The sequence below is a fragment of the Colossoma macropomum genome, unplaced genomic scaffold, assembly GCF_904425465.1.
Source record: "Colossoma macropomum unplaced genomic scaffold, Colossoma_macropomum, whole genome shotgun sequence".
Lineage (NCBI taxonomy): Eukaryota > Metazoa > Chordata > Actinopteri > Characiformes > Serrasalmidae > Colossoma > Colossoma macropomum.
The window spans coordinates 2272752-2416930 of NW_023494784.1; the positions used below are offsets into that span (position 1 = coordinate 2272752).

The 144179-nt window shown below is 41.1% G+C and overlaps 1 protein-coding gene across 7 annotated transcripts; it reads left to right on the forward strand.

The window, feature by feature from the left end:
- The first annotated feature begins 72917 nt into the window (after window positions 1–72917).
- nlgn4xb (neuroligin 4 X-linked b) lies at window positions 72918–105614 on the forward strand. Of its 7 annotated transcripts, none has more exons than XM_036573003.1 (7): window positions 72918–73801; window positions 76847–76861; window positions 88518–88556; window positions 93476–93628; window positions 100606–100791; window positions 102797–103586; window positions 104756–105614. In XM_036573003.1, exons 1-7 carry the CDS (start codon window positions 73330–73332, stop codon window positions 105612–105614), a joined length of 2514 nt encoding a protein of 837 aa, XP_036428896.1. In that variant the 5' UTR covers window positions 72918–73329. The 7 variants fall into 7 exon arrangements, with proteins under 7 accessions (XP_036428896.1, XP_036428930.1, XP_036428912.1 ...); XM_036573037.1 differs by lacking the exons at window positions 76847–76861; window positions 88518–88556 and adding exons at window positions 80009–80027; window positions 88145–88170; XM_036573019.1 differs by lacking the exons at window positions 76847–76861; window positions 88518–88556 and adding exons at window positions 83539–83585; window positions 92535–92561 and having other exon boundaries at window positions 93502–93628.
- Window positions 105615–144179: the final 38565 nt, after the last annotated feature.

Consider the following 144179-nt stretch of genomic DNA (forward strand, 5'->3'; position numbering starts at 1 on the left):
CCACATTTTTTCACTATTTTCCACACCTAACATATTTTTCATTGTTCTAAATTGATATCATGATTTTTGTTCCATTTAGTTTGATACATTTATTATTATTATTATGTCATTGCCTGTGTAGAAATAGGTTTCGCCCCACTGGCTGACAAGAGACTCCAATTATGAACCTAAAACCCGTAACAGAAGTTGAATCAGGACTATTTAATTAAGATACTGATGAAAAATAACATACCAATGAATGTACTTCTACATGTTTAGCCACGTAATAATGGAGCAGTGCAGCTTCTAACAGTGACATTGATGACTTTGTTAGTAATTGCTGATTTTGTGTAAGTGATCCATCATGCTGCTTCTGAGTGGATTTTAATTTACCGTTTACGGTGCGCTCTGCCAATCACTGGGTGGTGCGCTCAGGAAAATGTCTGGAACCAATCTGTGCGGTGTATGACCCGCTGACGTGAGGTGACATTGAGCGATGAAAGCCGTCTCCGCTGTCACCGCAATGGCACGATAATGTGTCAGATTGACGAGTGTCCTCTCCCCCTGCCTGCGCGTGGAAAAATTGCGGAGAGTTGATTGTTCAGCTCTGAGGGCAAAGGCGTCCGGAACATATGCAAGCAATTTGTTTGGAATAAATGAAGAGAAATCATGCGCTTAACAGTCTTCGCAGCTGTCTGTGCAAACAGTTAAAGAAGGCTTTGTTGTCAGGTTGACAAAAGAGGAGGCCATTTAGTTTTGTCAGTTCCCTTGAGTGAATGTATTTTTATGGGAAGAAATGCTAATGCTAATAATAATAATGTAGTTAGGGAATGAGGAACAAGCGTCGTGTTAAACACGACAAGCTCCCTTATGGTCCTCGGAGTCAGACAAGCTAAGACTTTTTTACATCCACGTTGAATCTTTAGCATATTTTGCTAATTAGCTGAGACTTTAGCTCATGGATATTACACATTTAGCTAGAAAGCAACGTTTTAATATGGTAGGTTTGAAGACATCAGCCTTCTCTAAGGACGTTTCTATGTACATCAGCCTTCTCTAAGGACGTTTCTATGGACATCAGCCTTCTCTAAGGACGTTTCTATGGACATCAGCCTTCTCTAAGGACGTTTCTATGGACATCAGCCTTCTTTATGGACGTTTCTATGGATATGGATATGGATACAAACTTTATTTACGGTTGTTTCTACAGATATTTCAACCTTTTGTATGACTGTTTCTATAGATATCCACCTTTTTATGGCTGCTTCTAGGGATATCAAGTTTTTTTTTTATGGCTGTTTCTAAGGATATCAACCTTTTTTACCGCTGTTTTTATGGATATCAACCTTTTGTACAGCTATGTCTATGGACACCAACCTTTTTCCGACTGTTTCCAAGGATATCAAGCTTTTTTACAGCTGTTTCTATGGACACCAACCTTCATTACAGCTGTTTCTATGGATACCAACTTCCTTTATGGCTGTTTCTATGGACACCAACCTTTTTTATGGCTGTTTTTATGGGCAGTCACCTTCTTTACAGGTGTTTCTATGGACACCAACCTTGTTGATCAATGTTTCTATGGACACCAACCTTTTTATGGCTGTTCTTATGGAAATCAGCCATCTTTATGACTGTTCCTATAGACATTAGCCGTTTTTATTGCTGTTCCTATGGACATCAGCCATTTTTATGGCTGTTCCTATGGACATCAGCCATTTTTATGGCTGTTCCTATGGACATCAGCCATTTTTATCGCTGTTCCTATAGACATTAGCCTTTTTTATTGGTGTTCCTATGGACATCAGCCATTTTTATGGCTGTTCCTATGGACATCAGCCAATTTTATGGCTGTTCCTATAGACATTAGCCATTTTATGGCTGTTCCTATGGACTTCAGCCCACTATTTCAACCGTTTCTAGGGACAACAGCCTACTTTATGAACATAACCTTTCTTCATTGCTGTTTCAATGGATCTAGTTTTATTTGTCTGTTTCTATGGACACAAACTTTCTTTATGACTGTTGCTATGGACAACCAATCTACTGCGCCCTCATCTGATGATGTCTTTGATTGGAACCATCGAACTAAATGACAACAAACACTTTGGCCATGTAAGCAGAAGGATTCTGTACTGCCTTGGGTTCAAACCCGCTAACACCAAATGGAAGATAATTGCTTTCATCAGAAAAGGTAGCTTTTTGACTTAACTATTCCTTTAAATCTCAGCCTTAGTAAGTATGTACTGTAATCTACCCTCTACTGAAGTTAATGTACCTTTTAGGCCATTATTCTTTCTGTACATTTCCTTTTATGGCTCTGATTCACTTGTGTCTGCTTGCTTTGGGTTTGAACAATAAGGTGTAAGCCTTGTTACTGTTATTACAGTAAGCGAGAGAAGATCATATTTATTATCTATCCAGACTGCATACTGTAAATCAACCACAAAAGTGGTTGAAAAACCAGCTCAGATTTCTCATCACCGATAAATTCATTCAGTGGACTCTGAATAAAAAACATTTCCAAGAAACAAATTACAGACTCCGAGGCTCTCCAACCCTCACGAAAAAACTGATATGAAGTTTGCAACAGTAATTTAAAAGCAATTGTCCTTGAAAATAAAAAAGGAGCCTGCAGAGGTTTATATCCTGGAGGCGGTTTCTCTCTCCAGAGCAAAGAGAGGCATTTATAAAGATAAAATGGCTTCATTGTGACAGAAGGTTTTTCCAGCACTTTCAAATGAAGTTTCTTCCATTCCAGTGAGATATCCAAGACAAATAAAACTCTTCATATGGAGATAAACTGCGGCCTGACGTGCAATGTGTCATTTCCCATATGGTCTGTGAGAGAGAGAGAGAGAGAGAGAGAGAGAGAGAGAGAGAGAGAGAATGTTTGGCCTGGATAAGACAGAGCTGTTGCTGTTCTCCTCACGAATACTGGAACAAACAGAACTAAAGACCAGTGTTGGCACAGTTCAGTCCAAAAGGTAATCTATTACATTCGAAATAACTAGTTATATTAGAATATCACTTTACTGGCTGAGTAACAAGTCATATTAGCTCTATGATGTTTCCAAAACGCACTCAAAGAAGTGTGCTTACCATAGAGATTAAGGCAGTCACACTGAAAACAAAGTGCTGTTTGCCAGTTTGGGTCATATTCACAACCCAGAGCTGGATTACTATGTACAACATATGGCCAAAATATTTGCACACCACTCCTAGTTACTGAGTGTGGGTATTTGAGCCACACCTATTCATTATAGGTGTATAAAATCAAGCACGTAGCCATGCAGTCTCCATAGACAAACAGTGGCAGTAGACTGAGTCACACCAAAAAGGTTAGTGGCTCTAAATGAGGCACTGTCATATGATGCCACCTTTCTGACAAGTCAATTTCTGCAATATCTTCCCTGCCAGATCTGCCCTGCCAACTGTAAGTGCTATTATTGTGAAATGGAAGCATGTAGAAGCAACAACAGCTCAGCCACAAAGCGGCAGACCATGCAAACTCACAGAGAGGGCTATTGAGTGCTGAAGTGCGTAGCATGTAAAAATCACCTATCACTTACTACAGCAGTTCCAAGCTGCTTCTGGAAGCAACATCAACTCAACAACTGTCCACTGGGAGCTTCCTTTGCTGAGCAGCTGCATACAAGCCCTAAGATCACTGTGCGCAATGCCAAGCGTCGGCTGGAGTGGTGTAAAGCGCCACCACTGGACTCTGGATCAGTGTAAAACGTGTTCTCTGGAGTGATGAATGAGCTTCTCTATCTGTCAGTCTGATGATGAATCTGGGTTTGGTGGATGTCAGGAGAACGTTACGTACCGGAACGCAGAGCCAACAGTAAAGTTTGGTGGAGGAGGGATGATGGGCTGGGCTGTTTTTCAGGGTTTGGGCTCCCTCAGTTCCAGTGAAGGGTGATGTTGATGCTGCAGCACAAAGACATTTTACACAGTTATCTGCTTCCAGCTTTGTGTCAGCAGTTTGGGGAAGAGCCTTTCCTGTTCCAGCATGACTGAGCCCCTGAGCACAAAGTGAGCTCCATAAAGACATGGAGTGACAAGCTGGCCATGATTGGCCTGCTGACATCCCTGACCTCAACCCCACTGAACACCTTCCTGATGAACTGGAACGTCAATTTGAGTCAGGCCTTCATCTAGCATCAGTGTCTGACCTCACAGATGCTCTTTTGACTGAATGGGCACAAATTCCCACAGACACACTGTAACATCTTGTGGCCTTCCCAGAAGAGTGGAGGCTGTTACACAAACCAGTATTAACGTCCATGGCTTTGGAATGGGATATCCAACATATGGGTGTGATAATCTGGTGTCCACATACTTTTGGCCACATAGAGTAACAGAACATGTACTAGGTTATTTGACCCAACAGTCCGGGTCATAAGAGTTACCTTAATATATATGGTTGCTTTGACCCAGCTTTGAGCTATTTTAAACTGTTTCATTGGGTTACTGTCAGAGATATGTTTGTGTGTTTGTTTTGTTATTTTTTCAATAATATCAATGTTAAATTATCAATGTATTGCTCAATAATCACAAACCAATCAAATAAAACTTCATTAATATTTAAGCCTCAAAATGTTCTGCACTCAAAAAATGTCTTACCCGATATAATGTACCAAACATTAAATGAAGGATGGTCTTCACTCTTCACTCAAATCTAGTCCAGTCAAGTTCTTTTAGTTAACTAGATTAGTTAGTTAACTTTAGCTGTGTAACTCAGTTAACAGGCCAATGTTAGCCGTTAGCAGATAATGTTAATGTCTACTTAAAAAGGACCTAAAATCATCTATAAAAAATTGACAAATATCACATAATGGGCTACAGCTGCCAGTAACCCCTTTAGCAAGACAGTGGAAACAAACAAAGCATGCTAATGTTAGCTAAGCTAATCCTGTCAGTCTCACATCACAAACAGAGAAATACAGTTTATAATATTGATTATTCTTGGAATAAAACACCTTATTGGTTTCATTAAATAGTAAGTAGTAACACGTTTACATTTTATGAAAGTTTACTTACTGCTACCTGGCGAGAAGCTGTTTGACCAATGCTGGTATGCTAAGTGACCCTTATTAGTCCCACAACGGGGAAATTTCACCGCATACACACTAGTGAACACACACACTAGGGGGCAGTGAGCACACTTGCCCATGGTAGTGGGCAGCCCTATCCACAGCGCCCAGGGAGCAGTTGGGGGTTAGGTGCCTTACTCAGGGATACTTCAGCCACGTACTGTCGGCTCAGGGGATCAAACCAGCGACCTTCCGGTCACAGGGCTGGTTCCCTTGCCTCCAGTCCACGACTGCTCCCCTTATGGTCTGAAAATGAACCCTTTTGACTGGGTTGTTATTGTGATAGTTACTAACTCAGTGGCTAGGCTACACAAAGGCTACCTAAAATCTACCCAGCACTGGGAAAATAACCCATAAGTACCATATGGGTAACCTGGGTGACCCCAAAAGGGCACCAAAGGTTTGCTAAAACAAAGCTAAGGAGCTCAGCTTAGTTCATTTGGAATATTCTGCGAAGAATGAACAGGGCAGCAGACCTGAGGCAGCATTCCTAAATGTTTTTGTTTGATTTGTTTGACAACCAAAACCTCTCCCATTACAACCAAAACTTTTCCCAGTACAAACATAACTTCTTCCAGTACAAACATAACCTCTCCCAGTGCAACCAAAACCCCTTCCATTACAACCAAAACACCTCACAGTACAACCAAAACCCTTCCCATTACAACCAAAACCCCTCCCAGCACAACCAAAACTCCTCCCAGCACAACCAAAACTCCTCCCAGCACAACCAAAACTCCTCCCAATACAACCAAAACTCCTCCCAGTACAACCAAAACTCCTCCCAGTATAACCAAAACCCTTCCAAGTACAACCTAAACCCCTTCCCAGTTCAACCGAAACACCTCCCAGTACAACTAAAACCCCTCCCAGTACAACCAAGACCCCTCCCAGTACAAGCGAAACTCTTCCCAGTACAACTGAAACCCCTCCCAGTACAACCGAAAACTCCTCCCAATTCAACTGAAACTCCTAGACACATCCTAATTTCTGTCCTGTGGTCAGAAACTGACCAATGTTGAATGGAGTAGAGGGGGCTGATAAACCGTGCAGCAACAGTTGATCTACACCTACATAGTGGATGTGTAAAGTAGATGTTTCTGATAAAATGGCCAATGAACATTGGCTGTACCTAATAAACCGGGAACGTCTCAGCACTGTGACAGATTTTCCACTTTTTCACGGTCTCTGTGTTCTGGAACTCACATTTGGAATCACTCTAGTGTAAACTGTGCTGGAGCTGGATCTGACCTGAGCTTCACATCTTTTTCTGTGTTTTGCGACAGATTTGGTCCAAGAATACCACGTAAAACACCGCATAAACTCGCCCCAAACTCACCGCAGAAAAGCCTCAAATGCAGTAAAGGGAGCACCCCCCACTTTAGGAGGTCAGCGGGGCCTCGCGGGGGCCGGCGCTACAAACTAATTGTTTCTTTAGTGTCAACACGGCTAAAGAAAAAGACCTGAACCCTGAAGGTAAGTAAATCCGCAAAGAGCCGTGAAGGGATCATATGAGTTCTGGATCAGGCCGGGCCAGCTCAGGGAGATTTACAGCAGGACAGCAGGCCGACAGAGGTGTTGGAGTAAAACGGAATACAGAGGAGAACATCTGGAAGGCCCATCGGCAGCGGAGCGGCTGTTTCAGAGCGATAGTGTGGGTCCAGTCCGGCCTGGACAGGAGAGCGCAGGGCACATCCAGGGACACGACGGGTTTTTCTTTCTTGTTGGCCTGGCACTCTTTGTAGACCTTCACAGAAGTTCATTCTGTCTCTTCAGCTTAGCTTCAACTGCTTCATGACTAGATCGACCAGCCGATTCAAATCAACTTGGGAAATATTTCTGTTAAAGTTCATGTGAGCAACCTAGCATAACCAAGAAACCCATTAACAAAGCCTGGCCATCTAACTAATAATGAATGTGGGTCATTCTGCAGAAACGTCCATTTCTGTGTCCCTAGTGTTTACAGATACACTTAAAAACATGTTCAGGTTACAATTTTTTACATTTTCAAATAAAACAATAAGTTATTTTAACAATTACACCTTCTTCAGCCGTCAAATTAGCAATATTGGTTTTTAAATCAATCATATAGAATTCAGAGCACCACAGAAGAGCTCATCCTCACAGTCATGTGTAAAGGCTGAGGCCATATTTTAAAGAAAAAAACATTTTTCTGCAATTTTAACTGCAATAATCTGTACATGACTAAGAAATATATAAATTAAATGACATAAAGAAAACAAATGACAAATAAATATTATAAAATATATAATGAAAGTTGTTGTCCCCAGGAGTCGTGTCACTGGTGTCACTACTGCGTAACAAAAAATCTCTTACTTTGGGGGAGGGTGAAGTGTTAGAGCTACATGACCCTCCAAACGTTTTCAGAGACTCCAAACAGAGAATCATGAGAAATAAAGAAAAACCAGCAAGATGGAGAACAAGAGACCAAAGAAACCCACAAATAGGAGAATTTTCTCTGTTAAAAATTACAATAATCACTGTATTCTCTTAGTTTAAAGTCGTTTCAGTGTATTTTGGTCGTTTTATTCATAACAAGCATAAAAAATCGCTAATAGCATGCTAATGTCTCGGTAGCTAGCTAGCTAACTTCCCGTTCCACCTTAAATAGTCCAGCAGTTCTGACTCCTGAAGTGCCAGAATGTAACTGCTGCACCATTTAAGGTGGAACGGGAAAATTCAAACAAGAAGCTGGAGAATATCTGACTTCAGCTTCATATCACTGAAGAATTAGGGGTGGGTGATAATAAATAATTGCCCCCTCTACAGATACAGAAAGCAGAGATTATTCCGAAAAATGCTGAAGTGTCCCAACGCTTTAAACAGTGGGGTCATGCTCAAAGAGTCAGTATGTACATTTACACAGTTGAGTTAAGATTAAATAACACTTTTCCCTTATGATTCTCTGATTTTTCTTTTTTTATTATGCTTCATAGTTGCTCTGCGTCTGTAAAACAGCTCGTCACAAAACCATTTCAACATTTGAGAAATAATTTTTAATATAAAACTGTATTTTTAAGAGATTTAACTTAGGAATCTGTATAAAACAGATTCATGTTTACTTTTTATATCTTCAGCATTGTATTACATTAAAAAAAAATATATGTATTTTGTTTTAAAATTCATTTGTCAGAGATTTTGGTCACTGGTGTTATCAGGACTCTTATTTTACATTTTAACACAGTATTTTCAGCTCTATTAATCTGCTTCTTTGGGTCGAGGCTCATCAGAGAGGAAGCGTCTCAAGGCCTGACAAGGCGAGTCCCCACTCGCTCACTATATTTCAATCATTTATTAATAATTTTGCTTATCAGGCAGCTCATAACTTCTATGTGTCACTGGTGTTGTATACTTTAAAGGCTGGGTAATTAAAATTTTGTCAAAATTCTGCCATATTATCATTTTTATTACTGACTCTAAATAGTTCGCAAGGTCACCTGACAGCAATGAGCCAATTTACAGAATCCTCAGTTTTAACCAGAATGTCACTGGAGTCACCGTCACTGGTCTGACACCATATTCATACAACACCAGTGACTGTAAAGCTATGTTTGGAATTCAGCTCTCCTTTTCTGCTTATATGACAATAGGAGATGTTAATGGACACATTAAGATTCTTTAGTTTTGAAAGAAAAAGAAATGAAAGAAATAATTTTTTTAAAAATGTATCCACCTGAATTCCCACTCCAAACGGAGAATGACCCAGTAGTGGATCAACTCCTGGAACAGAGTGAACAGAATAACAAGCCGAGGAGAGCTTTAAGTGCGCTCATGTAGACCCTGTCATACAGGAAACATCTCGAAGCTCGCGGAGACAAAACATGACGCAATTTGATAAGTTCTCCTCAGGAGCTCTATTATGAGGCCTGCTTTTCATTTCGCAGATCAGCCAGTCCTGCAGTGCTCACTCATTAGCACAGCGCCTGCTCGACGTGCTGTCGATGGGACCGGCGCATTCCACTGGACTCGGAATGACTCATGCTGTATAGACTGACACACGAGCCCACAGCTCAGTCTGTAAATGCAGTGAAACACTGGGAGAGCTAGAATGTTTGAATGCAAAACAACTTTACATTTAAGCTTTTAAAGGATTTACTCCATTTTCCACCTACACTAGATGTAGCATATATATATATATATATGTATATATATATATATATATATATATATATATATATATATATATATATATATATAGCACCGATGTCAAGCTTGTAACAATAACAGAACCCTTTTCAAAAAGAACCATCTACAGCACTTTCTCCAACAATCTGAAGAACCATTTAACAATGCAAAGGATCCTTTAATCACGCAAAGGGTTCTTTGAGTGTTCATGGTTCTATATAGAACCATTTTCTTTACTAAAGAACCCTTGAAGAACCGTCTTTTTTAAGCATGCAGGTGTTCCACTCTAGTAGAGGTGCGGGTGTAGTGATGAGACAGACTGACAGAATGAAGCTGTTCTTATGAAGTTTTGTCCAACTTTACAACACTGGAGCTGCAAAAAAAACAGTTCTGGTTACTTTTTGAGGTTTTCGGATGTCCATGGCGATCAGGAGGCGAAGCCTGCCCACACCACTACGCTCGTAACAAATGACCACAAATTCTTCCTAATGGAAAACGAGTCCCAGCAATCCAGTTATACGGATTTACGGCTTCGCTTACAAACAACTTTAACTGAAGAATTCATGAAACTTTACTTCAAAAAATGTCTTTGCATGGAATTTGGAATGGACTGGAAAAAAACTCCAGTTATTTTTTGTGATCAATTATTTTCTTTTCTGTTAATCAAGCAGCTCTTTATCACAATAATGCAGAATTTAAAAAAAAATCAAAAACAACCCCCTTTTCCTTCCCCATCGCACGGGTCCATCCACAGCCTTTTTTCTGTACATACATTTCTAACAATTTATTAAATGAGATTTAATGAAACAAAGCCAGAATATTTGAATGTGCAGAGATGCAAAACAACTTTACTTTAACCTTTTAAAGGACTTGCACAATTTTCCACTTACACCAGACGTAGCAGAGCAGCTGAGACATGTTTGGTGTGCAAATTTTAGTTTAGAACTGGAGCTACGAGGCTAACATCCCTAACAAGCACTAGAAGTCAATAGTCACCCAAATCTTTTCAGTAAATACTCAAAACCTCTTTTAATCCGCTCAAAATGCATCCAGGTGTTCATTAAGGTGGTTGTAGATGTGGTTTAGGGTGCAGTATGACTTACTGTGAGCTTTAAAACCTGTGTAGCTAAAAGCTGAGAGTGTTGTGATGAAGTCTAAAATATAAAGAGGTTCTTCAGGGGTTCTTTAGTAAAGAAAATGGTTCTATATAGAACCATGAACACTGAAAGAACCATTTGCATGATTAAATGTTCTTTGCATCATGAAAGAGTTCTTCACACTGATGAAGAATGTGCTGTAGATGGTTCTATATAGAACCTTTTTGAAAAGGGTTCTGTATAGCACCAAACAGGGCTCTTCTTTTTTTATGATGCCAAGCTTGTAACAGTAGTATAATCCTTTTGGGTCATATATAGAACCATCTACAGCACATAAAGGGATGCAAAGAACCCTTTATTCATGCAAAGGGTTCTTTGAGTGTTCATGGTTCTATATAGAACCATTTTCTTTCTTCACAGGCCAAGGAATCTGAGGTTGAAATAAAAATAAATCACATATTTTTTTTCTTTTGGGAAACATTGAAAACGGGTCCCACAGAACCCAACACCACAAAGGGTTAAGGAGATTTAACGGTTATCTGTAGTTAATGTAGCCTAAATACATCAAGTGTTCCCATGTAATATTTGAAGGTTTACCACAAGTTGCTATATTTTGCTGTTGACGTTTTGGGGTATTAAAATATAAACGCTCTCCGGCTCTCGGATTTGTTGAGATTTTTTAATGTGGCCCTTTTAGTGGTCGAGTTTGGCATCCGTGCTTTAGATGGTCATTTCTGAGAAATCTGTAGAAGTTCATACGTAAACTAACTCAGCTGATCGAGCTTCAGGACCCGGAACATAACCCAGGTGTGTTGGATTAGAGCTGGGCTAAAGCTCTGTATGGCGCTAGGTCTTTATTAGGCTAAATTGAAGGAGGCCTGTGTTTGTTTTGAATATATTAGTTTCTTGGAAGACACTAAATCTTCTTTTTTTCCTCCCCTTCCCCCAAAAACATTGAATGAGTCAAGACACATTTGGTGTTTTCTTCTTTAGTTTTGCACTGGAGCTATGAGGCTAATGTAGCTAACAAGTAACTGGGCTCGTTTGAAAATGCAGTCAGAAAATGATAAAAGCTTCAGCCTCTGTTGACTTTTAAGCAAACGCTGGGCTGGAGATTTAAAATGGACCTGGCAACCCTGCCCACTTTAAGAGAACACCAAAATGTTTGGCAAGATCTGTGGACTGTCTTTAAAAATGTAAACAGATATGATTATCAGAGTTCATAAATCAGAGATGTTTGAAGTTATTTTAGTTGCGCATTGCAAAGTGTGATTCAGGCTTGTATAAAGCACACACACACTGAATACACCACACAATCCACACACACACAAACACACACACGCACACTTTTAAGGTAGCAGGAGATTTTAGGTAGTAGTGTATTTAAGGTGGCACTGGATTTAAGGTAGCAGATTTAAGGTGGTAGTGGATTTAAGGTGGCAGTGGACTTAGGCAACTATAGCAACCACCAACTTGGCAACACCATAGCAACCACATAGCAACCACCTGTGATACCATAGCAACCACCTCGCATCCACTTAGCAACATAACAGCAACCACCTAGCAACCTCATAGGAACACAATAGCAACCCCCTGGGATACCATAACAACACCGTAGCAACCACCCAGCAGCCATTTTGCAACACCATAGCAACTACCTGGGAAACCATAGCAACACCTTAGCAACCACACAGCAACACCATAGCAACCACTTAGCAACATCAGAGCAACCACCTAGCAATTACATAGCAACACCATAGCAACCACCTGGGGTACCATAAGAACACCATAGCTACCACCTAGCACCCACATAGCAACACCATAGCAACACCATAGCAACCACTTAACGACACTATAGCAACCACTTGGGATACCATAACAACACTATAGGAACCACTTAGCAACACCATAGCAACTGTCTAGCAACCACATAGTAACATCTTAGCAACCAACTGGGATACCATAGCAACACCACAGCAACCACCTGGCAAACACTTAGTAACCACCTAGCCACCACCTAACAACCACATAGCAACTCCATAGCAGCCACCTCTGATACCGTAGTAACCACCTAGCAACACCAGAGAAACCACCATAGAAACTAACAACAACCAAGCAGGAAGTGGGAACCATTTAAGCTGCGCAACCATGGCACCGATGCACATTTCTAGTTAAAGTTTGTAATTAGATCTTATCATCTTCTGGGGTTATTTTATTATGTAGCTAAATAAAACATAAAAATAATAAAAAATAAAAACATAACAAAAAGGCAGTTTCTCCAGAATAAGAATAGCTAAGCTAACTTAGTGACATGTTACTGTCAGAAGCGTTGCGAGTGCTGCGGTGCCGGGTGTTGAGATCATGCCTGATATTCTACATTTGTTAGAAATGGCTGTGGAAAGTTCTGTTAGAGGAAAAATGCTGATTAAAGAACTAACAAGTCGAGAGACACCAATTATCAAGCATTCCATATATTTGTCAGTGCTGTCAAACCCCCCACTGTCGCCTGACAGTGCTTCTATGATAAATGTGTTTTGTTTAAATGCATTTTTTGTGCTTCTACAAGTACAGGAATGCGCCTGTGATCATTATCTAAGCGACTCAGACGCAGCAGACAGAGATTCAGCCACAGAGCATCGGAGTTTTCCTTTAACGCCACAGTTGAACCTGATGAAGTTCACTGTAAATGGTAAAACCATATCACTCTTAACAAGCCCACAGACAGAGGACAACAGAGCACATGGCACCTGGGAGACTGTGTAAAACTGTACCATCTGGTGGTAAGAGGCGCTTTCTAGGGTCACCATTAACCACACACACGCTGGACGGTGGGTTTCATGAGACCACCTTGGAATGGAAGGACACACAGCTTTATTCCTGGAGTCATGTGACCTGGGGTCACGGTTAGCATGGATAGTGAGGAACAAAAATGGTGCTGTTTTTTAAGAATACATAAATAATTGGCTGTTACCACTGGAGCTGTGAGGCTAATGTAACTGACGAGTAATTCAAGCTTTCAAAATCTCACATATTAATGAAAATGTCTTTACCCATATGGGAAAAATACATTCCCAAATGTATTTGTCACATATATTTTTGCAATGTATAAAAATGGTCAATATTTGACAATATATTTTTAATGCATTTATTAGTTTTAGTTATTATCTGTGTTCAGTTGTGTGTAATAAAGTTTACAGATGCAGCTAAACATACTCACTTCTGTGATCTGCACTGTACTTTACGTTAACCATGTACGTCTGCAGTCAGACTCTCACACACAACGTATTTTACATAAACGAGATATTGGATCATAACTACATTTTCACAGAGTATCAATAGTCACTTTCTGGTACCTGAAGCTGCACCATTTAAGGTGGAACGGGAAAATTCAAACAAGAAGCTGGCAAATAAGAAGCCAACTTCAGCTTCGTGTAAGAAGGTGCTAACGTTAAGCTATTATGAATATCTACACGGATTAAGGAATGATAATAACTGACCGCTACAAAGCATTGACCATCATTGACACGCCTGGCTGGACCCAACGCGGCATCCAGGTATGTATATCTATGTGCTAAACATATAGAAGCAAACTTCAGGCATCAGACCTGTCTTGGTTGACTGACTATTTGAAGGAAATTGTACAAATTAGATTTTTTTCTGAAGTATTCTATTGATATAAGCATAAACATTGTGGATGAGTAAAACCACAGTTTGTTGGAGGTGTTGGCTAATTGTCTACGCTAACATGAATGCCTTAGCATGCAGCTGAAACAGTGGAAAGAATTCGTTGTGAATGACGGTTCTCTCCATTATCCATCACCTTATAAGTCCCAGAAGAACATTCAAGCAGCGGATTAACATAAGTACAAATGGAAATGTGCACAAAATGGGTTACATTTAAAACTCGGTATGGCGGCTTGTTTTCTGACCGTGCCCAGACCTTCACACCTACTAAAACTCCAGAACGCTTTAAACCTCACTGAACGAGCCCTAAAAAAAGTCCACCACGGTCTCCGAGCGTCTGCAGTCATTGCCCTCCAATGAGCAGGGCAGATTAGAATCGAAATTAAACTCCAAATTGCTTTGAGGGTCAGATTGGCTGGTCAATGGAGATTCAGTCAGCTAGTTATTAGCAAAATCTCCGGTACCCAATTAGTTCAGGACACGAAGGAATAGCCGGAGTAATTCAGGTGACCTCAGAGTGGAGCAAGGACACGAGCTGGTTCAAATGCCAAGCCTCCTGTTAATTCGACGGAGGCCGGCTGACTGTGCAGCTTCACGTGCCAGGAGGGTTTCTCTCCCGCTAGTTTAATGCTAGCAATGCTACGACCTGGCCTGTGTGCTGTTACTCAGACGAAGTAAATGAGGTGTTATAATCAGACTTTCCTGGAACTTTTAGCTTGCTAATATTTGTGAGCCAGTCTGGACATTTACAGTTCACAAAATGGCCACAACAAAGGTAGAACCAGAAGGTTGGTGCCAATTTGGTTCAGTTAGCCAGGTGGCTAACTTGCCAGTCATAAACAGTTAAAACACTAGCCATCTAGCATGGCTTCCACACTAAGGCCCAGTCCCATTTCTTCTTTTTACCCCTACCCCTTGTTTTCGAGTGTCACCCTAACCCCTTGGAACTGAGTTACAGGGTAGTGGTTGAAATCTTCCCTCTGAAATGGGACCCTCAAATAAAAAGAGCATCACTTCATTAACAGCTACCAGCGCTGCTCTGTAGGCGACCCTGCCAGTCTGCAGTGACAGCAGAGGAGGGTAAAGTTCAGCTCCTCACTGCTGGGCTTTAGTTACATTTAGGGCATCATATGATCTTCAAAGAGGGGGGCAATTATAAGATAATATAATGGTTACTGTATTTTTTTAACAGAGAAAATTCTCACATCTGTGGGTTTCTTTGGTGGCTCCAGTTAACAACTCCATAGCAACCACCTGGAATACTACAGCAAGTATCTAGCAAGATCCTAGCAACTATGTAAAACACCATAGTAACCACCTGGCAACTCCCTAGCAACCGTTTTCAAATTGCTTCACAGTCACTCTGCATTTTCTTCAGGAAATACACTACTCTAGTTCTTTTTTCTTTTTCTTCTTATTGTCCCCGGATTTTGGTTCACTAACTCGTCCCGCAGTTTTTGAGATGTCGACACCGTTCTAAGTTTCAGTCTGATCAGAATTGTGTGCTTGTTTACAGCTTTTTGATCTGACTTATCAAGCTAATGCTAAACAGTAAAAGCACAAAAGTAAAGGCAGTTAAACCATTTAATCAAAATCCTGACTGAGACTAAAAATGAAAAATAACTGTCCACACATTGTTAATTTTAAAGCTCCCTTATTATTAATCAGGAAAAACAGTCATGTGGAAAAAAACAAGTTTGTAAAGGAGCAGGTAGTGACATCACAAAGTTACTGTCTATCTATCTGTCTGTCTATCTATCTATCTGTCTGTCTATCTATCTATGTGTCTGTCTGTCTATCTGTCTGTCTGTCTATCTATCTATCTATCTATCTATTTATCTATCTATCTATCTATCTGACTGTCTGTCTGTCAATCTGTCTGTCTTTCTGTCTGTCCGTCTGTCTATCTATCTGTCTGTCTGTCTGTCTATCTATCTGTCTGTCTGTCTGTCTATCTATCTGTCTGTCTGTCTATCTATCTGTCTGTCTATCTGTCTGTCTGTCCGTCCGTCTGTCTGTCTATCTGTCTGTCTATCTGTCTGTCTATCTGTCTGTCTATCTATGTATCTGTCTGTCTGTCTGTCTGTCTATCTATCTATCTATCTGTCTGTCTTTCTGTCTATCTATCTATCTATCTATCTATCTATCTATCTATCTATCTATCTATCTGTCTATCTATCTATCTGTCTGTCTGTTTGTCTGTCTGTCTATCTATGTATCCATCTATCTGTCTGTCTATCTGTCTGTCTATATGTCTGTCTATCTATGTATCTGTCTGTCTGTCTGTCTGTCTATCTATTTATCTGTCTGTCTGTCTGTATGTCTATCTATCTATCTGTCTATCTGTCTGTCTATCTATCTATCTATCTGTCTATCTGTCTGTCTGTCTGTCTATCTATGTATCCATCTATCTGTCTGTCTATCTGTCTGTCTATCTAAAATTGTGCAGATATTGATCTTTATTGTCCTAGTCAGGATCTGGTTTGACCTTCTGAGGTCAGTGCAGATTGAACTGCTTTCAAGATGTTTCATCAGAAAGTGTTTTTCAGAATTCACTCAGAAAAATCTCGCCTTAGACACCCCTGCGGCACAGCTCTACACTCGTAAAAAAGATGGTTCTTCAAGGGTTCTGTAGTAAAGACAGTGGTTCTGTGTAGAACCATGAACACTCAAAGTACCCTTTACATGATTAAAGGGTTCTTTGCATATAAAACGGTTTTTCAGATTGATGGAGAATGTGCTGTAGATAGTTCTATATAGAACCTTTCTGAAAAGGGTTCTATATAGCACCAAAAAGGGTTCTGATATTCTTTTGATGTCCAGCCTGAACTCTTAAAAAAGATGGTTCTGCAAGGGTTCTTTAGCAAAGAAAATAGTTCTATATAGAACCATGAACACTCAACGAACATTTTACATGATTAAAGGGTTCTTTGCATCGTAAAAGCATTCTTCAGAGAATGTGCTGTAGATGGTTCTATATAGAACCTTTTGAACAGGGTTCTGTATAGCAAAAAAGGATTCTTTTAATATTACAAGCTTGAAATCGTACCTATAGCAGAACCCTTTTTGGTGATATATAGAACCCTTTTGAAAATGGCTCTGTATAGAACCGCCCACAGCACATTCTCCATCAATCTGAAGAGCTGTTTAATCATACAAAGGGTTCTTTGAGTGTTCTAAATAGAACCATTTTCTTTACTAAGGAACCATTAAAGGATCATCTTTTTTAAGAGTGTATTGTTACAATGTCAAGCCTGTAACAACAGAAGAACCCTTTTTGGTGCAATATAGAACCCATCTTAAAACATTTATGTATAGAACCATTTACAGCACATTCTCCATCAATCTGAGGAACCATTTCACCATGCAGAGAATAATTTAATCATGCAAAGGGTTCTTTGAGTGTTCATGGTTTTATAAAGAACCATTTTCTTTACTAAAGAACCCTTGAAGAACCATCTTTTCAAGTGTGTAAGAGTAGCGTAGGCATGTTTATTCCAGGCACAGTGTCCCCTTAAATTAGCGATCTGGGCTCCATCTGCAGACAGTGTTGTGTTTGGCCTTCATTCAGCTTTGATCATCATGGGCGTCAACGAACTGTCATTCATCTTCAGGAAAGGACACAATGAACGTGTACTTTGACGTAGATGTTCTAGAAAACATTTCATCATCGTCTCCTGTGCTTTCTGTGCAGCACCTGACGCAGCAGGTCAGCAAACGTTTAGAAATGAGCCGTCTCCCTGTCGAGGGCGGCGGTGGATAAATGATGTTGTTTTGCTTCCAAAGAAACTCAAAGTGAGTTGTCTTTGGATCTTCCAGCAGGACAGTAATCCAAAGCTCTTCTCCAGATCCTCCTAAAACGGTTCTCCTGAGAACACCACTCTGAGGGGTCAATCAAACTAACGCAGTGATGGAACGGCTCTTAAGATGGCATCAGGGAAATGGACGAGGGTAAAGGCATTACTGAAATGAAGAGTAGATGTTCTGCTTGAAGGAGTTCTCAGAGATTACACTGACTGTGTTCACATACAAAGATTTTCTCCAATCCAATTGAATTCACTCCGATTACAGATTCAGACTGAGGTGTTTATTCTCAACAATCTGATGGAAAATCTCCGTTTCCATGCTCACTATAAGTAATCCAATCCAAAATGACGCGCATGCATAGAGAACCACTTGGTATAGACGTTACCATGACAACCAGAGTCCAGTCAGAGTGAGATGAGCAGCAGTGAGCAGTGCTTGTGTTTGTGAAAAGGGTTCTATATAGCGCCAAAAAGGGTTCTGCTATTCTTATGATGTCCAGCCTGAACTCTTAAAAAGTTGGTTCTTCAAGGGTTCTTTAGTAAAGAAAATAGTTCTATATAGAACCATGAACACTCAAAAAACCTTTTACATGATTAAAGGGTTCTTTGCATCGTAAAAGCATTCTTCAGAGAATGTGCTGTAGATGGTTCTATATAGAACCTTTTTTAATATTTTTGGGTTTTTGAATGGTTGTGTATAGCAAAAAAGGGTTCTTTTAATATTACAAGCTTGAAATCGTACCTATAGCAGAACCCTTTTTGGTGCTATATAGAGCCCTTTTCAAAATGGTTCTGTATAGAACCATCTACAGCACATTCTCCATCATCTTCTTTATGGTTCTAAATAGAACCATTTTCTTTTCTTTGACTCCGATTTTAGATTAAGACTGAGGTGTTTATTCTCAACAATCTGATGGAAAATCTCCGTTTACATGCTCACTACAAGTAATCCAAGATCCAAAACGACGCACATGCATAGAGAACCACTTGGTATAGATGTTACCATGACAACCAGAGTCCAGTCAGAGTGAGACGAGCAGCAGTGAGCAGCGCTTGTGTTTTTAATTACTTTAAAATGATGTCAGACTCAGGAAAACGTCCTTCACATGTCCTTATTAAAGAAGGCCGAGAGGAAGACGTCGTGTTCTGAGACACATAAGCTGGACGTCCGTCCCACCGCCGTCTTTTAAAGATCAGAGCATAAACTTCGTCTCCTCTGCAGACCAGTTTCTGCTCCGCCATGTTGAACGGTATAAACTTTCACTATGACACGACGAACATGATCAGAACGGACTTAGACTTTCCGATAGGGAATGTAATCAGATACAGGCGTTTACACGGATATTATTCTTCTATTTAACAGATTATTTACATATTCCCAATGGCTTCAATCAGACTAGTCTATTCTGATTGAGGTGTTTACATGGATGTATTCTATTCTGATTGAGCTATAAGTCGGATTATTAACAGATTATTAGGCTGCATGTAAACGTGGCTACTGTTACCATGATTGCCAACTCTGGTCATACTGTTAGCACTGTAGTATTGGAATTGAGACTGTGAGTGGGCACATGGGCAGTTAGGCTGCGTTATGACCAGTTACAGCCAGTCCCAAAAACAAGCATGCACATTCATCTTATGCAGTTATTATTTGTGTTACACAAATATTAGACCATATATTTGTACAGCACTTCTCTGAGTCTGATTTGCAGCCAACTGAATTTCATATTGGGCCAAATTTCAGCTTCAGCAGCCACTGTGTGATGTGCAGTGTGGGGGGTGCAGTGATGCCTGATTAACTACCCAAACAAGCTCCATTTCAGCAAATGGACGATTGGATGAATGTCTGAAATTTTGGACAGTTGCCTCACAGTTTAGCAGATCTTACCAACTGGTTTTTCAGAGTCACACGCAAACCACACACACACACGATCACAACCACAGCCCCAACACAGCTGAACACAGCACTGCTGTGACTGATCCACTCGCACCAGCGCAACACACACTAACACACCACCACCCCGTCAGTGTCACTGCAGTACTGAGAATGATCCACCACCCAAATAGTACCTGCTCTGTGGGGGTCCTGTGGGGGTCCTGACCACTGAAGAACAGGGTAAAAAAGTATGCAGAGAAACAGATGGACTACAGTCTGTAACTGGAGAGCTACAGAGTGAAACTACGGTCAGTGGAGCTGATAAAGTGGACAGAGTGTAGATACAAGGAGGTGTACACAAGGCGCAAAATACAGGGGGTTCTGGGAGGGTCTGTGACCCCCTAATTAACCTCTTGGACCCCCTTAATGTCTCAAAATCTAAATACAGGGGGCTCCCTGAAAGTAAACTTAATATGAGGTTATGCTGGGAAAAATCCAGATTCGGCGCATTTTTAATCTGCTTCCCCACAATCAGTTTCTGTCTTTGGTGTTCTTAATAAACTGGAGCTGCAGCACTGCTCTGCCTCAGGGTGGCGCTGTAGCAGACTGGTTCACCCAGTTGGTCCTTCATAGCCTAGAAACTGTAACTCTGCCCGGATTCCTCTGAAACACTTTACAATGAGCTGCAGCAGATCTGTAAATCTGAAAACTCGCCCAGTTTCCCAAGAGTTTGGAGTGAAGAGTGACTGTTCCTCATTTCTCACACTGAAGACAGAAGAGGAGGCGAGGAAGATCTCAGTTACTGTGAGGAAGAGCGCAGAACCGCACTAGAACAGAGACTCTACAGAAGAGGAGATGAGGAAGATCTCAGTTAATGTGAGGAAGAGCGCAGAACCGCACTAGAACAGAGACTCTACAGAAGAGGAGACGAGAAAGATCTGAGTTACTGTGAGGAAGAGCGCAGAACCGCACTAGAACAGAGACTCTACAGAAGAACAGCTGATAAAACAGACATTTTGTTGCTATTGAAGCATCAGCACCGCTATGGTGAGTGAGTTAGCAGCCAGCCAGCGCTGGAGTAGCCAGCCATCATGGCACCACCGAATACCAGGGGAGTACTTCACACACTGGGTGTGCCTATTAAGTGGTCAGTCAGTGAATGTTGCAAATATAATCAGCATATTTCTGCTCGTATTAAATAAGGTTGCATGTAATTTTGGACCGTATTTGATAATGAATGGTTGAATGTTGGACTGCAGTGCAGCGTCAGCAACTGATAACAGCAAAACAGAGGCAAACGACTCGAAACAGTGACTTTAACTGCTCCCAGATTTCACACAAGTTAATTAAAAAAACAATAAGAAAGAAAGCTCCGTGTCCTCCTCTGTCCTCCCTCTGCACACTTTTCGCTGCAGTTTTATCAGAGCTGTGGGGCGACAGCTGCAGCTGTGAACGAGCCACATTAGGCACAATTACCCACGCAGATCATGCCAGTGCATTTTTTCCAGCCATTATCAGCGGGGATGCTGTTAAGTTTTTAAAACGGGCTATAGGTGATGGGATGTTTTCTCACAGCCTCGGACAAAGGATCCCATTGTTTATGTGGGATTTTTCTTGGGAAGAAAAAGAAAAGGACCTCTCTGAGTTCTGGGCAAAGGTGAAGAGAGCTGAAAGTACTTTGGTGCCATTATGGTGACGAGTCATCACGAAAGCGTGCAAAAAAGTGTTCGCGGTATGTTGTTTCCAGTAACACCAACCTCCCCCCAACCAATCACTCACACAGACCCACATCCAGAGAACATACTTCGCTTCCCTAGACAGTCTACTTGTGTGACGTTTTTGTTTCCTGAAAGGATTTGTGGAAACTAGACCTCAGAAGTTGTGAGACATTCTGTCATTAACATCATGCAGGTATGAGGATCTCTGGGGTAACCAAAAATAGGTGACACTGTCAAAAGTTGACCTGAGATTCTTGCAGGTTTATCTTCTTACACGAACAAACACAATTCCAAAAAAGTTGGGACAGTATGTGAAATACAGATAAAAACAGAAACAGTGATATATATATAAATCTACTTTGAACTGCATTTGAACAAAAACAGTACAAAGACAAGATATATAATGTTTTATCTTATCAACTTCATAGCCTTTTTATAAATATACACTCATTCTGAAATTGATGTCTGCAACTCATAACAAAAACATTGGAACGATCTTTGATTTGTAACACTGTCAAAACATCCTAAATAGGTGATGCAATCATGCTTAGTCTTAGGCCTAGTCTTTTATGAGCAAGGACGGGTCGAGGCTTGCCACTTCGCCAAAAATGCATCAGCAAAAAATCCATCAGTTGAACAATAACATTGCTCAGTCAGGGACTGCAAGGATTGTAGGTATTTTATACTCTTTAGTGCATTGACAGTTTCACAGAATCCAGAGAAATCTTTATGCATAAAGGGCAAAGCTGAAAACCACCACTGAATACCTGTGACTTTTGACCCCTCAGACAGCACTGCATTAAAAACTGCCATGTTTCTCTGTCAAATATCTCCACATGGGCTTGGAAATACTTAGAAAAATCATTAAAAATAAACACTTTTCGTCACTGCATCTACAAATGCAAGTTAAAACTGGAGTATACACAGGAGAAGTCATATCTTAAAAATGTCCAGAAACGCCACCGACTTCTCTGGGCCGGAGCTCATCTGAAATGGACTGATGCACGTCTGACAAGTCAACCTTTTCACATTGTTTCTGTTTATATGTGATGGTCTCCAATGGACCAATCAGACAGTTACCAGCATAAAGTTGGTATGTGCAGGTATTATTGAGTAACTTGCACATGAAGGTACCATTAACACTGAACACATTTTGAGCAACATATTCTGCCTTCTAGACAGCATCTTCTTCAGGGACACCCATGCTTATTTCAACATGACAACGCCAAGCCACATTCAGCACATGTTCAAAGAGTGTGGCTGCATAATAAGAGAGTGCGGGGGGCCAGACTGGCCTTCCTGCAGTACAGATCTGCCTTTTATTGAAAACATGTGCAAAACTAAACAATGAAGGACCCATGTGGTTGCAAAGCTGAAGGCTTGTATAACAGGTTATTTTTTTACTATTTTTTTTTGCCAAATTATTCCTTTAAAAAGTAATTTACCATTGTGAAAAATTCTGAATTTGTTTGAATAAATCGGTAGAATAATTATTTTAAAATGCACCACATGGACAAAAGGCACTTTGAGAAACTTAGTAGAACTCTGAGCTGTGAATTTCTTTATTTATGTATTTATTTATCGTTTTTTCCATGTAGTGTACAATCCAGAATATTTGGTCCAAGATTTATTAACATTGTCAACAATTCACAGTTATATAACACAGTTAGTAAACAGTTTTTATACAATATGTCAATTCATTGGTCAAAACTGAAAGATATTTATTTAAATCATATTTTGATACATATATTTTGATCAAGTCTCATACAAAGCTTTGGGCACAAATGACATCAAATAACATGTTTTGTTGAAAATAAGTCAGCACATCCTCGACACATCCTTCTGAAAAAAGCACTTCAACACATTTTAATGCACAATTATTGTTTTTAAAACACAAAATATGGCCTGTGCGAAAGTTATGGCACATTTAATATAGTCTAATATATTAAACTCACTAAAAAAACAGACATTGTGCACTAAAAATGCCACATTCTGGACCGTGTAGAGGATGTGTTAACTTATTTTAACTTCAACAAAGCATGTCATTTGACCGGGGTGTTGAAATTTTGCACATGATTGTACCATATACATCACATGAAACCATGCCAGAGATCACTGACTTGTTTTGCAAAACATCATGCTGTGCACTTTTTGAAATGGAATTTGCTGTAATTGCTCTCCAGCAAAGAAAAAAACCCGTAGTTTCGTGAGCAGAAAGAGAGCAGAAGGGAATCGCTGCTACATCAAAGCATGTCACAAAGCCCAAAAGGATGTTTTGATATGGTGCTGTGGAGCTCAGACCATCCAGGGAACGACTGGAGTGCAGATTAGCGCAGCGTTGCTTTAGCAAGGCCAGCCGGCTGTCGGTGGCACACGCTTTGTTCCTCCAGGGGGTCTGATGTCGAGCGCCTCTGTTGTGGTGTTGGCTGGGTTTGACTGATGCAGCGTCACACTAAATAATAACAGATATGCGTTCACTCACCATGGCTCATAATTACCGCCCTAATTATACGAACTGTAAATTACGCCAGGCGTGCGTGACTATAGACATCTATGAGCAGTTTTCGTTGAGTTGTTGTGGTTAGAGGTGTCTAGCTTGTTGGAGCTTGTTAATAGTGAATACCTGTTGAATGCCTATGACGGTGCACTGTACATACATTCCATTCAGTTGCTATCCATCCAACAGTGGCTTGGGGCACTCGAGTGCAAGCTTGTAGAACTTTATAGTTCAATTATAATACCATCCGAAGCCAAGCTGAAGAATACAGCTCCAAATTGTCCGGTTCTGCCAACTTAGTCTACTAGATGAAGTACATTTGGCCTCCATCCAGTAGGCAGCCAAACATCTATTTTACTCCACCGTTTATTCAGCGTCTTGGGAGGTTGACTCAGTAAATATGAAGCCAAAACAAAAAAAAAAGGCTCCCCTCGTGGCCACCCTTTGGCGCATCTCATAAAAGGCGGATGTGGAGACATACCTACGCGATAATAAAGCTTTTGTGCAATAACTGGAACGGAGACCGTTTCATTATATCATTACACTGTCTTACCCCAACCGAATGATTCACTCGCATTATAATGAGCGGGACATTTTTTTCGGGTCCCATCACGGCCAAATCGAGCTAAAAGAGGCAATTGTGCACTTTTATTGAAGTGAAATCAACTGATTCATTGTGAGGCTCCAGGAGCCGGGCCTCTGCGGCCTACCTTTCGCCGTGGAAAAGTGCCAAAACGCCGTCCTGTAAGCCCAGCATAAAATTAAATGAGAAGAAATGGGGGCTGGAGGAGCCAAGCCGGAGGATATTGTTCCATTCAAGGCCCGGACCCTGTAGGAGGCAATTTAAACAACTCGGCGTGATAATCAGGAGGACTTATAAAGGAGCGAGCTGGAGCGAACACACAGTAGCTGAAGCTGGGGGCCTGATGGGTCTCCATGGGAAAGCAGAGCATTGAGAATGTAGCGTTAGCGATACACTAATGCCTTTAAACAGTGAACATAAGGCAGTTAAAATCATCATAAAAGACAGGTAAGGTGTACCTCCATGTTTAGTGAGCTACCATGCTCCCAACCGCCCACCAAAAAGGTGTTCACAAGTCACTCGAGTCGAGTCTCGAGTCTTTGGTAGAGAATTTTAGCTTAGTCTCATTATTAGCTGCAGGCATTGCAGTGAAAAGTACTGAAAACTTCAACACGGCTTCAAATAACGAGTCTTTCTTTACAGAAAACCTTCAGTCTGAAGGACAGAACTGAAGAGCTACACACAGTAAATGCGATCTTGAAAGGAAAGAGGCAAAACAACTTGAAACTGTGTGTTAGCGTGAAGTTTGTACAGCAACCCTGATGAAAAAAGACTTCTAGAACTATCAGGGATGGAAACCTGACGTTTTAGCTTTCTAAAGGGAATTAGCTTGATGGTTACCACTAGTTTCCTGTAGGACACCTTTAGATCCCATTAGGAAACCATCAAATACATTTGGAATCAGAGCACCTGTTAAACCAAGGGGTCGCAACCCAAATGTCAAGAAGAGCCATTTTGTCCTTTTAACAAAAATCGAACCACTTTGGGAGCCACAACACTTTATGTCCATTTTACCATCTTGGCTGTAAATGTGTCTCAGTATGTGCGAATGTGCTAGCATAGGCTAAAAATATAATCTAAACAAAAACTCAGACTTACTTTGCTCTGCTCTAATCTTTAGCTCAGCTATAGCTGCTTTTCTCGCATCTCCAGCAGGAAACTTTTCCACAAAAGTAGAACAGTTTTTTGTAAAATGTCTCTTAACGTTCAACTTTTTACGAGGCTGGAGTCGCTTCTCGTTCGCCAGCTTGTTGTTTGAATTTTCCCGTTCTGCCTTAAATGGTGCCTGAGGTGCCAGAATGTAACTGCTGCACCTTTGAAGGTGGAACGGGAGAATTCAAACGAGAAACTGACTTCAACATTAGACTTTTTAGTGTTTGTCAGTTTCTGGTTGCAGATTAAACATATCAGGAAACCAGCTGGAGTGATTATAAACACAAATAAGTCCATCCGTCTCCAAATTATCAACGTTCGTCTTAAATCTCTCTCTTTGCCGTTTCGTTAGCTACTAGCTAGGCGAGACTGTTGTCTGTGTTGCTATGGTGACCAGCAGTCTGCGCTGATCTTCAGGGTCAAAGGGTGAATTAGCAGTTCTACATTAACTCCAGAGTTTAAGACCATTTATTGTTAAACTGTGTTGAACGATCAGCAGAGCTTTATTTTACTGTAAAGGAAGATTATTTTATTTTTACCTACAAATCTAATTCAGCTGTGGAGCCACAACAGGGCAGTAAAAGAGCCACATGTTGCTGACCCCTGTGTTAAACCATTAGAGTCCTTTACGCTGTAATGTCAACCAATCAGGATAAATACAAAATACCATTAGTGACTATTGGTCCGCACCAGGAACCAGCAGACTCTTTTAATGGTTGCTATGATTTTTTTCATGATTTTTACCCTGAAGACCTTGAAGGCCCTGAGGGTTCCCCACTAGCCTTTACTGCAGGGTTTCTGATGGCGTTCATATAGTCTATGTGGCCTGTAGACGTCCTTACATTCCAGGCCTAAATGCTAACTTTAAGCCGCTCCACAGAGCGTGCTCCACATTCCACAGCAAAGGAGATTCAGGTGAAGAAACATGGTTTAATGTTCTGACATCTCTGGTCACTTTGGGCTTCTATGCAAGGTCAACACGAGACCAGGTTATTGCCCAGACCCCCACAGATAATTCAATAAATGATTATACTGCTGCTCTTTCTCTATGAAAGCCACTGAAATGAGATAGCCTTCATCCTGCCCTCGGGTCATCTTCAGGAACATCACAGGCTCTCCTCGGCGTCTGAGGTGGATAAATTGGTTCTGACTGTTCTGGTTTTTGCTTCTCCTGGAAATCAGCGCTACTAAAGGCTCCTACGTCGTGGCCCTTTGAGTGACCTGCACGGTCAGCTCTGTATGGTTTGTGTGTTGTGCTTCCTGGAGCATTATGAGCTTTTTTAGCTGTCTTAATCCATAACTCCCACTAACATGAGATCCATACTGGAATCTATGGAGCGTGGTTGGTTATATACACCAACTGCAAAGTCCTTATACAGAAAATAAAGCTGAGTCAGTATTGTTTTATTTTGGTAATTATTAGCACTAATGAAACCCTAATAGATGTATAGGTAAACAATGCTATTTAGCATATCTAGCATAAAAATTACCATTAACTTTACAGGAGAGGGAAAAAACCTACTTTACTTTTAATGTAAGTCAATGGAACCAGACGTTTTTCTAAGTCATTTTGGACCGTTTCTTTTGGTCCATTCATCATGAAATTTACACATAATGTAAAGAACAACAGGCATTTTCAAAATATGTCAAAAACTGAAAAACGACAAAAATAGAGATATAAGGTTTTGTTCCGACATCAGTGACATGCTAAGTAGCATTAGCACAATAGCATGTATTCAAGCTGGATGAGCTTTAGTTGCCTGTGCAATAGTAAAATAGTCCCAGGGCCAGTTATAAGAGCATTCTGCGCTTTATTAGGTCTTATCTTTTGAGGAAAATTGTGTCCCTGAATTAGCACTATAATTTTACATATTTAGTTTATGTTTCCTTATTAAAAAAAAAAACCCTCCAAAATCCAAAATATGGAAAACAATTTGGATTAAAACTGCTGCACTGTTCTTTTAAAGGTGAATCATACCAATTTTTCAGTGGTTGAGATGCAAACAAAGTCATTCAGGTTGGTTTTATGTGAAATAGTTCATAATAGAGACACTTACAGACTCTTCATTAACAGTGATTGGTGATGGGAACCAGGGGTCGCCATGGCTACAGAGCAAACACAGCCGTTTCCCTTCGCCTTTTTAAATGCAGTTTTAGGCCAAAATCTTCTCAGATCTGTGGTAAAACAGTGTCTCAGTCATCAGGCAGTGAATTCATAACCATTTACTGTAGTAACTTTCTGTGAGGGAGCTTTTAGAGGTGGACGTCTGGTTCCTATCACCACCACTGGAGCATTTCAGGCCAAACCACTCTGAACGACTCGGTTTACATCTTAACCATGCAGACATTTTGGAAAAGTGGTGGAGTTCCACTTTAACAGAACAATGATGCTTGTATGTATGTAAATATACAACATGAGCAGTGTTATTAGCCTTATTCTGAACTGGGTCATCTGGCTTTACTGCAAGTGATCACAAAAATCGATGGGCAACACTGCATTAGCAGCGTCATCAGACGCCTAAAAAGAGACATAATCTCTTCTGTCTTGCAGCGGCTGACGGGAATGATAAACATGCTGATTAAAATCTCATCTGACTTTGGCTTCACTAGCTTTATATCGTTTCCAGACCTTTTCGGTTTCATTACGGCTCATAATTACCAAAACACAACACTACTGGCCCACATGGATAATTGGCTTCTTACAGCTGAGGCCGGTGTATGTTTAATCAGAGAGAAATGGGCTTCATGCGCCTGATATCAGCAGCAGCGTAATCAGGTCATGACGGGTCTTGACTATATCAAGTTTGAGTCGGTCCATCATAACTCTAATAGTAGCTAATTTCCTCTTGAATTTCCTCTTAGGTTGATTTGGTTTGCTTTGGCTCGGGATTTCATTACATTAGATATGATTACAGATAGAAATGATATGAAACAACTGCTTCAGTCAGAACGTATTAATTATTACTCATTAATCTTGGTAAATAAAAGAACGCTCTACCGTAAATCAACACCATGTTGTTTCTAGCAGCTGTGCAACGCTGAATGAATCCATGATGAAATACTGGCCCCTTATGGCAAAATGCAGTATTGCAGGTAAAAAGCACATTTTTGTTCTATATCTGCCATCCTGTGTGTTCCACCACGTTCTCTATCTGCCATCCTGTGTGTTCCACCACGTTCTATATCTAACATCCTGTGTGTTCCACCACGTTCTATATCTAACATCCTGTGTGTTCCACCACGTTCTATATCTGCTATCCTGTGTGTTCCACCACGTTCTATATCTCACATCCTGTGTGTTCCACCACGTTCTATATCTGCCATCCTGTGTGTTCCACCACGTTCTATATCTGCCATCCTGTGTGTTCCACCACGTTCTATATCTAACATCCTGTGTGTTCCACCACGTTCTATATCTGCCATCCTGTGTGTTCCACCACGTTCTATATCTGCCATCCTGTGTGTTCCACCACGTTCTATATCTGACATCCTGTGTGTTCCACCACGTTCTGTATCTGCCATCCTGTGTGTTCCACCACGTTCTATATCTGACATCCTGTGTGTTCCACCACGTTCTCTATCTGCCATCCTGTGTGTTCCACCACGTTCTATATCTGCCATCCTGTGTGTTCCACCACGTTCTATATCTGCCATCCTGTGTGTTCCACCATGTTCTATATCTGCCATCCTGTGTGTTCCACCACGTTCTATATCTCACATCCTGTGTGTTCCACCACGTTCTATATCTGCCATCCTGTGTGTTCCACCACGTTCTATATCTGCCATCCTGTGTGTTCCACCACGTTCTATATCTAACATCCTGTGTGTTCCACCACGTTCTATATCTGCCATCCTGTGTGTTCCACCACGTTCTATATCTGCCATCCTGTGTGTTCCACCACGTTCTATATCTAACATCCTGTGTGTTCCACCACGTTCTATATCTAACATCCTGTGTGTTCCACCACGTTCTATATCTGCCATCCTGTGTGTTCCACCACGTTCTGTATCTAACATCCTGTGTGTTCCACCACGTTCTATATCTGCCATCCTGTGTGTTCCACCATGTTCTATATCTAACATCCTGTGTTCCACCATGTTCTATATCTGCCATCCTGTGTGTTCCACCACGTTCTATATCTAACATCCTGTGTTCCACCTTGTTCTATATCTAACATCCTGTGTGTTCCACCACGTTCTATATCTAACATCCTGTGTGTTCCACCACGTTCTATATCTAACATCCTGTGTGTTCCACCACGTTCTGTATCTAACATCCTGTGTGTTCCACCACGTTCTATATCTGCCATCCTGTGTGTTCCACCACGTTCTATATCTAACATCCTGTGTGTTCCACCACGTTCTATATCTGCCATCCTGTGTGTTCCACCACGTTCTCTATCTGCCATCCTGTGTGTTCCACCACGTTCTCTATCTGCCATCCTGTGTGTTCCACCACGTTCTATATCTAACATCCTGTGTGTTCCACCACGTTCTATATCTGCCATCCTGTGTGTTCCACCACGTTCTCTATCTGCCATCCTGTGTGTTCCACCACGTTCTATATCTAACATCCTGTGTGTTCCACCACGTTCTATATCTGCCATCCTGTGTGTTCCACCACGTTCTCTATCTGCCATCCTGTGTGTTCCACCACGTTCTATATCTAACATCCTGTGTGTTCCACCACGTTCTATATCTGCCATCCTGTGTGTTCCACTACGTTCTATATCTCACATCCTGTGTGTTCCACCACGTTCTATATCTAACATCCTGTGTGTTCCACCACGTTCTATATCTGCCATCCTGTGTGTTCCACCACGTTCTATATCTAACATCCTGTGTGTTCCACCACGTTCTATATCTGCCATCCTGTGTGTTCCACCACGTTCTATATCTGCCATCCTGTGTGTTCCACCACGTTCTATATCTAACATCCTGTGTGTTCCACCACGTTCTATATCTAACATCCTGTGTGTTCCACCACGTTCTCTATCTGCCATCCTGTGTGTTCCACCACGTTCTGTATCTAACATCCTGTGTGTTCCACCACGTTCTATATCTGCCATCCTGTGTGTTCCACCATGTTCTATATCTAACATCCTGTGTTCCACCATGTTCTATATCTGCCATCCTGTGTGTTCCACCACGTTCTATATCTAACATCCTGTGTTCCACCACGTTCTATATCTGCCATCCTGTGTGTTCCACCACGTTCTATATCTGCCATCCTGTGTGTTCCACCATGTTCTATATCTAACATCCTGTGTTCCACCATGTTCTATTTCTAAAATCCTGTATGTGTTCCACCACGTTCTATATCTAACATCTTGTGTGTTCCACCATGTTCTATATGTACCATCCTGTACATGTTCTGCCATGTTCTATATCTGCCATCCTGGATGTGTTCCACCATGTTCTATATCTACCAAGCCTTGGTTCCTCTCAGTGGTTCTTCCTCATGTTTTTAAGAATGTTCTCCTTTTCTATCTTGGTTCCTCTCACCAACATTTCTGAACAAGCTGCTTTGGAACAACTAGTAGCTCCAAACCTCTAAAACTGAACTGAACAGAGCTGAAGTTGAGTCTACAGTGCAGCTGCTGATTACAGACATGATGACGTGTGTTTGCAGGAACCATTAAATGTATCTGGATGAGACTCATTTCACTGAGTCTGCTGGGTCTGAATCCATTTCACCTCAGAATCCAGTCTGTGAATACCACGTACAATACTGACCTCTATTGGTCATTAATATCCGGTACAAGTTCTGCTTTCTGTTACTGAAGCATCAGTGTGTTCGATAATCTCATTACAGAGAAATTACATATAAATCACATGTTGCAGATAAGCTGAGTCATGCGTTTGCTGCCAGACCTGTTCTCAGTTTTAATAAGTTTACTGGAGAATTATTACCAACGTAAACATGGATAATTTCCATGATGTATTGGACGTTGACTTTGGGGAAAAATATAAAAATTTAAACTATTTTGTATTTAAGATGTTTGTCTAATTTGCTCTTTTCTCTCATTAGCATTTTATCAACTTCAGCACAGATTAGAACAATTTCAAAAAAGTTTAATTATACTATATGTATATACATATGGGGCGGCATGGTGGCACAGTGGGTAGCGCTGTTGCCTCACAACGAGAATGGCCGGGCGACCAGGGTCATTTCTGTGTGGAGTTTGCCTGTTCTCCCCGTGTCTGTGTGGGTTTCCTCCGGGTACTCCGGTTTCCTCCCACAGTCCAAAAACATGCAGTCAGGCTGATTGGACACACTAAATTGCCCCTAGGTGTGAATGTGTATGTCTGTCTGTCCTGCGATGGACTGGCGACCTGTCCAGGGTGTATCCTGCCCTCTGCCCAATGACAGCTGGGATAGGCTCCAGCTCCCCACCGCAACCCAGAAGGATAAGCGGTTTAGATGATGTATGTATATACATATGTCTTTATATATAATATAATTATATTAAACACAAAAAGTAATTTTTTGAGCATTTTTGAAAATGAAAAAGTATAAATTACAAATGTGTTCATGTGTATTCTTAAAAATAACCAAGACATTAATCATTGCCTTTACCAAGGAACCCTTGAAGAACCGTTCTTATGCATGTTTAAGCTGTTAAAAGGTTCTTCACACTCACAAATTTTTCAAGTTCAAAAACTTTTCAAGCGAAACTTTCAAAACATTTTTCAAAACATTTTTTAAACATGGTTCTTTTGTGATAGCATGAATGTTTTGGATCAAACAAAGATCAAACATTTTTCTCTGCTACATCTACCATCTGTGAAGGCTAGCATAAATGCTAATAATTTAGCATTAGCTTAAGCAGCTTACGCCACCTCATCCAACCGTTAATAAAATAATAATTCTAAAAATAGTGATCGGTACATCAGCATACTGTTCTGGTTTCCATTCAGGTGCAACTATTGGTGACGGAGCAGTGTTTGGTGGCTTTATCTTCACCTGAAAGAGCGAAATTCACTAAAAGATTCGCTAAATGTTTCCAGAGATTGAGGAGAATCATTAGGTTCTGTTGGTTCCGACCTTAATCAGGTACCAGTAACACATAAAACTGGAAACTTTGGTCCTGGACCAGTAATTTTCTGATAATTTTGTACAGTGAAAGACATTAAAACAATAGTAAAAAGCTTTGGACTTGATTAAGTGTATCTTCGGAGAGAAGCCTTTGTGATAGCAGTTAGAATCAGGGTCAGGGTAACAGAGTACAGAGCGTATTTAGGGTTCCGTATGAGGTTCAGTTGAATGTTCTGGACAAAAACAAGCCTTGTTCTAATCATACATGCCAAACTGGGGTTCAGAGTTGACTTGAAAATGAATGGATCATTTCCTGAAAGCCAGCATGTTAATGTTCTTCCAAATGCCAGATCATTTACAGTCATCACTTCTCCCCCTGCTGGCAGACCCCATCACGTCTAACACGTTTGTTCTTTCAGTCTTACGCTGCTGTTTGCCAAAGTTGCCTGTTTCCCGACTGTGATCATGCTGTCATACATCATGCATGGAACCCACAGGAGACCCACCAGTTTGGTTTGGAAGGAGCTGAGCTGCTGTTCTGAGGTGAGTTATGTGTGTCACCACATTTTACAACCTAAAAGCCACACAAATACAGGAAATCTTGAAGACGAGGATCTGCAGCGTCACAAAACCAGCGTTTTTACTAGTGTGATATTGATGCTGTCAGGTAAGGCTGCAGTTTTCAGCCATTTATTTTATGTTTCATTCAAACATTGTTTTTAGCTACAGCTGACCTGAAGGTGAATCTGTTAGCGTCAACATAATGTGTGCATTCCAGTGCCCCTCACTGCTAGAACTGTTCTAATGTTTGGGTTCCGTCTTTGAGCTGCAGTCTCTGAAAGTGATGGGTGCTGGAGGTGAATGATCTTCTGGGAGCTGCGGGTGAAAAAGATTAAGGATCTGGATCCTTGAGGTGGAGGATGTTCTGGATGTCGGACATGGATTTACTGAATGGAGAAGGTGAATAAAGTGACAAGTCTTCTAGATTCTGGAGGATGAAGGATCTTCTGGATGCTGGATATGGCAGATCTTCTGGGTACTGGGGGTGAAAAAGATGAAGGATCTGGATCCTTGAGGTGTAGGATCTTCTTCTGGATACTAGACATGGATTTACTGAATGCTGAAGGTGAATAAAATGAAAAGTCTTCTAGATTCTGGAGGAGGAAGGATCTTCTGGATGCTGGATGTGGTGGATCTTCTGGATGCTGGAGGTGAAGGATCTTCTGGGTGCTGAGACTGAAACCGGTGAAGGATTTGGATCCTTGAGGTGGAGGATCTTCTGGAAATTGGAGGTTAATCACCTCTATTCTGAAGATGAAGGATCTTCTGGATACTGGACATGGATTTACTGAATGCTGGAGGTGAATAAAGTGAAAGTCTTCTAGATTCTGGAGGATGAAGGATCTTCTGGATGCTGGATGTGAAGAATATTCTGAGTACTGGGGGTGAAAAAACTGAAGGATCTGGATCCTTGAGGTGGAGGATCGTCTGGATTTTGGAGGTCAAACACCTCTACTCTGAAGGTGAAGGATCTTCTAGATTCTGGAGAATGAAATATCATCTGGATGCTGGATGTGATGGATCTTCTGGATGCTGGATGTGGTGGATGTTCTGGGTGCTGGAGGTAACATACACTGCAAAAAATGATACTGTAAAAATAATGTACAATTATTCAATTTATTTCTAGATTTTTTTTACTTGTATCAAGTAATTTTATCAAATGAAATTGTCTTAGTCTTCTGATAAATTTACTTTGTTTCAAGATAAAATGCTTAAAACAAGCAAAATTATTTGCCAACCGAATGAGAGTTTCACTAAGCTAAATTACTTAAAACATTTAAAAATAAAATCTAGAAATAAAATTAAATAACCTTATAATATTCTTACAACAATGAAAAATATTAGATATATTGGCAATTTAAGCTGATTTTACTTGCCAAGATATCATTTTTAGCAGTGTATTTACTGAATGCTGGTGGTGAAGGATCTTCTGGATACTGCATCTTCTGAATGTTGGAGGTGAAAAGGTGACAGATCTGGATTATGGAGGTAAAAAATCTTCCAGATGTTAGAGATGGAGAATCTTCTGGATCTTCTAGACTGTCAAGGTCAAGGAACATTTTTTTTCCGAATGCCTTTCAGTCATTTCCAAACAGCTTCTTCAATAGATCTGTTTTCTTCGTATGAGGGAATGAAGACAGCAGCTGGAACTGACCGGAATGAATAAGAGACCTTCAGAGCTCGGAGAAAGAGTGGAGTGGACATTACGGTCTTTATGACTGTATTGTGCTGCAGTGGTTCATTTCATCTCATATTCATCTCATGATGGCTTAGAAAAAGCAGAGTCCTTTGTCCCGCAAATGTTTTGGACTTGCTGCTCATAGCAACCACAAACACCTCATCATTTCATCACAGGCCAAACACGCTCACTCTGGTTATGAAACACTTTTTAATCACAGTTTACAGCACTGGAGGATGTTTGCGGTGAAGCGTACTGTGAATCTGTCTTCCTCGAGAAAAATGAAGACGTTTTTCTGGGCCTCCTAAAGACAGATGTAAAGCAACTAAAGCAATAGAACACAGAGGGAGTCTGTTATCACGAAATAACATCACGGCTGTGATTATTGGTGATAACACACTCCTCGAGTGTTCTATTGCTTTAATACAACAGTTAAATAAATACAGTAATAAATTAATAAACTGGGCCGTGAACGCGGCGTTTAATATGTTTTAATGTTCGCAGTTCCTTCACCAAATTATAGTTCCTTAACAAGCAGCTTGTTGCTACGTCAGAATAATGAGCTCCGCCCACTCGCTGCTCAGTCTGCTGTAAGTCTCACCTTCTGAAGTTCAGACTGAGCCATAAAACTGCTGCAATATCAAGTTCAGCTCAGTGTTGTCAGTTTTTGCCAGATCAGTATTAATGTTGTTTTGTTCCAGCCAGTCTGTAAAGCATCTTACAGCCCATTTAGTTTGGCGAATGGTGTTGGGTTCATTTCTGGCTGATTCCGGGTTGTTTAGCTGTTCTTCTGTCACAGCTGCCGACTGAAAAGCTGCTCAGTGGTGATGACAGTTTGGGAATTTAGTGTCGTCTCATCTTCAGAGTCTGACCAAATCAGCTGTCGGGCAAATGTGATCTTAAAAGTGTCCATTTTCTGTTTGTGGCAAAGTAAGCAGTGAAAACGTTCAAATAGTTTGAGTGTCTCCTACAGCTGTCACAGTCGTTGCTTAGCAACGGCGTCTCAGCGGAATGGTAGTGTTCGTGAAAAACGCTTCTCGACCAATCAGCTTGCGTGGCCGGAACTAACTGTTGTAGAATTTGTTTTAACGGCTCAAAGCTAACTGAACCACTGAACTCTTATCATGGTTCCCTTTTATAATTCAGAGACTTTGAGTCCAGCACGTTACAGAGTCTTGGTCAGTGTGCCCCAGACTGCTTTATTACTCCAGTAATGGAGTTCAGAAATACTTGAGAGGAGGAAAGAGATCCAGGCCTGAAGCTTCTCCTCCTTCTAATCTAATGTCCTGTAAAACTCCCATCTCTACACTGCTCAAAAAGATGGTTCTTCAAGGGTTCTTTAGTAAAAAAATGGCTGTATATAGAGCCAAGAACACTCTGCATGATTAAAGGCTTCTTTGCATCATGAAATGGTTCTTCAGATTGATGGAGTTGAATGAATGTGCTGTAGAAGGTTCTATACAGAACCTTTTTGAAAAAGGGTTCTTCTATTGTTACGATGTCAAGCTTATAACAATAGAAGAACCCTTTTGGGTGCTATGTAGAACATTTTTTCACATGTGAAGTGTTCAAGACCCACAGGGTGGTCATACTTTGCTAGACACTGGTAAATTGTTTATTAAAAGCTACACTAAATGATTAAATGGTTCTTCGCATCAGGTTCCTCAGATTGATGGAGAATGTGCTGTAGATGGTTCTATGTAGAACCTTTTTGAAAACGGTTCTATATAGCATCCGAAAGGGTTCTGCTGTTATGTCATTTGTTATGATGTCAACCCTGCACTCTTACAAATGATGGTTCTTCATGGGTCCTTTAGTACAGAAAATGGTTCTATAGAGAACCATGAACACTCAAAGAACCCCTTGCTTGATTAAAGGTTCTTTGCATGATGAAATTGCACTGTATATGGTTCTATATAGCACCAAAAAGGGTTCTGCTATAGGTATGATGTCAAGCTTATAAAAATAGAGGAACCCTTTTGGGTGCTATGTAGAGCCCTTTTCAAAAAGGTTCTATATAGACGTTTCTATAGCACATTCATATTTATAAAAACTACACTAAATGATTAAAGAGTTTTTTGCATTCATGAAATGGTTCTTCAGATAGAGAGAGAACATGTTGTAGATGGTTCTATATAGAGATTTTTTGATTGTTCTACATAGCACCCAAAAGGGTTCTTCTATTGTTACGAAGTCAAGCCTGTAATAATAGAAGAATCCTTTTTGGTGCAATATAGAACCACATACACTCTTAAAAAACAAGGTTCTTCAAGAGTTCTTTAGTGAAGAAAATGGCTGTACATAGAACTCTGAGCACTCAGAGAACCCTTTGCATGATTAAAGGGTTCTTTGCATCATTAAAATCATTCTTCAGATTGATGGAGAATGTGCTGTAGACAGTTCTGTATAGCACCTTTTTATGTTCTCCATTCTAAAGCTTATAACAAAAGAAGAACCCTTTTGGCTGCTATATAACCCTTTCATCATGCAAAGAATCCTTTAATCATGCAAGGGGTTCTTTGAGTGTTCATGGTTCTATATAGAACCATTTTCTTTACAAAAGAACCATTGAAGAACCATCTGTTTTAAGAGTGTACCTTCTGTTTCCTCTGCATGGCCCCATCTCCTCCCTGTTCATCAAGGGAGGGTCTGACCTTCAAGCCTAAAGCAGAAGCTGCCTAGAACTCCAACCCATGTTCTCAAAGTTCTCTCCCCCTACAGTAATACAGTCTCATCCTATGAGCTCTGAAGGCCTGAACTAGCAAAATATGTCTTATTTTACTTTTCTGTTGTGCTCAATCTCTTTTTGTGCTATATGTAGTCTTTGCTAACCGATTGCTAGCCCAGTTTTCCCAGTCCTGCAGTCCACCTGCTCTGCTTACTTCTGTGTTTTTCTACTCCAAAACACCTGATTCAGCTCCAGAAGGACTAGATCATTAGTTAATGATGTGACTGAGGTAGAGGGAATACACAACACTGCACAGCGCAGTTCAGCCTCTAGTATTTGATTCTGGGAAACTGTGAGGTTTCAGAATAAATCCATCCAGCTACAGCTAACAGTAAATACAACCCCACTTCCAAAAGAGTTGGGACGCTGTGCAAAATGTAAATAAAAATTAAATGCAATGATGTACAAATCATTTAAACCCTATATTTCATTGAAAATAGTGCAAAGACAACATTCCAAATGTTGAAACTGAGGCATTTTATTGTTTTTTGAAAAATATTTGCCCATTTTGAAGCTGATGCCAACAACATGTTCCAAAAAAGTTGGGACGGGGGCAACAAAAGGCTGTTAAAGTTGTGTAATGCTAAAAAAAAAACACCTGGTGGTTGATTAGCAACAAGTCAGCAACGTGACTGAGTATAAAAAGAGCATCCCAGAGAGGCGGAGTCTTTCAGAAATAAAGATGAGGAGGGTTCACCACTCTGTGAAAGACTGCACGATCAAATAGTGCAACAATTCAAGAATAATGTTTCTCAATGTAAAATAGCAAAGAATCTTTGCTCTTCTTCATCTACGGTTCATAATATCATTAAAGGATTCAGAGAATCTGGAGAAATCTCTGTATGTACGGGAAAAGGCCAAAAACCAGTATTCGCTGGCCGTGATCTTTGGGCCCTCAGGCAGCACTGCATTAAAAACAGACATGATTCTGTAGTGGAAATCACTGCATCGGCTCAGAAACACTTCTGAAAACCACTGTCTGTGAACACAGTTCATCCCTGCATCCACAAATGCAAGTTAAAACTCTAAAACGCAAAGAGGAAATCATATATAAACAGGATCCAGAAATGCTGCCACCTTCTCTGGGCCCGAGGTCATTTAAAATGGACTGAGGAGAAGTGGAAAAATGTCCTGTGGTCTGACGAATCAACATTTGATATTCTTTTTGGAAATCATGGACACTGTGTCCTCCGGGCTAAAGACCACTCAGCTTGTTATCAGTGCACAGTTCAAAAGCCAGTATTCATGATGGTGTAAGGGGCATTAGTGCACATGGCATGGGTGACGTGCACATCTGTGAAGGCACCATTAATGCTGAACAATATATACATGTTTTGGCAACATATGCTGCCATCCAGATGACGTCTTTTTCAGGGAAGGCCTTGCTTGTTTTCAAGACATTGCCAAACCACATTCTGCATGTATTATAACAGCATTGCTCCGTATTAAGAGTCCAGGTGCTAAACTGCCCTGCCTGCAGTCCAGACCTGTCACCACTGAGAACATTTGCTGCATTATGAAATGAAAAATATGGCAAAGGAGACCCTGAACTGATGAGCAGCTGAAATCCTATAACAAACAAGAACAGGAAAACATTTCATTTCACCTTCTAAACTACAGCAGTGTTTCAGAGTGTTGTTAAAAGAAGAGGTGAAGAGGGGGGGGGGTGTGGTGTTGCATGGAGATTCTGCCTCACCTCCTAAAGGTGCAAACACCTGCCTCACAGCAAGAAACTCTGGGGTGGCCTTTGGAGTGGACAATCAGATTTCAGGGCAGGCCACCCCTTCAAAACTGTGCATGCCGCTCTGTCAACTCTGGCTGTGTTTAAAATAGCACACTGTGCACTGCACCAGATTATACTGTATACTGCAGGCTGCTCTTCACAGTAGTATACAGTATAGTTTCCAGGATACAACAAAAGCATGCACCATACTACAGGGACGCAGCACGGCTAGACTGCCAACATCTCAACACTCAGCCCGTTTTCCAGGCCTCCAATCACTGCTTAGCAACTGTTGTGATCCGCTTTTCAGGTCTTTTACAAAATGTGTGAATATATTTTGGTCTACAGTTTTGAAAGATACCATGGCAGAGTGTTGTTTTTTTCTACGAAGCCACATATAAACAAACATTGGCAGCTTTGGATTCCTCTGTTATGTTTTTTTACATTTGTAAGTTGGTAATTTCAGCTAGTTTGTAGGCAACCCTGCCAGTCTGCAGTGACAGCAGAGGAGGGTAAAGTTCAGCTCCTCACTGCTGGGCTTTAGTTACATTTAGGGCATCATATGATCTTCAAAGAGGGGGGCAATTATTTATTATCACCCACCCCTAATTCTTCAGTGATATGAAGCTGAAGTCAGATATTCACCAGCTTCTTGTTCGAATTTTCCCATTCCACCTTAAATAGAGCAGCAGTTCTGACGCCTGAGGTGCCAGAATGTAACTGCTGCACCATTTAAGGTGGAACGGGAAAGTTAGCTAGCTAGCTACCGAGACATCAGCACTACTAATGATTTTTTATGCTTGTTATGAAGAAAACGACCATAATACACTGAAACGGCATATTCAATGATAATTCGATGATTATTGTAATTTTTAACAGAGAACATTCTCACATTTGTGGGTTTCTTTGGTCTCTTGTCCATCTTGTCGGTTTTTCTTTTTTTCTCATAACTCTCTGTTTGGAGGGTCATGTAGCCCAAACACTTCGACTTACCCCTCTATCTCAACAAGAATCGGGACACCCTACCCCTAGATGTGAAAGTGCAAAACGGAGGGGTAGGGCTGAGTGCTAGGGGCGAAGAGTGAAATGAAATTGGGCCTAAATTTAGTAAGTTACTGCTGTAGCCATGTTACCTGCACTAAGTTAACTTTATTAAATAGACAAAGTAAGCAAACCCACCTCAAGAAGAGCCAAGAAAACCTTCAACGTTGGGGCTTCAACGTTGATCTGACTGCAGCAGTAGGACAAATGATTTCATTTTATTTAATTTATGTACCCATTCAAGGCTAAATCTCAGGCAGTTAAATTGTTTGGAGGAAACCAGGCATTTCCATCAGAAATGCCCATGGTGCATTTTAGGATACAGTAAAACATGAAGTTATCACAGGCTGTGAACTGGAATATTTGGCCAGAGTAATATGTCATCCGGGTATCTTTGGCATATTGAAGAAATTCACCATGTTAAAAGAGTTCATACTACTTACTGCTATTGTGCAGTATGTGAGCAGTGTGTAGTGGCTATTTCCAACACAGCCACTGTTTCCATCACTATTTATCACCTTTCTTCTTAATTGATAAACTAATTTTTAAAAAGTCCACATAAAAGAGGTGGATGGAAACCCTCTGTCACCCAATACACTGCCATACTGTTTAAAATGAACCTAATACAGTATTTGAAGCTGGCGTGTAGTGATTTAGGTACTTACCGCAATGCTAATTGTTATACATAAGCTTCCATTATGACCCACATTAGCCTTGTAGCTTCAGTGCTAAAACTAGCAAACGTCAGACAACAGTCATGTCTTGGCTGATCGACAATTTGTGGTAAGGAGGGGAAACAGTGTAAATTTGATTTTCACTATTCCTTCACTTTAACATGCACAGTAATTCTGTCAGAATGTGAGATTTCAGCGCAGTTTACACAGATCTTGTGGGTGGACCCTACAGGGAACTGACCATATGCTTCAATAAAAAAAGAGCCCAGCGCTACAGTGGTATCAGTAGTATGTGGACGCTGCAGGGCTGCGTGTGCTCCGTCCTTTTGACTGGTTGTCGCGCTGCACCAGCAGCCATCTGCTGAGAGAATGAGCGATACGTGGGCTGGAATAACAAGCGGCGCTGCAGCGGCGGCCGTGACGTGAGGTGTGTGCTGAAGCCCTGCGGGGAGACGCCGCATTGCCATTCACTTCCACATCAGCGTGGGGAGGGGGCTGCAGGGGGCGGCGGGCGGCTGAGGGGGGGGCTCTGTGATGCATCTTCAATGAGGCATGCTCTCGCTAATCTTAATGAAGGCGCGGGAAAGAACTGGAGCATGGTGGAGACCGAACGGCACAGCGGCGAATTCTCAAAAACGCACTGCAGCGTAGATCTCTCTGGATCGAGCTCGATTTCTCCTGTGATACTGATGTCCCCAATGCTGATGTTTTTGGTCGGAGAGAGGGGGAGGGCAAGGGGCGCTTGTGCCTTAGGGGTGACATGGAGGTGACCATGAATGATTCATGCAGCGGACGATGGTTTATGAATGTCAGCCACTGTTCCCTCCGGCTGCCCAGGGCACGGCTGGACCGTCTCCTCTCCGATACACAAGAAATACCTCAAAGAGTCACCGCAGCACATAGAGACACACGGAAAACCACTCTTAAAGAGCCCATATCATGGAAAACTGAACTTTCCTCGCTGTTTGAAATGTGAAAAGAGTTGGAGGTTGAATGAAAATGTGAGAATGAAAAAATATGCCTACAATAAAGTGTCAAAATCTAGCACAGATCGTTTGTGATGAAAATGAGAAATAGTGATTTGAAAAAAAAACTGTGCTCTCCTGCGCCGGTCAGCACAGACACGTTCAAACAGCTTCAGATCAACAATGAAACACAAACATGGGCAGCTTTTAACATTGACTGATATAATGGAAATCAAATCAATAACACTGAGTAACTCAGTATCTTTTGGTCATAAACTTTTTTGCCTTTGGTTTGGAAAATTGGCACTGCAAACATGCCTTTGTTAGATCCTGCTGGTGTGGGTTCACGACTGTTTCTTCTCTAAATAATAAACACTTGCATGCTAATAGCGCCCCCTCCTGGAGAAACTTGAGATTTAAAAATGTATTTATTTAAAATTACACTGTAAAAATTTGGTTGTCAGATCAACCCAAAAAATCACTTCATGTGGTAACAAGTAAATTAGTAGTTTTATTTAACCTAAATACATATTTTGAATGTGTGATTTTTTCAATCAATGTAATTTTTTGAGTAGAATGAAAAAATGCATGCAAAATGTTATATGTGGACCTGAGCTAAGAGAAATAAAACCAGAAAGATGGAGGAAAGCAGAGGAGGGTAAAGTTCAGCTCCTCACTGCTGGGCTTTAGTTACATTTAGGGCATCATATGCCTTCAAAGAGGGGGGCAATTATTTATTATCACCCACCCCTAATTCTTCAGTGATATGAAGCTGAAATCAGATATTCGAATTTTCCTGTTCCACCTTAAATGGTGCAGCAGTTACATTCTGGCACCCCAGTCTCATTTAAGGTGGAATGGGAAATTTAGCTAGCTGGCTACCGAGACATCAGCTACTACTAGTGATTTTCTGTGCTTTGTATGGAGAAAACGACCATAATACATTGAAATGACATTAAACTAAGACAATCTGATGGTTATTGTAATTTTTAACAGAGAAAATTCTCACATTTGTGGGTTTCTTTGGTCTCTTGTTCTCCATCTTGCCTGTTTTTCTTTTTTTCTCATAACTCTCTGTTTGGAGTCTCTCAAAAACCTCCGTTTGGAGGGTCATGTAGCCCAAACACTTCGACTTACCCCTCTATCTCAACAAGAATCAGGACACCCTGCCCCTAGGCATGAACGTGCAAAACAGAGGGGTAGGCCTGAGTAGGGGCGAGGGGTGAAATGGGATTGGGCTAAAGTTTATAATCTGCACTCTCCACACAGTTTCTCCACTTGTTTCAAAGAGCCGCGAGTCAGAATTAAACCGAGCAGCCGTGTAAAACGAGCCTCGCTGAGTTTACCGTGTTTTCTCTGTGTGTGGAATGACATTGTGATTGGAGAGGTTGAGCTTGTGGAGCCCGTAGCCTTGCGGTGTTGTGTTGTGCTCTGACAGCCGCTCCCCGGCTCTCCTGCTCTGATCCGGCTGTAGCTCTGGCGCTGATCAGAAAAGGTTAGCCTTCCCCCCGAGCGCGTTCTGAGACTGCTTTATCTTTATAGTTTTAGAGATAGCTTTACTAATCCGTCACTGTCACCTTTTCTCCAAAGCTGCGTTCACACTGCAGGTGAAAGAGGTCCAGATCTGATCTTTTCCTTCAGATTTGTTTGCTGTGTAGCAGAGTGAACAGTGAAAAACACACTGACTCTTATGCATCAGTTCAAATCTGTGCATGTTGGGGATTGCAGTGCAGCACACTGTGAATTGGGCTAATATTAATATTAATAGAAAATGAAAATAATTTAGCGGGCCGGACAGGATCGTGCTACGGGCCTTGTGTTTGACACATGGGCTCTAAATCATCAATACACCAAAATAACACTAATATGAATAATCTGTCCACATGGCAATCCAGTACGGAAGCTGATGTGCTTAATTTACATGCACATTGATAGAAACAAGTGCTGCAACTATTCGACGTCCCATTTAAAGACATATTACACTGTGCTTTTGTACCACTGACTCCACCCATAAAATAACCAATACAAAAACAGCTAGTGCAGCAGCATCTCATACGCTGCACTTAATTTTATTTTAGGAAAATAATTGCACTACACAATCATTTAATCAGAAATCTTTTATTTATTTCACATTTTTTTACATTCCTGTTGTTGTAATTTCAACACTACATAGTTCGGTCAGTAGGGGGAGCACTGCACTCGCTGCTAGACCTCAAACCCTGCCTACGAGCACAGCCATTGGCTCGTGAGTCACTGAATAGCGCCGTTTTAGTGGCTCCCCACAGAAACATTTGCATGAATTAGGGCGTACTTTATGTAATTGATATGTAAATGAGGTGCGCTTGATTTCACGCACTGAAGCTGATTCTTAATTCGCTCATTGAATCTGGCAATTTCTGATTTGGGCCTCATATGCAACATTATTTATTCATTTATTTATTTTTCTCCATTTTCAGAGCTGGATCAGTTTAAGGGGTGGAAATGAGCAGGTTTTACTGGGGGCACCCTAGGCATCCTGAAATGCTTGTTTCTTGTGAATTTTCACGTTAAAATACACCTTTAAAAGGCCTTTTCATTCAGAGACTTTTATAATCAGCCTATAAATGATTCTAGTGCATGTCCTACATTGAAAATAATACAGCATCTCTGTTTTTCTTAGAAGCTTAACTTTACCTCAGCTGCGTAGGCAGAAATAAATTTTGAATGGCCCTGTGAAAAAGTGGGTAGGCCAAACTTCCAAAAGCGCTAATGTCTCGCAGTGTCAGAACATCAGGCTGCAGCCCTTTCCTGACAGCCATGCAGTCATCAGCCTGCTCATTCCAACACGTCCACCCTGTACCCCGTATCACCGTATTTTGACCATCAACCAGAATACTGGATTCACATAAACACAACAAACTGCAGCGGCCTTCACTATAAAGAGCATAAACATAAGTCCAGTCACCACAGGCATGTTTGTCTAATCAACAACGTCGTGGCTACGTTAAGTTATAATTAGAAAGCTGAGATGTACAAAGGCAGACTGAAGCACACTGGCACAGCAGGCAGATGACATGACAAATAAAATCAGACAGCTGAGATGTGCAAAGACGAGGAAACACGGCAGACTTAAAGACCTAAACCTCATCATCGAAGCCAAAAACATATTGTATAAAAATGTTTATGGTCTATTCATGTCTTACCTTTCATTCATTCAAATAGCAGTTTCAGATGTTGGTAGTAACTGATGATGACAGAAAACTGACAACATTTTTTTGGCTTTGGATGGGTAGAAAACAACATACTCTATGGGACAGAATCTCACTTTTAAATGGCCGCAGTTACATCTTTTAACCACAGCTGGAGCTTCAAATTCAAATAATGGCACACTGAGAACAAAATGAGGTGTCGAGGCAATGGCGGATAGCAAATAAAAAGGGTCTCAGGCCTTAACTGAAAAAATAAATCAGGGTTTAAATTGGGGGGGGGGCTCTCAGACATCCCAAATTAAATTAAACTAAATCAAATCAGTAATTAAGAAATATTTTACTTAATTTATCTGCTGACATCAAACGTCAGCACTGGAACCAGAACACTGGACTCATTGTCATGTTCATGAAACCATTTTGAGGTGACTTTTGCTTTGTGACATGGTGCATCCAAACTGCTATAGGCTACTGTGCCTAAAGTAGCCATTCCAAGATGGTACATTGGTCCGCAACAACACTCAGATAGGCTGTGGCACCATTACACCACCTCCACCAGCCTGGACTGCTGACACAAGGCGGGTTGGGTCCATGGATTCATGCTGTTGGTGCCAAACTCTGAATCTGCCATCGGTGTGACTCAGCAGACATCGAGACTCAACAGGCCAGGCTATGTTTGTCCACTCTTCAACCGTCCAGTTTTGGTGAGCCTGTGCCCACTGCAGCCTCAGCTTTCTGTTTGGCTGACAGAAGAGGACCCCGATGTGGTCTTCTGCTGTTGTAGCCCATCCACCTCAAGGTGTGATGTGTAGTGCATTCTGAGAGTTTCTGTAGCATTTCTGTCAGATTGAACCAATCTGGCCATTCTCCACTGACCTCTCTCATCAACAAGGCGCTTCTGTCTGCAGAACTGCTCCATTCTGAGTAACTCTAGAGATGCTGAGTGTGAAAATCTCAGGAGATCAGCAGTTTTAGAAACACTCAAACCAGCCGGTCTGGCACCAACTATCATGCCACAGTCAAAATCACTGAGATTACTTTTCCCCCCATTCTGAGGTCTGATGTGAACATTACCTGAAGCAGCTTCTGCATGATTTTGTGCAATGCTGCCATGTGATTAGCTGACTGGATAGCTGCATGAATGAGTAGGTGTACAGGTGTTCCTAATAAAGTGCTCGGTGAGCGTATATACACACAGATTTGAAGTGAAATAACTCCCACCTGCACTGTAAGCCTGGATAAGTTGAATTTACTTAAAAAACTCAGGAAACCGGTTGCCCTTAAAAAAGTTAAGTAAAGTTTAATGAAAACTTGAGTTAGAATAACTATAATTTTTTGTGTTAGTTTAACATAAACGCATGTTTGTGCAACTTTGAAATTCGAATTATTTTAACATCTTGAAATTGCCATTTAATCATACGTTTCATTGGGTAATTAAGAAACTTTTTCTAATTAAGTGATACTGAGCACTTTGCCAAACACAGTAGGGTAAACCCTTAGTGTAAACGTGGTCATCCACCAACACAGACACCAATTCACCAGCCAAGAGAGCGATAACCTGCACTTTTAGCCAACAACACAAGGTCAGGCAGCTGAATAAAGAATATATGAAAGCATACGCCTGAGGAAAGGCAGCCTGGGTGGAATGAAAACACTGACGGTGAGATAAACAAATGGAAAGAAACACCCAGTACGCAAATAGACGGAGCCAGGAGCCAATGGGAAAGAAGTACGTTTTATCCAACAAGATCGTGTTAACAAAACAAACGTAACTGTATTTTACAGCTCACTTAGTTTCACTCAGTTTCACACATTTGTTCAGCAACTTTAATGAGAAAAAAACAATTAAAACCAACAGAAATGCTGGCAGTTTCTGACTGTAGGGTTTTAAAGCTGCCATGGCAACAGACTAAACTAAATAGCAAAGTTAATTCAACTCAAAAATGGCATTTGAGTGTGCAAAAGTCATCAAAAACATTCCCTTAACTTAAAATTGTGGAGCAATATGTGGGATATACTGAGTTTTATGTACAACACACTTAATTCATTTGAATAAAAACACAATGAGGGATTACAGTGTAGTAATAGTTGTGAAAAAACACTACAGGGGTAAATTTCATCTCTTAGTCAGAACCCCCCCCCCCAGACAGCCCCCCCATGCTTAGTTCATTTCCTATATGTAATATTAAAATGGAACAATTTTTAACCCCCCAATATGAAACTCTTCTCTCTTGTATTTAATTATATACAGTACATGTAAATTCCACTCACTGCTTGTAGCCCAACAGCCACGTTGTTGTGGTCTAAGTATAAAACTGTTGTGATCGTCTGAGTGTGACATTAAATATTGACGAGTTCTCGTGGTGTTAGAGCTGCGCGGCGGGAGATATCACACCGTCTGTTACCAAAACAAACGCTCCGCTGATACAACTGAACCACTGAGCCACGGAGCGTCTCTCTGGCGCTGAAAACTGAGAAGGCCCCTTCAGCCAGGACAAATTAGCATGCATGAGCTAGATACGTTACCCTGATCCAATGATTCATTTAAAGGGCTGTAACTTATGTAAACTGGCTGCTTTGCTGGTGGATAGAGAAACCCAACCTCCTACTCAAGTAAAAGTGTTGTTATTGCAATTAAATAATGACTGCAGCAAAAGTAGCAAAAAAACATGTCCAAAAACTTCTGGAGTGCTGAGCTCCTCTGTAGACCTGCAATGGAACTCCTTAGCACCCAGCATCTGTCAGTATATGGACCAGATTGGACCATATCAGAATATCTGAGGGCAGGTCACTCTTTGCCAAAATATCGTTCAGAAATTATTCAAAATATTAAGCATTCAAAGTAGCTTCTCGCTGGATAATTTGGCAACGGTCCCTTAAACTTCTCAAAACGTGTCGAAAAAGGAGTTACAGTGCGTAAACGTCAACATTGGCCTCAGTGAAACGTAGGAACTCTCTGTGAGCTGCCAGGTTCTGTCACTGTATTAAAGACGCATAAAGCCTCCTTTATTGTTGGGCTGCTCATTCAGAACAATTTGGATCGGAGTAGCATAAAAACATGACTGATGAGTGACTCATAGTCCAGTTCATGTGTTTAATTGTTCAAACATATTATTCAGACAGACTGAATAAAAATCTATGAATTTTCTCATCTCCTAAATATTTACTGCAATGTCCGTCATTTGTTTCATAATGTCTGTTTATGGTAACACTTTACTTGAAGGGAATGAATGTAACACATTCATAACATCTTACATAAACACTTCATAACATGTTCATGAAAGAGTAAATCAACATTTATAAAGCATACATGTTTTACATGATATTAATATGGACTACTATGTTATTTTACTAAGATACATTTTTCAAAATAAAAGTTCTCTTTGTATTTTGAAAAACTATATTATTTTCCAATAATGTCCAATGGAATTCACAACATCTTACATAAACACTTCATAACATGTTCATGAACGGGTAAATCAACATTTATAAAGCATACATGTTTTACATGATATTAATACTAATATTATTATTAACAATATAATAAAAGGTACATTTTTCAAAATAAAAGTTCTCATTTTTTATTTTGAAAAACTATATTATTTTCAGTAAAGCGCCTCATTTCTGGACAGCCAAAATAAAAATGGCCTCACTTTAGCCCTTTGGTCATTAAGTGCTTTGACACTTAGACACACTACCATAGTAAGATTCAGTCGAATGAATGTTCATAACACAGTAATTTACTGTGCATGTAGTAAAGTGACATGCAAAGCAACAAATGCTCAAGAAAAAAAACATAATTACAAATAAATCGAAAACATAGGTGACACCTGCCTGAGTGTCAAAGCACTTAATGACCAAAGGTATCATTTCGGCTGTCCAGAAAAGAGAAGTTTACTGAAAATAATATACTTTTTCAATACAAAAGATCAGGATTCACATTTCGAAAAATATATCTCAGTAAAATGACATAGTTGTCCATATTAATATCATTTAAAGCATGTATACTTTATAAAAGTTGACATAAACATTTATTAGCAATGTTATGAAGTGTTTATGTAAGATGTTATGAATGTGTTATGTAGACACACTTTAGGTAAAATGTTACCTTTTTTTATATTAAATTCATTACGTTACACTTGACATATGAGGCACACACACTTTTTAGCTGTCAATGAAAAACTACCCTTTTTCTTTCTCACTGTTATCTTTGTGATATGTATAATTTAATAAGATTTTTGTATCATTTTGTAACATGTTTTGTGCTTTGAACCCTTTCCCTGAGCGCATGACTCTGAAGATTTCCAGTATGTTGAAAGAGTATCAAGAAAAACTCAATGAAAACTTGGTGAAGGGCGAGTTTCTGAGGATGTGAGTGAGTTATCTACTATCATCGTCATATCTTCATCAGAATAATGTTGACTGTATATTTGAGGCCTAAACATCGAGCTTGTTTTTGAGGCTGTGAATGTGGTGCTAATACATAAAGACATACGACATGGCCCCATCCCTCTGACTGATCTGAATGATTATTTCAGGCTTTACACTCTGTTAGAAATAAAGGTATTAATCAGGTACATTTTTCGTTCATCATGGTACAAACAGTGTAAACGTTCCCTCAAAGCTCCAACAGTGGTTTTAAGGTCTGATTGTGAACCTTAAATAAGTTTATCCAGGTGAAAAGTTCGTATTTGTACCTTTTCATAACCGAATGTTTTAAACAGAACAGTAAAATAAAAGCCTGGAGACGAGACGGGGTGTGTGGAGTCAGTACAGCTTAGAACATATCATTTCAGTGGATTATGGTTCAGTTATGTTCCCTGACTGAAGGTACTGAGATGGACCACTGAGGGTTCCACCCCAGTGACAAGAGGGGGACTGACCCCAGAGACAGTTTAGTACCTTTATTTACCTTTATTTCTGAGAGTGCAGGGCGACTCGCAGCAGCGCACACTCACCATATTTCAGCCTATTTTTGTTCTCCTGACTCTGTAATGCTACTTCTTTTAATTATACTAATTTTACTGTGCAGCATTAAAGGACATTCAGTAAGTTCGTTTGCAGGTCTAGTCAGAGAAAAAGGCTTCGTTAACTCAGTATGGTGGAGGTTTACAGTGCTGCTGCCACTCACTGACCAGTGGGCCACTTCATGGACATTCTAATTTGAAATATGTCCAGTTGAAATATGCCTCAGGCCACATTTGGCCTGGGGGCTGGACGTTGGACACCCCTGGCATAGGAGCTATGAGGCTAAAATTGGCTTCTCACTGAAATTCAAAATAAGCCAAAGTCGTATAAGAAGTGAAGTTTGTTAGGCTCCAAATATTGTACTGTTAATAATAGTCTTTGAAAGTAAATGGACAATGAATGGAAGCTGGTAGCCACAAATTAGCATGACTGCACATACATAATGCTAACTGGCGGCAGCTAGCTTTCATTCATTGTAGTTAAACAGATCAAAGTAAAATGTGCTTTTAGTCAAGTTAATATGCTACATGCTATATATGCTAATACGCTATATCACCAGCAAAACCAGCATATGTTGTGTTTTGGATGCTGGTATGCTGGTTAACCAGCATGACCATGCTGGGTGACCAGCTAAACCAGCACCAGACCAGCACTAGAGCAGCATAAACCAGTTTAGACCAGCATCTGTGCTATATTTTATGCAGGGCAGTGAGAGCTAGCCAGGCTAAAGCTTCCACACAGCATGGTTAGTTTAACATAGTATTACAACTAAAACCCCCAAAGTAAACAATCAGAGAAGAGAATTTACCGCATATGTAAATATATCAAAGCAGTTTAAGGGGTATTCCAGCCTAAAACTAGAGCTTAATATGTATTTGTTGCAGTGTTAGCACAGCATTGTATCTCTCAGCCTCATCAGTTCAACAGAATCCTGATAGCCATAGCTTAGCGGCTAGGCTAGCAGTCTAGCCTTAGACGAATAGACTAACAGGAACAGATTTGAGTGTCTCGCCCGTCTCTCTGTATGGGTTGCCGTGGTAACAACGTAGGCGTCAGTAACTACGTAGCTACGAGCTCCGCCCACTCGCTGCTCAGTCTGCTGTAAGCCTCGCCTTCTGAAGTACAGATTGAGCCATGAAACTGCCGCAATATCAAGTTCAGCTCAGTTTTGTCAGTTTTTGCCAGATCAGTATTAATGTTGTTTTGTTCCAGCCAGTCTGTAAAGCATCTTACAGCCCATTTAGTTTGGCGAATGGTGTTGGGTTCATTTCTGGCTGATTCCAGGTTGTTTAGCTGTTCTTCTGTCTCAGCTGCCGACTGAAAAGCTGCTCAGTGGTGATGACAGTTTGGGAATTTAGTGTCGTCTCATCTTCAGAGTCTGACCAAATCGGCTGTCGGTCAAATGTGATCTTAAAAGTGTCCATTTTCCGCTTTCCTCCGAGCGTGTTCAGCTGTCCAGTGACGTTGCGTGAGCGGCAGTTCGAAAAGAAGCGGTGGTTGGTTTCACAGGTCTCGGAGGAAGCCTGTGCTAGCCTTCACCCTCCTAGCGTTGATAGTATCGTGTGATTGGGGGAGTCCTAACTAGCGGGTGGAATTGGAAACGACAAAATTGGGGAGATAATTGGGTAAAAATCAAAAGTGTCCATTTTCTTTTTGTGGCAAAGTAAGAAGTGAAAACGTTGAAATGGCTTGAGCGTCTCCTACAGCTGTCAAAGTCGTTGCTTAGCAACGGCATCTCAGTGGAGTGATACAGTATTTGTGAAAACCGTGCTGTTATTTCGCCATAGAATGCTTCTCAACCAATCAGCTTGTGTGGCCGATAACTAACTGTTGTATAAAGCTCAGTATGTTACACTTAACCTTGCTTATGGGGTGAGTTGTGATATTTGCACTCATGCTATGTTCAGCTGAATTGTTAACAAGCTGTAGGCGCTGGGAACGAAGGTTGTGTTCTCGTTTGTAGCAGAGATGTGTAGGTTGGTTGTAGAAAAACAAAACCTTGCTAAAGTACTTTTCAAACTATTCAGCAAACAACAAAATGGGTTAGATTGTCTTCTCTGACCGAATGTGCTTAAACCTGGTCGCAGGGCAGTAAGTACAGTACAGTGTTTTCACTTTGCTGGAGGCGGATGAGTCACTGCTGCTCCACAAATGGTCAGATTTCCTGCGCTGGCCGAGAGGGAGTTCTTACCCAGGCCTTCTAATAAACCCTCAGACTGGTCGGACGGCTGGAGCCATATCTGTAATCTCCACCTATTAATTAGATGAGCACCATAGCCACGAGGAGGACGAGTCTTCCTCCCTTCTGTGGGAACTTGAAGCAGAAAAGAGGAAATTGTATTTTAAACCTCATTCTCTTTTTTCCCCACAGCTTAAGAACAGCATTAGCGGCTAAAGATATCCAACGGCTCCAAATTAAAACACACCAGTGTCGAATTTGATTACAGTGTGACGACCCCCACCCCCCCCCTCCAATCCCAGCCCCTTTCATCTTCCAGCTCAACCTCTGCAGATTTGCTCTGCAACATTTTCACAGAGAGCGATGAGGCTAATGCGGCTAACGAGCAATGGAAGCCACCAATTAGCATGCCGCTAACCGTACGCCTTAACAGTCACACACTCGCCTCAAACCCAGCTGTTAAGTAAACTCGACTTGATTATGTAGTTTATGATACTCTGTGATGCACTGTTACAGCCTACTGCAAATGTTTTGGCACCCCTGGTCAAATTATATGTTTTGTTGGTTAAAAAGGGAACAAACCTGCTAATTTTAATGCATAGTTACTATTTATTTGCTCAATTTTATTTATATGTGGGTCATTCTACAGAAACATCCACTTTTCTATCCATCCAAAGGTGTTCAGTGGGGTTGAGGTCAGGGCTCTGTGCAGGCCACTGGAGTTCCTCCACACCAAACTGGTCAAACCATGTCTTTTATGGAGCTGCTTTGTGCTCAGGGTCTCAGCCATGCTGGAACAGGAAAGACTCTTCCCCAAACTGCTGACACAGAGCTGGAAGCAGATAACTGAGTAAAATGTCTTTGTGAGCTGTAACATTAACATCACCCTTCACTGGAACTGAGGGGCCTGAAAAACAGCCCAGCTCATCATCCCTCCTCCACCAAACTCTACTGTTGGCACTATGTGAAGCGTAACTCATCGCTCCAGAGAACACGGTTCCACTGCTCCAGAGTGCAGTGGCGGAGCTTTACACCACTCCAGCCAACGCTTGGCATTGCGCATAGTGAGCTTAGGCTTGTGTGCAGCTGCTCAGCCCTGCAAACCCATTTCATGAAGCTTCTAACACAGAATTCTTGTGCAGAAGTGTCTGACGGTCATTTGTATATGTGTAAACTTTTGACTGTTCAAAACAGTTTTAGTTCCTATCAGTCATAAGTATATTTGTTTGTGTAAGATTTAGGCCCAGTCCCATTTCTTCTTTTTACCCCTACCACTTGTTTTCGAGTGTCACCCTAACCCCTTGGAACTGAGTTACAGGGTAGTGGTTGAAATCTTCCCTCTGAAATGGGACCCTCAAATAAAAAGAGCATCACTTCATTAACAGCTACCAGCGCTGCTCTGTAGGCGACCCTGCCAGTCTGCAGTGACAGCAGAGGAGGGTAAAGTTCAGCTCCTCACTGCTGGGCTTTAGTTACATTTAGGGCATCATATGCCTTCAAAGAGGGGGGCAATTATTTATTATCACCCACCCCTAATTCTTCAGTGATATGAAGCTGAAGTCAGATATTCACCAGGTTCTTGTTCACATTTTCCCGTTCCACCTTAAATGGTGCAGCAGTTACATTCTGGCACTTCAGGCATCAGAACTGGACTATTTAAGGTGGAACGGGAAAGTTAACTAGCTAGCTACCAGGACATTAGCACTATTAGCGGTTTTTATGCTTGTTATGAAGAAAAGGACCAGAATACACTGAAACGACATTAAACTAAGAAAATATGGTGGTTATTGTAATTTTTTAACAGGGAAAATTCTCACATCTGTGGGTTTCTTTGGTCTCTTGTTCTCCATCTTGCCGGTTTTTCTGTTTTTCTCATAACTCTCTGTTTGGAGTCTCTGAAAAACCTCAGTTTGAAGGATCATGTAGCCCAAACACTTCTACCCCTCTATCTCAACCAGAATCGGGACACCCTACACCTAGACGAGAACACGCAAAACAGAGGGGTAGGGCTAAGTGGTTGGGGTGAGGGGTGAAATGGGACTGGGCCATAGAGTTAATTAGCTACTTAGTTAGCTAGTGTCTCCTGCTCCACCTGTAGTTTTAAAAATGAAAGCGACTATGTTGTGGCAAAATTTTCCCAAGAGTCATCCTTTTTTTACTGTTGTGGGATCATTTGTGGTTAATTTGTGGATGCTAATTTGTGCATTCATCTGACTTGTAGATGGAAAAGCTTCTGTTCTGAGGAAATTAGTCACAAGTACTGTCAACTAACAACTTAATAAATATTGTTATCACTACAGTCTTATCGCTGCTGTCGGAACAAAACCTTGTACCTCCAAAATGGTAACTTTACAGGAGAAGGAAAAACTTACTTTACTTTTAATGTAAGTCAGTGGAACCAGACGTTTTTCTGAGGAATTTTGGGACATTTCTTTTTGGTCCATTCATCCTGAAATTTACACACAACGTAAAGGGCAACATACATTTTCAAATTATGACAAAAACTGAAAAACAATAAAACAAGGTTTTGTTCTGACAGCAGTAAAGTGAGAAAAGTAAGATGTTAAAGTTGTAAATGTGTCTATATGTTTACCTAACAAGGTCCTTCCAGTCTTATCTGAGGAGCCAAAAGGGACACAAAACCTGAACAACCTTTAATTTGAGGAAGTCCTATTTATATTTATGACCGCATTATCTCGTAACTTTAATTAGCTCTAATTGATAACTGCCTATCAGTTATAATTAACCTTCTGACACTGATTAAGCCGTGTACACGTGGTTGCCTCAGAGAGCCTTTAATGTTTATTGTATTGAGTCTTCATTAGATTTTCCCTTCATCCACATTAACGTTCAGCAAAACAGTGCTGTGCTTAGCAGGACTAGCAGCTAGCTTAGCGAACTGAGTCTCTGTTAGCGCAGTGTGACAGTTGAAAGCCATTTCGGTGTGGTGGGCTCTGTATTTCCCCTGAGGTTGTATTTTTACCTGCTCTGCTGCCAGCTGGTCAGCTCCAATTCAATCACCCACTTAACTGTTTGTGTGCTAAAGCTAATGTGTTTGACCGAGGCAGGCTAGCAGCTCGGGATAGCTGTGGTAACGGCCTGGAGCTCCTCTGCTCACACACTAAAACCTCGCAGCGATACTGTGGCACAATAAAAACAGAGAACTGAGAACTGAAAACCTAAAAACATGTAGTCTGATACATTTTGGTGATGTGATTTAGGCGCTAGGTTGGTTGTAGCTGAGTGTTTTGTTGCTCACGTCCGTAGAATTTGGTCAAAAAGCTTTAGCATTGGGTTCTAAGTGCTAGCATTAGCCTCAGACCAGTGATAAATGAAAAAGGAAAACCTGAATAAATGAGTGAAAAAACATTTAACGTGTACAGATGCTTCCAGAAAACTGTTCTTGATGATATAATTATGCAGTTAACACCCTACATTTCTCTTTAGCAGGTATAATAAGGAGCAGAACCAGCTGACCTTGATTTTGGATCAAGATGATCCAGAGGAAAAGATCTAGGTGATTTTAGGGTTAATTTTTGGGCCACTAATGGCAGGAGCTTAAGTCACAAAGTGACTTCTGCATTGAGACCTATATAGGGGCTCATTGGTTTGGGCTCATTTGGGGGAGGGGCTCATTGGTTTGGGAAGCGCAAGGTAGGGTGTTTCTAATAAAGTGGCCAGTGAGCGGAAGCAAAAGGTGGGTGTTTCTAATAAAGTGGCCAGTGAGCGGATGAACAAGGCAGGTGTTTCTAATAAAATGGCCAGTGAGCAGAAGCCCAAGGCGGGTGTTTCTAATAAAGTGGCCAGTGAGTGGAAGCGCAAGGTGGGTGTTTCTAATAAAGTGGCCAGTGAGCGGAAGCAAAAGGCAGGTGTTTCTAATAAAATGGCCAGCGAGCAGAAGTGCAAGGCAGGCGTTTCTAATAAAGTGGCCAGTGAGTGGTCGCCCATTAGTGTTGCCACCCCTTATACTAGTTTTTGCCTTAACTTGCCACTGAATATCATCACTGTTCGGACAAAACATGTCCAGAATGGTAACTTTACAGTAGGAGGTAAAAACCTTATTAACTTTGAATGGAAGATAATGGAACAGGATTTTTTCCCCAAGTAATTCTGGACTATTTCTGTTGCTCTGTTCATTAAGAAACCTTCACACAGCGTAATGAGCAGCTGGCATCTTCAAGTTATGTTTAAAAAATGAAGAACAGAACAGAAATGGAAGTGTTTGTCCAGACAGAGACAATATCTCATAAAAACGCGATGGTCAGTGATTATGTCTGAGAACTCCCGCCTCAGACTCACGGCGGAGCACTACAAACGTTCAGAATGTGATGTTAGATTAAATTAATAGAACAGAAGCTGTAATAACAGATTACAGGTCTGCCGGAACAGAACGAGCAGCGCTGGGAAATATCAGGCTAACCAGCTGCTCTGTGATATTAGATTACAAGAGAACAACACAGTGCAGCACAGCTAAGAGTGGAACAACTGACCAAACAGAACCTTTTAGACCAGAGAGAGAGAGAGAGAGAGAGAGAGAGAGAGAGAAGTGGAGAGAAGAGAGTAAAAGAGGAAGAACAAGGAAGAGAGAGAGAGAGTGAGGGAGAGAAAGAGAATGAGAACGAGAGAGAAGAGAATGAGCGAGGGAGAGAGAACAGAGTGAAAGAGGGAGAATGAGGAAGAGAGAGAAAGAGAGGGAGGAGGAGAGAACAAGGGAGAGAAGAGAGTAAAAGAGGGAGAACAAGGAAGAGAGAGTGAGAGGGAGAGAAAGAACAAGGGAGAGAAGAGAGTGAAAGAGGGAGAACAAGGAAGAGAGAGGGAGAGAAAGAGAAAGAACAAGGGAGAGAAGAGAATGAGGGAGGGAGAGAGAACAGAGTGAAAGAGGGAGAATGAGGAAGAGAGAGAAAGAGGGAGGAGGAGAGAACAAGGGAGAGAAGAGAATGAGTGAGAGAGAAAAAGAAGAGAGAAAAAGAGAGAGAGAAAGAGAGAGAGAGAGAGAGAACAAGGGACAATGGAGTGGGAGAGAGGAGAGTACAGGAGAATTAGAAAGGAAGAGAAAGAGAGAGAGAATGAGGGAGAGAGAGAGAGAGAGAAAGAGAAGAAAAGAGAAAAACAGAGTGGAGAGACAAAATGTAGGACAATTGAGAAAGAGCGAGAAGGAGAAAAGAAACTGAATGAAGGAGTGAGAGAAAAGAGAAAAAGAGAGAAAAGAAAGGCAGAAAGAACAAGGGAGAGAGGGAGAGAGAAAACAGAGAAAGACAGTGGGAGAGAGAGAAAGAGAAAAGACAGAAGGGCAGAGAGATAAAGAAAGAGGAAAGAGAGAGAGACGTAGACAAAGAGAAAAGGGAGAGAGGTAAAGAGAGAGAGATCAGAGTAGCACCATGGACAGCGCCTTCGGTCTGACTCTCTACTCGACTCCACTGGCCGGACGATTGAATGCCGAGCGTCTGAAAGCAGAGGTGAGGATTCCTCTCACTGCCTCCTGATTCTCCAGCGAGGAAATATGTGTTTATAAAAGCTGAGCTTAAAAAAGACAAAATCCACCAACCTCGATCCATCGGTCAGTGTTTGAAAAGACAGAGCTGCAAGTGTTTTCATTCAGGGGTCACTTTATTAGAAACCCCTCCTCTGAAGCTCAGTCTTGCTGGTGCACATCCTCTCACCCTGCATCACTGGTCAGTTTCTGACCACAGAGTCATTCTTGATACTATTAGGTGGTGGACCACTCTCGGCCAGGGGTGAGTGTTTCTAATAAAGTGGCCAGCGAGTGGAAGCACAAGGTTGCTGTTTCTAATAAAGCGGCCAGTGAGTGGAAGCACAAGGTGGGTGTTTCTAATAAAGTGGCCAGTGAGTGGAAGCACAAGGTGGGTGTTTCTAATAAAGCGGCCAGTGAGTGGAAGCACAAGGTGGGTGTTTCTAATAAAGCGGCCAGCGAGTGGAAGCACAAGGTTGGTGTTTCTAATAAAGTGGCCAGTGAGTGGAAGCTGAAAAACAGCTCAATTGAAGACGTTCTGCGAGTACGGCTAAATATTGAATGTTCCACAGCACAGAAAATTGACTCACTTCCTTCATTACGCTGTGACTCATCCAGCAGGCCGAGTCATGTTCCTCTGTCTGCTGATGGATTTTTACCCTTTTCTGAGCAACAAGAGCTTCTGGGCCTGAGTTTGAATTTTCCGCTGCCACTCGCACGTCAACGACAAGGTCAAGAGTGACCTCCGGACCACTCAACCTAGAGCTAAAAAAAGCAAAGGAACTGCACAGTGCAAAACATGTAATTCACCAGCCACTTTATTAGAAACACCCACCTTGTGCCTTCACTCACTGGCCACTTTATCAGAAACACCCACCTTGTGTTTCCACTCACTGGTCACTTTATTAGAAACACCCACCTTGTACGTCCACTAAATGGCCACTTTACTAGAAACACCTACCTTGTACTTCCACTCAGTGGCCACTTTATCAGAAACACCCACCTTGTGTTTCCACTCACTGGTCACTTTATTAGAAACACCCACCTTGTACGTCCACTAAATGGCCACTTTACTAGAAACACCTACCTTGTACTTCCACTCAGTGGCCACTTTATTAAAACACCCACCTTGTGTTTCCACTCACTGGTCACTTTATTAGAAACATCTACCTTGTGCCTCCGCTCACTGGCCACTTTATTAGAAACACCCACCTTGTACGTCTGCTCACTGGCCACTTTATCAGAAACACCCAACCTTGTACGTCCACTAAATGGCCACTTTATTAGAAACAGCTACCTTGTACTTCCACTCACTGGTAGCTTTATTAGAAACACCTACGTTGTACTTCCACTCACTGGCCACTTTATTAGAAACACCCATCTTGTACTTCCATAAAGTGGCCACTTTATTCGAAACAACTGCCTTGTGCTTCCACTCACTGGTCACTTTATTAGAAACACCCGCCTTGTGCTTCCACTCACTGGCCACTTTATTAGAAACACCTGCCTTGCGCCTCCGCTCACTGGCCACTTTATTAGAAACACCCGCCTTGTGCTTCCATTAAGTGGCCACTTTATTAGAAACACCTACCTTGTGCTTCCGCTCACTGGCCACTTTATTAGAAACACCCACCTTATACTTCCATTAAGTGGCTGCTTTATTAGAAACACCCGCCTTGCGCTTCCGCTCACTGGCCACTTTATTAGAAACGCCCGTCTTGTGCTTCCATTAAGTGGACACTTTATTAGAAACACCCATCTTGTACTTCCACTCATTGGCCACTTTAGAAACACCTACTTTGTGCTTCCACTTACATAAACACTCAGAAAACCTCTGCATGATTAAAGGGTTCATTGCATGGTGAAATGGTTCCTCAGATTGATTGAAAATACGCTGTTGATGGTTCTATATAGAGCCTTTTTGAAAATGGTTCTGTTTAGTACTCAATATGGTCCTTCTACTGTTATAGTGTCAAGCTTGTTACAATAAAAGAACACTTTAGGGTGCTATATAGAACCCTTTTCAAAAACGTTCTACATAGAACTGTCTATAGCACATTCACGCACATTTTCCATCAATCTGAAGAACCCTTTCATGATGCAAAGAACCCTTTTAATCATGCAAATGGTTCTTTGAGTGTTCATGGTTCTATATAGAACCATTTTCTTTACTAGAGAACCCTTGAAGCACCATCATTTTTGAGAGTGTATCTTAAAAAAAACATGCGACCAAGGGTTCTTTGAGTGATGCAATAGAGGAACTTCTTGTGAGGGTGCTTTACCAATTTAAGGGTTCTTTTTAGAGCTTTTTCTTTCAGACAAGGTTCTTTATGCTTTAAAAAAGGTTCTTCACAATCACACATCTTCACAGCAATGGTTCTCCAAAGAACCATCCACTAATCAAACACTGTGAACCCCTTAATATCTCAGGTTTATTACACACTAAGGCTTATTATTCAGTAACTACAGGGACTTCAGTGCAAACTGGCTGAGCTATTCCTCAGTTATAGCAGTGTGTAATAAAACTTTGGGCTCTGGTCATTTAAGGGGTAAAACACCAAACATTTTGAACATGTTGTAGCTCAGAAAACGTACTGACTCAGCATAGGCCGCAACATTTCATCAGCGTATGTTTATGCAAAACCTGTATTTTCTTAAGACACCTATGAATTCATCAGCTGTGTTTGTAAACTAAGCTGTAAATCTGCATAATTTGACTCAGCATAAAACGGAACCAGTTTTCCAGATGGAAGAACATTCCCAGCATAGTGCTTTGAGCAGAGTTTTAAGCCCTGCCTCCTAAATTGCCATGGATTCCTGACGAACCTGGAACTACCTTTTTGTGTGCCGTTGCTCCACTGCGGTAAATTTGGATAAAACTTCATAAGAACAGTTATTAATCCTCTCATCAACACCTGCACCGAACAGCTGGACTGTCGAATTCACCTCAAACAGTCTGATAATTAAAACGTTAACTCACACTGTTCGGCGACTGCCCATTGGTTTTTATTCTTGCTTTTTATGTGATGTCACACCGTACAGTCGTTGCCATTTTGGGGACCGAATCAGGGAGTGACTGCGCTGCACGACGCTGTGCTTTGTGAATGATTCACCTTTAAGACACGACAGAAGCCGAGAGACGAGAGACACACAGACCAGGTTTGGAGCCGCTGCACTGTATAGTTCAGTGTTTCTCTCTGCTGTTCACCTCGTTCAGCTCAAGAAGGGATTAATCAGCTAATAATATCAGATATTTTAACCAGGAAACCACAGTTATGCAGTGCAGGGGTTTCAGGACTGGAGCTGAACTCTGAACTAACTGCACTAGCAAACTTACAGAATCATGTCTGTCGAAACACGACGTCGTTTTCCGACCCACGACATTCAGTCTGATATTTAACGTTAATGTTTCTCCATTCAAACGTCATTTAAATCAGAAACAGAGAGTGAAGTTATACCGGCTGTCTGCAGCTCCGTTAGGGGGCGACTGTTCATCTCTCAGCTGATAACATCAGCTAAAGTGATCTAAAGGCCAGCATTGAGCTCATCTGTGTTAATTAGCTGATGTCGTTACCCTCCTATGATGACAGAGTTCATCTCTTCTTTATGAACACCATGGGATCCTTTACCCACCCTGACGTGAAGAGCTGGTGGGCTTCTGTGCTGTTAAATGCTTTGAGAGACCCCAGAATAGGGAGAGAGGCTGAGTACGAGATCAATATATCAGGAAAACACAGATTTGGTATCTTTCATGTATCTTTTGGTATCGTCCTTAAGTGGGACCAGGAGTTCAGGGGAAACTGTATAAGGGTCACAGCCTGTTTAATCGACTTTGTCGAAGTCACGTTCTTCTCTTCCGAAGTAAGGAGAGGAATTTTAACCGTCTTTCGCCTCTAGTTCTGTCGTGTGGAGCAGCGAAGCCAGAAATTCAGTCCCAAATATGGCGGCCACAACAGAGAAATCACGTGACTGAAACAAGCGACTTTCCCATAAACGCTTTTTCGTCTTTTCTAATTTCAGGAAAACATGTTGAAATGATTATTCGTGGAAACTGACCGCGCGACACAGACGCAGCAGATACAGGCCAGGTTGGAGAACCGCTGAAGTGTTCCTTTAACGGGGACCCGGAGACCCCATGGCACACTGGGGTTCCACACGCTGTCGCTGCATCCGGGTTTCGGACCATGAACTGACCGGGCTGACAGTGGTGGGCCGACACAAACCTCCTGGAGTGGTGGGCTTCTGGGATGCAGCTGGACGACGGTCAGCACACGGCCGGCCATTGGCTGCAGGCTGAGTGATTCTCCAGCCAACACAACCCAATAGCAGCAGGAAAAAAAAGGGGGGGGTGAGAGAGAGGGAGAGAGAGAGAGAGAGAGGGAGAGAGAGAGAGGGGGGGAGAGAGGGAGAGAGAGAGAGAGAGAGAGAGAGAGAGAGAGACTTTCCATTCACATTTGCTCCCTTCCATTTCAGGACCCCATCATGTTCGATGCAGGATAGACACCCTCGTGCGCTTTCCCAGATTTAAGCCTTTATTGCCTATAATAACAAGAACAGGAGCGCGCGTGACGTCACGGGCACGCAATTGGACTGCGTTCGTTCTGCTACGGGCGGCTAGTTTCACTTTATTGGGGCTGTTTTTTCTCTCCTTCTTCTGTGTGCGTTGCATTGTGGCGTTGCAGAGCCTTGCCCGGGATTTTCTGGACCCTTCGCGCGGAGGTAAGGACGCGCGCGCGCTCGCGCTCGCCGTGCAACCTGCGAAAAAAGCATGTATGTGGTTTTTTTGTGTTCTTATGTGGGTTTGCATCGCATCGATGTGGCGTTTTGGCTCGTGCAAAGGGTGATTTGATTTGTGGGCTGGGGTGGTGGTGGTGGGGGGGCTCTGCACGCGCTAGTCGCAGGGCAGTGCAGCAGTGTAGAGGTGAGCAGGTACAGACAGGCTGGGGGTGTACGAGCGCTGCCGCTGTGCCTTTTGGCGTGCTTAGCCCGTGCACAACGTCTGTTGCATTTCGAAAACGCCCGTGCATTCGCACAGCACGTGCGCGCGCCTGTGTTTGCATGGAATGTAAGTGCATTTGTGCATGCATTTGTTAAGAAACGTCGTTTTTATTTGGGACAAAAACGGCTGCGCGTTTAATCTGTGCGTTTAGAAAACGTTTGCATTCAGAGAAGAAGGTCAGAACTTCACCGTTTGCCCAAATGCTGAGGGACCTTCATAGTTAGCTGTTCCATCAGCTGGGCTGATTGGGACGGAGGAGAACATGAACTGTGGGTGCATATTAAAGCGAACGGAGGCAGAAATGGGTTTAAAAACAGTGAACAGTGGCCTCATAGTAAATAAACGAAATAAATCCTCATTTTGAAAACAGTTCGATCATGGAGACTTGATGTATTTTCGATTTTGATATCAAAAAAGGCACTTGGAGCGTTACATTGCCTTCTCATCGGCAGATCCACTCAGCACTGTGCCAACAAACCACAAGGTGGTACTATGGACAGCAGTTAGAGCCAATTTCAGCTTTTCCCGAGCACAGAGACCCAAAACGTTGGGTATTGCAGCATGAAGCTTCACCTCATCACCCTGCATTCAGATCTGATACAGGCACAAATATTACTAGCGTTGGTGCAACATGCTTTAGATGCGCCCCAGCATGTTTCAGCCCTCCTCAGTCTGGCATTGTCCCCACACTTTCTGACTTTCAGCATGATTTAGCATCCCTAGGTAAAATGAGTGGGAGCCAATTAATGGCCAGAGCTGAAAATTTTCCACTGCTGTGGTCAGGGGTGAGAGAGTACTGATACAGTGCTCATTACACCTACAAAACTCACTCCATTAGACACGTTTGCCGCAATAAAATGAGGTATTCAGTACATTTATTGGCCTGAGTTTGGTGCATCAGAGAGCATTTAGCATTTGCACACTGCACCTGTTCCATTCAGACATTCAGTAGGCGCCCAAAAGCAGGTCAAACACCAATATTATGAAGATTGATTGAATTTGGGACATCTCAAAAGCTTTGAAACCAAGCCCACCACACAAAATGCAGCATTGCAATGTATTCCATATATATATATATATATATATATATATATATATATATATATATGTATATATAAAATCTTCAGTGCATTCGTGCTGGCAGAAGTTCTCTTTGGGCTTAGAAACCATGTATTAGTTTTACAAAGCTAAATTTGCACTATATCTGGCACTTTATGTGATTTTAGGCCTCAAAACTATAAAAATATACTTTTTTAATTTGGCCATTTTCACAAAGTATTAGTCAAAATGAAATGCTTAACCTTCAGGAACTGTTTCCTGTTCCCTTCCCACCTCAAGCTGTCAAATCAGAGACTATATGAGCTGTTTTTTTCTGAAATGTGCAACATTTTCTGCAACACTGCTACCAGTTTTTAGAGAGATGTAAGTTATAAATGGTATTTAAAATTCTGTGTCAAATAAATTTCATTATTTTCTAGCAAAAAAAAACCAAACAAATATTAGTGAAATACCTTTTGTTTTTTTTTTATAAATAAAATAAATTAAAAAATAGGAATTTTGTTTTGTATTAATAATTATAATTTGAACTAATTACTCTTAACCACATTGACACTTTTGGTAAAATAACCTGTGAAAGTAAATGTTGTAAACTATTTTCACCAAAAATGACTGCATCATAACAGGGTTAAAACCTGGGCAACAGGGTGAAACACAGAGACCAAATCCCTCATTCAGTTCACTAAAAATGGAAGCAAAGTTAAATTTTTTTAATGAGAGGGAAAAGGTTTGGGTGGGTTGAGCATAAAATGTGGGAAAGTTAAAGTGATGTTTTTGTTAAATTCTATAAATTAACAGGGACAATAATCCTTTTATAACATCATTTTTTTGTAACATAACCAAGTAACACCATAATCATGGTGTCACAGGAAGATGATGAATATATTTCATAGAGAAGTTCAATGTCAGTGAGGCGGGACAGCACAAAATCACCATATTAAAGGTAAATACACATATTTTACATGTTTTTGTGATCAGTTAAATGTGAATTTAAATAATTTTATTTTAATTTAAAGTATAGAACCCTTTGGTTTTTACAGAGATAAAAAACAACAATTACTTTGTTTCTTTTAAAAAGGTAATGAGACATAAATTTAGCTCTATTTAAGGAAAGTGCCACCCAAATGTCTGTAAAACCAGAGAGATTTTGGCTCAGGATGAATGTAAAACAAAGGCCTGTAACATATCGTTTGAGTCAGGCTACAATCTCTGTCATTTCAGCTAATCTTAAAATGTACATCAAAGCCAAAGTCTCTGTATTTTAAAACAATAGTCTGGTGGAAAATCAATATACAGAACCCCCCTCTCACACACACACACACATACACACACACACAAACACACAAACACACACACACAGACACACCAAATGTAGTCGGTCAGCCAAGATGTCTGGTATCTGAAGTTTGCACCTCAGCTGTTGTAGCATAGCTGAAAACAGTAGTAGCCAGTTTATAGACAACAGTGTGTCACACAGTATCAGAAACAACATAAGCAAGTCTATTAGGCTACGTTCACACAGCAGGTAAAAGTGGCCCAAATCCGATCTTTTTCTCCATATGTGACACAGATGTGTGTCTGTGTGTCAGTGTGAACAGATAAACACACTGAATCAGACATTTTCAATTCCGATTTGAGACGCTTTCATATGTGGTACTGAAGTCTGATACGTATCAGATCTGCAGCAACGCGACTCAGTCTGAACAGCCAGATCGGAATTCATGCGCCTTTTACGTCAATCCAACTCGGCTGATGTTTTTGTATGAAAACTAGACTCATCGCAGCTGCTCTGTGTTCAAAGAGGTTTCACACGAAATGACCGAACGCAGCCGTAGCACAAGCAGCATCAAGGAACAGTTAATAGTCTGAAAGCAACATTTAAAGAATCCGAGGACACGAACCAAAGAAGTGACCGTGTCCGAATAACGCGCCTTTTTTATACAGCGAGCTCGAACACATTCTGGGTGATGAGCCCAGCTGTCAGCCATCGGAACCTCATGGTGGCTGCTGTGATGCTGGCGAAGATAAAACTGAAACTGTTTTATAGTCATGACTGTTGACCTCTGGATCATGTGGGTCCGTTTAGGAGCTGATCTGTTCAGATTGATGTCGCATACAGATCACATTTTAAAGATATCGTGAACAGCCAAACAAAAATATTAAATTTGGTGAGAAAATCAGATTTGGGCCACTTTTACCTGCTGTGTGAACGAAGCCTTAGAGATTTCTCAACAACTTCACACAGTTTGAGGCATGACTGTGATCCAGGCCTGCTAGCCTAGCAGGTAGCTTGTATTATTTGTTTACTGTAGCAGCCTTGTAGCTCCAGCGCTACTGTAGACACCAAACCATGGCTTGCCTGATCAACTGCTTTTTGGAATTTTGCCAAATTATTTTAGCGGTAGGACTGACCGATCTGGGGTTTTTCTGACCAAAAGCACATCCAGTTTTTCAGACTTGAACGCTAAATGTGCCAGTCTGCTAGTTAAGATATTCACGGCATTTGGCGGACGTTCTTATCCAGAGCGACTTACAGTTTAATCATTTTTACACAGGTAGGTGAAGGTAATGTTAGGAGTCTTGCCCAAGGGCTCTTATTGGTATAGTGTAGTGTGGTTACCCAGGCAGGGATTGAACCCCAGTCTACAGCATAGAAGGCAGAGGTGTTACCCACTACACAGTACCAACCAAGACAATGAGTGTGTTTACATGCACTCAATAATCCAATCACTGCAGAAAATCAGATTTTGTCAGTAATCCTTTCAACGGATTATGCCCTTGAGTAATCAGATCATGGGGAAACTCTGGGTCCACATGAGTCAGGCAGTAATCAGATTTCTGCTTTGCAACCAGCCAATAAACTCACAGAAGAAGACGAGACGTAAACATAACGTAAAACTCAAACTTCATGATGCAGCTTTTTTTTAAAACATCTCTCCACTTTACCAGAAAATATGAACAAACATAGAAGATGAAGAATATTTAAATCCTTAATTTCGTCAAGCATGTATTTGGCTTCAGCATCGCTCCAAAAGTGTTTTGCAGTGACGCTGCTCGCTTATTTCCAGTACTGCCGTCTGTTTTCGGACATCCTTAGACTGAGAAATCCGAAAGAAATCAGAGTAAGAGTTTACATGCACTGAGAAATCTGATTACTGAGCTGAAATCCAGCCTCTTTATCGGATTTCTAGATCGGAGTATGGTGTTTACGTGATCATTTGAATAATCTGAGAACTGCAGAAATCCAATTATGATTGGATTATTACGTGCATGTAAACACACTCAAAGCTGGATAACATAGGTTATAATTAAAACCTTTAAAAATTGCTCTTAACAATTTTACGATTTACGATTTTCAGATTGTGATTTATTTGCTGTATAAAAACGACTCATCATTCAGTTTGGTTTAGCGGTACCAAAGTCCTTATAGAGAAGTGTGTTCACCATCTTTGCAACACCACCAGGCAGTTATTTCCTACCAAACAAGACCAGACTCCTCTCTCTCTGAATGGGGAGAGACCAAAATACGCGAAGGTTAAATTACAGTTTAAAAAACACATTTGAAATCTCCAGTAAAACCTAACAAAAACCTCATAAACAGTTTGCAGCGTTTGGCTCGATAATGCACAAAAAGCAGGATTTTTCGGGCTGTTCTGGCTGCTGCGCTCACCAGATCTGCACAACTAGGGGGAGCTTTTTGCTGCGTTCCAAAGCCTAGGCTGCAGCCGAGGTCAGGCTGTTCTGTGAAGACTCCTCCTTAGTAGCCTTTCGGTCACACCAATGGAACAGTCCTAACAAGGCTGGGTGGTGGCGTCACCAGAAAGGCCCCGCCTCTTGCTATTGCGGCATAAGCCCATTGCCCGTTTGTTGCTTTTTTATTTCTTTCTGGAAATAGAGGAGACGTTATTACGTACCACAATAAAATACATATTTACAGATACTTCTAAATAAAATACGATATAAGGACGAATGCTTTAATTAATCATCTACACCTTATAAGGTAACGAAGAAAAAATCAAGGATGTGAACAACTTACGTTTTAGAACAAGCTCTGCTCCAACGGCTTCGTTTTCCGTTATTTTCTGGGTGCTGATTTTTTTCTTCATGTCATTAGTACACAGAGAACTGTGGGTAACTGAAGGCCTGGAAGGAAACATCTATTACATCCTCTAAGTCACTCAGATCGTAGGCTGCATTTCTAGGGTGTATACGAAGGGTCCTTCACTTTGGAACAGCCTGCTATGATGTACCGGCCGAGAAATGCAGCCTAGACTTTGGAACGCAGCTAACATTGTTGACCCTTCTCCACTCTTGGCGTAACCAGTAAGCTGATGGGTGGGACTTTCTCTGTAAACAGACGCCGTGTTGAGTATTACAAGCTTTCCCATTCATATTTTAACCAGTGACCCGTCTCCTCCTTTATAACATCTCTGCCAGTCCTGCTGTGACAGTTTTCAAACAAAAAGTCCATTTATTCGCGTTCGTTCTGCACGGAGAAGTCACAGGTCATGGAGAAAAAGAAGTGCAATTTGTTACCGAGGCAATATGCTCGCTTACAGGCCACTTTCTGCCCCATAGGCTTGTTTTTTTGGAACAAATTGAGTTTTGCGGGTAATTGACACCCGGAGGTCGCGGCTGACCATTGACTGTGTCAGTCCAGAGGGGAATTTGCAGCGGAGAGCAGTTTGAGGAAGCGTGTTGGAGACGCGTGAACGGCTTACCAAGAGCGGCCGGCGCTGGGGTTTGTTAAGGGTGAAAACTAATTAAAAAGGCTTTTCAGATTTGAGTTCGGGTGGCTGAAATCCTGCTGACCACTCGATACTCCTCCTCCGAAGACCGGCGAGGGGAAAAAATGGATTATCCTTGAAAATGAAATTACCTGCGGAGGTTGATACGGACATTATCCTACTGAGATGGGCTTTGGGGTGACACTTTTTAAATATTAAAGTTTGGCAGGAAGTCAGCTTTGCACAGCTCTTCCTTCCATACACAACGATCAGGCTTTAAGGTGGCTGCGCTGCTGTTTTTAGCCATGCTATTGTACCTTAGTCCATGTTTATAGGTAACAGTGAGTCACACAGAGTCAGAAACCACATAAATCAGGTCTGTTAGAGACACTGAACACCTCCACATAGTGTGAACCAGCTATGTCATGATTTAGGTACGCAGTTAACTCAATGCTAATTGGTATAAATAAGCTTCCTTCACTTCTTAGCTACATTAGCCTCACAGTTCCATGATAGAGCTGAGCAATATGACAATGTTTATCATTATCATGATGCACATGATATTGTCAGAGCTTAAAAAACACTAAGCACATTGTACAATATGGCTTATTAGATCTACCTAAAAATTAGTTCATGCAGTAACAAACAACTGAACTAGTTTTATTCTACTTCATTCATTCAAAGTATTAATTTAGGTTGAACAAAACTGGTTACTTGTTACCACATGAAGTGATTTGTTTTGGGTTGATCTAATGAGCCATTTTTTACAGTGCAACTGCATGTTTGATTGCAAAGAGAGCATAATTAGTCCTGTTTAATTGGATTTGGTGCAGCACCTTGTATAAAATGGTGAATACTAATAATTGAATTAAATTGTTTTTGACAGTATTTTTAAAATATGGGCAAATTTGTCTGTTCTAACTTATGAGATGTCAGAAAAACTAAATATAGCGACTTATCGTGTATCGTAGAAAATGTCCTGAAGTATCGTGATGTGACATTTTGCCATATTGCCCACCAACAGTGTAAAACTAAAGAAGCAAAATTCAGACACCAAACATGTCTTGGCTGATTGACTAGTTTTGGAGTAAGCAGTAAAAATGGATAACTGTGGTTTTAATTCAGTGCTCCATTTAGGTTGAACTACACTCTTAAAAAAGATGGTGCTTCATGCGTTCTTTAATAAAGAAAATGGTTCTGTATAGAACCATAAACACTCATAGAACCATGTGCATGAATAAAGGGTTTTTGCATCATGAAAGGGTTCCTCAGACTGAGGGAAAATGTGCATGAATGTGCTATAGATGGTTCTGCATACAGCCTTTTGGAAAAGGGTTCTATATAACACCCAAAAGCGTTCTTCTGTTGTTACAAGAACCTTTTTTCGGTGCTATGTAGAACCATTTTCCAGAAGATTCTATATAGAACCATCTACAGCACAAACTCCATCAATCTGAAGAACCATTTCATGATGCAAAGAAATGTTTAATCATGCAAAAGTTCTATACAGAACCATTTCTTTACTAAAGACCCCTTGAAGCACCATCTTTTTTAAGAGCGTAGCTTTTAATAGACATTTTACCACTGTCTAGCAAAGCTTTACCACCCTGTGGTTTTTGCACACTTCACGTGTGAAAAAACGTGTCATCACATGATCAGATTTTTTCGCACGTGAAGTGTGAACACAGGAGCTAGGAGTCCACAACTTCAGAGGTTTCAAATAGTTTAACAGCAAGCTGTAATAAATTAAGAAATGGTACAAGTGGTCAGACTTTGCTAGATACTGGTAAACTTTCACGTGATGAAACGTGTGATTCCTTGCGAGCACACGTGGTTTCTGCACACTTCACGTGAGAAATATATGCGACTTGTCTGAGAGGGCAAGCTAACGGCTGTTTTAAGCTAACTGAGAACCAGCATCCATAATATACACATTTGAGGAGACTGCTTGCTGTGTTTTTAGCCATTTTCCACAGCTTTAATTCACCTCCGTCTACCTCTGAGGTGCAGCTCTGAAGGGAAGGTTATATAAATCAATAGGTGCGGATCTTGCTAACAGCACGCTGCGATGCGGGGGCCCACTGACAGCTGTGTTAATGGGCTGGAGCATTAATAGACGAGGGCTGAAGAAGGCTGTCTGATTTATACGGCAGGCCTTTTTCATTAGAGACAGTGCGCCGCAGTCTGCCAGCAAAAACCACCCCCAATCTTTTAAATTCAATTCATTTTAATGATGGAAAAACAGAGCAATCTTAATGTAGCTACCTGCCTCGCCATTCTGTCTCCATCCACGTCCACGCTACTGTACAGAGGTCTGGAATCAGTGCTTAACAACATAAAACCAGTTACAGACAAATGTATAAAATGACTGTGTGTATAAATGTATAACTGTGATATGAGCTAGAAGTCCACAACGTCAGGGCTTTGAAACTGTAAAAAGAAAGCTGTAAAAAATTAAATAATCATACATTTTGCATCATGAAGTAATTATCCAGACTTCTGACAGTCTTAATGTCAGCAGTGAAGCCTTAATAAAAAATGATTTCCAGAATAAAATTATAATATAATTAACATCCAGAGCAAAGTCCTAATAAAGTTAATACCCAGAAAGAGGTTTTAATACAGTTAATGTTCAAAATGAAGGACTAGTAGAGTTAATATCCAGAACAAAGTTCTATGAGAAAAAATATTCAGAAAAAAACTCATTTGAATTTATATCCATAAAGATGTTCTAAAAGAATTAATATCCAGAACAAAATTGACAATTAATATCACTAGTGTCATTCTAATAAAAATAAGATCTAAAATGACATTACAATATAATCAACATCCAACATGAAGTTCTAGTATAATTAATATTCAAAACAAGGTTCTAATAGAATTAATGTCCAGAATGAAGTTCTAATAGAATTAATGTCCAGAACAAAGTTCTAATAGAACTGATATCCAGAACGAAGTTCTAATAGAATTAATATCCAGAATGAAGTTCTAATAGAGTTCATATCCAAAATGAAGTTCCAATAGAATTGTAATCCAGAACAATGTTTTGATAGAATAATATCCAGAATGAAGTTCGAATAGAATTAATAACCCGAAAAAAAACATACAGTTGAATTCATATCCAAAAGAAGTTCTAAAAGAATTAATAATCAGAATGAAGTTATAATGGAATTAAATGCAATAAAGAAAACAGAAACAGAAATAATGTCAACTGTGAAGTTCTAATGAAATTAATATCCAAACCAATGTTCTAATAAAATTAATGTCCATAATGAAGTTGCATTAAAGTTGATATCTAGAGTGAAGTAATAACAGAACATCTAGAATGGAGTTCTAAATTAATCAATATTCAGACTGAAGTTATAATAGAAATAATGTCTAGAATGAAGAGCAGAGTCAGACACTTATTTACACATTACTGTGTCCACTCACCGTCCACTCTATTAGACACTCCTACCTTGTCGGTCCACCTTGTAGATGTAAAGTCAGAGACGATAGCTCATCTGCTGCTGCACAGTTTGTGTTGGTCATCCTCTAGACCTTCATCAGTGGTCACAGGACGCTGCCCACAGGACGCTGTTGGCTGGTTCTCAGTCCGGCAGCGACACTGAGGTGTTTAAAAACTCCAGCAGCACTGCTGTGTCTGATCCACTCAGACCAGCACAACACACACTAACACACCACCACCACGTCAGTGTTACTGCAGTGCTGAGAATGATCCACCACCCAAACACTACCTGCTCTGTGAGGGTCCATGGGGGTCCTGACCACTGAAGAACAGGGTAACAAAGTATCAGAGAAACAGATGGACTACAGTCTGTAACTGTAGAGCTACAGAGTGAAACTATACGGTCAGTGGAGCTGATAAAATGGACAATGAGTAAAAAATTTCTGAAAGGGCTGCTGACCTTGGTGTTGCACCATGAAGGCCAATTAGGTGCTTCTCTATGATGCAACACCCTTCCCACTGTTTCTTAAAGAATGTCAGAATAAAAGTCCTTGCATGACATTTGAGGAAATTGGAATTAAGAGACAAAATTTCACAATAAAACGTGTTCGCATAAAGGAAGTGCTGTAGAATATAATGTGATATATGTATGTGTAATAAAATAATCCAAGTGATCACAAAACATGCATGTTTTTGACCCATAAATACATAATAAATGAAAAAACACAGTGCACGTTTAATTTATGTGGGCACCATTTATGCTTTCTTGATTTTCTGCCAATATTATGTAAAAAAAAAAAATCAAATACACACTTCTGTGGCATGAGGCCTCTAAACAGCTGCCTATAAACAGCCCTGCTAGAAAGACATTTGACGTGGAAGTGCAGAAAACAGGAAAACAGGATTTACACCGCGGTCCTCACCCCATTCAACAAGGACTCGAGCATGTTTCTGCTCCAGTGGAGCATGTTTGCGAATAATTCTTTCAAACTGCCTCGTCTCTAGCCTCTTCCTCTCTGTCTCCCACAGGATGATTGTTCTGACTGAAATTGAGTCAGGGAAGTGACTGTGCCAGAGCGAGCCTGGAGGGGCGGCTACGCAATTTCTCCTGCTGTCCACACAAGGGCAGACGTCCAATGCCTTGACATGGGGAGGAACGAGTGCACCTGTCCAGTCGGCGAGCTGGCCGTCAGGCGGCTGGAGTAAGAGAATTGGTTCTTTCTTATTAGGATTAGAAGGTGGAGTGGAGCCATGTCCAGGCTGAAAGAACCAAAGGAACCCTTGTGGGTACTCTCTGCCTTGACTGTACCAAACCTCGGCAAGTCTCTTTGGCTCTTCGTCTTATCTTTGGGATTTACAGTGGTCATCTGCCAGCAAGTCCAGTACACCACGGTCACGACAAACTACGGGAAACTTCGGGGGTTTAGGGCATCGCTGCCCAGTGAAATTCTGGGCCCGGTGGAGCAGTATCTGGGCGTACCTTATGCCATGCCCCCTACTGGCGAGAGAAGGTTCCAAGCTCCCGAGCCGCCCACATCCTGGCCTGGCATCAGGAACGCCACCCAGTTCGCCCCAGTGTGCCCGCAGTACCTGGAGGACAGGCTCTTACTTAGCGACATGCTGCCCGTCTGGTTTACGGCCAACCTGGACACGGTGGCCACCTACGTGCAGGACCAGAACGAAGACTGCCTCTACCTGAACGTCTATGTGCCCACGGAGGAAGGTGAGCCCACTTTTTTCTGTTTCAGAAGAAGCTGTTCTGTGAAAAATGGATCCAAATATTTGTCCAGGTTTGAAAAAGCCAACTTAATTACGTTAAAACATTTTGCAAGACTGTTGATGGTTGCTAAAGTATTGCATAGATGTTGCTATGCGGTTGCTATGGTATCCAAAGTCATTTGTAAGGTGTAGCTTGGTGGTTGCTGTGCTATTAAATCCACTGCTACCTTAAATCCACTGCCACCTTAAATTTACTGATACCTTAAATTCAGTGCCACCTTAAACGTAGTGCCACCTGCATGAGAAACATTATTTTTTGAGCATAGAATAATAATAATAATAATAATAAGAAGAAAATGACAAAGAACAGTAAGTAAATTAGTAATCAGAATAAAGACACATTAAAAATACGGGTGATTATGAGCAGGATTGTCTTCCAACAGCATACATGCAAACTCGCCACCTTTCAGCAGAATTCACTGTTGAGAATGATAAATATGTCACATGTTGTGCTGTTTGAAAAGTTTCTCATTTTGAGAAGGGGGCGGGGCTGCCAACTGCAGAGAAACCTGAAGAAAAATCCTCCACACAAGCAGCAGTTCACATTTTTCAATCAGCCAATCCACAGAAATTTGAGAGCTGCAGCGTTTTTCCCAAAGATATCTGAGTCAGTCATTTACTCTGGGTTTCCATATCTATCATCTATAAATTAAACTTGCTGAAGTGTGTTAACATTAACATTAATGCCTTTTCAAACTGAAAACTTAGGGACCGTCTACAAATCGCAGTCACATTCTGCAATCAAATCTATGCACGATGTGCTAATATGAAGCTCTGTCAGCCAATATCGTCCTTTTGGTAGACCACAATGGGGTCAGAGTTCTTTGAGTGGCATCTATTTATAATGATTCTTGATCAGATGTGTCCCAGACTGAACTTTTGACTTTGCACAGACAGTTAAACGTGGAGTATATGCTTTATATTCCTTGAAATACTCTTCACATCCCAATAGCAATCAATACATCAAATGCTCTGACAATAAAAAGGAAAAAATGTTATCCATGGAGGCCACAGGACTGTAAAAACCCCATCTAATCAATCGTTTTGGCCAAGCATCAGCAACCTGATTGGTTAAACTCAGATTGATAGACGAATCACAAAGAAGCAGATATCAGGTAAGAATTATTATTATTGCTTTGACTGTGACGACGCAAATCCAGATGCCTGGTGTGTAAATTGAGGTGTGACTCTTTCAAATGAGGTGCTAAAACACTGAAAGCTAAAGAGGCCAAACTTGTGGGAAAGCCAGTGGAGTATTTTCAAAGAAAACATGATGGACTACAGCTCCTAATGTGAGCACAGTCCACCTCTACCTCGTACATTTTTATTATTTTTTCTGTTTTTTATCTTTCTTTAACATCACTGCAAATGTAATGCTTTTTTTAAATATGTTATGGAGTTGTGGTCTCTGTGATTGAACCAGGATGGACGATGTGGTCTTTTCAGGGTCTTTCTCAGGTTTTCAGTGTTAGCGCTCAATAAAAGAAAAAGAGAACGGGTTTAAAAAAACTCAATCTTAGTGTTCTTGTGGGCCGCTGTGCTTTCTGGTTATAAGCAGGTGGGATTCAGGGTGGAAGAGGTTGAGAACCCCTGATCTACATTATGGAGAGGAGGTTCTTCAGTGTGATTTTCTGCAAGCTGAGAGGAAAAATCAAATGAAGTTGTTCAAGTGTAGCAGAGAAACACAAAAATGAGGGAAGAAGGCAGAAAGTTTGTTGCTACACTCTCTAAGCTAACAGAACAGAGTGCAGTACAGGCTCAGCAGACCCTGTAAAGTGCTAGTGTTAATGATAGTATAGACAGATCCACTGTTGAAGCAGTTACTAAAAAAATGTAATCCAAGTTACTAAGTACTTCTCTCAAACTGTAATGGGATCACATTACTTACCACTTCTTTCTACTCGTTACTTCTTGTACTCTTTACCAAATGATTTCACTGTATTGGCAGATACTTTTGCTCGTTTCAAGCATTTCTTCATAAAACAAGTAAAATTATCTACTTATATAGTGAGATAATTTCACTTCATGAAAAACTGCATTCAGAGGGCCCGATTTCTGCCTTACAGCCCTGGAATCGCTAAATCCACCCCTAATCAACGTTATTGATAACATATACACTTTCAGAAATAAAGGTATGAAACCCGTCACTTGTCACTGGGATGGTTCCCTCATCTCAGTACCTTTAGTCAGGGAACATAACTGAACCATAATCCACTGAAATGATATGTTCTAAGCTGTACTGACTCCACACACCCCGTCTCGTCTCCAGGCTTTTATTTTACTGTTCTGTTTAAAACATTCGGTTATGAAAAGGTACAAATACGAACTTTTCACCTGGAAAAACTTATTTAAGGTTCACAATCAGACCTTAAAACCACTGTTGGAGCTTTGAGGGAACATTTACACTGTTTGTACCTTGATGAAGGAAAAATGTACCTGAACAGAACCTTTATTTCTCACAGTGTAAAAGATCTCTGGCAACGAATCTTGATTAAATTTCATGAACGAGTTAGTTGTTGATTATTTGTTATGATGATGTTTGCGCATCCACATTAACATCACTTAATTCAGGGGTGTCCAGCCTTATCCACAGGTGGCTGGTGAGGCTGCAGGTTTTCATTCCAAACAAGCAGGAGCTCAGCTGATTCCACTTGTTTAATCAGTTGGTCAGTTCAGTCCAGACTTTTTTTCCAAGTCATTCTGGGACATTTCCTTTGGTCCATTCATCGTGAAATTTACACACAATGTAAACAGGCATTTTCAGATTATGTCAAAAACTGAAAAACAACAAAAATGGAGATTTTTGTTCTGACAGCAGCGAAAGACAAAAAACAGTGAAGTTCTTTAGTTGAAACGTTAAAGATCTTGTCAGTTGAATTTGGGTCAAAAAGGATTTGCAGATCACGACTATCTGCATTTATTTACATTTTTCCGACTGTCCCAACTGGAGTTTGGAACAGAATTAGCGTTCTCTTTGAGGTGTGTTGAGCTCCAATGACGTTGCGTTAGCTACAGTTTGAAAAGATGGTGGTGCTTCTCGTGTCTTGGAGGAACCTTCGCCCTCCCAACCTGGCAGCATTATGTGACTGGAGGAGACCTAGTTAAGAGGTAGGACTGGACATGACTAAACTGGCCAGAGAACTGGGTAAAAATAAGTAAATAAATAAAAGAAATACACAGATCAGCCATAACATTCTGACCACCTCCTTGTTTCTACGCTCATTGTCCATTTTATCAGCTCCACTTACTGTATAGGTGCACTTTGTAGTTCTACAGTTACAGACTGTAGTCCATCTGTTTCTCTGATACTTTGTTAGCCCCCTTTTACCCTGTTCTTCAGTGGCCAGGACCCCCATGGACCCTCACAGAGCAGGTACTATTTGGGTGGTGGATCATTCTCAGCACTGCAGTAACACTGACGTGGTGGTGGTGTATTAGTGTGTGTTGTGCTGGTACGAGTGGATCAGACACAGCAGTGCTGCTGGAGTTTTTAAACACTGTGTCCACTCACTGTCCACTCTATTAGACACTCCTACCTTGTCAGTCCACCTTGTAGATGTAAAGTCAGAGACGATAGCTCATCTGCTGCTGCACAGTTTGTGTTGGTCATCCTCTAGTCCTTCATCAGTGGTCACAGGACGCTGCCCACAGGACGCTGTTGGCTGGATATTTTTGGTTGGTGGACTATTCTCAGTCCAGCAGCGACACTGAGGTGTTTAAAAACTCCAGCAGCACTGCTGTGTCTGATCCACTCGTACCAGCACAACACACACTAATACACCACCACCACGTCAGTGTTACTGCAGTGCTGAGAATGATCCACCACCCAAATAGTACCTGCTCTGTGAGGGTCCATGGGGGTCCTGGCCACTGAAGAACAGGGTAAAAGGGGGCTAACAAAGTATCAGAGAAACAGATGGACTACAGTCTGTAACTGTAGAACTACAAAGTGCACCTATATAGTAAGTGGAGCTGATAAAATGGACAATGAGCGTAGAAACAAGGAGGTGGTCAGAATGTTATGGCTGATTGGTGTATGGTGTGAAATGACAACTGTAGCGCTGTACAAAGTGATTTGACTACCTACATTTGGACTGTTCTGTAGTTAAACCCACTATGTAGTTTGTTGTTATGCCTCCTTTAACACCTCCAAAATGATTAGTTATTATTGTCAGTTGTTTGTTGCTCCATAGCTCAAGGTTCCACTAAATCACATGCTAGACGTAGGAATACTAGGCCGGTTTTTTGTGTGATTATCTGAGCCAGTGTAATCACCCTCTGCCATCTGGTCAGTGCACCCGTGGGCACCATAATGCACAATACATGCAGCATATTTAGAAACTTTGTGAAGAACTTTGGCTCCATTTCAAGGGACATCAGGACAGACGACAACGAACAAACGTCAGAGACTCTCATTTAACGTCTCGCAAATGGATGTTTAATGATCTTTTAACGATTGACGATGACCTTTAATGAAAGTTTCTGCGCTGGATTAGAAAGAGAAAATAACAATGGTAATAGCAACATGTCAGCTTGTTGAAGGACTGTGGGTCCAATTGCGAGAGTGGAGGAAAAAGGATGAGTCAAGGGTAAGTAGTCAAATTACAGGGCTGTACTTTGTCAAATTATGAGCACACAAAGCTGTTGAAGTTGGACACTTGACTTCTTTTGGGTGATCTACACCCACGAAGAGCAGTGATTTATATAACGCTGTTTATAACAATGTAGAGCTGTAATTAAACATCATGAGAAAGAAATGAGTAGATTACGTTCTTGTGGACGTTTTACAGAAGGACAGTGAGGTACAGTAGCAGTCAAAAGTTTAGAAACATCTACTTACTGAAGAGTTTTTTCCTTGTTTTACTATTTCTGCATTTTAGAAAGTCATTAAACTCTACGTCTCAACAAAAACTCATATCCTTGTCTATAAATTGAGGTTAATGGGAAAAATTCTCATTCTAGTCTTATTAAGTCATTTTGGACAACTTCTGTCATTGCATTCATCATGAAGTTTTGACAAGGCAGTAATATAGAATTATTACATGTAACCATATACACTGACCGGCCATTTCAGTCCACCTCCCTGTATCTACGCTCATTGTCCATTTTATCAGCTCCACTGACCATATAGGAGCACTGTGTAGTTCTACAGTTACAGACTGTAGTCCATCTGTTTCTCTGCATACTTTGTTACCCTGTTTTTCAATGGTCAGGACCCCCATGGACCCTCACAGAGCAGGTACTATTTGGGTGGTGGATCATTCTCAGCACTGCAGTAACACTGACGTGGTGGTGGTGTATTAGTGTGTGTTGTGCTGGTACGAGTGGATCAGACACAGCAGTGCTGCTGGAGTTTTTAAACACTGTGTCCACTCACTGTCCACTCTATTAGACACTCCTACCTTGTCAGTCCACCTTGTAGATGTAAAGTCAGAGACGATAGCTCATCTGCTGCTGCACAGTTTGTGTTGGTCATCCTCTAGTCCTTCATCAGTGGTCACAGGACGCTGCCCACAGGACGCTGTTGGCTGGATATTTTTGGTTGGTGGACTATTCTCAGTCCAGCAGCGACACTGAGGTGTTTAAAAACTCCAGCAGCACTGCTGTGTCTGATCCACTCGTACCAGCACAACACACACTAACATATCACAATGTGTACAGTTAGACCTAACTTGGTAGAATGGTCCAGTCCATATATGATATACATGATTTATATAGTCTTTGGTTGGAACGTGCAGCTGCTGTTGCTCTCACTAGATGAAAATTGTAAATGTATAAATCACAGGCTTTTATATTTATTCACACAATAAAAGCAATAATCACATTCTGATAAAGCTTGTTTTGCCCAGTCATGTAGTCATATCTATAAATAGCTGTATATATGCTTTATATCTATAAACATTATGAAAAACATAATCAGGTGGTTCCAAACTTTTGACTGGGCCTGTGGTTCCATTGAGGCTGAAATATAACAGCTCTAGATTAGCAGCTGTATGTTATTTGAACCAACCGTTTATAATTCTATGTGCCTAAATGCAGCAGAATGAGATGTGCCAACGTCCTCGATGATGGATCAATCATTAGACTCAGAGAGCAGCGTTTACTTCTTTTTATATGAGCCCATAATGTAATTATACCCAGAGAAAGGAAGGCTCCGGCATAGAGGAGGCGTAAACGATAAGCAGACTTTAAATCATCAGTTTACCCAGAATCCACTGACACTCTGAATTTGTTGGTGTATATTCTGATGCCGGTGGCCAGCAAACGTCCCTTCAGTGCCAATCACTGGGCTGCTGGTCACTCCAGCATTAAATATCATAATTAACGTCACATAAATCCTCTCTGTTGCTTTTTATCCTCTTGTATCCGTCGGTCAGTCAGGTATGTGTCAGGTATATTACAACAATATAAATATGGTCTTGCTGGATATTTCTGCGTGGGCCACTCTCAATCTAGCAGTATGCTGAGTATGGACCACCACTCAAACCGTATCAGCAATCCTGTGGTCAGAAACTGTCACGGATTCTCCCTTTGTCCCTCTCAGTGTGTCTTTCGCCCCCTCTATGGTAGCCATGTGTCTTTTTCTTGTGACATGTGCTTTTTGTTGTTGTTCTGTGTCTCCTCCCTGGTCCTGCCCCTTGTTATCTGTTCCACCTGCCTGTAGCTCCGCCCCTCATTAGTCCCAGGTGTGTCTCATTTCCCCTCTGTGTATTTATACCCCTGTGTTTGTTCAGTCTTTGTCTTGCATTGTGGATGTTGCTCTGTTGGTGTTTCCTTGGCTCTTGGTTTTGTACATCTTGTAGTTTGACTTTGTTTTCGTCATGGACTGTTTTTCAAACTTCTACTCAGTTTCTGGACTCTAACTTTAATTTGAATAAAAGCAACTCGCATTTGCATCCCGCCTCCTCACCTCAACCGTTACAGAAACTGACCGATGACGAATTTGGTGGAGGGGTGGTTTGATAAATTGTGCAGAAACAGGTGGACTACAGTCTGTAATTGTGCATCTAAGTGATGGAGCTACAGTACTGTGCAAAAGTCAGTCATTTAATTTCCAGTTAAAACAGCCATTAATTACAAAATGGAAAATGATCAGTAATACAGTAAATTTTGAATTTAGTATTTAATGTATCGACTTTTTTACCCGTATTACAGCTTCCATTCGTTTCCGGAGACTTGCTGTAGACCCTTTAGTGCTAAACCAGCTTCTAAGACTGAACTTTAAGACTTTTAAGACTAAACTCTCACAATCCAAGTATCCCCAAACACATTCAGCTACAAGAACAAACAAAACTAGAAAGGGAAAGTTCGTAAACGAACGAACGGAAGTTGGCTTGAAAAAGCCAGCTAATTGCGTTAAACGTTAAAGTGGTGGAAAATTGTTTAAAATGTTGTAGAAAGTTAAATTGTCATTTCAAAGAAGTAGAGCTAATGTTCTGGATAACGTTCTAACATTGGACATTTTGAACATTCTGAGAACGTTCCAAATCAACATTCCCACAACCAAAATGGAACATTATGATATGATACACTGGTCAGGCATAACATTATGACCACCTCCTTGTTTCTACGCTCATTGTCCATTTTATCAGCTCCACTTACTATATAGGTGCGCTTTGTAGTTCTACAGTTACAGACTGTAGTCCATCTGTTTCTCTGATACTTTGTTAGCCCCCTTTTACCCTGTTCTTCAGTGGTCAGGACCCCCATGGACCCTCACAGAGCAGGTACTATTTGGGTGGTGGATTATTCTCAGCACTGCAGTAACACTGACGTGGTGGTGGTGTGTTGGTGTGTGTTGCGCTGGTACGAGTGGATCAGACACAGCAGTGCTGCTGGAGTTTTTAAACACTGTCCACTCACTGTCCACTCTATTAGACACTCCTACCTTGTCGGTCCACCTTGTAGATGTAAAGTCAGAGACAATAGCTCATCTGCTGCTGCACAGTTTGTGTTGGTCATCCTCTAGTCCTTCATCAGTGGTCACAGGACACTGTTATTTTTGGCTGGATATTTTTGGTTGGTGGACCATTCTCAGTCCAGACCAGTCCAGTCTGATCCACTCAGACCAGCGCAACACACATTGCTTGTAACATTTAGTTAGGGCTGAAAGATGAATCATTTTAAATCGAAATTGCAGTTTGAAAGAGTGCAAAGTTCAAATCACAAGAGCTGCGATTTTTATTATATAATACATCGTCAACAATGTTTCTTAACAAGTTTAAAATGGAAAACTAATAGCACAAAGATTATGAACTGCCTGTGAATGAGTTAGACCAATCAGAAGCTGCGAAACACCCATGTTCTGTACATGTGACATCACAACCATCACAATGAACTGGTAGTCTGACTCTTGGCCACAAATAACAGGCCTGGAAATGACTGCATTTAAATCACAATGTTGGTCAGAAAAATCGCGATTAGATATTTTCCCCAAAACGTTCAGCCCTGTTATCTGGGAAAGCAAGAGCTTCTAATGAAGTTGTAATTCTGTGTAATTGACTCAAATGATTAGTTCTGAATGTGCTCCACAGTGAAGGCCCTCTGAATTACTGCTCTAATTTTGCTTCATTTCTTGAAATAAGAAAAGTGATCCACCAGTGGAATAGATAAAATGCAGTTAAAGTGTCTAGAAATGAGTTGAATAATCTTGTAATCTTCTTACAGCAGTTTCATAATGAGAAACATTAGGTATATTGACTAGATATAAGATGCCAAGACATCATTTTTTGCAGTGTAAGCTGAACAGAAAGCCTTTGGAGGACTGAATAAATAAAGCAAAACGATGCGACAGCATCAGAATTGAGGCTTTATACTCAAGAGATGTGGCAGACATGAAGAACATTTTATTAATTTATTAATAAAGTAAATGTCGACGACCGTAGCTGGGTCATTCTACAGAAATGCCCACTTTTCTATCTGTCCATAGGAGTCACTGGTTTTACCGATCCTCATCGGTGTTACACATAATAAAGGAACACCAGAGATATTTTTAATGAAAAATGCATTTTACAGAATAACTGCTACAGAGCATCAAACCACATGTTGTCAATCATGGAATATCCACTAAAATATGGAATTTAATCCATTTGTATTCTATTTTTTCACAGTTACCTCAGAATAAAGTCGGTCACACCAGTGACTTCAGCTAAAAGCTTCATATAAAATCATGAGCTAAATGAGAAAATCTCTGATAACTGAAAGACACAGTGGACTCACCATGAGCTTTTCTTCATAGATCCTCAGAAAACAGGTAAAAGGAAGTCGAGTGATGTCATCAGTGTGACTTTTATTTCAAAATAAGAGATTTTTTGTTGTGCGGTAACACCAGTGACACGACTCCTGGGCACCACAGCTTTTATTATATATTTTATAATATTTATTTGGTATTTGTTTTCTTTATGTCATGTAATTTATATATTCCATAGTCGTGTATAGATTATTACAGTTAAAATTGCAGAAAAATGTGTTTTTTTCTTCAAAATATGGCCTCAGCCTTCACACATGACTGTGAGGACGAGCTCTTCTGTGGTGCTTGGAGTTCTATATGATTGATATAGAATTGATGTATGACTGATAGAATCTGAAGGTGTAATTGTTAAAATAACTTATTGCTTTATTTTCTATAAATAAATTGTAACCCTGACGTGTTTTTAAGAGTAATATATCTGTAAACATTAGGGACACAGAAATGGTTTCTGCAGAATGACCCAGCTTCTCCTGATGGAGTAGGAAAGCTCAAACCACCTTCCGAGACTTCTGTGAAAGAGACGAAAGCAATTCAGAAGCTGCAAGAAAGGAATTCCGATGAGAAGCGCTGCACAGCGTTAGCATAGCTAAATCAACAAAACGAAACACCTCAGAGAAGCTTGACAATCAGTGAGCAGCTTAGCCCAGCAGAACAGCCCCAGTTTAGGGTCGAAAAATTACCAAAGCTGTGAAGCAAATCTCTCAAGCAATTGTCTTCGAAATCTCCAGTAACCTCCGCAGTACAGCAACAATCTGCTGTTCAGAGAATCACAGGCAGTAGATACAAACCGCAGGACGGAGAGCTTTCATTAGCATCGAAAACAGGGAAGATTGTGTTGTGAATAGAAGAACCTGCAGTATTTCTGAGGACTTTTCCCTCAGTTTTAGTCCTTCGCATTTAGTTCCTCACTGTTTTTTGGAAAAGGAAAGGCAAACATGCATGTCTAACAAGAAACGGAGGCCTATTGTCACTTGTTATTGTGACGCCGTAATGCTAAAAATGCTAATCAGTGGCTGTTCACTTTCTTCTGCTGTTAGCAACGTTAGCTTTTTAAACGGACTATTCTGAAAGAGGCTTGACTTCTGGTTTGGCAGAATTCACAAGTTTACACCGGTCAGGCATAACATTACAAGATAACGAGTTAAATATCTTGTTATCTTGAGATAACAAAGTTGTTACCTTGAAATAACAAGTTAAATATCTTGTTATCTTGAGATAACAAAGTTATCTTGAAATAACAAGTTAAATATCTTATGTTGAGATAACAAAGTTGTTACCTTAAAATAACGAGTTAAATATCTTGTTATCTTGAGATAACAAAGTTGTTACCTTGAAATAACGAGTTAAATATCTTGTTATCTTGAGATAACAAAGTTGTTACCTTGAAATAACGAGTTAAATATCTTATGTTGAGATAACAAAGTTGTTACCTTAAAATAACGAGTTAAATATCTTGTTATCTTGAGATAACAAAGTTATCTTGAAATAACGAGTTAAATATCTTGTTATCTTGAGATAACAAAGTTGTTATCTTGAAATAACGAGTTAAATATCTTGTTATCTTGAGATAACAAAGTTGTTATCTTGAAATAACGAGTTAAATATCTTGTTATCTTGAGATAACAAGGTTGTTATCTTGAAATAACGAGTTAAATATTTTGTTACCTTGAGATAACAAAATTGTTATTCTGAAATCACAAGATAATTCACTTGTTATCCCAAGATAACATCCCAGAAAATTATAGGAACAGCTCATGGCCTCTCCCGACTTCCGTGGCTAAAGGTCTCCTCTGATGATCTCTTTTCACCAGTAATGCTGTCACTGCGCTAAACGTGGCTATGAATGATGGTTTTTCAGCGCTAACATGTAAACCCAGCATTACATTAGGAAAAATGTTTAATTTTAAACGGTGAAGGGATTACATAATAATAAATAATAATAAACTATATTTATATAGCACCTCTCTTACATTAGAATGCAGCTCAGTATGGGTTACAAGAAAAAATAGTAAATACATACATCATCTAAACCGCTTATCCTTCTGGGTCGCAGTGGGGTGCTGGAGCCTATCCCAGCTGTCATTGGGCGGAAGGCAGGCCATTCTCACTGTGAGGCAACAGCGCTACCCACTGCACCACCGTGCCGCCCAAATAGTAAACAATAGCAGAGAAAAATAAAATGGTATAAAAATCAATGATGAGCTTAATAGTAACAATTAAAAATAAATAATAAAGTAATGACCTAATAGGTATAACAAGGAAATGTAGCCCAGAAAAAATAAAAATAGATAATTACTCATAAAATGTGAAATGATGTGCTCTGCTTTCCCAAAGCGTCTTCTGGTTTGGTTTATGGTGAAGCAGAAGAGCCGTGTTTGGTACTGAAGGCCATAATCTTCAGGAACCTTTAATAAATTACCATATATTTGTAAAAATAAACAGCCCTGATTGTGATACATACACATTCCAGACGTCTGTTCTGGTTAAGCAGTTCAGCAGGATCTTCTTCTGACAAGAAACAGGAAGAAATTTTCAGGCTGTTGTTTTTTTTATATCATCCTTTTCTTCTCTGCGAAAAAAACCAGCATTTCATTTTCCCCTCGTCCTTTGTCTCTGCGCTTCCGTGTTTTTCTGCCAGGTGAACGCGAACGTTTCATTAGCGGCCAGGGCGCGAGAGGCAGCGTGAACGGGACGGTGGAGACAATGGGTTCGTTCAGGGCTGGATATTATGCCATTATTCCCGGTGAAATACAGGGATGTTGTCATGATCCCATTAGCGTTTTTCCCATTTAGCGTGCATTTATATTTACCGCAGACAAAGGAGGCACAATTAGTTTCCCCGGAGGGGCGGCAGGATTTATCTGCGTCCGTGCAGACGGGATTCTCTCGTGGTTTGTTTTTTTTAATTCATGGGAATGCAGCGCACGTCCCGGAGCGACACCGCGCAATGAATCACGCTCTAAACATAGCCTGCGCTGTAGTGGCACAGGCAAGACGACTGCATGTTTATGGATTTCGGTTCAGCATCGGGCCAGCATTCTCAGATGACTCCTCGCTTTTTAAAATGCGGTCTGTGGGCTGAGGGCTAGTTTTTGTGAAGGTGGCCTTGCAGAAAGCAGCCCAGCGTCTTCCGCTGTGTTTACGAGCGCTGGGCTTAGTCATGCTGTACCCTGTGAGTCACAGAGGGACGAGTCACTCTGGATGCTGGCGTGGTTTGAGGATGTGACATTGGTGGGGTGGTATTTTTGTATTTGCTTACGTTATTTACATTAGCATTACGCTAAGTAAGGCATAGCAGGAACCTACCTTATACGTTAAATGGCCAAAAGTATGTGGACACCTGACCGTCACACCTTTATGAGCTTGTTGGACGTCCCATTCTCAAACGATGGGCATTCATTTGGAATTGGCTCTCCTTTGTGGCTCTAACAGCCTCCACTCTTCTGAGAAAGTCTTTCTACAAGATTTTGGAGTGTGGCTGGGAATTTGGGCCTATTCTGTCAAAAGAGCATTTATGAGGTCAGGCACTGAATTTCTTCCACACCAAACCTTTCAATTCATGTCCTTAGACAAATAGATAGATAGATAGATAGATAGATAGATAGATAGATAGAAAGACAGACAGGTGCTCAATCATGCTGGAACAGGAAAGGCTCTTCCCTAAATTGTTGCCACAAAGTTGGAAACGTATAATTGTGTAAAATGTCTTTGTGAGCTGTCCATTAACATCACCCTTCACTCACTAAGGGGCCCAAACCCTGAAAAACAGCCCCAGCCCATCATCCCTCCTCCCCTGTTTAAAGTCACTGAGCTCATCAGTACGAGCCATTCTACTGCCAGCGTTTGTCTATTGAGACTGCAAGGCTATGTGCTTGATTTTATACAGCTGTTAGCAATGGGCGTGGCTGAAACACCTGAACTTAGTATTTAGAAGGTGTGTCCACATACTTTTGGCCACATAATGTAGGAAACAAGCTTTCAGACACTTTTGCTATTGTTATTTAATAAACTTCCTGAGCAGATATCCACAAAAAAGTGTATTCATTAGTATAAAGAGATGAAAAAGGTGTTTAGATGAAATTGAACTATTCAGAACTACTTAGTGACATTAGTACTTTGTTGCAAAGCCATTATTGGCAGCTTTAAGATGTTTACGGTAAGAATTCATTCGCTTTTGCAACATTGTGGTTCAGTTTTGGTCCATTTCTCTTGGCGAGGTTACGAGAGTCCTTCTGATGAACTCGCAATTTAAGAGTCCTCTATAAATTTTCAGTGGTGTTTAAGTCAGGAGGCCATGCACGTCTTTTAGCTGAATGTTTGTGGTCAAATTCTCCTCTGATGTCTCCTGATCCATCACTCCATGCTGTAGTCCATCTGTTTCTCTGCAGACTTTGTTAGCCCCCTTTTACCCTGTTCTTCAGTGGTCAGGACCCCCATGGACCCCCACAGAGCAGGTACTAATTGGGTGGTGGGTCATTCTCAGCACTGCAGTAACACTGACGTGGTGGTGGTGTGTTAGTGTGTGTTGTGCTGGTACGAGTGGATCAGACACAGCAGTGCAGCTGGAGTTTTTAAACACTGTGTCCACTCACTGTCCACTCTATTAGACACTCCTATCTTGTCGGTCCACCTTGTAGATGTAAAGTCAGAGATGATAGCTCATCTGCTGCTGCACAGTTTGTGTTGGTCATCCTCTAGTCCTTCATCAGTGGTCACAGGACGCTGCCCACAGGACACTGTTGGCTGGATATTTTTGGTTGGTGGACTATTCTCAGTCCAGCAGTGACACTGAGGTGTTTAAAAACTCCAGCAGCACTGCTGTGTCTGATCCACTCAGACCAGCGCAACACACACCACCACGTCAGTGTTGCTGCAGTGCTGAGAATGACCCACCACCCAATTAGTACCTGCTCTGTGGGGGTCCATGGGGGTCCTGACCACTGAAGAACAGGGTAAAAGGGGGCTGATAAAGTATCAGAGAAACAGATGGACTACAGTCTGTAACTGTAGAACTACAAAGTGCACCTATATAGTAAGTGGAGCTGATAAAATGGACAATGAGCGTAGAAACAAGGAGGTGGTCATAATGTTATGCCTGATCGGTTTATGGTAACCGCTGAGGTGTTGCCTTATCTATCTTTCTCTGCACTGTCAGTCTTGTAAACAAACGTTTATCATGCTATGAAAGATTTTCATTTAAGTCTTAGTATCCCTGTTAAAGATCGTCTGAGAAACAAATGGACAGAGAAATTCCAGAAAAAATCAGTAAAATAATAAAGGACACTCATTCTGTTTTGTAAAGCATTGTGATCTCCTGCAGTCAGAGAGGCAAATAAATAGAAATAAATAATGACTATAGCAGAACTATTTCTAAACACAATTGAAAAAATTGCGTACCTGTACAGTCTAGGCCAGGGGTTCTCAACCCTCTCCACCCCAAGGCCCACCTGTGTATAAATACAATGCATAGCGACCCACAGGAAAACTAAAATCAGCTTTTTTAACTCTTTAATGTTCTGCTCAACCATTTGGTGGAGCACATTTTGAGTCACTGTATACGCCACAAAGTGCCGTCTCAACCGATTGGTAGACATGAACTGTAGGGTCCAAAAAAAAAAAAAAGAAAAACACGATTTGTTTTTATTATTGCCCCAAACAAATAAAAAATACAAAAAAGAAATTCCATTGCTTTTTTCTTGGTGAGGACATTAAAGGGTTAAAATACAACTTTATGTATTTATTTATTTATTTATTTATTTATTTTAAATGCTGACACTGAAAACCTGAAAATTAGCCCCTCAAAAAGATCAGATTGGTCATTCTGGTTGTCAGTAGGTTTGCAAAATTTGCAGGTATGTTAAAAAAAGCATGAAACGTGTAAAAATACCCCATGGTATTATGGGATGTCATAAAGGTGGGAAAAAAGAAAAAAATGAATAGAAATGTACGAGGTAGATGTGATTTGGAGCTGCAGTCCATCAAGTTTTCATAAAAAATGCTGCACTGGCTTTTCCAAAGGAGTCATTGTTTGGCCTCGAGATGGTTCTAGTTTTGAGGGTTTTTGTGATGCGTTTGAAGCCGAACTCCACCCACTGGGCTTTTGGATTAGCGTCGTCACAATTAACAATAATGAGACATCTTACCTGATATCAGCTTCTCTGTCACTGGTTTATTTGAGTTTAACCAGTCAGGTCGCTGATGCTCGACCAAACAAACACTCCGCAATCCATGAGTTGAAATCAAATGCAGTATTTTATGTCTGTTGTTTTTAACAGCAGCTCGTTCTGAGTCTGTAAGAGTCAGTTTAAAACAGTCATTATGCTGACTGTACGGCGCCGACGTGCTGCTAGAGCAGAAGGGGAGCCAGCTTTGTTGATGAATTCCCTCGTTTGATGACAGAGAGCGTTTCCATCAGCAATGAACTGAACAGGGTTCGGTTTGAAGTGGACAGAGACCCGCAGGTTTCTGCTGGAACGTTTTCTGCAGACCTGAATATGAGTGGAAAGTCCACACCAAACAAAGCGACCTGAGAAACTTCTCCGTCTCTGGTTCGCTGTCTGCATCGCGCTCCTGCGGCTGCGTTGTCTCAGACTGATGACGTGCAACTAGCCACTACTGCAACGATTCTATTTGTATATCAATAATAACGTTTATATTGGTTTTGATGTGAAAACGTTTAATTCTTAGATTTTTTCTACTTACGACTTACGGTGACGTTACCAGCCAGAACTACTGCCTCCCTCTGAGTACAGGACCATGGTCCACTAGAGGGTGCGTCACGGCCCACTCGTGGTCCACAGCCCACATGTTGGGAAACCCTGGGCTTGGCCAAACAGATACGAACAGATTCCCAACTTACAGAACGATGTACAGTCAGTAATGTGGAGTGAACTGGATAGTTATGCTATGTTAGGTCCATAGGCACACCCACTGATGCACACAGCAGGCCCATATACAGGTGCTTTGGGGGGCAGGGGCTCAAGAAGAAAAAGAAGCAACATGAACATAAATATAATTTAATTTGCTGTGTAATGCAATCACTGTAATCAAAGGTGAGACAGTGTAATAATGTTTCAGATAAAACCAAACAGAGTTTTTCTAAGGGCAGCCAGAAACGTTACCATCTATGCAGGGATTTGAACCCCAGATGTCAGTCAAGTTCACTACACTGTATGTAATGTATAGGTATATCTCTGTTTAGGAGCTCCGCATAGAAACTCATATATAATAATGAAAACTTGGTGTAGTTATCAGCACCATCATTGTTGACATCATGATTGGTTGTTTGGTCAAAGTAACCACAGTATGGAATGTGGCTCTTAACGTTTCATCTGTGGGGTCTGGTGATACATGGCAGCTCAGAATTCCTGAGGAGAACCACAGGCAGTGGACCAAGAGTGCTAAATCTCATAGGACCCAAGCTGACCCACAAGCTCTATCTCGCTGAAATGGACGAGTTATTATAAACGCCACCCAAGAGGGCTGAAGGTCAAGCCCAACCTTGGGGTCTATCTGTGCATGTGTTGATTAATTTTACATACTTTTTAAAAACCCCTCAAAATAACGGCCCACTTGCCCAAATTTCGTCCATCCGCCACAGCACTTTTTTCACCACCCGATCCAGCCAAAATCTTGGTGGGAAGCCACCTAATGTGGCAACAAGGTTCTGAGCACAGCAGTGACCCTGACATGGTAGTGTATTAGTGTTGGGACGGGTGTATCAAACACAGCAGTGTTGCTGGGTTTTTTTACACATATCAGTGTCACAGCTATTTTGATAGAGGACTACTGCCTAAAAATATCCAGAAAAGAGTGGCTCTGTGGTCAGAAACTGACCATCGATAAAGGACTACAGGATAGCTAGTGCAAGCTGTGCGTCAACACAGGTCTCCAACCATACACCAGCAAGGTGGAGCTACAGGAGGCAGGTTTCTGATTCTGTCATAAAGGTTGATTCACCAGGACACTAACATCACACTCAGTGGAAACATCTGAACGCTGTCAGCTTACTGGCTGTGTGATCATGAACCCGCAGTGCTTTGTTTGCTCAGTTGTCTAGTCGTTCTGTCGTAGAACACTTGATTTGCCTGCAGCGGGTTGTGGCTCTACGTTGAATGCAATCACTGCTAGATATATAAATGTCATTTAGGGTTTATGCATGACTGATATGGCTCCTACATTCTTGGTAAACAGGGTTCAATATCAGGGCCTGACTGATGGGAATATTTAAGAGGCTAAAATTCTGTTCTCGATAGTGCTGATATAATTTTACATTTATATTTTAAATTGTCATATTCCCATAGTTTTAGAAAGATTGAATAACAATTGAATACCTGTGTCAACAATGGATGCATCTTAAAATAAAAATGTATTTATTAGAAAGGCTGTCTGGATACTTTTAAACAGATTATGTACCAGAGATAGCAATGGTCTCTGCATTGGGCTGATACTGACTATACTAGATCAGATATCTGAGAGAAAAAAGTTATATAGCACCTTCCTCAAATGAAAGGATGCTTTACAATAACAACAAATCAGAAGCAAACACACACAGATATCCCCAGCTGGCAGGGATAAAAACTCTCCTGACTGCGTTGTATAGTTTCCCGGTTTGCGGCCCAGTCAAACTCCACTATTGTTATGAAAAGTGGCCCAGCTCGCAGCCTAGTTAAACTCCACTACTGTAAAGAAAAGTGGCCCAGCTCGCAGCCTAGTTAAATTCCACTACTGTAAAGAAAAGTGGCCCAGCTCGCAGCCTAGTTAAACTCCACTGCTGTAAAGAAAAGTGGCCCAGCTTGCAGCCTAGTTAAACTTTACTAATGTTATGAAAAGTGGCCCAGTTCACAGCCTGGTTAAACTCCATTACTGTTATGAAAAGTGTAGTCCAGATTATGGCCTAGTTAAACTCCACTCCTGCAGTGAAAAGTGGCCTGGGTCACGGCCTAGTTAAACTCTACTACTGTTATGAAAAGTGGCCCAGCTTGCGGCCTAGTTAAACTCTGTTACTGTAATGAGAAGTGGCCCGGCTAACTACATAGTTAAACTCTACTACTGTTATGAAAAGTGGCCCAGCTTGCGGCCTAGTTAAACTCTGTTACTGTAATGAGAAGTGGCCCGGCTAACGACATAGTTAAACTCCACTACTGTTATGAAAAGTGGCCCGGCTCGCAGCCTAATTAAACTCCACTACCAGAGAAAAGTGACCTGGCTTGTTGCCTAGTTAAACTCTAAAACTGTGGTGAAAAGTGACTGGCTTGCTTTCAAGTCTCCACTACCACAGTGACATGTTACCCAGCTTAGTGAAACTCTGCTACCGTGATGGAAAGTGTCCCGGGACAGATCCTAGTTAAATTCCACTACCGCAGTGAACAGTGATCCGACTTGTGGCTAAGTCATCTGGCCTACGGGCTGGTTGAACTGTGGAAAGTGGCTTGTGGCCCGGCCAGACCCCAAAGTCTCTTGGCCAATTCTCAGTCGACAATAAAAAAACTGCTGAGGCTTTGTTGTGTGTTTCTTTTTGGAATCACCGCTTCTGAATGTCCATTAAAAAGTCTGAAGAGCAGCTTTGTGTCCAGACCATTTAAGAAACTTGAGCAATAGGCCCAAAGTTCATCCTGGCATGTTTGGCTCTGAGAAGCCTGGCGGGTTTAGAAGTCTTTGAAATCCCACAGATGTTGGGTTTGACCTTTTTTTTGCACTGTAGTGCCCAGCGCGGCTGAGAAAGTGGAGATGTGATCACATGCTCGCACGCTTAACTTTCCTGATCAGGCCGCTTTTTAGGGGCAGATTAGCATATAGATGAATGTAGGTCCCCTGTGGGGGTTTTAGAGGGTTATCAGATGACAAAAAAGCTGTATGGAAAACAAGCTCAGGCCCCTAGAATAAAAAAAAAAAAACACAAGAATTCAGAACTGCTTTTCTTCTTTCCTCCAGGGTGTAAATTTTAAATACACTTCCTTACAGGATTGTTTATGGCCACATTTTTAACACCCATATATTTATTACTGAGCATGCCTGATATGGTTGATATTTCTGGATTCTTCCTCTAATCACTATGACAGTATCTTAAGCCTCATATCTAGTGGTGCATGATATATCAATGGCTAATTAAAATAATATTATAATGCATTAACAATGTATTTGCCAATAAATGGAAAAAAATAATGATTATTATTGACCCAATATTGAAACTATAGCTGATAATTTTGCTTATTTAAGTTGTTTTAAAATACTTAATTTAAGATTCGTTATGTGTTATATCTACTGATATTGGCCACAGTAAGGTGTTGTTATCAGCCTTGAAGTTCCATATCAGTGAATTCCTGCTTATTTATTATTTGAGTGATTTTTTAAATGCCTGTGTTTCAGACATGGACGATAATGACGGACTAAAGCCGGTGATGGTGTACATTCACGGCGGCTCTTATGTGGAAGGCACAGGAAACATGATTGACGGCAGCGTCCTCGCCAGCTACGGCAATGTCATCGTGGTCACCCTCAACTACCGTCTGGGGGTTTTAGGTCAGTTCTTTGATGCTTCATTCTATTACAGCATTTAGGACATGTACATGTGATTAACATACACTGATGAAGTAGGAGAATCTACACTGTACATAGAAACTGCGGACTGCAAGGCTGTTGCATGTTACTTTTTATACAACAGAAACTGATTCAAAGTTTGCCCGTCATATAAAAGAATATCGTTGCTGTCCAAAGAAAAACTCCAAAACAGTAACTTTACAGGAGAGGTCAAACTTTTTTTACTTTTAATGTAAGTCAAAGGAAAGAGATTTTTTTCTAAGCAATTTTGGTGCATTTTTATTGGTTAATTCATCATGAAATTTTCACATGATGAAAAAAAATGGCTGCTATGCTCAAATGATGTAGAAAAGTGAAAACTGCAAAAAATGCAGATGCATGTTTTTCTTTGTACGCTGTTGGAACAAAATCATGTATCTCCATTTTTGCCATTTTTTATTTTTTGACATAATTTGAAAGGCCAGCTGACCGTCATGATGTGCAAAAATTCCTTCATTTATTTAATTTCCAGTCACGGCCATGAAGTACAAATTATTTATTTTTCTGAAGATATTTCTGGGGAGATTAGATATAATATAATCTTATAATATAATCCACTTTAGGAAAGAGAAAGTCAAAGGAAAATAAGTACAAAAAAAAACAGGAGTTTCCAAAACTGGAGATACATTGAAAACGGGACTCCTAACAACCACCTGGAAGAGCTGGTCGACACCAAAACTGCCCCCATCAGATAAACAGCACTTAAAGCTTTCATCTCTGAGAGAGAGGAGAAAATCAAGCTGATCAGATCTGAAAACATCCACATGTGTTTCTGTCCATCCTTCCACTGTGAGAAGACGACTCAGCGCTGTGGGTCTGAAAGGATGTGTAGCTGAAGAACCTCACTGAGAAAAGGAGACGGACACATCAAACAAAGAAGCTGAACGATGGACTGACCACCCCAGAGTCCAGACCTCAACACCACTGAATGTGTTTGATTACTTCAGAAAATGATCAACCAGCTTCTAAGACTGAACTTTGGAGGTGTGTCTGCAGATTCTTTGAGGAACTGAAAGTGAGGGCTGATCAGCTGTGCAGCAACATAGACTACAGTCTGTAAACGTACACCGACATACTGGAGCCATAAGGTGGAGCTCATAAAGTGGATGTTTACACATAAGACTAGTGCAGTTTGACTGTCAGTAATTGAATTTACACAATAATTTGCTTCACTGACCACAACAGGGAAATGATTTTGTTTGTTCTTTTAGCAGATTCTTAATCTTTCTGAAAAAAACACAAGAGTAATGTTCTTTTCCTGACCCTGCTGAGAGCGATTGCAAAAATATTGCAAAAAATATGAATGTGCATAATTTCCTCCAGGGCAAATCCTCCACTGCGTTTTTGAAGAAGTTCAGAACAGAGAGCGGAGAAAAAAGATTTCAAAGCAAATTAAAAAGTAAATGATGTTCATAAATGGAATTAATATTTCAGTCCTGTACCACCTACAGCTTTGTCTTTGGAAAAGTGTGATCTGAGGGGAACACGGCTGGGTAAACTGGCACCAAGAGCATCTCGGCATGGTGTCATTTGTTGCAGCTCTGCGTGGAACAACAGTGCTAATTTGCTTATTCGATATCACAGTGTGATGGAGCTTCTTTGCTGAGATATTTTGATGTCCCCAGTGTAAGAAATAATGAAACAGTAGACAAATAGAAAGGAGGAATAGAGGAGACTTTACCACCTGTTTCCTAGTTTATCAGTGCATTAGACAGGGGTAAAGTGACAGTGCTGGTGTCGCACTGAAACTCAGCATCACACAGAGAAATACACTATACTGCCAAAAGTGTTCGCTCGTCTGCCTTCACACGCATATGAACTTGAGTGACGTCCCATTCTTAATCCATAGGGTTTAATATGATGGCGGCCCACCCTTTGCAGCTATAACAGCTTCAGCTCTTCTGGGAAGGCTTTCCACAAGGGTTAGGAATGTTTATGGGAATTTTTGACCATTCTTCCAGAAGCACATTTGTGAGGTCAAACACTGATGTTGGATGAGAAGGCCTGGCTCGCAGTCTCCACTCTAGTTCATCCCAAAGTTGTTCTATCAGGTTGAGGTCAGGACTCTGTGCAGGCCAGTCAAGTTCTTCCACACCAAACTCACTCATCCATGTCTTTATGGAGCTGCTTTGTGCACTGGTGCGCAGTCATGTTGGAACAGGAAGGGGCCAAACTCCCCAAACTGTTCCCACAAAGTTAGGAGCATGAAATTGTCCAAAATCTCTTGGTGCTGAAGCATTAAGAGTTCCTTTCACTGGAACTAAGGGTCCGAGCCCAACTCCTGAAAAACAACCCCACACCATAATCCCCCCTCCACCAAACTTTACACTCGGCACAATGCAGTCAGACATGTACCGTTCCCCTGGCAACCGCCAAACCCAGACTTGTCCATCGGATTGCCAGATGGAGAAGCGTGATTGGCCACTCCAGAGAACACGTCTCCACTGCTCTAGAGTCCAGTGGCGGCGCTTTACACCACTGCATTCGACGCTTTGCATTGCGTTTGGTGATGTAAGGCTTGGATGCAGCTGCTCGGCCATGGAAACCCATTCCATGAAGCTCTCTACGCTGTTCTTGAGCTGATCTGAAGGCCACATGAACTTTGGAGGTCTGTAGCGGTTGACTCTGCAGAAAGTTGGCGACCTCTGCGCACTATGCGCCTCAGTATCCGCTGACCCCGCTCTGTCATTTTACGTGGAATATTTAGTAGTGAGGAAATTTCATGACTGGACTTGTTGCACAGGTGGCATCCTCTCACGGTACCACACTGGAGTTCACTGAGCTCCTGAGAGCGACCCATTCTTTCACTAATGTCTGTAGAAGCAGTCTGCAGGCCTAGGTGCTTGGTTTTATACACCTGTGGAAGTGATTGGAACACCTGAATTCAGTGATTTGGATGGGTGAGTGAAGACTTTTGGCAATATAGTGTACATATCATTGCTGTCGGGATTACATCATACAACTTCCTCACAAATAAGAGCAAAACTTTCACATTCAGTTAAAATACAAAATCTGCATGTCATTGAATGACTAACCGAATAGAGATTTTGGAGTATTCTGTATGGGTACCGTGAGTACTCGAGTACCCATGCACATCTCTAATAGCAACACTTTTACATCCAGTAGTTTTGAGACGGACCCTAACGCTGAAGCAGATGCAAACACAGTGATAGCGTGTGAGTTGAGTCAGATAAAACAATATAATAAAATCACAGTTAAAAGTTGTGGTTGTAGTATTTCATCTTTAATTTGGCCACAAAACTTCAATTAATCCAGTAATAAAGAACAGAATTTACGTTTGTCAAATAATTTTTACTGTCTGAGGCCTCTTAGCTTAGCTTAGCCTGCCATCTTCTCTGAAGCTGTTCGCCTGAGGTTGTTTGAAATCAACTTTGTGTGCTTTTAAACACCAAAAACAGTCATAATTTTAAAACGACCATTTTCCAACCTCTATTTATACCTTAGAATTCATGAGGCTGTTCCTGATCATGTGTCTTTAAGACTGATATATGTAAATGAGCTCTGTTCTGAGTGGCTGTGCGTCAATAAAAAAGCAGTCCCGGCTGAAACACTCCTTATAACTTCACTGTGAATGGGCAGGGCTAAACTGCTGTAGGCTAGGTGGATATGGGTAAAAGTTGGTTTTTGTGACATCACAGAAACAATGAATTCAAAATGAGCTGCTTTTGCAGAGGAATGTTTTAAAACTTTAAAAACTTTTCAAAATCTACTTAAGAATTCTGTTTTCCAGAACGTGGGCCCTTTAAATCACTGTAAATACTTTCCAAATTGTGCTATATTTAAATGTAATACATAATGACATCTTTATAAATACTATATAATGTCGCAACTCTATAGCAGAGGTCCAATTAATGATTATTAGTGTTTAAACAAGTATATATCATATGACCAAAAAGTAGTAAATATCTACTTAATGATTTAAAACAGAATGAAATCATGTATCATGTAACTACATAAATGCTTAATATTTTAAGAGTATCATATAACTTAATATAACGACATAACTAACAACTAATTCTTGAATATTTCTGTGTCATTAAGTAAATAGTTAATAGTTCAGATGATAACATGTATTAACCATGTAATAATATTAACTATGAAATAATTGTTGTATAGTTTTTTTTAAACCAGTTGTTTAACCATCACTGGGGGCTGTTACCGTGGTAACCCGGTTAACCGTCACCGGGCCCAGGAAGTGTTTTCCTTCACGGCGTCCAGCAGGTTGTCATTACCATTTATCTATCACGTCTTTGCGATTTAGCCGTCATAGATAATCCCGAACCTTTAAATCAGGAGCGGAGGGGTGCCAGCCGAGCCTTGTGGCCACATGGGTCAACGCCTCATTAAAGGACTGCGAGAAAACCCACGAGCGTGCCGATGACCCTGGAATAAATTGTCCAGGCGAAAAAGTCCTACATCACAAAAGGGGGTTTCAATTAACCTTTATCAAAAGGCCGGCCAGGGAGGGTGATTTATGCGTGGCGGGTGAAGGTTACCCAGGCCTCATTCGATTCAGGCTCGGCGCCGACACTGCGCTGGAATTAGCGACGCCGTCAGCCAAGACGCATCCCCTCACATCGAGATTCGGACAGCGTGCCGGCCCAGTCCATAAGTAGCATCATTCAGGGTCAGAGAACAAGATGAAAAGGTCTTTATGTGACTTTAGAGGCAGAACTTACTCGGCTGATTGGTTACAAGCAAAGTTTGTCTAAATCGGCCAAGTAGTTCTCGTTTATACACGCTTATGGTTCTTCAAGGGTTCTTTATAAAGAAAGTGGTTCTATATAGAAACATGAACCCTTTGCATGATGAAACGTTCTTTGCATGGTGAAAGGATCGATGGAGAATGTGCTGTGGATGGTTCTATGTAGAACCTTTTTGAAAAGGGTTCTATATAGCACCAAAAAGGGTTCTTCTTTTGGTACAAGCTTGACATTGTAACAATAGAAGAACCCATTTTGGTGCTACATAAAACCCTTTTCAAAAAGGTTCTAAAAGTTCCCTGTTAATTTTGAATAACTATTACACGTTACGCTGGTCCAGACTCTGAGGAAGCAGTTAGCCACTGTGTTCCTTTACTATTTTGACATTTTGTCCAAAAAAAGCAGGAAAGATTCTTATTAAACCTGAAGCTGCGTCTCATGTTCTACTGCGAGTGCCTGCTAGCGAGCTAATCTAGTCAGCTAACAGATTAGCTTAGCCAGTAAACTCAGGGAAGCCCTCAGCTTTGGACCTTCATTCTGAAGCTGAATAAGACCTCGAAGTAATATTAAACTACCAATTCATTTTTTCAATGAATTAGTTATTTAATCTTATATCGTTGTATGTATTAATATTTGTATTTATGTCATCACTATAGTAGCAGCACTCTTACTTAAAGGGGAAATAATACCGATTTTCAACATTTCTGCATTGTTCAATCATTACAATGTAAACAGAGTCGTTCAGAGTGGTTTGGTGTGAAACGCTCCGTTCTAGAGAAACATACGGAGTCAGAATTGTTCACAGTGGTGGTGATAGGAACCAGACGTCCACCTCTAAAAGCACAGAAAGTTGTCACACGATATAGTTTGTATATACATCCTGATGTCTGGGACACTGTTTTACCCTAGTTTTACAAAAAGCGTTTGGCCAAAAATTAATATTTTATAGTTCATTAAGGGTGGAGAGGTAAAGGCAAGGCATTTTACAGCAAAACAGTCCCCAGAAAACACGCATTTCTTCTGCTTTATTACTATTTTCCCATCATCAACATTCGATATAAACAGAAGACTCGTGTAGGTTCACTGGTGATTTTGGACAGTAAATAAAATGGCTATGTTTTCTGTTTTAGTCAACCACTGTAAAGAAATATACAATGAATATTTTCACATCAGACAACTCTGAATGACTTTGTTTACTTTTCAGCAATTGGATTATGCACAGCTTTAGAATCGATGAAATTCCCGCTGTAAGGAGGAGTTTTCAGTGCTCTTCCCACCCCTGTAAACTGATGCGCTTAAAATAGACTGTAATCATATTTGGTATCATTTATCCACACATCCAGTTTTTTCAGCAGTTTGATGTCACCATATTAATGGAGGAATTTAGCACAGCTATGGAAATATGCGCCATCTGGTGAGACGGAATCATCAGGTGTAATTGATCATACAGTCGCGTCCTTAAAAGACAGATTAATCAAACGTGGCGCAAAGCAGCACTGCAGCAGTGTAAATTACTACCACTGCACCTCCTCGCATTAGCAGCGCATTTATTAACGGCCGTGACATCCTAAAAAAGACAGAAGACAGCGCAGCAGTTTGGCTGCAGTGGTATTTGTTTGCATCACGGCCCGTCTACATGTACATATATGTATGTGTGTGTGTATATATATAGTGTGGTGTGGAAGAACTTGACTGGCCCTCACAGATCCCTGACCTCAACCCCATCCAACACCTTTGGGATGAACTAGAATGGAGATTGTGAGCCAGACCCTCTCGTTCAACATCAGCGTCTGACCTCACAAATGCTCTTCTGGATGAATGGGCAGAAAATCCCACAGACTCTCCAACATCTTGTAGGAAGATTCCCAGAAGAGTGGAAGCTGTTAGAGCTGCAAAGGGGGACCAACTCCATATTAATGCCTATGGATTTAGAATGGGACTCATAAAGCTCTTGTAGGTGTGATGTGTAGGTGTCCCAATACTTTTGTCCATATAGTGTATATTCACATGAGTTGTAACATTTACGCTTGAGCTTCACTCTCAGGTTATGGTCACTGTACATTTAGATCACTGCAGTGTGAGATACTGTATAAAGTTTGTAGGAAACTGGGCACTTTGGTCACTTTTATTCCCCTTTGCAGGAATTTAATGGCAGCCAATTAGCTCAAATGAATAACAGTACATTTTGTTTTTCAGGGTTCCTGAGCACGGGGGATCAAGCTGCCAAGGGGAACTACGGGCTGCTGGATCAGATCCAGGCTCTCCGATGGGTGAAGGAGAACATTCAGGCTTTCAATGGAGACCCTCGACGAGTGACGATATTTGGGTCTGGAGCTGGAGCGTCGTGTGTCAGCCTACTGACCTTGTCACACTATTCAGAAGGTACACAGCAGTTCACATGGCTCTAGAACTGAGGCTAACCTGTAGTGGTTTAGTGAAAAAATCGAATTCCCTCCTTTACATCAAATGTAGTCGATCAACCAAGACACGACTGCAGTGCTGCGGTGTCTGGACAGGGCGCACTGCGCCCTCTTAGACACCTGGTGGTGTCATTTGAACTATATCTGGATTGTATTCTGATAAGATTTTAACCACAGGCATTTACACTTCATAATCAAATATCATAATCAAATGCGTCTCTGGGCGCGATGTTTAAATCAGCTCATTTACATCGATCAGGCATAAAATTCTGACCACCTCCTTGTTTCTACACTCATTGTCCATTTTATCAGCTCCACTTACTATATAGGTGCACTTTGTAGTTCTACAGTTACAGACTGTAGTCCATCTGTTTCTCTGATACTTTGTTAGCCCCCTTTTACCCTGTTCTTCAGTGGTCAGGACCCCCATGGACCCTCACAGAGCAGGTACTATTTGGGTGGTGGGTCATTCTCAGCACTGCAGTAACGCTGATGTGGTGGTGGTGTGTTAGTGCGTGTTGTGCTGGTACGAGTGGATCTTACTTTGCTCTACTTTAAGCTTTAGCTCAGCTATAGCTGCTTTTCTCGCATCTCCAGCAGGAAACTTTTACTCAAAAGTGGAACAGTTTCTTGTAAAATGTCTCTCATTGTTCGACTTTTTACGAGGCTGAAGTCGCTTCTCATTCACCAGCTTCTCGTTCGAATTGTCCTGTTTCACCTTAAGTGGAGACAGCAGAATGTATCTGCTGCACCATTTAAGGTGGAACGGGAAAAATCGAACAAGAAGCTGGTGAATGAGAAACGACTTCAGCAACTTTTTAGAGTTCGTCAGTTTCTCACTGCAGATTAAACGTATCAGGAAACCAGCTGGAGTGATTATAAACACTAATCAGTCCATTCCTCTCCAAGTTATCGATGTTCATCTTAAATCTCTCTCTTTGCCGTTTCGTTAGCTACTAGCTAGGCGAGACTGTCGTCTGTGTTGCTATGGTGACCAGCAGTCTGCGCTGATCTTCAGGGTTAAAGGGTGAATCAGCAGTTCTACATTAACTCCAGAGTTTAAGACCATTTATTGTTAAACTGTGTTGAACGATCAGCAGAGCTTTATTTTACTGTAAAGGAGGATTATTTTATTTTTACCCACAAATCTAATTCTGCTGTGGAGCCACAACAGGGCAGTAAAAGAGCCGCAAGTGACCCCGGAGCAACATGCTCCCTGTCCTAGAGGGTCTTCTTGATCTGGCCAACTGTTGTGAAGGGGTTTCCTTCACCAGGGAAAGAATTCTTCTGTCTTCTACCACTGTTGTTTTCTTTGTTCTTATGTGCCTTTTGGTGTTTCTGAGCTCAGCTCTGTGCTCTTTCTTTTAAAAAATGTGAAAAATCCCTTTTAAAAAAGTCAATTTGGCCACAGCTAATGTTCTTACTGTCTCTCTGATGGGTTTGTTTTGATTTTTCAGCTTAGTAATGGTTTGCCAGTGAAGCCCTTTGGACTTAGAGAGTGAACAGCAACAGATTTCAAATGCAAATACCACTCTTGAAATCAACTCTAGACCTTTCATGTGCTTGTTTGTAAGTGGAATAATGAGGAAATAACACACCCCCGGCCATGGAACAGCTGAGCAGCCGATTATCCAATTACTTATGAGCCCCTAGAAATGGGGGTCTGTGTATAGAAATGGTTGTAATTCCTACAATCACCTGGTTTAGATGTAAACACCCTCAAATTGAAGTCTGCACTGCTCATACTCATCAACTCCATTATACATTATGCTGTGGTAAACAGCTAAAACAACAACTTTGCCAATATCTAAATATTTCTGAACAAAAAGGAGACACAATTCAGACACCAGACACGTCTTGGCTGATCAACTCCATTTTTTGCTGAATTACCACATTTAGGCGTAAGTGTTGCTCAGTACCTGCTTTCTGTTAGCACTGTTTAACAGTCTTGTCCATCTGTGCTCCAGACCTCTTCCAGAAAGCAATCATTCAGAGCGGCACAGCCCTGTCCAGCTGGGCAGTGAACTACCAGCCGGCCAAATACACCCGCATGCTGGCTGAGAAGGTGGGCTGCAACGAGGACGACTCTGTGGAGCTGGTTCAGTGCCTCCAGAACAAGAATTACAAGGAGCTCATCGAGCAGAGCATCACGCCTGCCAAGTACCACATCGCGTTCGGCCCCGTGATCGACGGAGACGTCATTCCGGACGACCCGCAGATCCTGATGGAGCAAGGCGAGTTCCTGAACTACGACATAATGCTGGGAGTGAACCAGGGAGAGGGCTATAAGTTCGTGGATGGTATCGTGGACAGCGAGGACGGGGTCACCGGAAATGACTTTGAGTTCGCCGTGTCGGATTTCGTCGATAACCTGTACGGCTACCCGGAAGGAAAGGACACCCTGAGGGAAACCATAAAGTTCATGTATACGGATTGGGCAGACAAGGAGAATCCGGAAACACGTCGCAAAACGCTGGTCGCGCTTTTTACGGATCACCAGTGGGTGGCTCCGGCCGTGGCCACGGCGGATCTCCACGCCCAGTACGGCTCACCGACGTACTTCTATGCGTTCTACCACCACTGCCAGAGCGAAATGAAGCCCGCATGGGCAGACTCCGCCCACGGAGATGAACTTCCGTATGTTTTTGGGATCCCGATGATTGGCCCGACTGATCTTTTCAGCTGTAATTTCTCCAAAAATGATGTCATGCTCAGTGCTGTGGTTATGACCTACTGGACTAACTTTGCCAAGACTGGGTGAGTCAGATTTACCGTCTCACAGTAAAGACATTATCACACAAACAGATGTTGTACCAGTTGTTTCATTATTCTTAGGCACGAGCTAACGCCAGGTAAACCTGTGGATATTTTACGTGGTTAAACAGGCTTTTGGTCACCTTCTCATGTTCCCATAGCAAGGTCATCTGTGGAAAGAACTTTCTTCATGACTGTTTTGCTTACAGAATTCAGTATTATTTTAATCTCCCTTACTGTAGCTGTAATGTAGCACTGAAATACAGCCTCTACACAGAGGGGTTAGTTTAACACGCTGTCACAACCGAGACCCCCAATATAAAAACTCTGAGAAGAGAATCTAAAATCCCCATATACATTCAAAACAGTTTATTTTTTGGAGGTATTATGCAAAGATTCATCAGAAACGTACTTCAGATGTCATGTAAACAAATTATATTTCAATCTATTGTGCTGATATTTGCTTTATGGTCTAAAATAAATTTGCCGGTGTTTGATTTAGCCTCTTTCACTAATCATATTTATTTCGATGCAAATATTATGATGTATTTAGTATACACTCATTATGTATGGTATATACACTTAATAGAGGGTTCTCTAGTAAAGAAAATGGTTCTAAATAGAACCATGAACACTCAAAGAAGCCTTTGCATGATTAAAGTGTTCTTTGTATTGTGAAAGGTTTCTTCAGATTGATGAAGAATGTGCTGAAGATGGTTCTACATAGCACCAAAAAGGGTTCTGCTACTGTTACAAGCTTGACATCGTAACGATAGAAGAAACCTTTTTGTTGCTATATTGAAACATATGCAGCAAATTCTTAAGAACCCTTTCACTGTTTATTGAACAAAGGGTTCTTTGAATGTTCATGGTTCCATATAGAACCATTTTCTTTACTAAGGAACCCTTGAAGAACCATCATTTTTATGAGCATAGAACAGTATTTTATTTAATTAATTGTGCTGCATCTATTTCGTGCTGCTTTTGGCTGAACTGTTCATAAACTGCAGGAGCTTGAAGTGCATTTTCATATGTAGCAGAGATATTTATGTTGCTTGTAATTTAAAAAATATTATGAAAACCTAAAATGTATCACCCCAAAATCATTGTACATGCCTGATTTTTATTATTTCAGGCTTACCAATCAAAATATCTGTTCTTCTACCCTTCAGAGACCCAAACCAACCAGTTCCCCAGGATACAAAATTCATTCACACTAAACCCAATCGCTTTGAAGAGGTGGCCTGGTCCAAGTACAACCCTAAAGACCAGCTGTACCTGCACATCGGCCTAAAGCCACGTGTCCGAGACCACTACAGGGCCACCAAGGTGGCTTTCTGGTTGGAGCTGGTGCCGCACTTGCACAACATCAACGAACTGTTCCACTACGTGTCGTCGACCACCAAGATTCCGCCTCAGGACACGACTCCCTTCTCATACACCAAACGTTTGTCCAACAAGCTCTGGCCGTCAACCACCCGGCACCCTGCCGTTCCTGCAGGGAACACCAAGCAGGCCCCGGACCAGCAGAAGACTCCGGACCATGACGACGGCACCGTGATCATCGAAGCTAGGGACTACTCCACTGAACTTAGCGTCACCATCGCTGTGGGAGCCTCCCTGCTCTTCTTGAACATCCTGGCCTTTGCAGCTCTCTATTACAAGAAGGACAAGCACCGCCTGGAGTCTAGCCGGCGGCTGAGTCCTCCGAGGAACCTCGCCAATGACGTTGCGCGAGTCCCAAGCGAGGAGCTGATGTCTCTGCAGATGAAGCAACTGGATCACGACCACGATCACGACTGCGAGTCGCTGCAGGGGCACGACATGCTCCGCCTGACCTGTCCACCAGATTACGCCCTCACGCTGCGACGCTCCCCGGACGACATCCCCCTCATGACCCCGAACACCATCACCATGATCCCCAACTCCCTTTCAGGGATACAGTCCTCGTACCACCCCTTTAGCACATACGCCAACAGCACTCCCAGCAATACCGGCCTCCCTCACGGACACTCCACCACCAGAGTATAACTCGGTGGCAACGACTGTACAACAAATTATTTAAGTCAGAGGGCGTCCGGCGTTATTTTGTTACTGACTCTTACTATGAATTCAAGATCGATTAACCTGTATAATGTGAACAGTGAATGTAATGATTTTCACATTTATGGCGCAACAAGTAAAGCTCAAAACTGAGCAACGAACTCTATTTCAGTCTTTAGGATACTACACAGTATATGAAGACCCATGGTTTGCATCCTGATCTCTTTGATTAGATGGTGAAGGAAGCGACGTGATGCAGCCTCTGACGCGGCCTCAACGTTAAACGAAATTTCAGTACGAATATCTTCACTGCAAAAAATAGTTTCTTGTCAAGAGAAATGATCTTAATTCTATTCGATATATGTAATTTTTCTTATTTTGAGATGGTTGTGCACTTATAAGATTATCTAGCTTACTTCTAGACATTTTTTACCTAGTAAATTTATTAATTTCACTATACTGGCAGATACTGTAGTCTTTTTCAAGCACATTCCTTAAAATAAGCTAAATTATCTGGCAATATAGTGAGATAACTTTACGTAATAAAATTACTTAAAACAAGTAAAAAATGTTTGGAAATGAGTTAAATAACCTTAAAATAAGCTTAGAACAATCTGAACAGGAGAAATATTGAATTTATCGACTAGATTTGAGATCATTTTTCTTGACAAGATACTATTTTTTGCAGTGTAGTGACGCACCGATACTTACTAAACAGACCGGGTATCAACCAGACGTGACCGATTCGCTACCAGTACTATTTCTTAGTCACTGTTGCTCTTAAATGAGTGTTGTTCCAAAAACGCGATCAGATTCTTACTTTATATTTTTATTAATGGAACCGAATGCTGTAAATATAGTTAATAATTATGAACGACCACCATTAGGCTTATCACAATCATTTTAGCTGATGATTAACTGGCATATAAATAATTGGAGCGCACAGTTTAGTTGTCTTCTTGTGTTCATAATATGCAACAATGAAAATTACAAGCCTGAAGTGGCCAAACTGGCTGATTTAACTATTTTGGTTCCTACCTGTTGATACTTAGATGACCCACAAAGCTAAAATATACACACATTGCTCTAAAGTGTAATAGCAGCAGTCAGAACTCAGAAGTTTTTGTGAGACACCTGATGTGTCTCCATAAGTGTGCTTTCTACTTTATGTAAATTAGCCTATAAACTGATGAAAATGCACCCAACACATGTTCTGATTGCTGTGATATAAACAAAGGACGGTGAAAACTAAGGCTGGCTTTACACTGTGAAACTTTCATGCAACTAGCATGTTGAGATGCTTGCAACTGTTGCGGCTGAGTTTCAAGTGAGTTGCAGGACGCTTTACATTATGCAGCACAGGTGCAATTTAGTTTCATGTAGGTTTCATGTAGGCAGAAAAAGTATCATTACGAATATCTTCACTGCAAAAATAGTATCTTGGTGCAATTTAGTTTCGTGTAGGTTTCAAGCAAGTTTCACAGAGTAAAGCCAACATAACAGTGGTGGAAAATCATTACAGCTGGCTCAAATAATTGCGATTGTTATAATTGTGACAGGCCCAAACACTTATCAAATGAGCATAGGCATGAAATATGGCAAATTTCTCAACAATGCACTGCAGTGTGTCAAAATAAAAGCCCCTCTAAACAAAGCATGTGATGATAAAAGCCCTCCTACAGATTTGTTTACAGGGGCTTTTGCTTTGACCCTCCGCAGTGCATTGTTAAGAAGCATAGTATGAAATATGCTTCTCAACAATACACTGTGGCGTGTCAAAATAAAAGCCCCTCTAAGGAAAGCATGTGATAATAAAGGCCCTCCTGCATAGAGCTTTTATCTCACATGATTTGTTTAGAGGAGCTTTCATTCAGACACCCTGCAGTGCATTGTTAAGCAAATTCCAAATAGAAGAAGAAAAAATAGCACTGATATTGGATCGGTTCTCGGGATCAGCCGATATCATCAGTTAAGGTGTTGGAATCGGTGCGTCCCTAGTAACGTCTTCAGTTCTTGGATCATCTTCTCCTTACGAAAATCTTAACGATTAACTTTAGAAGCAATAGTAGCGTTAGCCATGACCACCATGGCTGTCTTGATTTCGGAGATCTCGTCTGTTTTTTTCGGAAACACTCGGGCGCCGCTACACGACCCCTTTGTAGTAATAGTGAATGATTGCTCTTTCTTTGTTGTTTCATTTCTCTTAGTGCTGTTCCATCCAATTTCGTATTGGCATATTTTGCGATTTGCACATCAAACAGATCAGGCAGGAGAGGTCTGAGTAACAGCCATGTGTTTGAGTCGTGAGCTCGCACGGCTCAAATCCTGGCAAAGAGATCAGAGTGCAGTGTAAATATCTGTGCCATGCATTGAGCGCTCGTACTGTAAATCCGAAGAGCTTAACTCCTAAGGGTGATTGCCTTTCAACTGGCAGTGATCCCATTTCTCACTCCAAATAGTGTTACTTTAGAGCCTAAAGTATAATGTATATAGCATAGGATAAGGAGCAGAAAGCTACAGCTCTTAGTGTTGTTCCGCTTCTAAAGACTCTTTCATTCCATTCGCTTCACGTGCCAAATTTGGGCCGTACGCCGACCGGCTGCCCGTCTCCTTTGTTTCTCAACACGGTGATGGTGTTTTCAAAATCACACTTTCGTGTCTCCAAACACAACAACCTCTCAGTACAGACTTGTGCAAAAGTTTTGGCACCCCTGGTCAAGTTGCATTTATTTTCTAAGTGAAAGTATAAGTTAACACAGACTCCACAGGGAGCACTCTTTCACTGCACTATTTACTATATTTACTGGTCACTGTATATAAGGGTCATTCTACAGAAACGTCCATTTCTGTGTCACTAGCATTTACCGATATTAGGGTTACATTTTTTTTACATTTTTAAATAAAACAATACGTTATTTTAACAGTTACACCTTCTTGAGCCTCAATTTAGCAATATTGGCTTTTAAATCAATTATCTAGAACTCCAAGCACCACAGAAGAGCTCGTCCTCACAGTCATGTGTGAAGGCTGAGGCCATATTTTGAAGAGAACATGTTTTTCTGCAATTTTAACTGCAATAATCTATACATGACTATTTAATATACTAATTAAATGACATAAAGAAAACAAATGCCAAATAAATATTATAAAATATATAATGAAAGTTGTTGTCCCCAGGAGTCGTGTCACTGGTGTTACCGCGTAACAAAAAAATCTCTTATTTTGAAATAAAAGTCCCACTGATGACATCACTCGACTTCCTTTTACCTGTTTTCTGAGGATCTATGAAGAAAAGCTCATGGTGAGTCCACTGTGTCTTTCAGTTATCAGAGATTTTCTCATTTAGCTCATGATTTCATATGAAGCTTTTAGCTGAAGTCACTGGTGTGACCGACTTTATTCTGAGGTAACTGTGAAAAAATAGAATACAAATGGATTAAATTCCATATTTTAGTGGATATTCCATGATTGACAACATGTGGTTTGATGTTCTGTTGCAGCCGTTTTGTAAAATGCATTGTTCATTAAAAATGTCTCTGGTGTTCCTTTATTATGTGGAACACCAGTGACGATCAGTAACACCAGTGACTCCTATGGACAGATAGAAAAGTGGACGTTTCTGTAGAATGACCCATTGGCTAAAAAAAATAGGCTTCAGTATTCAGTATCCCTTGATAGACTTTAAATTGTTTTCAGTTGTTCGTTTATCAGTGTTCTCTTACTGTAGTACCCAGTATGCTTTACCCAGATGTGAATACAATCCCTGTGGTGTCATCCGATCATGCCAGCCTTGCCACTGAGCTGTGGGCCACTGAATACAACCAAGCAAGCATGAATGTAATTCTTACATCAGTCGTCGAACAAAATTGTAAAGAAAACAGCGATTCAGTCTTTATTCAGCCAAAACAGACGCCAGAAGCAAAGTTTTTACCTTGCTAACTTTAGCTTTTAGCTTTGATGAGCCGTCTCTGTGGTTTGAATTATTCATTCTCTCTACTGTAACGATGATTTGAAGACAGCTGCTACTGTTATATGACTGCAGTAATCTTTGCAGTAACATGAGCTGTTTGTCTTCTTTCTATATTCGCCAGCTAATGATAAAAAGAACTTTAAAACCTTTTTGAAAGAAAGAAATGTTGATTTTGATATTTCTCTCTGCTGTTTAAATGCAGGATTGTATATGATTCATAAAGGGTAGTCAAAATAAGCTATAGCTTCAGACTACACCTTTTCGGTCAGTACTTGGTTTTGTATTGATTATTATGTCCATTAATTTTTACTTTGATTTTGGTGTTACCTATTTTTTTTCTCTTTTATTTTTATGGGTGTAAACACCTTGATAAACCGAAATAAACTTATTAATTACAATTTTTTTTTTTCTAAAAGCCACTTAAAAATTCCATCCTAGAACAGTTAAATAGATTTTCAGATGTTCCTCCCACCTTTAATATACATCATCTGAAGGGAGTTTGTCTTTAAAGTTGGGTATGTTTACAACAGATGGTTAAATTTCTCATTTTGAACAGAGCGGTCCCTCAAATTTAGCAAATACATAAAGATTATGGACTAAAATTTGCAGAAATGTGCAATATTTAAATTTGCTCCTGAAAGAGGATATTTTAACTGGTTTATTTGATAGAAGATCAGCAAAACATGACCAGGGGAGCCCAACCTTTCGTATAAGTCTACAAGTTTTCAAAGATGGAGAAATTTCTTGTGAGAATATCAGACTTTGTCAAACTTCGCTGGTCCTCAGGAAGTCTCAACAGATGATGTACGAGCTATGAGTACTAGTAGAGATGAGACGGCCACATCAGGTCCTAGTCCAGCTATTTTTTTACTCACATTCATCATTGCAGCTCGTGATATTGCAGTGAAGGTCCTAAAGCCTGGCTGCAGTTGCAAAAAATCTGGTAATCGCATCAACTTTGAAAATTCCAACAGTTGCAATTTCATTTTCACAGAAACAGTTATGTGGTGGCTGCTATTGTTGGACAAAGGATCAAAGACAACAGTCCCGTTTGCAGTGTTGATGTCGTTTAACACAGCCCTTTAACCTCTCTGTATCTACAATGATTAACATCCCTGATCACTTTCAGATCGAGCTCAGATTCCCAGAAGCATCGCGGTGTTTAAATTGTCTGATACAGTAGGCCTGGCCGATGGCTAAAATAACTAGCACAGTTTGTTGATAAATCGGGATTATCGATTACATCGCCAGCTGCAACTCCCCATACAGGTTCTGCTAAGCTTAGCCCTACATTCTTACAGTTTATATCACTGCTGTCGGAAGAAAACCTCGAATCTCCAAACTGAAGCAAAAGACGTTCTTCGTTTTGAATGGAAGTTAATGGAACTAGATTTTTTCCCAAGTGCTTTTGGAGCATTTCTGGTGGTCATCATGGAATTTTGGCGCATTGTAAAGCTCAGCCGGTGTTTTCAAATTCTGACAAATTCTCACAAAAATGGAGATGCGAGGTTTTCTTCCGACAGCAGGGATATGCTTTATTAACATTAACTACTTTTTAAAAACTCTTTAATGAAAACCACATTTTCAGTAATGTAATACTGAGTAACTCAGCATCTTCTGAAAACGATTTCACATTTTATTTTGACAGTTATGACTGCAAACATATATGTATGAGCTCCTGCTGGTGTGGGTTCACGTTGGCTTGCTAATAGCTCCACCTGCTGGAGAAAGTGAGAGAGCAAACATGAGTGAGTGAGTGAGTGAGTTCCGATGCCACAACCACAACCATTACATACAGTAAAAACGAAGTGTTTTCTGTTCTTAATGAGGGCTCATGTAATATATTCTCTTAATTTTACAGCTCATCTGTATGAGGAGGGGAATTTTAAAAAATGAAATTGAGGTTGATAAAAATGTTCGAGAGGAGTAGCAAATAAGACGAATGAGGCAATGAACTAAAAATGGACTGAGTAAAATGATAAATGCTGCAGTGCCTGGCAAAAACTTCTCAAAGTTGAAAGATTTTTGTCAAAACATTTGATAAAATACTGGTTTAGTTTTTAATTTACAGGCATTTTCATAACGTTTCCTTTATCAAAGAATGTTTGTTATTTATACCCTCATGCAAAAAACCCTTGTTGCTGATGAATGATAAAGTGTGGTACATATTTTATCATATTAACACTGTTTTCATCAAGTAAGTCAAATTTTATCAAATCAAATATCTATAATATTTATTAAAATTTAAAAATTTAATTTTAATCTTAAAATTTCAATTCATGTGCATTTTTAGCCAATATTTTTGATACATGCACATTTTGATCGACCTCATTTTCATTGCACTCTAGAAGAGGCTGGGAAATTTACTATAGCTTAACAGCTTATTAATCCACTGTCTTACAGTGAAAGTGAATAAAACATTGTGTATAAATGATTTAATGTTACTTAGGAAGCTGTTTAAAGGTAAATTAGTGCTCTTGTCTGTCAGTTCACTTTCCCAACACGGCGAATATCAGCTTTGATGCATCATCGTCAGGTTCAGGTTGTTAATTATTGCCGATATCCAGTTGCGTCGCCCCGTTCAGGCCTACTGTACGACTATTTTTGCAAAGCGACTGTTTGGAGAAATCAATCAGAGATGTTTTTTATTTTCATCGTCGCTGTCGTTGTCGTCTTTCTGCCAAGTCGTTCCTTGTATATACTTGTTCTTCTCCTCTTTTAGGCTTAGAACTGCTCTCCATGAAACCAACGGTGGACTATTTTTCATTTCTTTACTAAAAAGAAGCGAAATGTTACTTTTTCGTTTGTTTTCCGCAACAAGGAGCGTCTAAAGCTCTGCTGTGGATTCGCTGTATCAGCAGGGCCGATGGAAACTCTACGCCGAAGTCGTCCGTGGGGAGTTAGCGACTGTCTACGTCACGTTTAGAGAAGATTTAACAGCTGATGTACTGACGCTTTCTGTCGACCACAAGGGCAGCAGGGTAAACTGTCGTTTTATTTTTGAAAGGTTTGCTTTCGGCTCAACGTGTATGAGACTTTTCTGCTGTCGTTTCTAAAATAAAAGATCATAGATTTTAGTCTCTGCCTTTATTTATTTATCATTGTCTCACATCCACAGTAACACATCTTGCAGTTCTGAGCGCTACAGACAGCCATCGCTACATTTGGACCTGTGATTCAGCGGGTCGGCTTTATCCACGTATTCTAGCGCTGAATCCTCTTAGCAGGAATTAAGAAGCCGCGAGAAGCTTTCTGCGCCTAATTGGTCGTATCAAACCAAAATCCAGGCAGACAGCGATATTAATTTCTGCTTTTTCTGAGACCACAGTGGATCGACTGAGGAGAAGGTCACAGCATGACATATAAGAATATGAAAGACTCAGTAATAGTGCTGAGTAATAACAGTGTTTTAGGGTTATTAAAGCTTTAATGTTCACTTTCCACTGACAGTGCTTCCACTCAGTGGCCACTTTATTAGAAACACCCACCTTGTACTTCCACTCACTGGCCACTTTATTAGAAACACCCACCTTGTACTTCTATTCACTGGCCACTTTATTAGAAACACTCACCTTGTTCTTCTACTAACTGGCCACTTTATTAGAAACACCCACCTTGTGCTTCCACGCACTGGCCACTTTATTAGAAACACCTACCTTGTGCTTCCACTCACTGGCCACTTTATTAGAAACACCTACCTTGTGCTTCCACTCACTGGCCACTTTATTAGAAACATCTACCTTGTACTTCCACTCACTGACCACTTTATTAGAAACACCCACCTTGTGCTTCCACTCACTGGCCACTTTATTAGAAACACCCACCTTGTGCTTCCACTCACTGGCCACTTTATTAGAAACACCCACATTGTACTTCTACTAACTGGCCACTTTATTAGAAGCACCTACCTTGTACTTCCACTCACTGGCCACTTTATTAGAAACACCCACCTTGTGCTTCCACTCACTGGCCACTTTATTAGAAACACCCACCTTGTGCTTCCACGCACTGGCCACTTTATTAGAAACACCCACCTTGTGCTTCCACTCACTGGCCACTTTATTAGAAACACCCACCTTGTGCTTCCACACACTGGCCACTTTATTAGAAACACCCACCTTGTGCTTCCACGCACTGGCCACTTTATTAGAAACACCTACCTTGTACTTCCATTCACTGGCCACTTTATTAGAAACACTCACCTTGTACTTCTACTAACTGGCCACTATATTAGAAACACCTACCCTGTACTTCCACTCACTGGCCACTTTATTAGAAACACTCACCTTGTACTTCTACTAACTGGCCACTTTATTAGAAACACCCACCTTGTACTTCTACTAACTGGCCACTTTATTAGAAACACCCACCTTGTGCTTCCACGCACTGGCCACTTTATTAGAAACACCCACCTTGTGCTTCCACTCACTGGCCACTTTATTAGAAACATCTACCTTGTACTTCCACTCACTGACCACTTTATTAGAAACACCCACCTTGTGCTTCCACTCACTGGCCACTTTATTAGAAACACCCACCTTGTGCTTCCACTCACTGGCCACTTTATTAGAAACACCCACATTGTACTTCTACTAACTGGCCACTTTATTAGAAGCACCTACCTTGTACTTCCACTCACTGGCCACTTTATTAGAAACACCCACCTTGTGCTTCCACTCACTGGCCACTTTATTAGAAACACCCACCTTGTGCTTCCACGCACTGGCCACTTTATTAGAAACATCCACCTTGTGCTTCCACTCACTGGCCACTTTATTAGAAACACCCACCTTGTGCTTCCACGCACTGGCCACTTTATTAGAAACACCCACCTTGTGCTTCCACGCACTGGCCACTTTATTAGAAACACCTACCTTGTACTTCCATTCACTGGCCACTTTATTAGAAACACTCACCTTGTACTTCTACTAACTGGCCACTATATTAGAAACACCTACCTTGTACTTACACTTACTGGCCACTTTATTAGAAAAACCTGCCCTTATTTCTCCTTACTGGCCACTTTATTAGAAACATCTACTTTGTACTCACCAGAGAGTGGCTGACTGATGAAACAGCACGCTATTTTTCTATTGTACACAACTTTTTGAATGTTTCTAGTTTTCTGCCACATACGTAGGCAATTTCAGACATAACCTTTAAACATAACATCTTTATTAGCCTACACTGCTAACATTTATGAACTTACATCATTAACAGTTTTTATCTGATACTGAGAAGAAAACATTATGGTGCAAATAAAAGCTGTGCCTGGACTCATGGCCTGTTGTTTTTATTTGTTGTTTTAATCAGCTAGCAAACTGTTTCTACTATCAATTAAGGCTTTGTCGCTAACAAGGCTAGCTTAGTGGCTGTTTTCTAGCTAATGGTACAGCTTCAGTCTTGAGGCTATCAAAGCCCCTGTCCAGAAAGGGGCATGTTAACTCCTTAGAGCAAATCCAGTTCAATTAGTTTCCATCATTTGTTTTCATTTTAAATGTTAAATAAATATATTTTTGTCTGTTTCTGTTTCTTTTAAAATGTAATTTAATCTAAAAACCAGCATGCAGACTGAGAGAGTGTGGCTAACACATTTAGTGTATAACAGACTGATAGGGTAAACAGCAAACGGCTAACACATGTAGCGTGTTACGGTCTAGGGGTTTCTAACAAAGTGGCCACAGTTTGACGCTCCTGTAAATGTCCTGGTCCTGAACCTGTTTAAATGCCGCTTCAGTAAACACGCGGCCCGCAGTGCTGGTGTGTCTCCCGGCCTGTAAGGAGCGTTTCACGCTCGAGAGAACAAAAGCAGGCCGGGGCTCGAGGGCGGCTTTGATAGCGGCGAAGCTCTTTGTACCATAATAAATGGCAGTAACATTCTTTCGATGCCCTTGAGCTTCTCCTTGGGTATGCAGAAGGTTCCTCCAGCCACGAGGCCTTTCTCTGAGAAACATCTCAGACAGCCACAGAGCTAACGATGCTGTGGTTACGGGGCTAAATGCAGAAGGCTCAACATCACTGGGCTCTGCTGTACTTCTCATATCAGCTTTTATGGCCAGCAGTGAATCTTCTTCTGGATTCTAATTGAAGCGGCTTTAATTAGTCTTTAATTCTAAAGCACTGCAGAGAAAGATGGCTGTGCATGATAGAGCAGCTTCAGTTTAACGTTTTAATGAAGGACAGAGACAAAAACACCCCCAAACAGTTCAAATGGTTTTCAAGGACTGCTTGAAAATGTGGCTTCTTCTGCCCTCATACTCTCACTGAAGAGCCACGCCCACTCACCCAGCCCTCATACTCTCACTGAAGAGCCACGCCCACTCACCCAGCCCTCATACTCTCACTGAAGAGCCACGCCCACTCACCCAGCCCTCATACTCTCACTGAAGAGCCATGCCCACTCACCCAGCCCTCATACTTTCACTGAAGAGCCACGCCCACTCACCCAGCCCTCATACTGTCACTGAATAACCACGCCCACTAACCCAGCCCTCATACTTTCACTGAATAACCACGCCTACTCACCCAGCCCTCATACTTTCACTCAATAGCCACGCCCACTCACCCAGCCCTCATACTTTCACTCAATAGCCACGCCCACTCACCCAGCCCTCATACTTTCACTGAATAGCCATGCCCACTCACCCAGCCCTCATACTTTCACTGAATAGCCACGCCCACTCACCCAGCCCTCATACTTTCACTGAATAGCCACGCCCACTCACCCAGCTCTCATACTTTCACTGAATAGCCACGCCCACTCACCCAGCCCTCATACTTTCTAAACATTTTCTTCCATTCTAAACCCATAGACCCATAAGCATTAATATGGAGTTGGTCCCCCTTTGCAGCTATAACAGCTTCCACTCAAGATTTTGGAGAGGGTCTGTGGGAATTTCAGAAGAGCATTTGTGAGGTCAGACACTGATGTTGGACGAGAGGGTCTGGCTCACAGCCTCTGTTCCAGTTCATCCCAAAGGTGTTGGATGGGGTTGAGGTCAGGACTCTGTGAGGGCCAGTCAAGCTCTTCCACACCAAACTCACCCAGTCAGGCCTTTATGGAGCTGCTCTGTGCACTGGGGCTCAGTCATGCTGGAACAGGAAAGGTTCTTCCCCAAACTGTTCCCCCAAGTTGGAAGCGTACAGTTGTCCAGAATGTCTTGGTGCTGAAGCATTAGGATTTCCCTTCACTGGAACTAAGGGTTCTAGACCAACCCCTGAAAAACAGCCCCATATCATCATCCCTCCTCCACCAAACTCTACAGCTGGCACAGTGCAGTCAGGCAGGTAACGTTCTCCTGGCACTCGCCAAACCCAGACTCGTCCATCAGACTGATAGATAGAGAACCGCGATTCATCAGTCCACAGAATACGTTTCCACTGTTCCAGAGTCCAGTGGTGGTGCTTTACTCCACTCCCCCACCCCCAGTTGGCATTTTGATCTTAGGCCTGTGTGTAGCTGCTCAACCACGGGAACCAATTTCATGAAGATTCTAATGTGCAGTTCTTGTGCTGATGTTGCTTCCAGACGCTAAGCTCATCAGTACGACCCATTCTACTGCCAGACTGCAAGGCTATGTGCTTAATTTTATCCACCTGTTAGCAATGGGTCCTGCTAAAAACACCTGAACTCAATAATTAGGGGGGGTATCCCAATACATTTGTTCATATAGTGCATGTTAATATCTATGTTTAATCTAGAGTGGACAAAAATTATTCCTACAAATGGCCATTAGCTTGGCACTAACATAATACTAGAGTCCCATAGAGATGCTAGCGGAGATTGGCATTATTGTATTAGTATTTTTTCTTAGAGTTTTGACATTCATGGCATAACTGAAGGCACTTTTCCCCACTGAATGTACGCCCTGAAAACTTGATATTTCCACCACCACACATGCTTATTCCTTTCCTCAGTGAAATATTTGAATATACATATTACGACTTGAAAATGCGCATCATGCGATGTGAAGAAGTACTATTAGATGATCAAACCAGAAACCCGTCACCGTCAGCCGCATCAGGGAAAGTACATTTAGATTCAGGCAGTGTGAGCTGTGTAATACTGTATTACTGGCTCGGGTGGATGTGCAGACGCTCGCTGCATCGCAACGGAGCAGCCGTCTCTTTTTCAGGCATTTAAACTGACTTAAAGTGACGTCAATTCGTGGGCTTAATACACAGCTTTCCATGATGGAAGACGCTGGCACTGTGTTCTCTCTCTCTCTCTCTCTCTCTCTCTCACTCACTCACTCCTTATTCAATAAGCGTTCGAGAAAGGACAAATCTGCTCCGTTTGAAACTCAATAAAATACAGTATGGCAGGGCACTCGAGTCAAGGATAGACGTTTCGTGACTGGTTTTTATCCGGTAGATCTGCACTGCCTTGTTTTTGTACATTATTCCTCTGAAGCGCCGGCTCGTTTGCCACATACAGAAGGACAAGGACGTTCGTCACGGGCCTTTTATAAGCACATGTCACCATGGTGTGAGCGCATGTGTGCGCTGGAAAACATCCTCAGACTGTCACATCTAAAAGTTGCAGAAGGCGAAGGCATTATGCGGCTGCTCAGCACGAAACTTAGGATGGTAACTCTCCTTCTGCACTGGGATGTGTTTGTGAGTGAAGCTATTAGGGAGGGTCTCTGAGCCAGCTGAGGGGCGGGGGGGGGGAGATTAAACTAGTTAATATTCATTTCCCCCACCCATTGGTGCACAGTGATGTCATTAAAAATCAGAAGACCTTTTTGAGGTGGGGCTAAAGTCTTTACATTGTCACTACAGGAAAAAAAAAAAAGAATTTATTTTTTTAAATTATATGAGGAATCACAATTAATATGCACACATCAGTGTGTTCAGTTGGAGAAAACACATTTTGTGTTACTTTTAACACAGAATGTGTTAAATCAGAAAACAATAAGCCACAAAAAGTGTTAAAGCAGGTAACATAACCCAGATAGCAGGAGGATGTGGGCCACTTCTGGCAGAGATATGGTACTGCTGGCCCGTGGTCGGCACGGCATGTGAGCCAAAAGTGGCCCACATATCAAAATACTCGTATGGCCCACATTGCCAGTGCTGACATGAGCTAAATCATAATCATTTATATTTTAATTAAGCAATAGAATTGGTCGCTGTAGATCATCACAGCCGTGATGTTATTGGCGATAACACACTCCTCGAGTGTTCTACTGCTTTAATACAACAGTTAAATAAATACAGTAATAAATGAATAAACTGGGCCGTGAACGCGGCGTTTAATATGTTTTAATGTTCGCAGTTCCTTCACCAAATTATAGTTCCTTAACAAGCAGCTTGTAGCTACGTCAGAGTAACGAGCTCCACCCACTCGCTGCACAGCCTGCTGTAAGCCTCGCCTTTTGAAGTGCAGACTAAGCAATGAAACTGCCGCAATATCAAGTTCAGCTCAGTTTTGTCAGTTTTTTCCAGATCAGTATTAATGTTGTTTTGTTCCAGCCAGTCTGTAAAGCATCTTACAGCCCATTTAGTTTGGCGAATGGTGTTGGGTTTCATTTCTGGCTGATTCCAGGTTGTTCAGCTGTTCTTCTGTCTCAGCTGCCGACTGAAAAGCTGCTCAGTGGTGATGACAGTTTGGGAATTTAGTGTCGTCTCATCTTCAGAGTCTGACCAAATCGACTGTCGGTCAAATGTGATCTTAAAAGTGTCCATTTCCTGTTTGTGGCAAAGTAAGAAGTAAAAACGTTCAAATGTCTTGAGCGTCTCCTACAGCTGTCAAAGTCGTTGCTTAGCAACGGCGTCTCAGCTGAGTGATACAGTGTTTGTGAAAAACCTGTGATGTTATGGCGAAATAACAGCACAGTTACAGTTATCAGCTTGTGTGGCCGGAACTAACTGTTGTGTAATATTGAATAAACATGAGCAAAAAAATTTTTTAAATGTAATTTTTAGTTCACACAAATCTTCCCCTGAGGGTTCCCCACTGACAATGTAACGTGAAAACCCATTCCAAAAAGTGATGTGTTAAATAACAACATTACTTCCCAGATTTGATATGAGCGTTCGTTTAAAGTGTTCGTTGCATGGTGAAATGGTTCTTCAGATTATGCTGTAGATGGTTCTATATTGAAGCTTTTTTGAAAAGGGTTCTATATACACTGTTAGAAATAAAGGTTCTGTTCAGGTACATTTTTCCTTCATCAAGGTACAAACAGTGTAAATGTTCCCTCAAAGCTCCAACAGTGGTTTTAAGGTCTGATTGTGAACCTTAAATAAGTTTTTCCAGGTGAAAAGTTCGTATTTGTACCTTTTCATAACTGAATGTTTTAAACAGAACAGTAAAATAAAAGCCTGGAGACGAGACGGGGTGTGTGGAGTCAGTACAGCTTAGAACATATCATTTCAGTGGATTATGGTTCAGTTATGTTCCCTGACTGAAGGTACTGAGATGAGGGAGCCACCCCAGTGACAAGAGGGGCACTGACCCAGTGACAGTTTAGGACCTTTATTTCTGAGAGTGCAGCACCAAAAAAGCGTTCTTTTACTGTTACGATATCAAGCTTGTAACAATAGCAGAACCTTTTTTGGTGCTATATAGAACCCTTTACAAAAAGATTCTGTACAGAACCATTTACAGTACGTTCTCCATCAATCTGAAGAACCATGTCACGATGCAACGCTTTAATGAAGCTCCTGCTCTCGGCCTTCTGGAAGTCCCACATACGTCACTGACTATGAACAGCAGCTTAATCAGTGAATTATTAGTATCTTGTGCTGGCATTCTGTGTGTTTTCCTTGTGTCCCCTTATGTGCAGGAACATGACTGGCCACATGGGGGCGCACTGATGTATAAGAGGTCACCAAGCCACCATCTTGAGAGACTTCCAGGGCTCTCTCCCCTTTGAGATGACCTGGAAGGACACCTGCCCAGACCTGCCCAGACCTGCCCAGCTCTCTTCACAACACTCTTCACTTTGCTTTAAAGTTAATGAGACCTTTGTTCCGTTCTGTGAAACTCCCTGAACATTTGGGAAGCAGGGGACCAGCGCCGGTTTGTTTTGGTAAGCGTTTCTCCTGGTTTTAAAGCAGGGAGTTTGGGTAGCCCTTGCATTTTTGCTTTGTTTTCAGGTTTAGATAGTTAGGGTTGTCATCATGAGTTGTTTTGTCTGTTGTTTTGGCTCATACTCGTCCATTAGGCTATCACCCCACCTTGTGTTTGGGCTTTTGAAGTAAATAAACCTGACATTTCTTGCATGGTATCTGGTGTCTGGTCTGGCAGCAGGTCTGGGGAGAGAGCCCACTCTCGTTATCTGTTACGGCCTCACCCTAGACCGGGTCGTTACTGCGTAACTGCGGCAGGCGCTCTGTTTCTATTGAAAGAGTCACTGTGAAACTGTAAACATGTGCTGATATGTTTGTGTCAAGCTTCAAGTAAAACATGTAAAACATCTCTGTAAAAAGCTTCATACAGCTGTGTTTAATCTAGAACTGCCAAATGACCATGGCAATCGCTGTTAGCTTAGCTTAGCCCTAATAAACTACTAGAATCCCATAGGGATGCCAGCAGAAACCAGCATAATCACAGAGATGGGTGCTTTCCTCAGGTTTTGATTGAGTTTTGATAGTTATGGTCCAAACTGAAGGCCAGACACTGCTGTGTCTGATCCACTCGTACCAGCACAACACACACTAATACACCACCACCACGTCAGTGTTACTGCAGTGCTGAGAATGATCCACCACCCAAATAGTACCTGCTCTGTGAGGGTCCATGGGGGTCCTGACCACTGAAGAACAGGGTAAAAGGGGGCTAACAAAGTATCAGAGAAACAGATGGACTACAGTCTGTAACTGTAGAACTACAAAGTGCACCTATATAGTAAGTGGAGCTGATAAAATGGACAATGAGTGTAGAAACAAGGAGGTGGTCATAATGTTACGCCTGATCAGTGTATGTGTGTGTGTATATATATATTTGGTAAATTGTTAAACAGTGCCCAATCGTACCGTAGCACCATAAAATCAAATTTTTCTCTAAAAACATACTTTTCTTGAAAACAAGACCAAATAAATCCAACTTATACTTTGTGAAACATACGACTCAAAATGTACAAATATTGTAAATTAATACATCTTCAATTGTTATTTGGAATATATGGTAACAACAACATCATAATAAAAATTCCTGATCATGTGATATCATACAATGTTTGTCCTTACAAAGTAAAAGACCCCTTTTCCACATTTAAATAGGTAAACACAGAATTTATATGACTGCTTTTTAGTAAAATTGATAAAGTAATTGTTGCCATATGGCAACACCATGAAATAGAGGGAACTCATAAACATTTAAAATATGAAATTAAATATTACTTTCTTTAATTTAACCAAAATAACTTTGTTAATACCATCTCAGTAGGCAGCATAATTAAGGTTTCTAACAACCTTTGTGTTGATGCATATTAAAGGATTTGGAACACTGCCTGTGTAGAAGCTCCAGCGGGTTTTGAGACAGAGCCGTTGCCTAACCTGGAATATTTTTAATTTATGAGCGTCCATCCCCCGGAGAATTTTCCCCAGCTTTATAGATGCACACCAAGCCCTGAAATACTCAGAAATAACAGAACCGGATCAATACTTCTGCACCTGAATCTCTGGCACAACAGGAAATTTGTCTGCTTTCATCCTCCCACCATTACCATTCCTAACCCGCCGGACTAGAAATTAGCCCCCGCGCGAAAGGTCAAACCAGTCACCTCTAATGACGGCCTGCCAATCAAACGCACTTTACTATTCCGCCAGCAACTGAGAGCCGTCGGCGCGATCCATCACGCTGTGCACTGTTTGCTTATCAAAGATCGAGTCTGGCTCATTCATCATCTTAAAAGGTTCAGAGGTGTTAGAAGTCCGTCCACCGTCTCTACAGGTAGTTTTAGTTGGAGTAACAGATGCGTATTGAGGAGAAGAGCCGTGATATCATCTTCCCAACTTCTCAGAACTTCTCAAGAGTTTGTGCTTCATTCAGGCTTCGTTTTCAGGAACTGAGTCCCAAAACCCATAGGAGCCATTGTGTTATGGCCTTTTTGATGGGTTGATATCACAGTGTAAAGGGTTGGTTATGGGATCTAAAGGTGTTCTACAGGAAATTATTGGAAACCATTGAGCCCAATTAAAAAGCAAAACCATTAGGTTTCAATCCTAATGGTTTCTAATGGTTCTTTTCAGCAGGGTAGTCATTTAAGGTGGACATTTAAGTGGTAGTTTGGCTAAAAATGATCTCGCCAACCAAGATATTTGCTTTTTAGCACTGGCGCTATTAGGCTAATGTAGCTAACAAGCAACAGAAGCTCATATACACAGTTAAAACATGGAATTCCAGAGGTTTATTCAAAAATAAGGAATAATTAACTGGTTAAGATGTAAACAAAGTCATTTAAAGTGGTTCGATGTCAAATGCTAAGTTATGGAGACGCTTGCCGTGATATCAGCTTATCAACTTCTCAGAACTTCTCAAGAGTTTGAGCTTCATTCAGCCTTCGTTTTCAGGAACTAGTCCTAAAACCCATAGGAGCCATTGTGTTATGGCCTTTTTAATGGGCTGATATCACAATGTAAAGGCTTGGTTTCATGGTTAACAGGTGACCAAAGGCTGACTCAAAAAGCGTTTCCTAATGGGATCTAAAGATGTTCTACAGGAGAATATTGGAAATCATTGAGCCCAATTAAAAAAACAACACCATTAAGTTTAAATCCTAATGGTTTCTTATGGTTCTTTTCAGCAGGGTAGTCATTTAAGGTGGACATTTAAGTGGTAGTTTGGCTAACCAACCAAGATGTTTGCTTCTTAGCACTGGAGCTATGAGGCTAATGTAGCTAACAAGCAACGGAAGCTTATGTACACAGTTAAAACAAAGGTTTATTCAGATAAACCTTTAGGCATGCATAATTAAATGGTTAAGATGCAAACAAAGGCGTTTAAAGTGGTTCGATGTCAAATGCTAAGTTATGGAGACGCTCGCAGAGTCAGAACTGTTCACAGTGGTGGTGATAGGAACCAGACGTCCACCTCTAAAACCTGTAATAGGTACACTGATGGTAATGAATACACTGATGGAAGGTTTCTGGATAGTAAATAAAATGTCTATATCTGTGTTGTAGTCATGGCGACCCCTGGTTCCTATCACCACCACTGTAAAGTGTCTACAATCGATCGTTTCACATCAGATCACTCTGAACATCTCAACCATGCGGACCACTTTAAGTAATGTACATAGCTAAAAATGCTAAACTGTAGCAGCAGCCATCTCAAATTTAGGCCATGTTTATAGGTAACTGTGTATCATAAACCACATAATCAAGTCTATTAGAGATCCTGAACACCTCCACACGGTTTGAGAAAAGCCTGAAAGGGATTAGGCATGCAGTGAGATAGCACCATGCTAATGCTAATGAGTATAAGCCTCCACTGTGTGTTAACATTCAGACACCAAGCATGTCTTGACTGCTCAGCTACATCTGGGCTGAGAGGAGGAATGGTGTTTGTTTTTGTGCCAAACTCCTGCTTTAAGGTTTAATTCATCAAAGTTATGGGAATCAGTTTGATTTGTTTTAATTACAGTGCAAACAGATTAATAAATCTGATACTGAGAGACAAATTACATGCAGTCTTGCCAGGAATTCTGCCTGAACGCTGATTCAAGAAAGACACGCTGACGATTATCATATTCAAATGCTGTCAGACCTGGATAGCCGTTGACCTCCAGCTGAATAGGTCAGGAGTTTGCAGCATTTACAATTCATGGGGGACGTGAGCGAAGGAGTTTAACGCCTGCCAGAGTCGTTCAGCCTGAGAAATTGCTCTTTGTCTTTCGCTGGAATATGCTTGACCTTTCTGCATACCGGAGCAGGACGTTTCCAGAAGCCGGCCTGTCCGTCTCACTCTCAAAAACTCATGGGCTGCTTATCTGAGGGTTCTGCTACATAGCGTTGGCTGAACTCCAGGACTGAATCAAGTTCTGGCCTTTGAAGATCAGTGAGTGCCTTTACATGCACTCAATAATCCGATAACTGCAGAAAATCAGATTTTGTCAGTAATCCGATCAGCGCGTTTACATGCACTTGAGTAATCAGATAATGGAGAAACTCCAGGTCTACATGAGTCAGACAGTTATCAGATTTCTGCTTTGCAACCAGCCAGTAAACTCACAGAAGAAGATGTGATGTAAACATAAAGGCTAAAAATCTAATATAAAAAGCTAAAAATATAAAAATAAATAACATAAAAATATAAAAGCTTTTTTTTTAACATCGCGCCACTTTACCTGAAAATATGAACAAACATCATCTAGAAGATGAAGAATATTTAAATCTTTTATTTCCTGTTTGGTTTCAGCGCCACTCCAACAGTGTTTTGCTGCATCTCGCGACATCCACTGTCTGATCTCACACATGGTCAGACTGAGAAATCCGAAAGAAATCAGAGTAAGAGTTTACCTGCACTGAGAAATCAGATTACTGAGCTAAAATTCAGCCTCTTTATTGGATTTCTTCATCAGATTTCTAGATCAGAGTATAGTGTTTAGATGACCATTTGAATAATCAGATAACCGCAGAAATCCAATTATGATCAGATTATTGAGTGCATGTATACGCACTCAAGTGTGTTTGCATGCATTTAATAGTCCAATCATAACTGAATTTCTGCAGTTATTTGATTACTGAAGTGGTCATGTACACAGTCCAACAGCACAGTCCAATTCCATAGATCAGAGTAAGGACTAGAAATCTGATTGAGAAATCTGATCAAGAGGCTGGATTTTAACTCAGTAATCAGATTTCTCAGTGCAGGTAAACTCTTACTCTGATTTCTTTCGAACTTCTCAGTCTGCGCATGAGCAAAATAGGCCGCGGTACCGGAAATAAGCGAGCAGCGTCGCAGCGAGACGCAGCAAAACACTTTTGGAGTGACGCTAAAACCGACTACACACTGAGCAAACTGAAGGATTTTAAATATTCTTCATCTTCTAGATGTTTGTTTGTATTTTCAGGCAAAGTGGTTTGATGTTTTTAAAAAAAGTCGCAGCATGAAGTTTGAGTTTTACATTACGTTTACGTCACGTCTTATTCTGTGAGTTTATTGGCTGGTTGCAAAGCAGAAATCTGATTACTGCCTGATTCATGCAGACCTGGAGTTTCCCCATTATCTGATTACCCAAGAGCATGTAAACGCATTGATTGGATTACTGATAAAATCTGATTTTCTGGAGATATTAGATTATTAGGTGCATGTAAACATACTTTATATTTCAGCCTAATGGTCAGGGCCGTAATGGTGTACAAAAAGTAACCCACACGTTGATGGTCTGCAAGCACATGTATGCAGGCACCAAAATGCAGAGATATGCTCACAGTGCCTGAGGAACCTGGTTAGATTTATTAAAATATATTTTTATATAAATGAACAAATATTCAGATCAGTTATGGAGCCCAAAACCTTTAGCATGCTAAGCTAACATGCCCCTTTCAGAACAGCGTCCTGAAGGCTAGAGGCTAAAGCTTAGCATCAGCTAGAATTACTATTTCCTTACAAATGTATTCACATTACATAGGTGGGGGGCTGCAGCATCAGGAGGCAGACAGATTTACTTTAAAACAATGGGATCTAACTGCTCACCATGTGGCCATGAGGGAGAGGGATGCAGCCTCACTTCCTACTCTGAAATACAGGGGCGTGGCTAAAATAAGGCTCCGCCTGTGGGCTAAAACTCTGTGTTTCGGTAGTGACTTGAAAATGTTTGACAGAATTTTTGAATAATTTACTTTTAATTTAAAAATCAAATTCATGATAAATCTAAAATGTTCAACTTCATAAGAAATCAAAGATCTTTTTAAAAACAGCATTGAAAAAAATGCAAAAAAACTGGGACCAGTAGAAACTACCCTACAAATGACGATTTTGTATATGTTTAGCTAATTACTATCTCAAATATTGCCTGGGGTTGCCAAATATAGTGTCATATATAATATAATAATATGGCAGCAAAGAAAGTTTTAGGAAAATAATTACTCTACACAAACACGTCATTCTACTCTCTTAAATAAAACTAAGATATTTTGTTAATTTCACATTTTAATATTTTTAATTGTTGCAAATTTAATGCTATCATGCTATGTAAGGCCTAAACATCTCCTATGAGGACAATCATTGGCTCACAAGGCTGTTGAAAGCTTTTATTGGTTTGCTATCAAAATATCTGCATAATTTAGGGCGAGCTTCATGTAAATTATGTGTATATGAGGGTTTATTTGGGGTGTGCCCTTTGCACATGATATGTAAATAAGGCACTAATGTATGGGCGCTTGTTTTCACGCATGAAGCTGATTCACTGTACTCAAATCAGCACTTGTTTGGGGCATCAGGCCCAGAGTACTTTGGTGAATAAGGGCCATAATTAATAAATTATAAATAAACATTTAGACAATTAGCTTGATATTTTCTTGTTAAAAAAACAGGATTTTTGATTATATCATGTCTTATGAAAGCAATTTGCATGCTCCCCCTGCTGGAGAAACTTCAAACTACTACACGTGAACTTTTTACCTGAAAATTTAGCTTTATTTTCTCTTTCTATTGTGATTTGCGCCCAGAACCCAACACACACAGTCTCACCCAGTATAAACAGAGGTGCTAAGTCACACTGTCACACTTTATAGAACGAGATGACTCAATAATCGGCACCCGGAGCAATTAGAAAGCAGCCAACTATTTATAGGGATGTAAATGATGTCATGTTTTATATACATGAGGCATGGCAGCTCATCAGTTATGCGGTTAAATGTTGGAACGGCGCTCTATCTCATGAGATCGTGTCGGATCCTCCGTGTCCCTGCGTGGGGTATTAAAACCATGTCGAAATCCTCGCAGACGAACGCGTATCTGAGAAAATGTCTGTTTAATTGATGAGACTGGAGCTTTTCGCCTCAGGGCCTCGGCTCCGAGCTCCTCTTTGAAGTCTTTGAGCTTCTCCCTCTCCGTCCCGTTTGTGCTCTGCGCTCCGGATTAGCGCAGAGATGACCGAGAATCAACACAGGCCTCATTGTGTGCACTGCAGTTACTCTCGGCGCTCGTATTTACTCACCACTACGACGAACACTGAGACACAGCCGTCAGACTGGCTGTTATGCTGGAATCATGATGGATTATTTGGTAAAGATTTCAAACCAGATGTATTGATGACATGAATGTTTGCGACAGGCGTGCTGATTTGGATCCCGAGGCGGGAAGGGATTAACATATTTTGTCCTCGCTAAACCGCAACTACTCCAGCGTAGCTCCACTGTGTTAATGTCTGAAAGACTAGAGAGCTGCAGTCTTTAAAATTAATTAGCGAAGCACTCATTTACATAACCCACAACCAATTACATACAGTGCTGTGCAAAAGCCAGAGACCACCTTTCAAAAACAGCCATTAAGTACAAGAAAAAAATATTTTTCAGCCTCAGAATTTATTTGTCAGAAAATTACACAGAAGCCTCAACAGCTAAATCTACTCTCAGCTGTGTGAGTCAGTGAGTCACTCTTCACCTTTATTCCAGCTTCCTTTCTTTTCAGGAGCCTCACTTTCAGTTCCTCAAAGACTCTGCAGACACACCTCCAAAGTTCAGTCTTAGAAGCTGGTTGATCATTTTCTGAAGTAATCAAACACATTCAGTGGTGTTGAGGTCTGGACTCTGGGGTGGTCAGTCCATCGTTCAGCTTCTTTGTTTGATGTGTCCGTCTCCTTTTCTCAGTGAGGTTCTTCTTGATCAGCTACACATCCTTTCAGACCCACAGCGCTGAGTCGTCTTCTCACAGTGGAAGGATGGACAGAAACACCTGTGGATGTTTTCAGATCTGATCAGCTTGATTTTCTCCTCTCTCTCAGAGATGAAAGCTTTAAGTGCTGTTTATCTGATGGGGGCAGTTTTGGGGTCTAACAGCTCTTCCAGGTGGTTGTTAGGAGGTACATTTTTTCTGTAGCTTTTAATCAGTTTTTGAACTCCAGTTTTGGAAACTCCACTTATTTTTCCTCCTTCATTATGCAAGTTGATTATCTTATGTTTAATTTCCTCAGAAAAATAAATAACTTTGTTTAGTACTTAATACAAAACCTTAATATGTGGAACAAAAGCAGTTCAGGTCAACTGAGATCGTTCAGCTTGACCTCAATTTAAAGCATAAAGGATGATCTGTATTTTGGATCAAAGTATTGTGTTTTTTATCAAAGTAGGTCTTTCTCCACTGATCTACAAAAAGACCTGTCATAAAATAAAAAAGCATTCACACTCACTGAAAAAAGATATTCATATTCTTCATAATAGCAAGTTTAAATTAGATCAGATGCTACGTTTTACATCGTGGTTGTTGAAGGAAAAGTGGCTCACATGCTTTGAGTTAATTAGTTTTCTATACCCGGGACCAGTAAACAGTGTCCCAGATGCAGCAGTGAGTAAGCCTGGCCCAACCCTTCCTCCGAATCTTTTATTCACTTGGATTAAAATGGTGTGGAGTCTATAAAAAAGGAGAAAGCAGTCACAGGTCCAAAAACAACATCTACAGAAATGAGTAAACATGTATAGAAGATATTCTGGCACTAACTGAGACAACAGGCGTGGTGCAGAGTGAGGAAATACGCTGATTTCTTAAACATTCTACATAATTAAGTGGTTAAGATGTAAACAGAGTCGATCAGAGTGGTTTGGTGTGAAACGCTCCGTTCTAGATAAACTTACCGAGTCAGAATTGTTTACAGTGGTGGTGATGGGAACCAGACATCCACCTCTAAAAGCTCCCCCCCGGTTATGAATTCACTGCCTGATGTCTGAGACGATCATTTTGAGGCTGAAATGTATTTTCGGTGGAGGGATACATGCAGGGTGTTGTGAGGCAAAAAAGTCCCCAATTTTACCATCATCAACATTCCATATAAAAGTTCTTCTTGTGTTGCACACAAAAGCTACTTGTGCTAACAGCTCCCCCTTGTGGAGAACATTCAGACTGCTAAACATGATGGAGTGAGTTAGTAAGTTAAGCTTCTTCGCATATAAAAATCAGCTTCATTTTCGTTAAATTATGACTACATTAGCCTAATGACTCTCCCAGTACATTTCGCCTCATCCTGTCGCTCACTCAAGCTGCTATCAAAGTGTTACATAAAGCCATATATAAGGTAAAATGTGTTATTTATCAAATGTCAGCCAACTGTAATCATGAATCATTATTAATTAATGACATCACCAAACATACATGCTAATTTGGATGTGTTTAGTGATGTAGGCTAGAGTCTATGAAGGTAAGTCAGGTGCCAATTGGATGAAATTGTGCTAATGCTAGGTTAGCCTGTCAATGAGCTAAAGATTTTTCAAACTATTCTGCATAATTTTGCTTTATGTGCAGATTTCTAGTAAGCTTCCTTATTATTAGACTCTCCTGTCGTATGTTTTTGACAAATATCTTACAAATGGTCATAAAAACTGTAGAGATCAAGCTAAAGCAGTAACTTCCTAGGATTGTTTTCACTTAAAGTTAGCATGGTGGAAGTCCTGCTAGGATTAGCCTAAACTTTAGCCAGCTAGCTCACTGGTTGCCTTAATTTGAAGACGAATGTGTATTTTTTTGTGTAGACAAACAAACAATATTCATTCAGCTGGGACTGATTTGTTGTTATTGTTATTTTGTTAACATTTAGGCCTGACTGTATGTTATATATGGTAACAAGCAAGAGGGATCCCAGATAGCAGCATATATCGGTCTGCTGGCTTGATAAGGTCAGCACCCCGCTAACTGTACGCCACTGCTGGTCCACCCTCGGACCACCCGAGATTACTGTCCTGCATACAAGCTCTAACTAGTTTTTAATCTCCCCAAACAGATTTTACATGCATAGAGACTTTTATTTTAGAGAATAAACTTATATTACAAACAACTGAGAGAGAAAAAATAATGACTATGATATAAAATTATTTTATAGTAAATGTTGTTGCTGATTAAAATGTATTTACTAAACTAATTTACAAAGTATAACTAAAGAAGGAAGGGAAAATCAGTAAATTGGACTGTGAGTGAAAAATGAGTGATGATGAGTGGGATTTTGTCTATCACCTCCCACCACCCAGAAAACGCTGAGCAAAACTCCAGTGGACCACCAGCTTTGCCATCAGTCGGCCGACAGTGGTCCACGATCCTCTTGCTATCAGGGATGCAGCGCTAGCAGAGGAACAAGAAACGTACTGTTTGTTTGACACACTAAAGTTAAAAAATCCTTAGTAATCCCTGGAACTGTGATGCCGTCACTGGCCGTTACAGACGTCACTGGCCGGCTCCAAACATTCCCACAAATCATTTTTATGCAAAATGTTGCAGAAAGGGGGCGGCACGGTGGTGCAGTGGGTAGCACTGTTGCCTCACAGCAAGAATGGCCTGGGTTAGATTCCCCGGCCGGGTGACCAGGGTCATTTCTGTGTGGAGTCTGCCTGTTCTCCCTGTGTCTGTGTGGGTTTCCTCCCACAGTCCAAAAAACATGCAGTCAGGTTGATTGGACATGGTAAGTTGCCCCTAGGTGTGAGTGTGTGAATGTGTATGTCTGTCTGTCTGCCCTGCGATGGACTGGCGACCTGTCCAGGTTGTATCCTGCCTTCCGCCCAATGTAAGCTGGAATAGGCTCCAGCACCCCACCGCGACCCAGAAGGATGAGCGGTTTAGATGGTGTGTGTGTGTGTGTGTGTGTGTGTGTGTGTTGCAGAAAGGGTTAAGCCGAAAGTTTCACTCTAACGTTATCTGATCAGTCTGGGATTCAGTTTATTACCCATGAGGAATGGACTGTCCAGGCCCGAGGCAGCAGCTGTATTCTTGGTTCTCTTTTAGAGGCTGTCAGTATGGCTACAGTCCAGCTTGCTGATGTATGATATTTGCTTTATGATAGCGTGTGTTGATGTTAGTCTGGCAAAGAAGTCTTTTATACGCTCTATTCCACTCATTCAAATAATTTATATGTGCTAAATGAAGGGTGGCAGACAGCCTAGTGATAAGAGTAAGTAAGCCAGAAACCTCAGGGTCGCCAGCTTGTTTGTGGGTATTCCTAATTGGTGGCTGGACTGAACATTGGAGGGATGTTAGTAACAGCATCCAAGATATGACTGGTCTGTCATTGTGCCTCCAGGCAAGATGTTTAACTCTCATTAACTCTCAACACTCCACTTGGCAACTAGACGGTGTTCCAATTCTGGGTGTTAGCAAACGCAGCCACTCCCCCGCCTACGTGTAGTTGATCAGCCAAGAAATGGTGTTTGCTTTTTTTAGTGATAGCACTAAGATCCCTAATAAGCATGCTTTGGATGCTTAATATGCTAGTCACTAGCAAAACCGGCATACTGTTGCATATGATTTGTTTTGGAATTTGCTATTCTGGTGAACCAGCATGACAATGCTTTGTACATCGAATTTTAAGTTAAGTATCATTATAGTCTGAGTATCTAAACCTGGATTAATCTCAGTCTGAGTATCTAAACCTGCATTAATAGCAATCTGAGTATCTAAACCTGGATTAATCTCAGTCTGCGTATCTAAACCTGCATTAATAGCAATCTGAGTATCTAAACCTGGATTAATCACAGTCTGAGTATCTAAACCTGGATTAATCTCAGTCTGAGTATCTAAACCTGGATTAATCACAGTCTGAGTATCTAAACCTGCATTAATCACAGTCTGAGTATCTAAACCTGGATTGATCACAGTCTGAGTATCTAAACCTGGATTAATTACAGTCTGATTATCTAAACCTGCATTAATCACAGTCTGAGTATCTAAACCTGGATTGATCACAGTCTGAGTATCTAAACCTGGATTAATCTCAGTCTGAGTATCTAAACCTGGATTTATCACAGTCTGAGTATCTAAACCTGGATTGATCACAGTCTGAGCATCTAAACCTGGATTGATCACAGTCTGAGCATCTAAACCTGGATTAATTACAGTCTGATTATCTAAACCTGCATTAATCACAGTCTGAGTATCTAAACCTGGATTGATCACAGTCTGAGTATCTAAACCTGGATTAATCTCAGTCTGAGTATCTAAACCTGGATTTATCACAGTCTGAGTATCTAAACCTGGATTAATCTCAGTCTGAGTATCTAAACCTGGATTAATCACAGTCTGAGTATCTAAACCTGCATTAATCACAGCCTGAGTATCTAAACCTGGATTAATCTCAGTCTGAGTATCTAAACCTGGATTTATCACAGTCTGAGTATCTAAACCTGGATTAATCTCAGTCTGAGTATCTAAACCTGGATTAATCTCAGTCTGAGTATCTAAACCTGGATTAATCTCAGTCTGAGTATCTAAACCTGGATTTATCACAGTCTGAGTATCTAAACCTGGATTAATCTCAGTCTGAGTATCTAAACCTGGATTAATCTCAGTCTGAGCATCTAAACCTGGATTTATCACAGTCTGAGTATCTAAACCTGGATTTATCACAGTCTGAGTATCTAAACCTGGATTTATCACAGTCTGAGTATCTAAACCTGGATTTATCACAGTCTGAGTATCTAAACCTGGATTAATCACAGACTGAGTATCTAAACCTGGATTAATCACAGTCTGAGTATCTAAACCTGGATTGATCACAGTCTGAGTATCTAAACCTGGATTGATCACAGTCTGAGCATCTAAACCTGGATTGATCACAGTCTGAGTATCTAAACCTGGATTGATCACAGTCTGAGCATCTAAACCTGGATTAATCACAGTCTGAGTATCTAAACCTGGATTATTACAGTCTGAGTATCTAAACCTGGATTAATCACAGTCTGAGTATCTAAACCTGGATTGATCACAGTCTGAGTATCTAAACCTGGATTGATCACAGTCTGAGCATCTAAACCTGGATTAATCACAGTCTGAGCATCTAAACCTGGATTAATCACAGTCTGAGCATCTAAACCTGGATTGATCACAGTCTGAGTATCTAAACCTGGATTAATCACAGTCTGAGTATCTAAACCTGGATTAATCACAGTCTGAGTATCTAAACCTGGGTTCATCACAGTCCACCGATGGGTGCGGTCCAATCGGGTGGCAGCTGTCTAAGTAGGCAGCATTCTAAGGCAGCATTTGCGCACCCCCGAGATGAAGACTGTTCCATTTGGAAGGCAGCTCTGTTCCGAATGCGATGCCTGCTAAGGTTCCTTTTCGGTTAAAAAGCTGCCCAAAGAGAGAGGAACGTTTGAAAGCTGTGACTAGTTAGGCAGCTGCCTCAGAATGAAACGCACTAATTGTCTTTCTCAGGGACGTCCCTGCTTGTTTCAGCAAGACAACACCGAACCACATTCTGCATGATCATACAAGGTCTAATACTCTGCTTAACCACCAGTGGGCCGCCCAGAAAACACTGAGCAAAATGCCAGTGGACCACCAGCTTTGCCATCAGCAGGCCAACAGTCCACTATCCTCTTGCTAGAGGGACATGTCTTGTTTTTGCACTGTTTTCAGCTGAATACAGGTCAAAAGGTATTTTTAAATCATTGTTTTTATTTGCATTTTACCTACAGTCCCAACTTGGGATGGTATTGTTTTGTAGATAACTTGTCACAGTTGTGGTCTACAGGGAAGCATCTAGAGATGAAGATTGGTTTGGTGCAGTGCGGTGTCAATAACGCAGCCAAGAGGCTCTCAAAGAGCAGTTTGTATAAATAATGCGTCTAATAATGCTGATGACAGAATGACTTGGCCTGCAGCGAGGCTGAGAGAGGCAGTAGTGGAGTGAAATCATCTCCGTTAAACGCCTCCAGGAAACACGGCGTCGAAGTGTCCAGTGGTTTCAACCGTGCAAGAATCACCTACGTGATTTTAAGGATGCATATGCTAGCTTTTTATCTTGCGTATTACCCGCATTGTCTCAGCAGGCTGTATTTAATTTGCCGGAGGAGCTGCCGTCCTGTGCCATTTGTCTGAATATTCATATTGCTGACTAACTGAACTGCATAGTAACCAGTCTAAATTATGGAGAGGGGGGGTTTTAATATTCAGCTGCATGTGGGGACCAAGAATTGTTCCTTTGTTGAGAAAATTGGGCTTGATTCATTTCTCCAGATTGACTGGTGAAGCTGTGGAAAAGCAACAGCCAAACCAACCATGCTAGCGTGACTTGGTTCTTGACTAAAAGTGAGTGAAATCATGTAGCCACCTTTTAGCTTTATGCCGACAAACTTCGCTTCATTCTTGTAATTAAACTTTGCCTGTTAAGGGGTGACTTTGTGTCTGACTGCCGTGGAGTCAGTAAGACTTCTCTGTGTGAGCTGAGTCTCCTTCACTGCGTTCATTAGCACAACAGTGTAGGCTCGGCCTACGTCACACGGTATCAGCAGGTATCGGTGCATTTTTTGAGTGCTTGTATGAGTAAATAAGCACGGTATCAGTCTGATATCAGTACCGGTAACGATGCATCCCTACTGTTAGGCGTGGCTAAAAGTTAATGACATCATGTAGCCACCATTTAGCATTACGCCAACAAGCTTTACTTCATAAATAGCCACATTAGCATGTTTGGCTGAGCTACTCCTTTAATGTACACCAGGGGTGTCCAAAGTCTGGCCCCAAACGCGGCCCACGGACAAAATTGAAATGGCCCCTGGCTTTTGTTTTACAGTGTATTTTAAGTGGCCCGCCAGCCACTATGTTGCAGTTCTTCCTTTTACCTGATGGTGGCAGCTGACCAGACCTGAAGCTTCATTTACTGAACGACATTTAGTCAAGACGACAGACATAAAGCTCAAACTAAACACTGAGAACTGATGATTCTGGCGAGATGGAAAACTTCTTATCAGAGCAAATTCAGTAGTTCAGTAAATATTAACCCCTAAAGGTCGAACAACAACATGGTTACATATCAAATAAACGCAACTAAGCTGCATTTATTTGATATGTAAAGAAAATGTACAGATTTTTTGTTTAGTTTGCTTCACAAATTATATTCAACAAGAAAACACTTAAATAGAAATGTGGTTAATACATTAGACATGTTGTGTTGTTGCGTTTAAACAATTTGTTTATTTTAAGCGCTTATCAATCCAAACTGTTCTGAATGAACAATAAACTGTACATCTTTTTGTGCATCTTTTATACAGTGATAGGAAACACAGCAGCTCACAGAAAGCTCAGATTCTATGTACTGATATTTTTAAAACTTATTGATAATATTATGAATCATTTGTGAATAATATTTCAGCCCCTGGTATTTTGACAGGGTATGATCTGGCCCCCTTTAAGAAAAGTTTAGACAACTCTGATGTACACACTTAAAATGATGGTTCTTCAAGGTTCTTCAGTAAAGAAAATGGTTTTATATAGAACGATGAACATTCAAAGAACCTTTTTGCATGATTAAAGGATTCTTTGCATCATGAAAGGGTTCTTCAGAGTGAAAAAGAACATGCTGTAGATGTTTCTATATAGAACCTTTTTGAAAAGGGTTCTACATAGCGCCAAAAAGGGTTCTTTTATTGTTATGATGTCAGGCTTGTTACAACAGAAGAACCCTTTTTGGTGCTATATAGAAAAGCACATTCTTTAATGTAATCAGGATGGTTCAGAACTGTGGGCCTAGATATCTGTTCTGCCTCCATGAACACATTCACACAGTGCTTTCTATGCCCTTGTGCATCGGCGGGATCTGTTGGGGTCAAAGGTCGCTGCTTACACCAGGAGCCAGCAGATGGTGCTGTGAGTCACTACTGGTCATTTGGAGCAGGTGTCGTACTCCGTCTCTGTCTCCCTCTCTCCAGGAAGACTTATTTAGTGTGCACTGTGACCATGCTTATATCAGCACTGTTGCATTCTCAGGCTCCTTATAGGTGAGTCTGTCCATTTGATGGCCACCTTGGCCACGCCCCCCTGTCCCCATCAAGCTCCTTTGTTTGAACGAGGAAGGACTTATAAACAATTCTATTAAAATCCAAGCTCATTTTTCAGAAATGTGTGTGAAATCACGGGATAAATCTGAAACTTGAGTAAATAATTTCTAGTCTCAAAAGTACGGAGCCCATTTAATTCGTAAATCACGATTTTCTACAACCCCAATTTCAAAAAAGTTGGGACGCTGTGCAAAATGTAAATAAAAACAGAATGCAATGATTTGTAAATCTCAGAGACCCATATTTTATTCACAATAGAACAGAGAACAAATATCAGATGTTGAAAGTGAGACATTTTACCATTTCATGAAAAACAATAACGCATTTAGAACTTGATGGCAGCAACGTGTCTCAAAAAAGTTGGGACAGGGCCAACAAAAGGCTGGAAAAGTAAGTACTTATAAAGTAGTACTTATTAGTAAGTACTAATAAAACATAGTTTGAAGACCAATTTGCAACTAGCTCACATGACTGGGTATACAAAGAGCATTTTAGAGAGGCGGAGTCTCTCGGAGGCAAAGATGGGCAGAGGTTCACAAACCTGCGAAAAACTGTGTCTAAAAATTGGGGAACAATTTCAGAAAAATGCTCCTGAATGTAAAATTCTGAAGACTTTGGATATCCCACCATCCACAGTACATCATGTCATCAAGAGATTCAGAGAATCTGGAGAAATCCCTGTACGCAAGGGACAAGGCCGATGGTCAATACTGGATGCTCATGATCTTTGGGCCCTCAGGCAGCACTGCATTGAAAACAGTAATGATCCTGTAGGGGTAATCACTGCACGGGCTCAGATCCACAAATGCAAATTAAAGCTGTATCATGCAAAGAAGAAGCCATAAAGAAACAGGATCCAGAAACTTCTCTGGGCCCAAGCTCATTTAAGATGGACTGAGGGGAAGTGGAAAAGTGTCCTGTGGTCAGATGAATCAAACTTTGAAATTCTTTTTGGAAATAACGGACACTCCATCCTCCAGAACAAAGACCTCCCAGCTTATTATCAGTGCACAGTTCAAAGCCAGTATTCATGATGGTATGGAGGAGCATTAATGCACATGGCATGGGTGACGTGCTCATCTGTGAAGGCAGCATTAATGCTGAACAAAATATACAGGTTTTGGCAACATATGCTGCCATCCAGACGACATCTTTTTCAGGGAAGGCCTTGAATATTTCAGCAAGACGATGCTAAACCACATACTGCATCCATCACATCAGTATGGCTACACTGAAGAAGGGTCCGGGTGCTGAACTGACCGGGCTGCAGTCCAGATCTTTCACCAATAGAAAACATTTGGTGCATCATGAAACGAAAATCCGGCGAAGACCCAACAGCTAGAATCCTACATCAGACAAGAATGAGACAACATTCCTCTCCCAAAACTCCAGCAATCGGTCTCCTCACTTCCCAGACGTTTACAGACTGTTGTTAAAGAAGAGGGGATGCTACACAACGGTAGACACAACCCTGTCTCGACTTGTTTGAGATGCGTTGATGCCATTAAGTTCTAAATGAGTTAATGTCTTTCATGAAATGGTAAAATGTCTCACTTTCAACATCTGATCTGTGTTCTATGTTCTATTGTGAATAAAATATGGGTCTATGATATTTGCATATCATCACGTTCTATTTTGATTTGGATTTATTTACATTTTACACAGCGTCCCAACTTTTTTTGGAATTGGGGCTGTAATTCGCTCTCTTGTTTTCTTTTAACCATGGTTGTTTTATTTTTAACGGAACGCACATTGTGTTTTTTTTTGCGCAAACAAAATCATTGTAGTAGATACAGGGCGTGTTATCTGTCCTGTGCAGAAGTAACAGCTCCCTGAGACTGTCTGATGGGTTTCGACGTGTTAGACTGACAGAGATGCTCATCATCATCATCATCAGGTCTGATTCTGATTTGGGAGGTTATGAGGACACTGCAGCTCCTCTTCACAGCAAACGGCCCACAGATTCATCAGTGCAGCTGCAGTTTGGTGGTGAAAAAAAAAATCAAGCTGCAGTGTTAGAGACCATCACACAATTACAGGAAGAAACGAACAGCGTCAACATTTCAACACAGTCAAATTAAACACACACAGAAACATTTGTGTGAGATGAGGTTTAATGGCGAGAGAGTTTAATAGATCTATGGATTAGATGTAGAGATATTAATGTGAGGACGTTGAAACGCTGATCATTTCGTCCTGTAATTTTGTGATGGTCTCTAACACCGAAGCTTGACTCGGGAGCAGAAACAGGGCTAAGCGGCCGCGCTGCATCTACATCTCTGTTAAATATAATAATTTCAGTGCAGTTCAGTGAAGATTGTGGTTGTAGTTTATTGTCTTCCTTCGTTTCTCCACCAAACTGCAGCTGCACTGATGAATCTGTGGGCCGTTTGCTGTGAAGAGGAGCTACAGTGTCTTCATAACCCCCCAAATCAAAATCAGACATTTATTTTGTTTGCGAATCAAAAAAAACAAACAACGTGCGTTCAGTTAAAAATAAAACATGACCATGATTAAAAGAAAACAAGGGAACGAATTAGAAAATCATGATTAAGAAATCTCCAAAATGGTAACTTTACAGGAGAAGGAAAAAACATGCTTTACTTTTAATGTAAGTCAATGGAACCAGAATTTTTTCCAAGTCATTTTGGGTCATTTATTTTAATCCATTCATCATGAAATTTACACACAATGTAAAAGGTAACAGGCATTTTCAAATTATGTCAACACCTGAAAAACGACAAAAATGGAGATACAAGGTTTTCTTCCGACAACAGCGAGTGCTAGCATCTCACATATGGATGCTAACGCTTTACAGCATGTCACTGCCTCAATCCAACAGCCTCCTTTTGTTGGATCCTCGCTCCAAATTGCATGAAGCTTCCACATTTCATCACTTGCTTGGAAGATAAAGCCCTTCTCGCTGCTCAGCTCAACCGCTGTCCTAATGGCAAGTCACACAATGGAGAGCTGGACGTGACCACTGGGCCATGAAATAACCTAATTGTATTCATTTCATTGAAAGAAGATGCAATTGACTTGAGGCACATTATCACAGTCTCGCACTTACCAGCCCATTTTAGCCCACCTGAAGCATCTGTATTCACTTTGAGCTAATTATCCTTTTCGTGTCTTTGAAGCAGGGGCGACTTCTGAGGCTCTTTAATGACACTTTTGCAGGCTTTGAGCTTGTGTGGGATAGCATCTCAAAGAGCTGGCACATTAATGTTGAGCATAGTGTTTCATTAGCCTACATTGCTAATATTTCTATCTGTTTTTATTTCTATCTGATACCTGTAATGTTATGGTGCAAAACAAGATGTCTCAGGTGTCACCGGCCTAATAACGTTGCTTTTATTTAGCTCTACCAGCTAATTAAAGCTATGTAGCTAACTAGGCTAACCTCATGACTGTTTTCTAGCTAACGCTAAAGCTTCAGCCTTGAGGCTCTTAAAGGGGAACTCCACTGATTTTTACAAAATTTCTGCATAATTCAGTGGTTGAGATGTAAACAGAGAGATTCAGAGTGGTTTGGTGTGAAATGGTTCAGATGTCTTTACAGTGGTGGTGATAGGAACCAGGGGTCGCCATGACTACAACACAGATATAGACATTTTATTTACTATCCAGAACCACCAGTGAACCTACACGAGTCTTTTATATGTAATGTGGATGACAGTAAAATAGTGGTGAATCTGACAAAATTCAGTTTTCTTTGGGGACTATTTTGCCTCACAGCACGCTGCATGTACCCCTCCACCATGGATGGATTAAAATAAATGGATTACAATACATTTTCAGTCAAATATTTATCACAAAACCATAATAAAACTATGTCTCAGACGTCAGGCAGCATATATGTAATAATTTCATGGGATAACTTTCTGTGAGGGAGCTTTTAGAGGTGGACGTCTGGTTCCTATCACCAGCACTGTAAACAATTCTGAATCTAGGTTTCTCTAGAACAGAGTGTTTCACACCAAACCACTCTGAATGACTCTGTTTACATCTCAAGGACAATTATTCAGAAATTTTGGGAAATGGGTGGAATTCCCCTTTAAACTTCAGGAGCTGAACTGAAGGCCTTACACATTAGATAAACTACAAACACAATTAAGAAGTGACAGAAGAGTCAACCAATCATGCTTCGATTTGCAATCCAGTGGCACCAATTTCAAGAAAAAGTCACTCTAGGCCCTCTATAAGTTCTAGATGTTCTAGATACATCACCGACTCAAATACAGTGCAAAAAAAAGTATTTGCCCCCTTTTGCTTCTTCCATTTTTGCATATTTATCACTTAATTGTTTCAGATCTTGAAATACAATTTAATATATAACAAAGACAACCTGAGTAAACACAAAATACATTTAAATGATCATTTTAATTTTGAAGGAAAAAACCAACACCAACTGGCTCTGTATAAAACTAATTGTCCCTTTAGTTACTTAATCAACCAGTTAACCAAATTTAGTTGATAATTGGGATCAATTCAACTAGACACAACCTGGCTTGATTACTGCCAACCCTGTTTAGTCTAAACATCACTAAATAGAACCTTTCCAGCAACCAAAACTTCTCGCAAAATGTCTCAACAAGAAGCAGACCATGACACAATAAAAATAACTTAGAGAGGAGATAAAAAAAGAAAGTTATTGAAATCTATCCATCTATATGAAAGCCATGCCTAAGGCTCTGGGACTCCAGCAAACCACAGTGAGAGCCATTATCTCCGAAAGGAGAAAACAGTGGAGAGTCTTCCCCGAAGTGGCTGGCCTACCCAAAATGTCTCCAAGAGCAGCGACGACTCATCCAGGAAGTCACAAAAGAACCTACATAAACATCACTCAGCCCACATAAGGTCAGCCTTCAGGATTCCACTGTTAGAAAGAGAGTAAGGCCCAGTCCCATTTCACCCCTCGCCCCTACCACTGAGCCCTAAACCCTCTGTTTTGCATGTTCTCGTCTAGGGTTAGGGTGACCCAATTTTAGTTAAGATAGAGGGGTAGTGTTTGGGCTACATGACCCTCCAAACAGAGGTTTTTCAGAGACTCCAAACAGAGCGAGACCAAAGAAACCCACAAATGTGAGAATTTTCTCCGTAAAAAATTACAATAACCATTGTTTTATCATAGTTTAATGTCGTTTCAGTGTATCATGGTTGTTTTCTTCATAACAAGCATAAAAAATCGCTAATAGCATGCTAATGTCTTGGTAGGTAGCTAGCTAACTTTCCCGTTCCACCTTAAATAGTCCAGCAGTTCTGACTCCTGAAGGGCCAGAACGTAACTGCTGCACCATTTAAGGTGGAACGGGAAAATTCGAACAAGAAGCTGGTGAATATCTGACTTCAGCTTCATATCACTGAAGAATTAGGGGTGGTGATAATAAATAATTGCCCCCCTCTTTGAAGATCATATGATTCCCTAAATGTAACTAAAGCCCAGCAGTGAGGAGCTGAACTTTACCCTCCTCTGCTGTCACTGCAGACTGGCAGGGTCGCCTACAGAGCAGCACTAGTAGCCCATAATAAAGCAAGGTTTTTTTTTTTTTAATGTTAGGGTTGTCCCATTTCATAGAGCAAGATTTCAACCACTACCCCTTGTAACTCAGGTCCAAGGGGTTAGGGTGACACTCGAAAACAAGTGGTAGGGATAAAAAGAAGAAATAAAACTGGGCCTAAAAATGATTGAGTTGCAAAACAAAAAACACAGGTAACCTAGAAGAACATAAAGGCTCAACTCACGTTTGGCAAATGCACTTTGATGACCTCCAAACCTTTTGGACTAATGTTCTGTGGACCTTTTTAGAAGACAGTCCCATTATATCTGGTGTAAAGCTAACACAGTATTCCAAAATAAGAACATTATACCAACAGTAAAACATGGTGGTGGTAGTGTGATGGTGTGGAGATGCTTTGCTGCTTAGGCCATAATTAACAGAACCATGAATTCAGGCTCTAGGTGATGCAAGCAGTTATTAAGTTTTGGGGTTATTTAACTTTTTTACATAGGTGTTAATTTTTTTTCCTTCAGTAAATGTTTCCATATGTTTCCTTATGTTCTTCTTATCTTGTATTACATTTTGTATGAGGATCTGAAAGTAGTTCAGGTTAGTTTAGTGTGATAAATATGTAAAAATAAAAATATCAGGAGGGGGAAAATACCTTTTTCAAGGCACTGTCTATATTAGTCTGTTACAAGTTTCTTTTGGTCCATTCTTCATGAAATTTACACACGATGTAAAGGACAACAGATATTTTCAAATTATGTCAAAAACTGAAACGTCAAACATGGAGATACAAGGTTTTCTTCCGACATCTGCGATATACAAGCTTTGAATGTCTGTGTTTAATCTAAAACTGCCAAAAATGTCATGTGAATGACCATTAGCTTAGCACTAACTTACTACTAGAATCCCATAGGGGACCTAGCAGAAATTAACCTACTGTTAACATACTGTCGACCTGAAGTTGAAGCTCAATGAGTCACTGTTCGCCGCTGGAATCATGTAATGAATCATGGTTAACGGTGTTAGTGCTGAAAGCTTGTACAGCATCATGTTAACTGATAGACGGACCCTTCACTAACTGTTAGCATGTTTGTCTTGTTTGTTCAAAGTGTCTCCTTAAGTTCCAACAGATTCCCGAAATGTGTTAAAACTTCGGGCCGCATCATTTAACTTGCAATTTTTATGCAATCGGCGAGGCCATTTCTCACTGTCTTCCAGACCAGCCGTGATGCCTCTCACACTGTAATTATCTGGAGGAGGCGACAGCCCAATGATTTACGTCATTATTCTTCCGGGGAAGAAGGAATGCAGATCGGGATAATAGGTGTCAGTAGTGGAGTCGGTGCGAAGATGACTTTAACGGCGTGATTTATTTCCTACTGTCTCTGCTTCTGACTCGCGGCATTGATCAGCGTTCCCCTGCTGCCCCAAGAGAACAGCTGGGGCTGTTGGAGCTTTGGCGCTAACCAGTCCTGAAAGGGAACACGGTCGCTAAGGAGCTAGGCTAGCTGCCGGCGATTGATAAATGGGCCTAGCGCCCGATTCTCTGATGACTATTAATCCGAATGACATGCTATGCTGCTATTGGTGAGGATGGAGTGGGGAGCAGTTGCTGGAAGGGTTGTATGCAGGGGGCCTGTTCTTTAAACGCTGTGCATCGCGGCATTAAGCCGAGCGCCTTTGCTCAGAAGTGGCTTTACCTGCTCTCACTGCCAAACGGATAACTTCTGGCCTGTGGCCACATTCGCAGCCAGAGATTTGTGCAGCATTATGAGTGTGGCTGTGGGAGAGAAAGAGAGAAAGATGGAGAGAAACTCACTCATACATACATATCCCCTGCATTATTTTGCATAATCAGTTGAACTCTCTGTATGCGTCCCTCATCCATACAGTATCCCTAATGCTTAATCACGTCACTGGCTCTGCAATTAAGAAACACTGACAGATTCATCCAGAAGCATCCAATTAATATGAAATGACCTGATTATTTTGTGGGGGGAAAAAAAAAGTCCTCAGGAAACATATACAAAAAAATGATCATTATTAAAATACGTTGGCCCCAGAAGATAACCCTGGGGAACGCCAGCGCCGTTCATATACCGCATGATACGAATTAATTAAACATCACAGTAATTCATCATC

Bases quoted from the DNA above. Each gene is read 5' to 3' on its own strand.
- nlgn4xb (XM_036573003.1), top strand. From the start codon at position 73,330: ATGTCCAGGCTGAAAGAACCAAAGGAACCCTTGTGGGTACTCTCTGCC. The intron at 88,557-93,475 runs GTGTATAAATAC...CCTGTGTTTCAG, and splicing joins CTCCACCCCAAGGCCCACCT to ACATGGACGATAATGACGGA. The intron at 93,629-100,605 runs GTCAGTTCTTTG...TTTGTTTTTCAG, and splicing joins CTACCGTCTGGGGGTTTTAG to GGTTCCTGAGCACGGGGGAT.